The following is a 144,179-nucleotide window of genomic DNA, read 5'->3' on the forward strand; positions in this document are numbered from 1 at the left end:
CAGTGTGCACCTAAAGCTACCTGGAGACAATTGCTGTTATTCTGCTTCTATTAATACCACAGTTAGGCAGCTACAGTATTTACAGTTAGTGCACTGTGTCCTCTGCACAGTGTGCACCTAAAGCTACCTGAAGAAAATTAGTGGTGTTCTTCTGATCCTATTAATACCACAGACAGTCAGCTACAGTATTTACAGTTAGTGTAGTGCGTGCTCTGCACAGTGTGCACCTAAAGCTACCTGGAGACAATTGCTTTTGTTCTGCTGCTATTAATACCACAGGCAGGCAGCTACAGTATTTACAGTTAGTGTACTGTGTCCTCTGCACAGTGTGCACCTGAAGCTACCTGAATAAAATTGGTGCTGTTCTTCTGATCCTATATTAATACCACAGGCAGGCAGCTACAGTATTTACAGTTAGTATACTGCGTCCTCTGCACAGTGTGCACCTAAAGCTACCTGAAGACAATTGCTGTTGTTCTGCTCCTATTAATACCATAGGCAGGCAGTTACAGTATTTACAGTTAGTGTACTGTGTCCTCTGCACAGTGTGCACCTAAGGCTACCTGAAGCCAATTGCTGGTGTTCTCATACTAATAATACTACAGGCAGGCAGTTGACTCTGATAGCTGCAGTATCAGTATATATATACACCCCAGCTTTGTGCAGCTACATCTCACTGCAGGCCATTAGTATGTCTGGAAGGCCAACAAGGAGAGGCAGACAGTCACAAGCCAATAAAAGAGGGCAAGCAGGCTCTGTGTCTAGAGGCAACAGTGCTGGTCGTGGAGATGGTGCATCCTCATCAGCACGTGGCCGTAGGACACGCTTGGCCTTTTTTTCGGCAGCTGGCTGTGTTCAGCCACAACATGCGGAAGACTTGGTAGAGTGGATGACCAAGCCGTCCTCATCCTCCTCATCCTCTCTCACCCAGGCTCAGGGTACTTTGTCTGGCAAAGCAGCTGCCAATGCGGCCTCTTCCCTCGGCTCAATGGCATCAGTCACTCCTTCCCTAGCCCCACCATGTCCTCCTGAGGAGTCCCCCGAACTGTTTGACCACAGTGTTGGGTACATGTTCCAGGAGGATGCCCAGTGTTTTTAAGGCTCCGATGATGTTACCCAGCTAGAGGAAGGCATTAACGTGAGCCCAGACAGAGGGGGTGCCCAAGAAGGACAGCAATCTGGCAGTCATGTTCCCCCAGCTGCAGCATACTGCCAGGTTTGCTCCAGTGATGAGGAGGGAGGGGATTATGAGGTCACTGACTCCACGTGGGTGCCTGATAAGAGAGAGGAGGAGAAGGCACATCACCAACAAGGCAGGATGCCTTCCAGAGGCCAGCTTAAGGGCAGCACACCGACTGCATCACACCGCAGAGCTCCGCATGTGCAGGGCGCTGCTGTCTCTGCACGTTATTTCAAAAGTTCTTTGGTGTGGGCCTTTTTTGAGACAAGTGCATCAGATCCCACCACTGCTATTTGCAACATATGTCTCAAGCGTATCTTGCGTGGCCAAAACATCTCCCGCTTGGGCACCACATGCTTGACCAGACATATGTTGACCTGCCATGCAGTTCATTGGCAAGCCTACCTAAAAGACCCACACCAAAGAACAAAGCTGGGATCTCCATCCACTATACCTTCAGTCCTCTCTGAGACCTGCACTGAGAGGAATGAAGGTGTAGAATTAGGTGTGTCACAGCCAAGTACTTGGGGGCAATCTGCTATCGGTACACCAATGTCAGATTGTACCGGTCAAATTTCCCTGCCCCAGCTGCTGCACTGCAGAAAGAAGTTCGCTCCCAAGCATCCACATGCCCAGCGGTTGAATGGTAGCTTGGCTAAATTGCTAGCACTTCAACTGCTACCTTTTCAGTTGGTAGACTCTTCCCCCTTCCGTGAGTTTGTGGAATGTGCTGTTCCTCAGTGTCAGGTTCCCAAACGCCACTTTTTGTCATGGAAGGCGATTCCGGCTCTCTACCGGCATGTGGAAGGCAATGTCTTGGCCTCACTGGACAGGGCGGTCAGCGGTAAGGTGCATATTACCGCTGACTCATGGTCCAGCAGGCATGGACAGGGACGTTACCTATCTTTCACCACGCACTGGATGACTTCTGGCAGCTTGGAAGGATGCAGGACAGGGTGCAGTAGTGTTGGAGGTTGTTCTGCCACCACGCCTTCAAAATACTACTAGTGGTGATTCTATCACACCTCTCTCCTCCACCCCTCCTCTTCTTCTTCCTCCATGGCCTCTTCCTGTGCTGATTTGACTTCGAAACCAGCGGTGCTCCATAGGCGTTCAAGGGGCTACGCAAGCACGTAGGCCAAAAGATGCCATGCGGTGTTTGAGCTGGTGTGCTTGGGGGACAGGAGCCAAACTGGGGCAGAGATTCTGTCAGCTCTGCAGGTGCAGGTTCAGAGGTGATTGACGCCACGCCAGCTTAAGGCAGGTATGGTGGTTTGCGACAATGGTACCAACCTCCTCTCCGCCCTCCGACAGGGACAACTGACCCATGTGCCCTGTTTGGCTCACGTCCTTAACTTGGTGGTGCAGCGGTTCTTGGGCAGGTACCCAGGCTTACAGGATGTCCTGAGGCAGGCCAGGAAAGTCTGTGTGCATTTCTGCAGGTCATATAATGCCAGTGCTCGGCTGGCTGACCTCCAAAAGGAATTTAACCTGCCCAAGAACCATCTAATCTGTGACATGCCCACCAGGTGGAACTCAACGTTGGCCATTCTGCAGCAGCTGCACATGCAGCAGAGGGCCATCAATGAGTACCCGTGCGACTATGGCACCAGGACAGGGTCAGGGGAGCTTGTTTTTTTTCCCTACGCCAGTGGGCCATGATCAGGGATGCATGCACTGTCCTGTCACCATTTGAGGAGGCCACAAGGATGGTGAGCAGTGACAGTGCATGCATCAGTGACACTGTCCCCCTTGTCCACCTGTTGGAGCACACGCTGCATGGAATAATGGACAAGGCACTTGAGGCAGAACAGAGGCAGGAAGAGAAGGACTTCCTTAGCTCTCAAGGCCCCCTTTATCCAGACAGCATTCCTGCATGCCCGCCGATCACACAGGAAGAGGACGAGGAGGAAGAAGAGGAGGATTGTGTCAGCATGGAGGTGGAGCCTGGCACTCAGCATCAGCAGCAGTCTTTAAGGGATCATTTACAGTCCCAAGAAACCCATAGACTTGTACTTGGCTGGGAGTAGGTGGCTACGGATCATGTCGTCCTTAGTAACCCAGAGGACTCCGGACCGAATGCCTCAGCAAACCTATGCTGCATGGCCTCCCTGCTCCTGCAAAGCCCGCGGAAGGATCCTTGTATCCGTGGTATCAAGGAGAGGGATCAATACTGGCTGGCAACCCCCTTGATCTACGTTACAAGGGTAAGGTTGCGGACCTTATCTTGCCGTCGCAGAGGGAGCAGAGGATGAAACATCTTCGGGAGGCCTTGCAGAAAGGTCTATGCAACGCGTTCCCAGAGACTGGGAGGTTACAAACTCCTGTTCCTGGACAATGTGTTGCTGAGGCTTCAGTCAGTCAAAGAAGGAGCGGTGGAGAAGGTGGCCGTCTGACCGATGCCTTCAGACAATTTTTTAGTCCGCAGCCCCAAGGTATGATCGGTTCCAGCGACCATCGCCAGCGTCTGTTTTACATGGTGCAGGAATACCTAGGGGCAAGATCTGACTTGGACACCTTTCCCACCGAAAATCTTCTGGGTTACTGGGTCTTGAGGATGGATCACTGGCCAGAGCTTGCACAGTATGCAGTTGAGCTACTCGCCTGTCCTGCATCCAGCATTCTTTCGGAACACATATTCAGTGCTGCTGGAGGTTTTGTAACTGATCACAGGGTGCGCCTGTCCACTGACTCGGTCGATCGACTGACCTTCATAAAAATGAATCAGTCTTGGATCACCACCAGCTACCAAGCACCTGATGCTGATGTAACCGAATGATTTATTTTGAAATGTCAGATCCCTTCAAGACTGCCTATGCTGATGCTGAGTGATTATCCTGTTATGCTGAGTGACTATCCTCTTCCTCCTCAATAATCATGCTGATAGCTTGTAAGAATATTTTTGGTTCTGGGCACTGCCACCAGTGGCTAAGGCCCAATTTTTCAGCCCCTGTTTAACAGGGGCGTGTAATTACAATTTTTGATGCAATATTTTGCAAGGAGGGTTCGTTGCTGCACTCAACTAGAGTATTTGTGAGGGGTTGCAGGTTTGTGGCACAAGCACCAGTGCCTAAGGCCCAATTTTTCAGCCCCTGTTTAACAGGGGCGTGTAATTACAATTTTTGATGCAATGCTTTGCAGCAGGGCTTGTTCCTGCGCTCCAACTAGAGTATCTGTGAGGGGTTGCAGTGTTGTGGAACCAGTGCCTAAGGCCAAATTTTTCTGCCCCTGTTCAACAGGGACATGTAATTACAATTCTTGGTCTTATATTTCACAGCAGGGCCCATTTCTGCGCCCACCAAGAGTAACTGTGAGGACTTACATTGTTGTGGCACCAGCACCACCACCACCAAAGGCCCAATTTTTCTGCCCCTGTTCAACAGGGGCATGTAATTACAATTCTTGATCTAATATTTCACAGCAGGGCCCGTTCCAGCTCCCACCAAGAGTAACTGTGAGGGCTTACAGTGTTGTGGCAACACCAACACCTAAGGCCCCAATTTCTGAAAAGTATATAGGGCAGGCCCCTACCTTCAAACATCCAACTTACAAACGACTCCTACTTGCAAACGGAAGGAGACAACAGGAAGTGAGATGAAATCTACCCCTAGGAAGGGAAATTCTCTCCTGTGAAAGTTAATATGGGAAAAACGTGTCTCCTTTCCTCTGATGCTTTATCGCCAATCCTTGTTTCACTAAAAACCCCAAATTGTCAAAAAACATTTGTCATTGGGACAGAAAGTGAGGTAAAATCTTCTGAAGAGGTGCACAGACAACAAAACAAATGTCACAGGGGTGATAACCCTTCCCTATGTTTTCCAAAATGCTTAAAAATAGATTTTTTGGCTGGAGCTACACTTTAAAAATGTACCAGTTCAAAATTACAAACAGATTCTACTTAACAACAAACCTACAGTCCCTGTCTTGTTTGCACCGCCTGTATACTGCTGTTCAGAGGGCCTGGGGCCCCACGCCTTTCCTTTTTTTAATTTGGGTGCGGGGTTCCTCTTAATATCCATACAAGACCCAAAGGGCCTGGTAATGGACTAGGGAGAGGGGCACCCATGCCGTTTGTCTCACTGATTTTCATCCATATTACCGGGACCGGACATTACATTAAAGCCGTAAGCAGTTTTAAATTACTTTTATTACTTTAAAAATGTCATTTTGTGCAGGGACTGTTCTAAGCATGGGAAACACGTGCCACTTTACAGGCATACTACATACAGGCACCCCCCAGGTATGATATTTAAATTAATATTTCACTTTTTTTTTTCACTTTAAGCATCATTAAAATCACTGCTCGCGAAAAAACGACCGTTTTTAAAACTTTTTTTTCCATTGGTACATGTCCCCTGGGGCAGGACACGGGTCCCCAAATCCTTTTTAGGACAATACCATGCAAATTAGCCTTTAAAATTAGCACTTTTGATTTCGAACGTTCGAGTCCCATAGACTTCAATGGGGTTCTAACGTTTCTGCGAATTTTCGGTCCGTTCGCAGGTTCTGGTGCACACCAAACCGGGGGGTGTTTGGCTCATCCCTACTGTTTAGGAAGAGTATGGCTGCAGAAGTTTCTGGTGTGCAGGAAGAGAAGATGTGCACCCTTCCTACCATTACCTGGACCAGAGATAGTCACTGGATGTCTGTTGCAAATGAGCTTGCTAAGTATGCTTCTTTTATTTAATTGTTTTTTGTAAATATACAAAGAACAAAATATATGTCAAGTATATGGATAAGCAAAAACATATGAATTCATCAAAGAAGATCATAGAAAGACAAATTTCTGACAAGACTGGAGTTTTAGAATAAAAAACAGTGTTGTCAATTGGCTTAACACAATATACTTCTCCAGCATAGCAGAGAAAACATATCAAATAATAAACTAAACAGAAAAAGGAGGTTAAAGAAAAAGAAAAAGAAAGGCAACATGGATCTCAGAACATAAAAAACTTAAAGGTTCAACAAAACATAATCATATAGGCATAAGAGACATCTGTCTAATGCTCCAGGAGAACCACTTCAGAGCAATAGGCAGAAGCATCCCAGACCTCCAAAATTATATTGAATCATGATACTGAGCCTTCAATTAACGCAGTAAAATGTTCCATCATGTGTATTTGGCTATGTTGGATAAAAGTTGGGAGATAACCAAACAACATGGAACTGCTCTTTTTGCTGCTAATAGAATAAAGGCCATCAGCTTCTTTGCATGTTTGGGGATACCCAGAAAGGGAAGGCCCAACAAATAATGTATAGGGTTTAGAGGTATGGGCACATGTAATAGATTTTGTAGGAGAATTTGAAAGAAAGCCCAAAAGAGTTTAATGAGGGCTCAACTCCAGAAAATATGATAAAGAGAACCTACTTCTGTGCTGCATCTCCAGCACATCTGTGAAGTCTCTGGATTATGGGCATGTAAAATATCTGGAGTTCTATACCAAAATAAAAGGATTTTGTAAGCAGTCTCTCTCTGTGCCACACACCTTGATACTTTAGAAACAGCTCCCCAAATTTAATCCTAATCTGATATGGAGATAGGTTGCTGAAGAGAACAGGACCATTTGCTCATATAGGAATGGCTATTCTCAGTCAAGGGAGTAGCCTCGTGAAGGAGCTTGTATATAGTTGAAATCAAATTGAAGTTCATATGTACCTTGAGCGCACAGAAGCTCGAAACCAGTAGGTTTGTCCAGTGATAAGCTAAAGGATTTGGTGAGGAAAAAATGTTTAATTTGTAAGTAAGAATAAAAAAGGGATTTTGGGACCTGATATTTAGATTGCAGGATAAAAGTGAACGTGTCAATGGTTGAACTAAATGGCGTAATTGGAAAACCCCAGCTTTGGTCCAAGGGAACATGTGGTTATAGGATAGACTATCTGGGATATCCGTGTTTGTTCTGTCCACCAGATGTTTTATATTGGTTATTTGTACCTGTGTTAAATTTACATGCAAAATGTGTAATTTACTTAAGATAATCATATGCGGTGTGCAGGTTCCATCTAGTGTTTCTTTTTGGTATTGCTGCAGTTCTGTTTAATTGTTTACTGTTATTTTGTAGTTTCACCTGGCTTGTTCTAATAAAACTGAGATCAAAGAAATATGGTATCTACAGTTATTGGGATAAGAAGGTTTAGCTAGCTGTCCCAGAGACAGAACAGTGACATTTTTAAGCTGACCTCTGAAAGGAAGATAAGCCAACTTTAGAAGTCTGTACAGCCTGGGGCTAAGCAGTACCCATACAGTCAGAAGCCTTAAAGATACAGGCCTGCGGCAGGTGAAGCAAGCAGCCACACTACACAGAGACGTGCTCTGTCAAACAGCAATGACACTAGAACAGTCTCTATACAGCAAGACAGCTTTTTCCCTGCAGCCATGTCTCACAGTGGGATATCTTCTTAAAAAACACGTTCACGAGCAAGCTCATCTAAGCCATCTGTCGCAAATGCAGCAGCTATCGCCCCTTCAAAAGCCAAAGCAGAAAAGCCAGGGCCGCATTCGCAGACCACGAGTTGCAGATGAAAAAAAAAAGGCCTGCCTTGATGCAAAAAAGGTGAGACGGGAGCAAGAGAGAGAGAAGGAAAGAGTACGCTTGGAGCAAGAAAGAGTATGCATGGAACAAGAGAGAGAGAAAGAAAGCATACGATTGGAGCAAGAACGAGTACGCATGGAACAAGAGAGAGAAATGGAAAGAATACGCCTGGAAGAAGAGCTAGCCCAGCAGGAAGCATCTCTGAAATTGCAGCAAGCTATCTTAGAAGCTAACATGGAGAAGATGGCAGTAGAAAGAGACGCAGCCGCCACCATTGCAGAAGCAGAAGCTTTAGAAGCAGCTGTCTATGATGAACCAAGACTAGGCAGCAGCATACCGGGTCTAGAAGAGGACCAACAAGATTCTTCGCAGCGCACATCAGATTATGTCTACCAGCACTGTGACCCAAGCAGCATCCCACAACAAGAAATTAAACATGACGTCAGTGAGTCACATCAAATAAAGCAGCAACAAGATGACCTGAGACCCCAGTGCTACAAGCAAGAAAAATCTGACAGAGTTCCAGACTTTCCAGTTCCAACCAAACCTTCTACTCCACAAGGTACCCAGCCTTCATACAAGCATCAAACACCAGTCTTCACTCCAAAGGTGTATGCAACAGGCCGGTACGAACTGCCTACCTTATGCAAGTTTGAACCCAGCGCGCCAAAAGAAGAGACTTCTACCAGGTATGCCTTTACACCGCACCACAATACATCATCAGCCTACCCCAATGCCAATCAGGCTACTGTAGACAAGTTCCTGGCCAAAAGAGAGTTAGTTACCCAAGGACTTGTCAAATTTAGTGATCGCCCTCAACACTACAGGGTGTGGCGATCCGCTTTCCTGAGTGTCATTCAAGGTCTATATTTATCCTGCAGGGAACAGATTGAACTCCTCGTAAAGTGGCTTGGCAATGATTCTGCTGAACATGCCAAAAGGATCAGAGACATTAATATAAACCTCCCTGAGATAGGCCTTGCAAACATCTGGAACAGACTGGATAGATATTATGGCTCACCAGAGGCTATAGAGAGTACACTGTTTAAAAGAATAGAAGACTTCCCAAAAATACCTAGCAGAGGTTACCAAAAAGAATTCAGTGACCTGTGTATGGAGTTACAAGTGGCTAAAACAGAAGGAGACTTATCTGGCCTTTCTTATCTTGACTCTGCTAGAGGTATTAACTCCTTAGCACAATAACTTCCTTATGAGTTACACAAAAGATGGATTACTCATGGCAGTAACTACAAACGAAAACACAGTGTGCCTTTTCCACCCTTTAGTGAGTTTGTGGACTTTTTAGACAGACAAGCAGGAATGAAAGATGGCCCCAGCTTAATTTTTCCAGTGTCTTATACCACTTCTTCTGGTCCTAAACAACTCAGAGCTCCAGTAGCAGTGCACAAAACTAACATTTCTTCCCACAGATTTGCAGAGTCTCAGCCAGAGGATCAAGACAGCGACCCTACTAAGTTCTGCCCTCTACATAAGATGCCACATCCTCTTCTGGAATGCAGAGCCTTAAGAAAAAAAACATCCAAGATCGCAAAGCTTTCCTCAAAGAGAACAACATCTGTTTCAAGTGCTGCTCTTCATCCACACACTTTGCCAAGGATTGTAAGGTCAGTGTCAAATGTAAAGAATGTGACAGCACAGAGCACAACACAGCTCTACACCCAAGGCCTACTCCAACAACTTTTCCACCTGTTCATAGGGACAAGGAGCAAGGCGGGGAGACCAAAGACTCTAGTACAGATGCCATAGCAATCACTTCACAGTGCACTGAAGTCTGCAAAGGAAGTACAGGTGGCAGATCTTGCTCTAAAATCTGTCTAGTGAGAGTTTACCCAAAAGGACGCAGAGACAAAGCAGTCAAACTCTATGTCATCTTGGATGATCAGAGTAATAAGTCACTAGCTAGATCTGTGTTTTTGACATTCTAAATCTGAAAGGCCCCAGCAGCCCTTACTCAATTTGTAGCCGACGGCCTACAAATTGAATCTATGGATGGTAAGATATGCCTACCCTTACCGACCATAATAGAGTGCAATCAGATGCCAGACAACAGATCAGAGATTCCCACACCAGACGCAGCCAAGGCCGAATTTGCCACAAGGCCACCGAGGCCAGGCCTCGGGGTGGCAGTGCTGCAGGGGCGGCGCCGCCCCTGCGGTGACTTCGCGGCCGCCCCTTCCTTTCAGGCTGCCCGTTAATGTCCATTAGGGGCACCAGTGCCCGCAGAAAAGATGGCCGCGAGCCGTTCACTACTGCGCATGCGCCGTTCTGAAGCCGTCCTGGCTCGGGAAAGCTCGTACGCGCTCGGCCGGGCGGCACATGCGCAGTAGCGTGATTGCGCCGCCCGGCGCCATTTTTGAACAGATAGGTCTCCAACCTGTGTGCTGCGGTGCCTTTGCTGCCGGGCTGCGGAGGAGACCAGTAATGTCAGCAGGGCGGCGGCGGGGGAGAGAGATGACATCTCTCATTGCCCGCACCACTGTTCCACCCTCCTCCATCTGGTGGCAGCCAGGCAGCGTGGCAAGTGACATCCCCATCTGGTGGCAGCCAGGCAGCATGGCAAGTGACATCTCCATCTGGTGGCAGGCATAGTGGCAAGTGACATCTCCATCTGGTGGCAGGCATACTGGCAAGTGACATCCCCATCTGGTGGCAGGCAGCGTGGCAAGTGACATCTCCATCTGGTGGCAGGCATAGTGGCAAGTGACATCTCCATCTGGTGGCAGGCATAGTGGCAAGTGACATCTCCATCTGGTGGCAGCCAGGCAGCATGGAAAGTGACATCCCCATCTGGTGGCAGGCATAGTGGCAAGTGACATCTTCATCTGGTGGCAGGCATAGTGGCAAGTGACATCTCAATCTGGTGGCAGGCAGCGTGGCAAGTGACATCTCCATCTGGTGGCAGGCATAGTGGCAAGTGACATCTCCATCTGGTGGCAGGCATAGTGGCAAGTGACTTCTCAATCTGGTGGCAGGCAGCGTGGCAAGTGACATCTCCATCTGGTGGCAGGCATAGTGGCAAGTGACATCTCCATCTGGTGGCAGGCATAGTGGCAAGTGACTTCTCAATCTGGTGGCAGGCAGCGTGGCAAGTGACATCTCCATCTGGTGGCAGGCATAGTGGCAAGTGACATCTCCATCTGGTGGCAGGCAGCGTGGCAAGTGACATCTCCATCTGGTGGCAGGCATAGTGGCAAGTGACATCTCCATCTGGTAGCAGGCAGCATGGCAAGTGACAAGCGATGGTGGCAAGTGACAAGCGATGGTGGCAAGTGACACACTCTGGGCTCCCAATGATTCTGCATTATGGTGAGTTGAACTATTTATTTTATATTACAATGTAATGATAGAAATAATGCGTTTCAATCATCCTGACACCATACCAACCATGGTGCCGGGGATGATTGAAGCACTAACACCAGCCATTGCCCTGAAAAATTGCCTGCAAAAAACCTTACCGGCAATGAAGGACCCGGCCTTGGGGCGGCAAAGGGAGCAAATCCAGGCCTGGACGCAGCAGCTCACCAGACTCACTTGAATCACATAGCACATCTCATACCAGAACTAGATGATCAGGCTCAGATAATCTTACTCCTAGGGAGGGATATCTTGCAAGTCCACAAAGTAAGAAAACTGATCAACGGTCCTAAAAATGCCCCATATGCCCAAAAACTGGATCTCAGGTGGGTCATTATAGGTGATGTTTGCCTGGGAGGTGCACACAAACCTGCATCTGTTCATTAACCTGCTCACTAGTACCCTCGAGAATGGTCATCCTTCTCTTTTCCAACCCTGTCAAAATCACATCCTAATAAAGGAGCTACCACACAACAACTCTGTAACTCTTCCCTTCCTAAGTCCCCTCTGTGACGGTAATACCTATGATGACGACCAAAGTGACTTAGGAAGCACAGTGCTCAAGAGAACAAAGGAAGATAACCAGGTAGCAATGTCAATTGAGGATAGGCTCTTCCTAGAAGTTATGGAAAGGAGTATGGAGAAAGACGGGACTAATAGCTGGGTTGCACCTCTTCCCTTTAGACCACAAAGACAACGTTTGCCTAACAACAGAGAACTAGCATATAAACGTCTCACTTCCCTAAGACACAATCTTCAAAGGAGACCAGAGATAAAAGAACATTTCCTTTCCTTCATGGAGAAAATATTCCAGAATGGTCATGCTGAGATAGCCCCAAATCTCAAAGACTCAGAGGAATGCTGGTATTTACCTATATTTGAGGTCTATCACCCTAAGAAGCCAGGGCAGATTAGAGTGGTGTTCGATTCCGATGCCAAGCATGAGGGTGTCTCTCTAAATGATGTCCTTCTCTCTGGCTCTGACCTTAACAACAGACTATTAGAAGTACTTCTTCACTTTCGCAAAGATTCAGTCGCATTCATGGCAGACATACAACAAATGTTCTATTGCTTTCTTGTTAAAGAAGAACACCAAAACTTTCTGAGGTTTCCCTGGTTCAGGGACAACAACCCCTCTGAAGACATCACAGAATACTGCATGAGGGTGCACATATTTGGCAACAGTCCTTCCCCTGCAGTTGCTATATAAGGCCTCAGACATTCTGCTACAGTGGGAGAGTCAGAGTATGGGTCAGATGTCAGACAGTTTGTGAACAAGGTTTTTTATGTAGACGATTGCTTGAAATCACTACCCACAAATGAAGCCGCAATCAGTCTCCTCAAAAGAACTCAAGCAATGCTTGCTGTTCCAACTTAAGGCTCCACAAGATTACTTCCAACAGTAGAGAAGTTTTAGAAGCCTTTCCTGTCCAAGATCATTCTAAAGATTTAAAGGACTTAGATCTAGGCACAGACTCATTTACCATGCAACGCAGTCTTGGTTTGCTTTGGGACTTAAGATCTGACACATTTACTTTCCAAGTAAACACAGAAGAAAAACCCTTTACCCGTAGAGGTGTCCTGTCTTCCATAAACAGCCTGTATGATCCCTTAGGCTTTGCAGCACCTGTCACCATCCAGGGTAAAGCACTACTTAGAGACTTCACCTGTGAGTCACTAGATTGGGATCACCCTCTCCCCACTGACAAGAAGAACCTATGGCTAGAGTGGAAAGACTCACTAACAGCTCTATCCAACCTTAAAATTCCATGACCATATGCTCCTCTGTCATCTGCTGATGTTCAGATGCAAAGACTTTGTGTGTTTTCGGATGCTTCTGTTAAAGCAATTGCTGCTGTAGCTTACCTGAAAACCATAGACACTAAAGGACAATGTCACATAGGGTTTGTAATGGGGAAAGCAGAACTTGCACCACTTCCCGAACACACCATACCCAGGCTGGAACTTTGTGCTACAATATTAGCCACAGAACTAGATGAACTAATTGCAATCAGAGGCCCAGTGAAACTCATTCGCTCTAACAGAGGGTCTAACTTTGTAGGAGCAGTAAAAGAACTTCAAATTCCTTCTAACTTCTCAGAGTAGAAAGATACTTGAGTGAACAAGACTGCACGTGGATCTTCAACCCACCTAACTCTTCTCACATGGGAAGTGTTTGGGAGAGGATGATAAGCATAGCCCACAGAATTCTTGACTCTATCTAGCTACAAGTAGGAACTGCAAGGCTTACTCACGAATGTTTAGTGACATTTATGGCAGAGGTTACAGCTATCATTAACACCAGACCGTGCACATCAATTTCAAATGACTCTGAAGATCCAGAGGTTCTCACACCTGCCATGTTACTCACGCAAAAGACTAGTCTTGCCGGTGCTGCAGCTGGAGAGTTTTGTGAGAAGGACCTTTACAAACGTCAATGGAGACAAGTACAAACCCTTGCCAATACCTTCTGGAACCAGTGGAGGGAATAATATATATCTACTCTACAAGTAAGGAGAAAGTGGCACACTGAAAAGCCTAATCTTTTTTCTTTTATAATCTTTATTTATGAAAAAATTTTTATAAAACATATACACATCCATGACATTATCTATAACATGTTTAAATTATCCTATACTTCCCTATTCAAATCACTATTCATATCTTCACCTACCTAATTACACAATATGTTCAAGCATATATACCCCATATAATTCAAACCAATTGCTAGCTAAAATATTTGTACATCGAATCTACCACCCCCCTATTCATACTCACTCACACATATCCCTCACCATTCCAAAAAAAAAAAAAAACCCCGGAGAGAAGGGGGTAAATACCCCCTTCTTCTCTCTTTTCCACTAAAATATACTCCATTCAGGTCCTATAATACCCTCAAAAGCAACGAGGAGGCTCTAAACTCTTCCCATTTATGCCAGGTTATTAATATCTGTTTTTGAACCCTTCTTCAATTACCATTCTTTCTTCCAGGGCGCGCATCTCAGCCATCTCACACTCCCACTCCACTATAGAGGGCGCACACGCGCTTTTCCATTTTCTAGCTATAATAGTTTGTGATGCAGTCAAAAAATATTTTAATATTCCTTTCTTTATACTTTTCACCGATCCTGGGATCATAGATAGTACTGCCACTTGTATATCTGGTTGTAAATCTATCTCTGTCACAGCCCTATATATCTTAAATATTTTTTGCCAGAATAGCTGAACCTATCGGCAGAAGTACCAGATATGTGACATTGTGCCTTTAGCCACGCGACACCTCCAACATATATCTTCATTATCTGGATCTATTTTATGCATATCTACTGGACACCTATACTATCTAGCTAAGATTTTATAATTTCTTTCTTGAAGTTTGGCAGAGATTGAAAGTTTATGTGTTAGTATAATTGCTTTTTCCCATCTTTTTCTAGTTATATCCACCCCTAGATCTTCCTCCCATTTTTTTATATAAAATATCTCTTGTTCCTTATTTTCTGAAATCAGATATTTATAGACATTAGATAAAGTATGTGCTGGTCTATGTTCTTGTAAGAATATTTTTTCTAATTCTGTCAGAGGCCTATCTAATATGGACTCCTTTATTAAAGATGAGATGAATTGTTGCAGTTGCTCGTATTGCATCCATTTTTTTTATGTTCCAGACCCATGGCATCTAATGGAAGGAGTCGATTCCCCTCCATCATCTCCACTATCCTAGTATCCTTACATCTCTTCCATTTAAGAAATGTTTTGGATTCCAGTGCCAATGGGAATTCTGGATTGCTAAATAGGGGGGTCATAGGACCTCTGTATGTAGATCCTATCCCCCGCTTTATCATATTGTCCCACACTTTCAATGTTGATACAGCTAAGGAGGGCATTTCGCCATCCAATGGTCTATGCTCCCTCTTAGTCCATGGTAATGATTTCAGTTTTATGACCGTGATCTCTTCTTCGAGCTTCATCCATTGTTTGCAATTCGCATTGTGGAACCAGTCCACAATCTTGGTTATAAATACTGATCTGAGGTACACCGATATGTCTGGGAGAGCAAGACCCCCATCCTTTTTTAACCTGTTTAATACTGCTCTACTAATTATGGCAGTCTTACCTGCCCAGACAAAATTCCCTATAACCCTACGTAGTTGATTCAGGATGTTTGTTGAGGGGAAAATAGGTATCGTTTGAAGTATGTATAATATTTTTGGCAGTATATCCATTTTTATAATGTTTATTCTACCCATCCAGGAAAAAGTTCCTTTATCATACTGTTGTAGTGTTCTAGTTATTTTTTGCACTATCGGAAGGTAGTTGTATTCCTGCAATTTGTTCATCTCTTTAGGGATGAAAGTTCCAAGATATTTAATTGCATTTACCTGCCATTTAAAAGAGAAATTCTTTTTGAGAAGTTCCACCATGGCACTTGACAAATTAATATTCAAAGCATCAGATTTACTATAATTCACCTTAAAATTGCTCAGTGCGCCAAATCGTTTAAATTCTAGTATCAGGTTTGGTAAAGATACCAGCGGGTTTGTGATATATATAAAAGCCTAATCTTAAACCTGGTGATGTTGTGCTTATGAAAGATTGCCAGGCACTAAGAAATATGTGGCCTTTAGGTTTGATCACCAAAGTACTGCCAAGCAAGTATAATCGTGTCCGTAAAAGATCGAGGTCAAGATCTTTCAACAGAATGAGGTTAAAGTATTCTTGAGACCAGTGACCGAACTTATTCTGTTGCTCTCTATGGAGGACTCTGTTAGTGACATCACTTGATGCCAGGCGGGGAGTGTTCTGTCCACCAGATGTTTTATATTGGTTATTTGTACCTGTGTTAAATTTATATGCAAAATGTGTAATTTACTTAAGATAATCATATGTGGTGTGCAGGCTTCATCTAGTGTTTCTTTTTGGTATTGCTGCAGTTCTGTTTAATTGTTTACTGTATGTGTAATTAAGGAAGTTGTCAGCAAGCAGGGAATTCTTGGTAGAATCTTAACAGGAAGTGAACCAGCCACCATTCTTTTCAACACATTGCAGGAAGCAAGTCATGTCTTTCTCAATCTATCGTCATCACCGCTTAGAGAACTTTTATTATCTCATCTTGTACTGTATATCGTTGTTTATGCAATGTATGCTGTATTGTATGCAATATTATACTTATTGAGGTCTATTTCTGTTATTTTGTAGTTTCACCTGGCTTGTTCTAATAAAACTGAGATCAAAGAAATATGGTATCTACAGTTATTGGGATAAGAAGGTTTAGCTAGCTGTCCCAGAGATGGAACAGAGTTAATAATATATTCAAAAGCGGAGGACAAGGAGAAGAGGGAGAGAGTACTTATCATAACATCTTTTCCAAGTTGATAAAGTAAATAATATTGGGGCCAGACAAAGACTTCTTAATTGAGGCATATGTCTATCTGGAGGTGACCATAACATAGAACATAGGTGTACCGGTAACGTGATTTGCATTTCAATCTCAGACCATCTATTGGGAGCACAGCGTGATGTTCAAGAAATAACGTCTCAAAGATGCGTAGCGTAATAATATTTCAAAATATTCTGAGCCCCTAAACCCCCTCTAGTACTTAAAGACTGGACCACCGACTCTGTGATCCTGTGAGAAGCATTATTCCAAATGAAATTGAGAAATGTCCTTTGGAGCTATTTCAACTGGGATAACAGAATCGGGACTGGAAGTGATTGTTTCAATGTATTTTTTGGTTTTAAGCCACAATTTAAGAATTCAAAAGCAAGCATATAGGTCGCCCTTACAGGGGTTAAGGAATGATCAGGTATTACAGAAGAATCCAAAAGGAATACAAACATAACAATCATAGTTAAACTTTCTTGTGATTGGGATGATAGGATAATTAAGGTGAAATGGAAAGGGAAGGAAAAAAGGCCATACACCACAACCTGGGACTGGAAGCGTTTCAAACACATATAGCAGCTTTGGAAGAATGCACATTTTAAGCACATTAACTCTTCCGAGGAGAGAGAGAGTGAGGGTAGTCCAATGTTTCAATAATCAATTAATTTCTGCAAATAGGGGAGGGAAGTTGGCCTGATAAAGGGTAGAATAGGTAGGAGTTAAATAAACACCCAAATATTTGAGTGCATTGGAGCACCAATGATACTTGAAATTTTGCTGGAAAGTGTTAAGGAGAGACGGAGGAATGTTTATGGGGAAGGCTCACGTTTTGGTAGGATTGACCTTAAAGCCTGATAAGGCACTGAAGGAGCCTGAAATCTTATGTAAGGAAAGGAGGGAAGTGAGTGGATGGAATAATGTTAACAGTACATCATCGGTAAAAAGGGAAAGCTTGCATTCCCTCTGTCGCAATCGCACTCCTTGAATGTCAGGGTGAGAGCGAACGGCAGCTGCCAGAGGCTCCAAGATGAAAAGATGAGAATGAAGAGCACAGGTGAGAGAGGACAGCCCTGCCTAGTGCCATTGCTCAGAGGGAATGACTGCGACAGATGGAAGCAAGTTGTACCTGAGAAGTGGGTATGGAGTATAATGCTCATAAAGCGTGGATAAATGGACCAGAAAAGCCATAATGAGCCAGAGTAGCAAAACATAAAAGACCAGTTCAGGCGATCAAAAGCCTTTTGGGCATCCAGGCTTAAAATTAGGGCAGGATTTTTAGTTTTAGTTAGAAGATCTATAAGAGCGATAGTTCGTCGGCTGTTATCACCTGCATGCCTAGTGGGTACAAAACACACTTGATCTCTATGTATTAAGGATGGAAGTAGTAATGAAAGTTTATTTGCAAGAAGTTTTGTAAAAAATGTATAATCTGAATGTAATAATGCAATGGAGTGGTAATTATCAGGGATAGATACATCTTTGCCTGGTTTTAGGTTGACTGTAATATGGGCATTGAGAAATTGGGGAGGAGGAATAGTAGTCTTTATCAGAGAAGCAAAAAGATTTAACAAATAGGGAGCTATAGTTATGTTTTATAGTAAGAATATGGTAAATCATCAGGGCTCGGGGATTTATGTGAAGGCAGATGTCAAATGCCTTCTGCAAATTCTTCAGCTGTAATAGGTATATTGAGCGTAGAGCGATTTGCGGGGGATAGTTTAGGGAGCTGGAAGGAGACAAAGAAAGAGTCAAATTCTGTCTGCGTAAACTGGGAATGTGAATCTGCAGTCAGACAACTATATAGCTTATGGTAAAAGTCTCCAGAAACCTTGGACATAGTACGAGGGCAGTAAGTCAGAATGCCATCAGATTGGAGGAGGAAGTCAGGTATGGTGATTAAAGGCTAGGGTTTAGGCTTTTGCACAAGTATGCTTCGCCTTTGAACAGCGCTTGGGGTGATGGAGTCACTGATATTTCCTCAGATTTTAGTCTTAAGTGTTTTGAGTTTAGTAAGGGAGAGACGCAGGCAATTGCTGTGTTTGGTTTGCACTCCCTGCATGCTCTACAAACTGAATCTGAAAAGATGAAAAAGGCAGAACTAGTAAGAGACTTGTTGAAGTAGCAGCTTGCAATATTGACCAAGTGTTTGAAAGACACTGCAAGCAAGGCAAAGGATTTAGAAAGCAGAGCACCCAAAGTGAAACCTGAAGTGATTTTTGAAGTGTGTTGTTTAAACCCCTGTAGGCAGAGCTGAAGATTTGAATGAGTGGTGTGCAGCTATCACAAAGGACAAATGATGCCTTCACAAAGGACAAAAACCCTAAGCATGTAAGAAGAAGTAGGGCATGTGCCACTGTTACTTCCCATAAGCAGGAAGCTAGGAATCTGATCAGCTCAAATAGAGATGGGCGAGTTGAGTCAGATAAAAGGAAGGCAAGGCTTATGTCTCTAGGAGACACATGTGGACTGATTTACTCAGGGTGAGGGTCCCTAGAGCGAGAGAAAATAGATGGGATTCCTACACCAGCATTGCTTAAGAGGTAAAAGCATGTGGCTGGGAATGGTAGATTGAGTCACATTAGATGTTTTTTGTTGTCATAGATTGGGACATTTTGCTAGAGAGTGCCATACTGTGAAGAATGGACAACAGTAGGCCAGTGTTCCCAGGACAGCACAGAGGGAGATGCAGGTTTATTCTTTCTGCTGGAAATCTATGCCATTCCGTGAAAGTTTTACTAGGCAACAGTGGGCATCCTACAATAGTTTTGCAGTTTACAACGAGCAGATAGAGAAATGTGGCAGTAGAGTTGGGCTGAACACCCCCCAGTTCGGTTTGCAACAGAACTCTCAACATTGCAAAAGTTCAGATCCAGCCTCCAAACTCTAATAAAGTCTATGGGATCTGAAATTAAAAAATCAAAAGTACCCATTTTGAAGGCTTATATGCAAGTTATTGGCCATACAAAGGGTATGGGGGCCTGGGTACTGCTCTGTGGGACATGTATCAATGCATACATCTTTTTTTTTAAAAGATTGTTTTTACAGGAGCAGTGATTTTAATGATGCTTAAAGGGAAACAATAAAAATGAAAAATGTATTTAAATATAGTGCCTGGGGGGGAGTTCCCCTAGTCTGCCTGTAAATTGGCACATCTGTACTGTATATAGAACCTGCTGCAGCAAAACTGCCATTTATAAAGAAAAAAAATGACATTTAAATTGCCAGCAATTAAATACCATTGCCGGCAATAGAAAATGTAAAAACAAATGGCCCTTTGGGTCTGGTATGGATTTTAAGGGGAACCCCATGCCAAAATATTTTCAAAAAACGGTGTGGGGTCCCCCCAAAATACATACCAGACCCTTATCCAAGCATAGACAAAAAGGAAATGGTCTGGTGTCACCTGCAAACCACCTCCATCCCAATATATGTAACACAAAACAGGAATTAAATGAGGTGAGTGCGTTTAGCCAACATTTGACAGAGTAAATGCAGCCTCAAAGTTTATTAAAATAACCATGCAAACATAAACATGAATCATAGCCAAGCCACTGAAATGATACATACAGTAGAAAATGTCATTACACGTATCAAGGTATAAAATGTAAATTGCAGAGTACACATGCATAACACAACACATTTCACAAGACCATGCTCACTTCATCAGGGGTAGATGCGTGTGTAGTACATCTGTAGGAGGTATAATGAACCAAAAAGGTATCAACACAGACATGGTATCATGACAATTAGTCAAGAGGGTCCAAAAACGCATGGCCCTATACTCACCAGAGGCTGGATCAGACTACCAACTGCTTGATACCCAGAGGCGGCAGTAATGAGCATCCGGTTTGGGAGCTGAGGAGGCAGAGGAAAAACCAACACAACAGAGCACACACGGGGGCAGACATGGCCGGGCTGGGTGAATGTGTCACCAAAGAGCTCCCAGTATCCATTAGTAATGTCAACCGAAACATAAATGCATATGTATTAATAGGTGCTGCCATACCAGTATAGAAGTAAAGTAGTATATGATAATAGTATGTATGTGCATGAACCAAATTGGTTCAATAATGGTATGAGCTAGGAATCTGGGGGACAATGGAGAAAGTGTGTGTCCCATATAGCATGTATCCAAGCCCATTGTATATGTCAATTGAGACAAAAATATATGTATATCAGTTAGTACTATACCAACAGCGTAACCATGGAGTATGCAATGTAATGAAATAAAAAAATAAATAAATTATATTGCATGGAATGTCAGCATGTGTGACTCGGGGGCGTCTGCGCAGGCGTGCCCCCATTTGGCGGTGAGCGTTATCCACGTTTGCTTGCCTTGTCACACACACATGGCGTTGGAGGCAGAGCTCACTGGGCCCTCTGGGGATATAATTGAGGGCTAGTCATGGCTGGGATCTGTTTGTCACTTCCTGTTTCCCTCACATGCAGCAGTTTACTTCTTTTAAGGTGAGTCCACACTCCTAGATGGATGTTAATCATCAATTCACTCCCTTCACATTTCAGCACTTAACTTTAGCATGGTCTGTCATATACATTGTCTCCTACATTATTATATTCACTCTAATGGTTCATTCATGCACACATCATTACACATTCATCTCATTCATTTCACTGTCTCCTAGTTTCCAAGTCCATCTAGCTTTGAATAACATTGGTTCATATGTGTGTATATATATATCTATAGATATATATCTATATAGATATAGATATATCTATATAGATATATATCTATAGATATATATATCTATAGATATATATCTATATATTTATTTATTTTTTTTTTATTTCATTACATTGCATACTCCATGGTTACGCTGTTGGTATAGTACTAACTGATATACATATATTTTTGTCTCAGCTGACATATACAATGGGCTTGGATACATGCTATACGGAATTTCCAAGCATTTCCATGCTTTGGCATATATATATTTTAGGCACAGGTTGCGTTAAATGTTTTATTTTTTACTATGTTTTTTTTGTGTTTGCTTTGCAGGTATGGTAAGTCTTACTGTTATACTGTAATGTTACTTTGTTTTATTGTTAACCATCATTTGCTTAGCAGGTACGCCATTCAGTTGCAGCACGGATTTATCTATCTTGACAGCAACAGCGTTTGCTCCCACGATACATAAAGCCGTGACTCCAGCGCTGTCTGGGGTGATTTCACCACCACAGTTACATACTTCAGCATATATGCCGAAGCATGGGGGCAGCAGTGGGTGGAGGAGCAATTTGCTCCTACCTTTTGTGGGAGGATGCCCCCATGCTTCGGCATATATATATTTTAGGCACAGGTTGCGTTAAATGTTTTATTTTTTACTATTTTTTTTGTATTTGCTTTGCAGGTATGGTAAGTCTAATGCCCCGTACACACGGTCATATTTTCCAATGGAAAATGTGTGATAGGACCTTGTTGTTGGAAATTCCGACCGTGTGTAGGCTCCATCACACATTTTCCATCGGATTTTCCGACACACAAAATTTGAGAGCAGGATATAAAATTTTCCGACAACAAAATCCGTTGTCGGAAATTCCGATCGTGTGTACACAAATCCGACGCAAAAGTGCCACGCATGCTCAGAATAAAGAGATGAAAGCTATTGGCCAGTGCCCCATTTATAGTCCCGACGTACGTGTTTTACGTCACCGCGTTTAGAACGATCGGATTTTCCGACAACTTTGTGTGACCGTGTGTATGCAAGACAAGTTTGAGCCAACATCCGTAGGAAAAAATCCTAGGATTTTGTTGTCGGAATGTCCGACCAAGTCCGACCGTGTGTACGGGGCATTACTGTTATACTGTAATGTTACTTTGTTTTATTGTTAACCATCATTTGCTTAGCAGGTACGCCATTCAGTTGCAGCACGGATTTATTTATCTTGACAACAACAGCGTTTGCTCCCACGATACATAAAGCCGTGACTCCAGCGCTGTCTGAGATGATTTCACCAACACAGTTACATACTTCAGCATATATGCCAAAGCGTGGGGGCAGCAGTGGGTGGAGGAGCGATTTGCTCCTACCTTTTGCGGGAGGATCCCCCATGCTTCGGCATATATAAACGGTGCATGTATGCCCATCATTAGAAGTTAGTGGATGAAGGGAGGTATTCTAATGGTGGGCATAATAACCGATCAATCTCTTTTTTTCGTGCAGCCCACAGGCTGCACGAAAAAAAGTTTACAATATATGCCCAACAAGACCAGCAACGTACTGGTATGTTGCTGGACTTTCAGTGGTTATACCAGAATGATACCTGCAGGTTTAGGTATCACCTTGGTATCATTCTTTTCAGCCAGTGGTCAGCTTTCATGTAAAAGCAATCCTAGCGGCTAATTAGCCTCTAGACTGCTTTTACAAGCAGTGGGAGGGAATGCCCCCGCACCATCTTCCATGTTTTTCTCTGGCTCTCCTGTCCCAACAGGGAACCTGAGAATGCAGCCGGTGATTCAGCCAGCTGACCATAGAGCTGATCAGAGGCCAGAATGGCTCCAAACATCTCTATGGCCTAAGAAACCAGAAGCTATGAGCATTTCATGACTTAGATTTCGCCAGATGTAAACAGCGCCATTGGGAAATTGGGAAAGCATTTTATCACACCGATCTTGGTGTGGTAAGATGCTTTAAGGGCAGAGGAGAGATCTAGGGACTAATAGACCCCATTTTTTTTTTTTAAAGTGCCTGTCACTACCTATTGCTATCATAGGGGATATTTACATTCCCTGACATAACAATAAAAATTATTAAAAAAAATGAAAGGAACAGTTTAAAAATAAGATAAAAAAGCGAAAAAATAATAAAGAAAAAAAAAACACCCCTGTCCCCCCCCTGCTCTAGCGCAAAGGCGAATGCAAGCGTCGGTCTGGCCTCAAATGTAAACAGCAATTACACCATGCATGTGAGGTATCACCACGACTGTCAGATCGAGGGCAGTAATTTTAGCAGTAGACCTCCTCTGTAAATCTAAAGTGGTAACCTGTAAAGGCTTTTAAAGGCTTTTAAAAATGTATTTAGTTTGTCGCCACTGCACGTTTGTGCGCAATTTTAAAGCATGTCATGTTTGGTATCCATGTACTCGGCCTAAAATCATCTTTTTTATTACATCAAACATTTGGGCAATATAGTGTCTTTTAGTGCATTAAAATTTAAAAAAGTGTGTTTTTTCCAAAAAAATGCGTTTGAAAAATCGCTGCGCAAATACTGTGTGAAAAAAAAATGAAACACCCACCATTTTAATCTGTAGGGCATTTGCTTTAAAAAAATATATAATGTTTGGGGGTTAAAAGTAATTTTCTTGCAAAAAAAATAATTTTTTCATGTAAAAAAAAGTGTCAGAAAGGGCTTTGTCTTCAAGTGGTTAAAAGAGTGGGTGATGTGTCACATAAGCTTCTAAATGTTGTGCATAAAATGCCAGGACAGTTCAAACCCCCCCCAAATGACCCAATTTTGGAAAGTAGATACCCCAAGCTATTTGCTGAGAGGCATGTCGAGTCCATGGAATATTTTCTATTGTGACACAAGTTGCGGGAAAGAGACAAATTTTTTTCTTTTTTTTTGCACAAAGTTGTCACTAAATGATATATTGCTCAAACATGCCATGGAAATATGTGAAATTACACCCCAAAATACATTCAGTTGCTTCTCCTGAGTACGGGGATACCACATATGTGAGACTTTTTGGGAGCCTAGCCGCGTATGGGACCCCAAAAACCAAGCACCGCCTTCAGGCTTTCTAAGGACGTAAATTTTTTATTTCACTCTTCACTGCCTATCACAGTTTTCGAGGCCATGGAATGCCCAGGTGGCACAACCCCCCCCCCCCAAATGACCCTATTTTGGAAAGTAGACACCTCAAGCTATTTTCTGAGAGGTATAGTGAGTATTTTGCAGACCTCAATTTTTGTCACAAAGTTTTGAAAATTGAAAAAAGAAAAAAAAATGTTTCTTGTCTTTCTTTATTTTCAAAAACAAATGAGAGCTGCAAAATACTCACCATGCCTCTCAGCAAATAGCTTGGGGTGTCTACTTTCCAAAATGGGGTCATTTGGGGGGGGTGTGCTATCTTGGCATTTTATGGCCTTTGAAACTGTGATAGGTAGTGAGGAGTGAATCAAAAATTTACACCCTTAGAAATCCTGAAGGTGGTGATTGGTTTTCGGGCCCCGTATGCAGCTAGGCTCCCAAAAAGTCCCACACATGTGGTATCCCCGTACTCAGGAGAAGCAGCAGAATGTATTTTGGGGTGTAATTCCACATATGGCCATGGCATGTTTGAGCAATATATCATTTAGTGACAACTTTGTGCAAAAAAAAAAAATGTGTCACATTCCCGCAACTTGTGTCAAAATATAAAATATTCCATGGACTCAACCTGCCTCTCAGAAAATAGCTTGGGGTGTCTACTTTCCAAAATGGGTCATTTGGGGGGGTTTTGTGCCATCTGGGCATCTTATGGCCTTCAAAACTGTGATAGGTAGTGAGCAGTGAAATCAAAACTTTACGCCCTTAGAAATCCTGAAGGCGGTGCTTGGTTTTCGGGGCCCGTACGTGGCTAGGCTCCCAAAATGTCCCACACATGTGGTATCCCTGTACACAGGAGAATCAGCACAATGTATTTTGGGGTGCAATTGCACATATGCCCATGGCCTGTGTGAGCAATATATCATTTAGTAAAAACTTTTTGTACATTTTTTTTTGTCATTATTCAATCACTTGGGACAAAAAAAATAATATTCAATGGGCTCAACATGCCTCTCAGCAATTTCCTTGGGGTGTCTACTTTCCACAATGGGGTCATTTGGGGGGGTTGTACTGCCCTGCCATTTTAGCACCTCAAGAAATGACATAGGCAGTCATAAACTAAAAGCTGTGTAAATTCCAGAAAATGTTCCCTAGTTTGTAGATGCTATTGCGCAAACCAATAAATATACGCTTATTGACATTTTTTTACCAAAGACATGTGGCTGAATACATTTTGGCCTAAATGTATGACTAAAATTGAGTTTATTGGATTTTTTTTAAAACAAAAAGTAGAAAATATCATTTTCAAAATTTTCAGTCTTTTTCCATTTATAGCGCAAAAAATAAAAACTGCAGAAGTGATCAAATACCATCAAAAGAAAGCCCTATTTGTGGGAAGAAAAGGACACAAATTTTGTTTGGGTACAGCATTGCATGACCGCGCAATTAGCAGTTAAAGCGACGAAGTGCCAAATTGTAAAAAGTGCTCTGGTCAGGAAGGGGGTAAATCCTTCCGGGGCTGAAGTGGTTAAAGGGTGTTCTGCGGCTTTCAAATTTGCCGCGAACACCCCAAATTGTTTGCTGTTCAGTGTTGACTAGTTCTGTATTTTGTGCATACACCTCAATCATTGTAGTAGTATGGACATATACATATCTAGATCTGAGAGATCTTACAACAAAGAGGTAGTTCGTTCCACAATACACATTTATTAATAGGGTTACATAATCTATACAAAGTACACACCCGACAGTATTTACAACACAATGTACAGTGTAGGTCTCCTGGCTTACATGGTATTTACAAATTACCCACAACACCCATATTTACAGTACAGTATAAAATACAAGTATATTAGATTACCTGTTAACTTCAGGTCAGCCCATGGTGACTGCTGTGTGTTCCCACACCAAAGAGTGAGTTAGCTTGGTCACAAAGCATTATATCCCCCCTCCTTTCTGTAGTGTGGCTAATATAATTCTCCCTAATTGGTCACTGTACCTAGTAAATGTATATTGGGCACAGCCTGATTGGATGAGTCAAAGAAGGCTGTTGTTTACTACCCAGGGAAGATGTTCTCAGGGAGAACAAAAGGCCAACCTTTGAAGTTGAACTAATTACAATAACACCAACACAACACTCAGTATTTTAAATATATTTCCCTCTAACTGAAATATATTTCTAATTGCAATATTTTACAGCGATTAATGGAGATTTCACATAATCCAATAAGGCAACATCAGCGAACTGGCGAACAGCTGATGTTCGAGTCGAACATGAGTTGGACTCGAACTCCAAGCTCATCCCTAATGCCTAAAAACAGTTTTGCAACTTTGCCATGTGTTAGTAAAACTGTACATATCATTGCAACTGCTTAGTTTATCCAGGTGAATTATATCTTTTTTCAGGACAAATTGGGCTTTCATTTGGTGGTTAATAGTAATGGATTGCTCTTGATTTGTATTGATTATCAAAGGAGAACTGGCACAAAATAGATACATAATAAAATAAAATTAAAAAAAAAATTTTGAAATAGAAATAATAATAGTTGGTATTTTCTGTGCATTTTAAATCACATCCTGTTTTTTTACAATTTCTGAGCTGGATAAAAATCCTCTTGACAAAGACTATGTTGTTTTCACATCTTTTAATATAAAGAAGGGTGCCCTCTTGTCATTTACATGACCTCAAAGTGTAGGGAGTGCTTACAGACTAACGGCTCTTTGACCAATAAGGCCAGGGTTTAGGAATTATTGGAGTGATCTGCTATGAGTGCATTTTTCTAATGTTTCTTTAAATATTACTCATAATTTTCATCTGGTGAATGGGCGAAGGTGAATAGGTGAATAGGCTTTTACAACACCACTCCTCATTACATTATATTACTTGAGAGTCTGTCCCTAAACACCATTACAAAGTTAATTTGATCATAAGGAATCTTTATGTTGCATGCCTAGAAAGCTAAAGAGAAGGAATTACAATCAACACCTGTTTTGTTTGAGATCAAATTAGCCTAATAAATATTGTAAATTCTCCTAAAAAAGCATTTCTTCTACCCCTTTAAAAAATGTCAGGCAAATTCAAACCATTTCATACCCTAATGCGGGAATATTCCCTACCACCAACACATGCTTTCTTTTATCACCAACTCATCAATTACCTCAAATCATGTTCTGGTCCTCATACCAACCCACTTGAAACATCCTGCATTGATACTCTCATCAAAAGTAATAACTACTCCATCTCCAATATTTACTCCTATCTTATACAACATCAAACACGGAAGTATGCCCTCAAACCCTTTCAAAAGTGGACACACGTCTTGGGTGACGAATCTCTGCCAGAAAAAATCCTTGAGGGATACAAGACAATCCGCAACCTTACTTCTTCTGAATCTTGGAGGGAAACGCAATTCAAGATCATTCACAGAGCTTATTTCCCCTTCTGCTACAACAAGGTAGACCCCACCCAAGCTCAATGTCCCTGGTGCAACATGCCTCGACCCACGTTACTACATAGACTCTGGGACTGCAACAAGATCGATGCTTACTGGACTAAGGTGATCAACTATATCAACGAGGTCCACAAACTTCAGTGCACAAAGGACCGCCTACTATGCCTGTTCAACATACCCCCTTCACCCTCATCACCAACGAGGGTCTCACAAAATATTCCACACTGGGCTCACCTATGTCTTCTAGTGGCCCGCAGGACTATCATGTCTCACTGGATATCAGCTACTCCTCCTTCCCTAACAACGTTCAAAACAGCCTTAACATCACTTTTTAATCTAGAAAGGCTGGACACCATCACCCTTAATTTCCGATCAACTTCCCGTTTCTTCAAAAGATGGAGGAAATACATTGAAGCTACATTCGCTCCGCAGGCTATGGTCGAAATAATGAACCCATTTCGATACTCGAAATGGTACTTAACAAATGATGTCACCAATTCCCTAGGTCGACTCAAAATACCTCCCACCCCAGATTCTTTTATTTTTAACCCACCGTAGGTTATCCATAAATTTATTGTACCCCTTGACATCCACCCTCTTGAGTTTAGTCAGACGCTGCCTCCACTCCTGAAGGTACTTAGATGTTAAGATTTTGTGTCTCGAGAAAAATTCTACCCGTAATGTTGAAGGGATGGCAAACATGAACCCCCCCATCTTCCCTTTCCCTTAATTTTTTTTTTTTTTTTTTTTCTTATTGTTATATTTATGTTATTTTTGTCTCTCTGCTACTTCTCATCTGATCCAATTGATATGACAAGAGTTTACTTTTACTACCATGGGAAGTTATGCTACTTATAGAATGTACGTTTATTACTCTGTGACTTTTGTAACACTAAGTCCTGTACTTATATATGTCATAAAACCCAATAAATATTTTTCAAAAAAAAAAAAATGTCACATTTCAAAAATACTGAAGGACAATTGTACGTAGGGGCTATTTGATTTTAGTTTTTTATTCTTTAACCACCATTGCATTCTGAGGAGCTTTAAAAAGTAAATTGGATATTTTTAAAAAAGAGGCAGCTAAAGGTGCTATAAGTTTAAAATAAGTAATGTAGCAGTTTCCCAGCTGCTTACAATACAACTGGGACATTTAGGCTTTGTCCATGACCCTTATAAACATATTTGTGGCTGTTGTTAATGTGTATTCTGTGTTGATGATATCAATGTGTTTATGCTTCTTTGTCACTTACTTTACAAAGGGATTGAAACTTCAAAATCTGCTACTACAATGAATGCCCTAAGTAGTTTATAGGACAATACTTGTCACATTATCAGTAAATTCATTTAAGTAACCTTCCAAGCAGAACAAATGAGATTAAGACTAAGAACCAAATTTTACAGGGAACAGACAGCACAGCAAAGATGATCTTGTCTGCCCAACATGCACTTGCCATAACTGACACAACTCTAATTCTGCATTGCACATGAAAGCAGTTTTTCTGACCATCATTTATCATAATGTCAGTAGTCATCATTTAGTAAATTAGCCATGAGTGTGTTTCTCCTTCACGATATTTAGAGGTGAACATGTCTGTTTATGAAATGAGGTTATAAAACTTTTTTCAAGGTGGAACTCCAGCCACAAACATCATTACAAATTAATAGGGGGAAATGTTAGCTCTTGTGAGGTGTGTTAAATGCTCCGCTTGGTCTTGATTTGTGTGTATTTCATGAATTTGTACCTGCTAATCATACAGTTAGCACTGTACATCTGGTGCTGTGGGTATTAGATTTGCAAATAATTCTATACCAAAAAAACAGTGCATGGCACCCTAAATAAAAAATAGTAAAAAATGTGTAGCTGCCCCTTTAGAAGTGAAAGATAACAGTACTCCCACAAAAGACAAGATAAAAGGTTCCATAGTGTAGTCATTTTATTAAAAAGTTGGTGTTAACAAACCATCGTGAAACGTACGCCGAAGTGGGGATCCGTCACTTCCAGGTCCCATGTGACATAATTTCCAGGCTGGTAGCCATAGCTTGGATGGCAGGCCAGCTGTACACACTGGTGGCGGTCTAAGAGCACTTTAACATGTGAGTGCAAACCCTTCTTCTTTTTATGTTTCTAACACCAACTTTTTTAAAAAAATGACTACACTATGGAACCTTTTATCTTGTCTCTCATGGGAGTACTTTTCATATGAGTATCACACTGCTAAAGAGGAATAAAGAGGAGTTTACCATAAGGAGAATACCAGCCTTTGGGCCACTCAAGCGTTTTTTGACTGACCTGTAACAAGGGGTCAAACACATCTTGTGAGTTTACATTGATCCCCTAAAAGTGAGTGGTGAAGGAAAAAGGAATCCAAATGTTGGAATAATCATTGGTGTTGGGATTTGTCACACTGGACTTTTTACTTAATTGTTCATTGCATTTGATCTTTATGGAAACACTGGATTTTTATTTATACTGTGCATTATATTCATGCTTATGCCTGGTCATATATGTTACATTTTACACTAGTGAGTGCCATCCATATATATATATATATATATATATATATATATATATATATATATATATATATACACACACACAGTGGGGACGGAAAGTATTCAGACCCCCTACATTTTTTTCTTTCTTTGTTATATTGCAGCCATTTGCTAAACTCATTTAAGTTCATTTTTTTCCTTGTTAATGTACACACAGCACCCCATATTAACAGAAAAACACAGAATTGTTGACATTTTTGCAGATTTATTAAAAAAGAAAAACTGAAATATCACATGGTCCTAAGTATTCAGACCCTTTGCTGTGACACTCATATATTTAACTCAGGTGCTGTCCATTTCTTCTGATCATCCTTGAGATGGTTCTACAACTTCATTTGAGTCCAGCTGTGTTTGATTATACTGATTGGACTTGATTAGGAAAGCCAAACACCCACCTATATAAGACCTTACAGCTCACAATGCATGTCAGTGCAAATGAGAATCGTGAGGTCAAAGGAACTGCCTGAAGAGCTCAGAGATAGAATTGTGGCAAGGCACAGATCTGGCCAAGGTTACAGAAACATTTCTACTGCACTTAAGGTTCCTAAGAGCACAGTGGCCTCCATAATCCTTAAATGGAAGATGTTTGGGATGACCAGAACCCTTCCTAGAGCTGGCCGTCTGGCCAAACGGAGCTATCGGGGGAGAAGAGCCTTGGTGAGAGAAGTAAAGAAGAACCCAAAGATCACTGTAGTTGGGCTCCAGAGATGCAGTCGGGATATTTGAGAAAGTTGTAGAAAGTCAACCATCACTGCAGCCCTCCATCAGTCGGGGTTTTACCCAATTGAGCATCTCTGCAGAGACCTAAAAATGGCTGTCCACCAATGTTTACCATCCAACCTGACAGAACTGGATAGGATCTGCAAGGAGGAATGGCAGAGGATCCCCAAATCCAGGTGTGAAAAATTTGTTGCATCTTTCCCAAAAAGACTCATGGCTGTATTAGATCGAAAGGGTGCTTCTACTGAATACTGAGCAAAGGGTCTGAATACTTAGGACCATGTGATATTTCAGTTTTTCTTTTTAAATAAATCTGCAAAAATGTCAACAAGTCTGTGTTTTTCTGGGGGGCGTGGCTAGCCGGCGCTGAAAATGGACGCCTGAATCCACAGCTCTTCAGCAAGGGAGAACACTGGAACCCACAAGACCCGACAGAGACAATGGAGCCAGCCCAAAATCACTCCACAGCTTCCCCAGGTGCCGACCGACAATGTCCCGCAAGCGGATGGGCAATCACGGCATCAGAAAGCTCACTACCTTCATGTTCCCTCAGGACAAGGTCAGTGTAATCCAAGATGGTGCCGGCGGCCTGATGGAGCCGAGGGAGGCATACACAGACCTCCCGGATGCCATCCACTCAGAAATGGGCACTGCTCCACTGCCTTTATCCCCCACACAGGACCCAGGCTCTGACCCCCTTACCTCCAGCCCAGCCAAAGCTTGGATGCGGATGGATGCACGGCATCTGCAGTCACCTCCTGCTAGGATGGCAGCCCAGGCCCAGGCCTTCACTCCATTTTTATCCAACCAGGCCCTGCATAAATCTATGGCATCCTTCCCCACTTCTGGTCTCCCAGTCATTGACACTACTCTCAAAGAGACGCTCATGTCTCTGCAAACCTCTCTGATGGCTGATCTGACATCCCTATTCACAAAAATCTCCACAGACATGCATTCTATGGATAATAGAATCTCTACCATAGAGCAGGGTATGACGGAATGCTCAACTACTGTAAAAGACATCATTGATGCAGTGGAGGAAATTAAAGGGGAACAAGACTGGGTCAGGGTCAAGCTGGCCGATTTGGAAGACCGCTCGCGACGCAATAACGTCAAACTGAGAGGGGTCCCTGATACGGTTCCCCCGGGAGACCTTCCTAAGTACGCCAAAGATCTCATACATACTATCCTACCCGATGCGGCTCCCAGAGACATCATCATTGATAGAATACATAGGATTGCAAAACCCTCACACCTAGCAGCATCAGTCCCAAGAGACGATCTGATGAGAGTTCATTTTTTCCACATCAAAGAAAAGATGATGTCAGAAGCCAGATCCAAAGGTCCTCTGCCCAGACCATACGACGGAATCCAGATTTTTCCTGACCTGTCCAAATATACGCTACAACTGAGGAGAAAGCTGAGCCCCATAACCAAAGGCCTTTTTAACCATAAAATTTTGTACAAATGGCGCTATCCCGCGACTTTGCTCATCACAAAGAATGGCACCACCCATGTTGTCAGCGACCTAATGAAAGGAATGCGTCTACTCCATGATTGGGGCATCATTCTTGAACCCCCGAAGGAAGGAATCTCACCTTTACCGTAACGTACATCTCATCACAGGCGCACCAACCAGGGCTCAAAAATACACCAACCCCAAACACCTGAATCTGTTGGGTCACAACCACCACCATTCTTCTCCCTTGCTACCTTTTGCGAATTTTTTTTTTCAGTTTTACTATTTACAAACTGTTTTCCCCCACTTGTGGCATAGCTATCCGTAGCTACTTACTACCCACACCGCCACAATCTTTTTACTGCAAATATACAGCATAACAGAAGACCTGTTACAGTTTTTATTTTCCTTTTTTTTATTGTTGTTTTGCGATATAACCCTCACGATTTCCTCATCTAGCCTGCTGACTTGTTGTTTTCCCCCCAGCTATCTCATACAGCCTCAACTCCAGATCTACTTCATGGCAACACACAACAGGAACTCTTTCTCCCTCGTAGAAGAGGCACCTACGCACCACACCCTAAAGTCGACTAACTGTAAGTGACACTCATTTCTTTGCATCTCCGACACTCTTAGCAGAGAGACATGCCGTGCAACGTCTTGTCCCTCAATGCCAAGGGGCTAAATCATCCGGCAAAGTGCCACTCTCTTTGGCACATGGCAGTTAAACTGGACAGCGATATCCTATGTGTCCAGGAAACACATTTGCTTCCCACAGCAACAGCTCTTTGTTCCAATAGCAAATATCCCCAAATCTTTCATGCCACCTACAACTCCAAGAAAAGGGGGGTCCTCATTGCCATAAAGAATGGTCTGGACTTCCATCTGATACAAGCAATCCCCGACCCCAATGGTCGCTATCTCATCTTAATATTTACCCTCAATAAGGTCACCTACACCTTAATGAATATCTATGCCCCCAATACCCGCCAGATGTGCTTCCTTAGGAGAGCTTTCCTCAAGGTATAAGAGGCACGGCAGGGGCACCTGATTATCTGTGGAGATTTCAACATAGTTGCAGACATTCACATGGACTCTACTTCAGCAGAGAAAAGAAGAGAATCACCCCTGAAGCAACTCCTCACGTCACATGACGTTTTTGATGTGTGGAGGTGCCATCACGGGTCTGAAAAAGACTATACTTATTTCTCATCATGCCACAAATCGTACTCCAGGATTGATATGTTCCTCACAGACAAGTGGCTGTTACAAAACATTGGTGAATCTGTAATCTACACCGTGACGTGGTCGGACCATGCTCCAATCACCATTTCCATCAACGACACTATACCCCAGTGGAATACGTTCCTCTGGTGTGCGAATAACTACATTCTGCAACACCCAACCTACTCCCAAGACATTAAAAAACAACTGCAAGAATACTTTGATTTAAACAAAGGTTCAGTGGGGGAACCCGTCAAGGTGTGGAATGCACACAAAGCAGTTCTTAGAGGTGCAATTATAAAATTAAGCGCCATATGCAAGAGAAAGAGAACACAGCAATTAGACACCCTTACATCCCAAATTGCAGTTCTTGAATCCCAACACAAGAACAACCCAAACCCGACACTTCTAGCCCAACTACTGACCCTTAGACGGGACCTACGTTCCCTACTTCTGTATTCGTACGAACAAATCCAACACAAAATCAAAGCCAACACTTACTCCACATCCAACAAAGCGGGCAAGAGACTGATGCAACGCCTCAAGGGACAGAGAATCAAGTCCAGAATACACCACCTATTCCACCCCCGCTCCAATGACAAACTGACTAATCCCCAAGACATAGCGAACGTTTTTAGCGAATACTATAGTAACTTGTACAACATCAGACACGACCCTAATACCTACCAACCATCCTCTGCTGACATTACTGACTTTCTCCACCAAATTCAACTCCTGACCTTGGCTGATCCCCAATTGGCTTTCCTAAGCAAACCGTTCTCTGAACAGGAAATCTTAAACACGATTTCATCTCTGCCCTTGAACAAAGCTCCCGGACCTGATGGGTTCACGGGAGAATACTATAAACATTTTTCCAGCCACCTAATTCCCCATCTGACCGAATATTTCAACTTTGCCGCCTCCTCTTCCAAGCTCGCAGATGAATCATTAAATGCTATTATTATTACCATCCTGAAACCAGGAAAAGATCCAACCTCCCCCCCAAATTTTCGTCCAATCTCTCTATTGAACCTTGACGTTAAAATATATGCCAAAACAATTGCCAGACGCCTGATGACGGTCATGCCTGATCTCATTCACCAAGACCAATCGGGGTTCATTAAAGATAGACAAGTTCCCGATGACCAAGTTTGGGTTCAGAGATTTCATATATGATGCTATAATGGCACTGTACACTACCCCATCAGCACAGGTATACTCTGCAGACATGCTGTCACAACCTTTTCACATGATGAATGGCACTCGCCAGGGCTGCCCGCTATCCTCACTGATTTTCAATATGTTGATAGAACCTCATTACTGGTCTAACGATAGGCAAAACCCAACACAAGATTAGTCTTTTTGCAGACGACGTCATACTAATACTCACCAACCCAAATTCCTCCCTACCTGAAGCCCAAAAACTACTTGACTGGTTTGGACAAATCTCGTACTACAAACTGAATGTAACTAAATCACACATCCTAGACATTAAAATAGACGCCACCACCAGACATCTTCTACAGGCTCAATTCCCCTTTGCCTGGGCAGACAATAGTATCTCATACTTGGGAGTGCATCTCACTAAATCAACCAAACATCTCTTCACAGCAAATTTCAAACCTCTCCTAGCCAAATTAAAAAGCGAAACACAAAACCTAACCAAACACAACCTCTCCTGGTCCGGCAGACTCGCAGCATTCAAAATGATCCACTTACCACAAATTCTTTACCTGTTCAGAACTCTCCCCATCCCCATTCCTAAACAATATTTCAAATCTCTACAAACTATGTTTAACCAGTTGACCACTGGGCACTTAAACCCCCTTCCTAACCAGACCAATTTTCAGCTTTCGGTGCTCTCACACTTTGAATGACAATTACTCAGTCATACAACACTTTACCCATATGAAATTGTTGTCCTTTTTTTCACACAAATAGAGCTTTCTTTTGGTGGTATTTAATCACCGTTGGGTTTTTTATTTTTTGCGCTATAAAAGAAAAAAGACTGAAAATTTGGTAAAAAAATGAATTTTTCTTTGTTTATGTTATAAAATTTAGCAAATTAGTAATTTTTCTTCGGAAATTTTGGCCAAAATTTATACTGCTACATATCTTTGGTAAAAATAAGTACAACTTGGTGTATATTATTTGGTATTTGTGAAAGTTATAGAGTCCACAAGCTATGGTGACAATATCTGAAAATTGATCACACCTGAAGTACTGACGGCCTATCTAATTTCTTGAGACCCTAACATGCCAGAAAAGTACAAATACCCCCCAAATGACCCCTATTTGGAAAGAAGACATTCCAAGGTAATTAGAAAGATGCATGGTGAGTTTTTTTGAAATTGTCATCTTTTCCCACAATTCTTTGCAAAATCAAGATTTTTTTTTTTCTTTTTTTTTTTTCACAAAATTGTCATATTAGAAGGTTATTTCTCACACACAGCATATGCATACAACAAATTACACCCCAAAACACATTCTGCTATTACTCCCGAGTATGGCGATACCACATGTGTGACACTTTTACACAGCGTGGCCACATACAGAGGCCCAACATGCACGGAGCACCTCCAGGCGTTCTGGAGCACCCAGGCCAATTCTTGTATTTCTCTCCTACATGTAAAAATAATAATTTATTTGCTAGAAAATTACAAAGAACCCCAAAACATTATATATATATTTTTTTTTAGAAAAGACCCTAGAGAATACAATGGCGGTTGTTGCAACTTTTTATCTCGCACGGTATTTGCGCAGCAATTTTTCGAACGCGTTTTTTGGGGAAAAAAAACAGTTTTGTGCTTTAAAAAAAAACAAAACAGTAAAGTTAGCCCAATATTTTTGCATAATGTAAAAGATGAAGTTACGCCGAGTAAATAGATACCTAACATGTCACCCTTCAAAATTGCACACGCTTGTGGAATGGTGCCAAACCTCGCTACTTAAAAATCTCCATAGGTGACGCTTTAAAATTTTTTACTGGTTACATGTTTTGAGTTACAGAGGAGGTCTAGGGCCAAAATTATTGCTCTCGCTCCAACGTTATACCTCACATGTGTGGTTTGAACACTGTTTTCATATGTGGGCGGGATTTATGTAAGTGTTCGCTTCTGCATGCGAGCAGACGGACATGGGCGCTTTAAAATTTTTATTTTTTTTTTTATTGTTTATTTACTTTATTTATTTTAGTTTGACACTTTTTCCCCCCCAAAAAAATTTTTGATCACTTTTATTTCTATTACAAGGAATGTAAACATCCTTGTAATAGGAATATGGCATGACAGGTCCTCTTTACAGTGAGATATGGGGTCAATAAGACCCCACATCTCACCTCTAGGCTGGGAAGCCTGAAATAAATAAAAAAAAAAACGATCTTGGCTTCGATCGTAGCGGTGAGTCGGTAGAAGCACCGGAGGGGGTGGTGTCCCCTCTCGCCTCCCATAAGAACGATCAAGCAGTGGAACAGCTGCTATGATCATTCTTATGGTGTAGGAAATCGCCGGCTGAAAAAGCTGATATCTGAATGATGCCTGTAGCTGCAGGCATCATTCAGATATCCCCGCTCAAAGTCAAGGACGTCATATGACTGTGGGCGGGAACTGGTTAAAAATTGCGGAGTATTGCGGGGTATTGCAGAGTATTGCGGAGTAGTGCAGTGTATATTGCAGGGTATATTGCTGGGTATATTGCAGAGTATTGCTGGGCATATTGCAGAGTATTGCGGGGCATATTGCAGAGTAGTGCCGGGTATATTGCAGAGTATTGCGAGGTATAATGCAGAGTATTGCAGGGTATAATGCAGAGTATTGCAGGGTATTATGCAGAGTATTGCAGGGTATTATGCAGATTATTGCAGAGTATTATGCAGAGTATTGCAGGGTATTATGCAGAGTATTGCAGAGTATTATGCAGAGTATTGCAGGGTATTATGCAGAGTATTGCAGGGATGGCTGAGCATGGAGGGATGGATGGATGTGACAGCAATTGTCACTGATGGCAGCACCGCTGTGGGCTGCATGTGTGGTGCCCACAGCGGTGCTGCCATCCGATCCCTCCCCCTCTCCCCTCGCACTGTACCGATCGGTACAGAGAGGGGAGGGACGAACCGGTGTCATTTGACGGCGTGATCACATGGTAAACGGCCATGATCAGCGGCGGTCACGGAAGTTCTTGGGTGCGCGCCCCAGGGGGCGCGCGAGAGCAGTATTCTGGACGTCCACCCAGAACTAGCAGACCGCGCTGCAGCCGTCTTTCGGCTATGGCCCGGTCGGCAAGTGGTTAACAAAGCTATTTGGAATGGAATTAAGCCTAAATGCGCACAATCGACTCTTAGAAACCACAGATTGGCGGGGAGCTCGGGCACGATCGAATTTGAAGACTATCACACAGCGGCAATCTTGGCTCAACTGGATGAGTGGTTCCAGTCCAGCCCTAGCAAGCTCTGGAGCTCCATCGAGAACTCGACCTTGCTCCGTCCAAACCTAAAATCTTGGATGATGAGCATACCCTGGGGCCCAAAACCATCATCGGCTATATCTCCTACTATGATAGAGTCAATCACGGCATGAAAAAGAATACTACGCAATAGTCGCGCTATACCTGACATCCCTCCCATTCCTATCCCGATAGAGTCTCTTCACCACCTTTCACCCGATTTACATTTAGTCCAATGGTCCAAAAAGGGTATTCATAACATTCAAGATATTCTCCAAAATGACAGACCTAAGCCCTTCTCCCTCCTTCAACGTGAATTTGACCTGCCTCGATCAGACCTCTTCACTTACATACGCGTCACTCATTGCCTTAAAGATGTCCAACTTCCTCTCTACACATTACATTCCAGAGCATGGGACTATTTAACGACCTCCTCCCCCAAAACGAAAGGCATATCTTTATTCTACAATATCCTACACCACAAACTACAATTTACTAACCCCCCCCCCCACATTCACTGGGAACGTGACTTGGGTCAAACCTATATGGAACACCAATGGCAAAGAGCACTTAGGTCGATCTATACTGCCACAAAATGCTCCACACTTTGGGAGACAACCCAAAAATTGTCCCTTAGATATTTAACCCCCTCAAAGCTTGCTAAGTTCAGCTCCTCCACGAGTGACCAATGCTGGCGCTGCAACTCAGCCAAGGGTGACATACTCCACATATTTTGGTCTTGTCCATGATTACAGAAATACTGGCATACAATTTTTCTTATACTGACAGACATAGCGAACCAAGTCCTACTCCCTTCTCCTGACCTAGCGATACTGAACCTAAATATTGATTCTGTCCTCCCGAAATATAGACATGTCCTGACTCACATCTTACTTGCAGCGAGACTGTGCATAGCAAGGTTGTGGAAATCTGATAAACCCCCAACCGTAGGACACACTCTTGACACGGTGAACCTCCATTATAATTTCGAAAAAGTGATGGCCTCCAGCGTATGGTCAATGGAATGGACAAAGTGGAAGCCGTGGGAGTCATGGGCTGGGGCCAGACATTTCTTTAAAGTCTTACAACCTGGTATTTTATTCTTGACAAGCAACAATCTACTAGAACTACTTATAGCTGTTAACAACTCCCCTTACTACTGGTTTCTGTTATCTATTCTGCTTATATTGGATTCTGTCCATAGGAGCAGCCCCCCCTAGGGTGACAAATAAGTTCCCAATGGGGTCCCCGAGGGTGGCGCTCTCAGGCAAGACACAACTCTAAATGTTCCCAGATACGACTACGACAGATCCAAATTTTCTGTTATATAGACGATAAGAAGTTTATCACTTAATATCTGTAATCTTGTACATGCTTAATATTTATCGATATACAAAGTACACAATGTATTTCTGTGAAAATCTTGAAATTAATAAAAAAAACTATTGAAATAAAAGTCTGTGTTTTTCTGTCAATATTTGGTGCTGTGTGTACATTATTGAGGAAAAAAATAAACAAATAATTTTAGCAAATGGCTGCAATATAACAAAGAGTGAAAAATTGAAGGGGGTCTGAATACTTTCCGTCCCCATTGTATATATATATAGCAGTATAGAAGGGGATGATTAATGCGCTACCCAAAAGAAATAAAAACAGCTGCTACAAAACCATATGACAAAAGGGGAAAAAAACAAATGAAAGAATAAATTGTAGCGCTAGAAACACACAAAAAATGTTGATAGTAAATAAAGTTCGAAATGTATATAGACGTAATGTCCCAGGGAAAAACAGATATGTGATCCAAAGGATCTCTCGTAGAGAGAAGACATTGCTGGAAGAGGCTGCAGAGAAGAAACCACTACGCTTTCTGGAATCCATCTTCCGGCTCCGCTTCTGTTGGTAGAGAGGGGACGTCCCGGCCCGGTAGAGGCTCTACCCTTGCCTCCAACTCTTCACCACTTCGCCCTGAGTGGCATTAAGCTCAATTGATTCTATGCTCATGGCAGTAGAATCCAACTTCTCTGGTAAGCGTATTCTATCTACTCGCTCAAATTGATGTTATACCAGTTGAAGGTTTAGAAGCGGACAGGATTGACATACGGATTACCCCCCTTTTTATTGTGGACTTTCTTGTTCCTTTGGATCACATATATATATATATATATATATATATATATATATATATATATATATATATATATATATCCTTCTATATATATTAGATCTGCAAATCTCATACAGTAATAGAATGATGTCATTTTCACAATCTTCCCTCTCCCCTTGTCTTTTCGCAGAATGCCTTGTATTCTGTTCATGGAATACAAAGCTTTCAGTGAAAAGACAGGGGAGAGGAGAGGTAGATAAATGACAGAATCCTTTGACTTTAGAGCTGCAGCTCTTGGCCATTCACAGATTGCCTTGTATTCTGTTTACAGAATGCAAGACATTCTGTGAAAGGACAACAGGAGAGGACAGGGTGGGTAAACAACAGGATGCTCTCACTGTAACTAAAAAGAGAACATTTGCAAACTTATACAGTAAATGGACACCCAGACACAAACATGGAATAATTTGGGGTAACATACATTTTAATCCTTTTACACAGGTTTCTTAAGCAATGAAAACCATATGCAAACTTTTGTTAAAAAGTGGGTACATCAGTTACTATGCTCAAAGTAACGTGACCCTAACAACCGGCCAACTTTTTGTATCCTGGAGTCATGTCATCATAAACTTGAAAATCAGGACCAGTTTTCCCCATCAAAGGACAACGCAATCCTATGGAGGGTCGGCCTCCTGAAGTCTGCCACCCTCACACATACAGCTTACCTCTGATATTGGTACCACCCACTAACCTACTCACCTCTCCACCCCTATTATTTCATAAATATTTTTAAAAAGCCAGCCAAAAAATGTCAATCTTATCTTAACAATGTATAGGTTGGCACTGCAGACCTTTGCCTCAAAGGATGGGTTGTTTTCTAATTGGTAGATTGGAAACCAGTAGAGAGCACTATGATTTCAAATAATACTTTTAGGTGTCAAAAAAGTTATACTGTTATATAGGACCACAAGGTGTAGGAAGGTGACAGCTATCCTAATTTTTTAAAACAGCTGTTCAATGAAAGGGGTTGTGTAAAATATCTGAAATTGTCTGCCATTTATTCCTTCTTGGGACCACAACCGGATACTGGAAGGGGCCAGTACTAAAGAATTAAATACCAAAATGTAAAAAAAAAAAAAGCGTGGCTCCCCCCAAATTCATACAAGGCCCTTCGGGTCTGGTGTGGATTTTAAGGGGGTCCCCGCAAAATCCATACCAGACCCTTATGCGAGCAAGCAGCCATGGAAGGCCAGGAAAGGGTGGGACGAGCGATCACCCCCCCACCTGAACCATACCAGGCTGCTTGCCCTCAACATGCGGAGGGTGCTTCGGGGTCACCCCAAAGCACCTTCTCCCCATGTTGATGGGGACAAGGGCCTCATCTCCACAACCCTTGCCCGGTGGTTGTGGGGGTCTGTGGGGGCGAGGGGCTTATCTTAATCTGGAAGCCCCCTTTAACAAGGAGGCCCCCAGATCTTGCCCCCCCTTATGTGATAAAGGAATTGTCAAAAAAGTAAAAACGACATGAGACAGTTTCTGACAATTCCTTTATTACAGTAAAAAGAAAAGTGTCCCACGATATCTATCCATCTTCAATTATGGCACTGACGGACCCAAAAAATAGAAAAAAAGCTCCGCCTCGATGGGAGGCAACTCACTGACTGCTGTCCCTTGGCTGTGACAGTTGTTATATAGGCAAGGGTGGGGCCACCCGGTGATGTAGCCGGGTGACCCGCCCCCTTTTGACATCATGTGACATCACATGATGTCATAGGGGTGGGGTCCCCCATTTACATCACTGAGTGGCCCCGCCCTTGCCTATATAACAGCTGACACAGCCAAGAGACAGCAGTCAGCAGGACGCCTTCCATCGAGGCAGAGCTTTTATTTTTTAGATGGATGAACATCGCGGGACACTTTTTTCTTTTTTTAATAAAGGAATTGTGAAAAACTGTCTCCTGTCCTTTTTACTTTTTTGACACTTTTTTTGGTGAATGGGTAGGGGTAAAATGTACCCCATACCCATTCATTTTTTCATTTTCTGAAGTGCCTGGTATGGACTGGGGGGGGAACCGCACGCCATTTTTTTCAATGGTTTTTCATCTATATTACTGGGAGCCAGCTATACATTACAGCCGCAAGCAATTTTAATTGACATTTTTTCCTTTAGAAATGTAAATTTGCGGCACAGTAAAAAACATGAGAAAGATGTGCCACTTTACAGGCAGACTAAAGGGACCCCCCAGGCATGATATTTGAAGGAATATTTCACTTTTATTGTTTTACTTTAAGCATTATTATAATCACTGCTCTTGAAAAAAACAGCCATTTTAAAAACTTTTTTGCATTGATACATTTCCCCTGGGGCAGTACCCGGGTCCCCAAACACTTTGTATGGCAATAACTTGCATACAGTATAAGCCTTTAAAATGAACACTTTTGATTTTTCACGTTCGTGTCCCATAGACTTTAATGGTGTTCGCATGTTCGTACAAATTTTTTGTCTGTTCGCATGTTCTGGTGTGAACTGAACCAGGGCGTGTTCATCCCTAATACTTACCTGCTCTGTATAGTGGTTTTGCACAAAGAAGCCCAGATCTTCCTCTTTTCAGGTCCCTCTTTGGTGTTTCTGGCCCCTCCCTCCTGTTGAGTGCCCCACAGCAAGCAGCTTGCTATGGAGGCACCCGAGCCGAGCCGCAACTCCCTGTGTCCATTCAGACATGGAGCCATGGCCAGGCCCCGTCCCCTTTCTCTCCTCATGGGCTCACTGACTTTGATTGACAGCAATGGGAGCCAATGGTGCCACGCTGCTGTCTTAGCCAATGGGAAGAGGAGTCCCGAATAGTTGAGTCTCTCGTGCATCATAGCTGGCTCTAGATGGACCTCAGGTAAGTAGTAGTAGGGGGGGCTGCTGCACATAGAAGGTTTTTTATCTTAATTCCTAGAATGCACTAAGATAGAAAACCTTCTGCCTTTACAACCACTTTAATGTTTTTCGTGCCACATTCCAACAGAACACAAAGTGCACAATGCAGGTATGTTGCATGAATACATTTTAATAGTGTTTCTTCTGCAGTTGCAATACATTATTTAAACCCTATAAGATTTCCAACACTTAGTTATATTTTTTTGAAGCTGGGCATATTGAGTAAATTATCGGAGAGTGATGCCTGGGTTTTCACAGCCCCCATTTTTCCATGATGCATGGAATGATACTGACAGTGTCTTCAAGAGAGTTATACATCTTATTAGCCTCATAAGAAACAATATTCAATAGGTTGTAGTGGTACAAAATGAGAAAACAGAGTATTCAATTATAACTCATTTATTCTAAAAGTTTATTACTGTGTTCAGAACATATTTCTCTCTCTCTGTGCAGTCACTTGTGAATGTGAAATTGAAAAATAGATAGAAAATAAAGGGATGATTCAAAAGTTTGTGAGAACAAGTATTTCCTGGACACTAATGCCCCGTACACACGGTCGGACTTTGTTCGGACATTCCGACAACAAAATCCTAGGATTTTTTCCGACGGATGTTGGCTCAAACTTGTTTTGCCTACACACGGTCGCACAAAGTTGTCGGAATTTCCGAACGACAACCACGCGGTCACGTACACCACGTACGACGAGACTAGAAAAGGCCGGTTCAGAACCAAGCGCGGCACCCTTTGGGCTCCTTTTGCTAATCTCGTGTTAGTAAAAGTTTGGTGAGAGACGATTCGCGCTTTTTCAGACTCGTGGCTTTCAGATCGTTTTCTGCCGTTCAATTTGTGCTTGTGGGTTTGTATTTGCTCTTCAGTGCGTGCAGTCAGTTCGTATCGGAGTTTTCTGTGCGATCTTGTCCGCTCGTTGCTGTTTTTCAGGTCGCTCTTCACAGGCCTTGCTGTTCTTCAGTGCGTTCTGTTACTTCGTTCTGAGCAGCCGACCGTTTTCTAGCCATGTTTCGTATGCGTACTCCTCGTACAGTTCGTGCTGTGCGGGGGCTTGGTGTTGGGGTCCTGACCTTGACACAAGTCCAGTCCATGAACAGGGTGGGGAGGAGTTCATGGACCAAGAATTGGTTGCTTCAGCGTGACCAGTTCTGTCATATGCCTTTGCTCCGTGAGATCCGTGAGAATAATCCTGATGATTTCAGGAACTTTCTCAGGATGACGGACCCCGTATTTCACCGTTTGTTGGCTTCGCTGACCCCTTATATTAGCAGGCAGGATACCTGCATGAGGCAAGCCATCACTGCGGAGCAGAGGTTGGTCGCTACCCTGCGGTATTTGGCCACAGGGAGAAGCCTGCAGGACCTCAAGTTCTCGACAGGCATCTCCCCCCAGGCTCTTCTTTGTGGACATTTACTGCTTGTGTTTGTTTGAGCTGACCCTGACAGAAATGTGTGGAGTGCAGAAAATGTCGTGATTGTGTAACCTTATACAAAGCACTGTTGGCTGTTATTTACTAAATGCAAAGACACTTTTCACTACAAGTGCACTTGCAACTGCACTGAAACTGCACTTGTAGTGCAAAGTGGATTTCCCCTTAGGAAATTACCCCCATTTTCTCATAAAACAACAATTACATCACCTCAAAAGTGTTGTAGCGTTGAGACAATAATCCACACATTCTTGATGAACAATCTTTTTAATACCTGCACAATCACATGTGCATTTACCAAAGGTTTTTCTGACAAACCAACATGTTTGTTGTATAACAATTTTTGTGGTGTCATTATCCAAAATCAAAATGTGCATTTTATAGAAAACAGGCCTGTGTAAAACCCACAAGAAAGACACAAATCTTGATCTTACAAAGTTCACATATGGTAGAACTTGAAGGCAATATCAGACATGAGTATTTAGGAACTGTGTTTGATATTGCGTTCAGATGGGGGGAAATCACCCCTGGAAAAGCCAAATTTGGAAGATGCACACAAATTTCACAATGTCAACATGTGCTATCTGCCATCACGGGGGATCAAGGGACGTGTTTTGGGGGAGAAAGCCCTTCCTCACCGCTACTTTATAATTGAGGAAGGGGTTGCACCCCCAAAACGCGTCCATTGATCTCCCGTGATGGCAGATAGCACATGTTGGCACACTGTGTGCATCCTCCAAATTTGGCTTTGTGAAAAATCACAAAAACATTTCGCACATTGTAGCACACAAAAGAAGAAAGTGATTTGGAGGGGCTTTAAACTCGCCCCAAAACATCAATGATGTTTTTATATTTTGGAATAACATCATTGATGTTTTGCTTGATGTTTTCCAATTGTAAATTACACCCCATGATCTCCCCGATCAGGATCTGGGCACTTTCTGATGTGAAAGGATCTTCATCCACAACCTCACGATCACCTAAAAAGAGAGGAAACCCAAAATAAATTAGGTCTAAAAAAAATGCCGCCATCCATCTCTTATCTGAGCCTATGGTCGCAGACACTCACCTGTTGTGGTGACTAGTTCCACCACGTCTTCTTCCTCCTGCTCATCTTGTGTTGGGTGGATTTCCCCTTCTTCCAGAGGGGGGGGGGGTCTCTGGTCTCCTCAGATGAGGGGTGTCCTCCGAGTCTTTTCTCCCCTATGTAAAACAAAAATGGTATAATTAGCACACAGATATTTGATGGCAGAACTCTAAAGATGAAACATTGCTTGGAAGTGGGGTACAATTGTCTATTTTAGCAGAGTTCCAACATGTAGCTTTTTTAGTGCCCTTTGTCAAGCTGCAATACTTGACCTGTTTGGTACAAGCTTCACAGATGGAGACCCCCCTATAGTATACACTGGAGCACCTGTGTGGCCCCCTAATAAAAATGGTGTTCTTGTGTCCCACACTAGTGCTCCAGTGTCCAGATGTGAAAACAGCTGCTCAGTGTCCTCTCCTTACACACAATCTAGTTTGCATTTCATTCTAGTAACAAAGCCATCTACACAACCCAATTATTTGAAGACAAGTATAGGGCCTCAAAATGGTGGCCAAATGCATATGGGCTAAACAATGGTATTTTATAGTCCGAAAAAAAAATGTGTGATCCGAACGAATAATGTGCCCATGAACATGAAAGTTGCCATTTTAAACTGTACAACAGTTCCTAAAAGCACATGGAGCAGCACGAAAGTAATAAACACAAGAACAATAGGAACACAGCACAACTACTTACTTTTTTGCAGCACTATCCGGATCTTTCTGTACTGCTCATGTTCTCGTAATTTCAGGTCCGACCACCGCTTCCTGAGCTGATCTTTCGATCGTCGTACCCCGAATTTCCGGTGCAGACTCCTGACCACTTTCGCCATGATCTTGGCCTTTCGGACATTGGGGTTGGGGTAAGGCCCATACTTTCCATCGTAGTCGGCCTTCTTCAGGATGTCCACCATCTCCAACATCTCCCCAAAGGACATATTTGAGTCCTTTAATCTCTTTCTGGATCGGGACGTTTCAGGCTCCGGCCTTTCCTCCCCCTCCTCCTCGTTGCTGTACTTAGCACGATCCTGCTGTCTATCCGCCATGTGCTCTTCCTCCACTGCGCCGAACGAAAAGGGGCGGGGAATAGAATAGAAAGAACGTCAGGGGCGGGCGGAGTTATACGCATGCGCAGTGTGTATAAATCGTAACGCGCGCGTCTTACGTACGATCTGTGAGCGGAGGAAGGAGCATCGGAGACGCCGATCGTGCTAACGAAGGTAGGATCTAAACTTGGGCCTATACTGCTTCGAAATTGAAGCCTATATTGTAACAAGATTAGGGGAGTTTGGCCTGACATTAGGGTTTGTCTTGTGTTGTGTCTTGCAGAGAAAATGGATGGTTTCAAGGACCACAATTTCCTGCCCCTGTTTATTGACAAGTACAGAGAGCTGCCCTGTCTGTGGCAGGTCAGACACCCCCACTATAACCACAAACAGAAGAGGCAGACAGCGCTGGAGAAACTGCTGGAGTTGGTGAAGCCGGTGGTCCCCACAGCAACCATCCCCTATTTGAAAGCTAAAATTGGTGGCCTGAGGAGCACTTATCTTAGGGAGCGCAAGAAGGTCACAGATTCCCAGAGGTCCGGAGCTGCAGCAGATGACGTTTATGTCCCCAGGCTGTGGTACTACGAGAGACTGCGATTTCTGTCAGACCACACTGAAGTCAGGGAATCCCTCTCTACTCTTCCTTCCACTCTTCCTTCCATACCAGCTGAGGCTTCCGATGTCCAACCTGGGCCTTCCAGCCAGGAAGAAGTGGAGGAGCCCAGCTTGAGTCAGGTATAGCATTCTTCTACAGATTTCTGGTCAATAAATAAATGATGTTTACTAGATGTTATTATTGATCACTAATTGCTGATTGAAAAAAGTGTTTTACATATCAATAGACAGTAGTGGGCACCCAAAATTGGGACAAGAATGCAAAATGCTGGGCTCAGAAGGATAGTCTGTTATATTTGTTAACATTGAATTTGCAGCAGTCAGGAGGTGAAAATTGTGTGTGATTGATGAAAACAATACTAAAACTATGTCCCTTTTTCATACACAGGAAGACCTCAGCCAGGAGGAGGCTGTGGAATGTGGCAGTCAGGAGGAGGCGGGGATTATTAGTGTCAGCCAGGAGGAGGCGGGGATTAGTAGCAGCCAGGAGGAGGTGGGGCTAAGTGTCAGCCAAGAGAAGCCAGGGACCAGTCGCAGCCTGACTGAGTCTCAGGTCCCTCCCCTCCGCCTGCCATATAAAAGGGCCAGGAAAGCCACTCCCAGTCCTGTGCAGGATTCAGCGTACAGGCTGATCCAGGAGGCTTCGGCGTCCCTCCGAGCCTTCCCCAGTCCTGAAGAGGCCTTTGCCTGCATGGCTGCCACCAAATTGCAGGGCATGCAGGAGGGCCAACGCAAGATTTCTGAGGACCTGATTTATAAAGTCCTACGTAAGGGGGAGAGTGGGGAACTGACACACAAGACGGATGTCATGGAGAGGGACGATCCTCCTCCTCCTCCTCCTCCTCCTGCTGCCACAACTCCACCACCACAGCCAAAGGCTGGAAGGAAGCGTGGAAGGAAGACCAAAGAGTGATGACCCTGGGTTCAGTCTGGTCTGACAGAAGATGCAGTCTCTTGTATGACCACAGCCTGGGGACACAGATGTCATCTGCTGCTTTCCAGATCTCTGGGACTTCTGGACCAGACTGCACTCCCTTAGATATGGACTCCTCAGGCCACCAATTTTGCTTTTAAATAATTGATGTCTGCCCTTGGAGTCCAAGGCTTCGCCCACTTCTGCAGTTTCTCCAGCGTTGCCTCCCTCTTTGTTTATAGTTGTGACCCCTTAATAAAATATTTTTCGGTAAATTCTACTCTCCTGTGTGTGTTTTCATCCAAAAAGGACAGTTTGTTGGTGACGATTCAGGTACATTTCTAAAGTACAATGTGAAATTAACAAGGGACAACAACACCAAACAATCTCCTACAGATTAAATAGAACAACATATCAATGGTGTTGTGGGAACTTGTCACAAAAAACACACAAACATTTTCGGGAGTACAAATCAAAATCACCAAAAAAAATAAAAAGAGAAACACAAAAAAAGATTCTACATTAAAGTAAAAAAACAAAAAAAAAAAAATATGTTGTCAGATGTGAGAAATCAAAATATATTGAGGGAATCCCGATAAATAGTAACGAAAAAACTTTGTGAGAAGTATGTGTGAATATGAGCATCAAAACGACTTAATTCTTGTCACATTATAAAGAAGAAGAGAGTGCGCTGTATTAAACCATTTTGAACATTGCAGCATGACGAAAGTGCTTTATCCATTACGAACGCTAAGTTTACCAGAACGAGCTGTCCCGTGTCGGAATTTCTTCTGAGCATGAGTGGCACTTTGTGCATCGGAACAGGCCACACACGGTCGGAATTGACGCGATCGGATTTTGTTGTCGCAAAATTTTATCTCCTGCTGTCCAACTTTGTGTGTCGGAAAATCCGATGGAAAATGTCCGATGGCGCCCACACACGGTCGGAATTTCCGACAACACGCTCCGATCGGACATTGTCCATCGGAAAATCCGACCGTGTGTACGGGGCATAAGAATTATAGCACCTCAAATGATAGTTACTGTGTGATGCTAATTAAAGAGAACCTGTGTGGATAAAAATAGGGTGCTGTTTTTGAAGGGGTAAATTCTGGATACTCATCCTTGCCTTGCTTAATAAGTGACTGATTCAGAAAAAATATGCAACCAGTAAGGCTGGGGCTCCTAATTTGCATAGGTACACAAGGTCAGTGACTCACTGGGTTTGATTTGCTAAAGGACAACACTGTTAATTTGGTCAGTGAAACAAATCCTTAATCCAACAAAGACAGCTAGGTGCAAAAGGCTTTTTAAAATTTGGGTGCTCAAAGGTGTACTGTACTTATGCAAAATGTCCACTTTAACACATCACCCCCATTACATGGTAAAGAAAGGACACAGATGACTTGCACCTTGTACTACCTTATAATGAACATGCTTTTATCAGTAATGTCTATCTGCTGTTAGGAGATCATTTGTCGATGAAGTAATTTGACTGGGTTACTCTCACTTAAATGTAATTTAACTGGGTTACAGTTACTTACTGGTTACAAAGACAGAAAAAGGCCAGTCATAGACGGTTCAAATCTCGGCTGGTTCAGCAGGAACCAGCAGAGATTCAAATTGTGTGTGGGCAGGCTGAATGTTCCAAGTTGATCGATCAATCAACTTGGATACAACCAGCCTGCTGGATTTACTTGTATTATTGCTAGCAGCTGCTATAGCCACTAGCAATAAACACTGTCTTCTCCCGGCGGGGATGGCTTCTCCCCCCCCCCCACCCCTGGTAGAACACAATTTCTAGGCAGAAGGGATTCCACTGTCAGCACTGTCTGTGTTGATGGGGAATCGTGTGAATTTAATTTCCTGCAACCCATCTATGGGCTGTATAACTATAGAAATGTAATATGCTTACACATGATATTCCTCTATACAATGGCATGCAATAGATTATGAAATACAGTATAAATGTTTGCATCAAAATAACTCATACAGTCTTATTTTAAAAAGAAGTCAATTCAGTAAAAACTGTCCTGTTCAACCAATTAAAGACTGCCATGTTAAAACCCCTGCCTACCCAGGTCATTTTTCAGCACTTTGAAAGACAATTACTCAGTCATGCAAAATTGTATCCAAATTAATTTAATATATTTTTTTTAAGAAAGCAACAGCTTTCTTTTGGTGGTATTTAATCACAACAGTTTTTTTTTGCTATATAAAGAAAAAAGATCAAACATTTAGATAAAATAAATACACATTTAGGCCAAAATATAAATGCATTCTGCTACATTTCTTTGGTTAAAAAAAAACCAAATAAGTGTACAGAATATTATTTAGTCTGTGTGAAAGTTATACAGGTTACCAACCAAGGTGTTAAAGTTGGGCGAACAGTCCGGGCCGAGCAAAAGTTTGCCCGTCTGGCAAACACCTGAATTTGCCGGGTGTTTGGTGTGTGTTCCCCCTGCTGAACTTCCTGCATGGTGCATTCTGAGCCATGATTGGGCAAAGCTTTCCCCAATCAGGGCACAGTGAAAAGCTGGTTGTTAAGGAGTGGGTCGGGAAGCCGGCGTCCTTAACAACCAATGTGTCATAAGCTGTTAATGGCCTTCCCCGCTGACAGCTGAATAAGAATAAAATAAAACATTGTCGGCAAATAAAAAGGAAAAAAGAACAGCATGGGGTCCCCCCTAATATCCATAGCAGACCCTTACCTGAGCTTGCAGCTTGGCAGGCCAGGAAAGGGGAGGGACGAGTGAACCATACCAGGCCACATGACCTCAACACGGGGGGTGTTTTGGGTCAGGGGGCTCTGCCCTTCCCACTCTAAAGCACCTTGTTACCCTGGGCTGTGGTTTTGGGGGTCTGCAGGCAGGGGGGGCTTGTTGGAATTTGGAAGCTCCTTTAACGGGGGGGCCCAGATCCTGGCCCCCTATGTGAATGAGTATGGGGTACATAGTACCCATACCCATTGCCCAAAAAAGTGTCAAAAAGTAATGAAAACACAAAGACAGCTTTTAAAAATTAATTTATTAAAATATAAAAAAACAAACAGTCTCTCCCAACCTAGATTCATCATCAATCACTCAGCCAATGCCACCGGCACCACCAGCTCACCCTAAAAAGAAAAAAAAACAAAAAACACTCCGCTGTCAACTAATGCAAACCAATGACTGCCTTATATAGGTAAGGGGTGGAGCCACCAGCGATGTCACCTGGTGGCACTGCACCCCCTTTTTACGTCATGGACCATTGGGTTGGTGATGTCACAAGGGGGCGGTGTCACCAGGCGGGGTGCCACCAGGTGACATCGGGGGGTTTTACCAGGTGACATCGCTGGTGGCTCCACCCCTTACCTATATAAGGCATTCATTGGTTTGCATTAGTTGACAGCGGAGTGTTTTTTGTTTTTTTTCCTTTTTAGGGTGAGCTGGTGGTGCCAGTGGCATTGGCTGAGTGATTGATGATGAATCTACGTTGGGAGAGACTGTTTTTTTATATTTTAATAAATTAATTTTTAAAAGCTGTCTTTGTGTTTTCATTACTTTTTGACACTTTTTTGGGCAATGGGTATCACCAGGTGGCCCCATCCTTACCTGTATAAGAACTGTCAAACAGCAAGCAATTTGCCTTACTGGACAGCGGAGCAATTTTCTTTTCTTTTTTTGGGTTGGTGGTGCAGCAGGCATCATGATTGACAATGGATTTACATCAGGGAACACTTTTTTTATTTTTTAATAAAGGAATTGTCAAAAACTGTTTGTATTTTTATTACTTTTTTGAGAATTTTTGGGTTAATGGGTAGGGGTACTATGTACCCCATACTCATTCACATAGGGGGTGGGCGGGATCTGGGGGCCCTCTTGGTATAGGGGGCTTACAGATTCTGATAAGCCCCCTGCCCACAGACCCCACAACCACAGTCCAGGGTTGTGGGGAAGAGACCCTTGTTCCCAGCAACTTGGAGACAAAGTGCTTTGTAAACATTGAGACAAAACACCCACCCCCCATGTTAAGGGCATGTGACCTGGTATTGTTCAGGATGGGGGTGCTCGCTCATCTCCCCCTTTCCTTTTATTTATTTTTTGTTTTGGTGTGGAGTTCTCCTTAAAATCCATACCAGACCTGAAGGGCCTGGTATGGACTGGGGGACCCTGTGCCATTTTTTTTTAAAAACATTTTTCTATTGGTGGCAATGGTATTGTATTGCCAGCAATTTAAACGTAATTTCATGCATTTTTTTTCTTTACAAATGTCATTTTTGCTGCAGCATGTTCTATACATGCTACAGGTGCGCTACTTTACAGGCAGACTAAGGGGACCCCCGGGCACTATATTTGAAGGAATTTTTCATTTCTATTGTTGCACTTTAAGCATCATTAAAATCACTGCTCCTGTTAAAACAATATTTTTTGAAAAACATTTTTACATTGATATATGTCCCCCAGGGCAGTACTCGGACCCCCATACTCTTTTTATGGCCAATTACTTTTATATAAGCCTTCAAAATGGGGACTTTTGATTTTTCAAGTTCGGGTCCCATAGACTTTATTAGGGTTCATAGTTTGGGTCACAACTTTTTCTCTGTTCAGGAGTTCTAGTGCAAACCAAACGGAGGGTGTTCATCCGTAAATGCCTAAAACACACCTTCTCAATTGATCAACTTACTCATCGCTGAAATCACCTTATTAAGAGAGCTCATCACCAATTGAAGTAACGGACGTATCCGTCACTGATCCGTCAGGAACCTACCACCTCTAGGTCAATCCACAGAGTGCAAACCTAGAAATGGCACACGTTACTCTCCATTTGAGTTTCCCTCGTTGATTTACTGTTCCCATGTTCCAAGCTTCATCTATTTCATATGCAGTCTTCTTAATGTTTTTGAAGTGTTCTTTGTTATGCTCCTCATTGCCAAAACCCACCATGTGTCTTCTCTCTGGCTAGGCCACTATGCTCCTTAGCCTCTTGGCCCACCCAACAGGAAAATCCTGAAAGCCAGGGATTGGTGGAGACCTTCTCCCAGATCTACCATACTTTTTGGGGAGGGATGCCTTACCTCAACAACACATTTCTCTGGCTTGCGGAATTGCGGTCTGTCCGGTGGTGTAATGAGCATACGGAAAAAAGTTAAGTCACAAAATTGTTTGTACCTCAAGTTTACTCTATTTTACTTTTCTTTCCTCTTCTATTCTTTTATGCCTTACTTTCTCAAGAAGGGATGGTTCCCCCGATTAAGAATCTGGAAAATTGCAACACCTCGCCAGTCTCCTTTTGCAGATCATATCACACAGGTAACTTACACACTATACCTCATACACTATCTTCATTCCACCTAATTCATGGCCACTTTACGCATAACATCCTGGAATGTTAAGGGGCTGCGCTCCCCGACAAAAAGAATGAAGGTCCTCAAACATCTAAGTAGATTAAAATCAGACATAGCACTGCTTCAGGAGACACACTTAGTGGAAGGTGACTTCTTCCGAATGCGGAAGTTATGGGTGGGCAGGGTGATTGGGTCAGCATCTCAAGGCTGCAAAGCAGGCACAATCATACTCTTAAATAAAAAATTAACATGTGATGTGGTTTCCGTAGATAGCGATGAGGATGGAAGATCAGTTTCAGTTCACCTTAAATTCATGTCCAAAGAAATCAGAATAACTAACATATATGCACCTAACTCCCCAGACAAATCCTACTTCACCGACCTCACAACCCAATTAGCGACAGAGACCAATCTCTCCCACCTCATAGGAGGTGACATCAATTCAGTCATCAACAACTCTGAAGACAGAACATGTTCCCATAGTAAACTAAGATCGGAAACACACAACCCCTTCACCCACCTCTACCACACGGTGAACGCCCTCCAACTAATAGACACGTGGAGAACTCAACACCCCCTAGACAAAGAATTGACCTTCTTCTCCTCAGCCCATAACTCTTTTGCCAGACTTAATTATTTCCTCTGCACCCACTCCCTTATAAACACAGTCAGAGGCTCCTGTATTCATGACATGGCCATCTCAGACCACTCCCCTATCTCAGTCACACTGGACGGCCTCCAGACCCACCCAGAACACAGACAATGGCACTTCCCATCACACCTAAACCAAAATGAATGCTTAAAGACCATGCTGAAAGAGGCTTGGAAAGACTACACACACAAAAATAGCTGCCATGCAAACAACCCCAAACTGTTCTGGGAGGTGGGTAAAGCATTCCTCCGTGGAAGGATAATATCCTTCATAATGGCCTACAAGAAGAACACCCAAAAATTGTACCTAGAGACAAGTGTTAGCCTACGTAAAGCCCAGAAACAACTCACTGAGCGGAACACTCCAGAAAATCGTAAGGCATGGCAGGAAGCCAAGGACCGCTTTGATAGCTGGGCAAACAATATAGAGCATATGAAAATGACTACAACTACACACAATGACTACAACTATGCACAACTACAAATCCACAAATTCGGAAATAAGGCAGGGAAATTACTAGCTAGACTCTCAAAAGGCACATACCTCCTCACCCATATCACGGCCCTGCAGAACCCCCGACGGCACTCTCTCCTCTTCCCCCAAAGATATTAATAAAACTTTGGAAGTATTTTACTCCAACCTTTACTCACAAGAACCGATAGACCCCTGAAAAGCGACCAAATGGCTAGAATCAACACCCCTCCCACGGATTAAACCTGATTTGCTAACCACCTTAAACTCCCCTATCATTGAGGGAGAAATCCTGGCCCCCATTAAAGGCCTGACAAGAGGAAATCACCCCATTCTTGTTTTCTGTCTACAAAAAAATATGGGATGGGGGCCCTTACCTCCCGACAGGTCATCAAGCAAACATAAAACTAATTGCAAAAAAAGGGAAGGACCCACAACAGCCAGGGTCTTACCGCCCAATATCGCTGCTAAACATAGACTCCAAAATACTCTCTAAGATTATAGCTTCGCGTTTAGTTAATATCATGCCATCCCTTAATCATCCAGGACAGTCGGGGTTCACCAAGGGCAGATTAGAAAAGTCCTAGCTGCACTAGAACATGCAAAACAACACCCCCTTGAGGATATGGCAATTGTCACCCTAGATGCTGAAGAAGCATTGACAATGTCAGCTTCCAATGGTTATCCTTAGTGATGCAAAAATTAGATATATCAGGCCCCTTTTATCATTTCATACACAACCTGTATTCGGCTCCGACGGCTACAGTAATAGCTGCTGGTGTTCAATCTAATCCCATTCGGTTACACAAAGGAACAAGACAGGGCTGCCCCCTCTCACCCCTATTATTTAATCTGGCCATCAAACCTCTATCGCGACACCTTAGTTCCACAGCGAGCATCCATGGAATGCCATTAGGACAAAATGACTTGTGAGTCTCCCTTTTTGCAGACGATATCCTGATATTTACCTTGTCCCCCCAAACAGACATTACCGCCATAGATTCGATCTTCAATTCCTTCCACAAATACTCTGGTCTGAAAATAAATTTCACCAAGAGCGAAATTCTCCCTCTGGGTTCATGCGACTCAGGAACATGGTCACTTTCTTCTCCCTTCCACATTAACGAGAAACACATTACATATTTAGGCATTAAAATAGGAAAGGAACCATCCTCTCTTTACTATCTGAACTACCCGTCTCTGATATCAAAAATTGTGGGTGAGTTGGAGGCGTGGTCCAACCTTCCACTCTCGCTCTTCGGGAGATGCGCTCTCTTTAAAATGGTCAGTTTCACTTGCCTGTTATACCCTTTGCAAACCTTACCACTATTATTGAAGCACAAAGATATACAAAACTTAACCACTTCAGCCCCGGAAGGATTTACCCCCTTCCTGACCAGAGCACTTTTTACAATTTGGCACTGCGTCGCTTTAACTGCTAATTGCACGGTCATGCAATGCTGTACCCAAACGAAATTTGCGTCCTTTTCTTCCCACAAATAGAGCTTTCTTTTGATGGTATTTGATCACCTCTGCCGTTTTTATTTTTTGCGCTATACACGGAAAAAGACCGAAAATTTTGAAAAAAATGATATTTTCTACTTTTTGTTCTAAAAAAAATCCAATAAACTCAATTTTAGTCATACATTTAGGCCAAAATGTATTCGGCCACATGTCTTTGGTAAAAAAAATGTCAATAAGTGTATATTTATTGGTTTGCGCAAAAGTTATAGCGCCTACAAACTAGGGTACATTTTCTGGAATTTACACAGCCTTTAATTTATGACTGCCTATGTCGTTTCCTGAGGTGCTAAAATGGCAGGGCAGTACAAAACCCCCACAAATGACCCCATTTTGGAAAGTAGACACCCCAAGGAAATTGCTGAGAGGCATGTTGAGCCCATTGAATATTCATTTTTTTTGTCCCAAGTGATTGAATAATGACAAAAAAAAAAAAAATTACAAAAAGTTGTCACTAAATGATATATTGCTCACACAGGCCATGGGCATATGTGGAATTGCACCCCAAAATACATTTAGCTACTTCTCCTGAGTACGGGGATACCACATGTGTGGGACTTTTTGGGAGCCTAGCCGTGTACGGGGCCCCGAAAACCAATCACCGCCTTCAGGATTTCTAAGGGTGTAAATTTTTGATTTCACTCTTCACTGCCTATCACAGTTTCGGAGGCCATGGAATGCCCAGGTGGCACAAACCCCCCACCAAATGACCCCATTTTGGAAAGTAGACACCCCAAGCTATTTGCTGAGAGGCATGGTGAGTATTTTGCAGCTCTCATTTGTTTTTGAAAATAAAGAAAGACGAGAAAAAAAATTTTTTTTTTCTTTTTTCAATTTTCAAATTGAGGTCTGCAAAATATTCACTATACTCCTCAGCAAATAGCTTGGGGTGTCTACTTTCCAAAATGGGGTCATTTGGGGTTTTTTTTTGCCACCTGGGCATTCCATGGCCTCCGAAACTGTGATAGGCAGTGAAGAGTGAAATCAAAAATTTACGGCCTTAGAAAGCCTGAAGGCGGTGCTTGGTTTTCGGGGTCCCGTACGCCGCTAGGCTCCCCAAAAGTCTCACACATGTGGTATCCCCATACTCAGGAGAAGCAACAGAATGTATTTTGGGGTGTAATTTCACATATTCCCATGGCATGTTTGAGCAATATATCATTTAGTGACAACTTTGCGCAAAAAAAAATAAAAAAAATAAAAAATTGTCTCTTTCCCGCAACTTGTGTCACAATATAAAATATTCCATGGACTCGACATGCCTCTCAGCAAATAGCTTGGGGTGTCTACTTTCCAAAATGGGGTCATTTGGGGGAGTTTTGAACTGTCCTGGCATTTTATGCACAACATTTAGAAGCTTATGTCACACATCACCCACTCTTCTAACCACTTGAAGACAAAGCCCTTTCTGACACTTTTTGATTACATAAAAAAATAATTTATTTTTGCAAGAAAATTACTTTGAACCCCCACACACTATATATTTTTTTTAAAGCAAATGCCCTACAGATTAAAATGGTGGGTGTTTCATTTTTTTTTTCACACAGTATTTGCGCAGCGATTTTTAAAACGCATTTTTTGGGGAAAAAACACACTTTTTAAAATTTTAATGCACTAAAACACACTATATTGCCCAAATGTTTGATGATATAAAAAAGATGATCTTAGGCCGAGTACATGGATACCAAACATGACATGCTTTAAAATTGCGCACAAACGTGCAGTGGCGACAAACTAAATACATTTTTAAAAGCCTTTAAAAGCCTTTACAGGTTATCACTTTAGATTTACAGAGGAGGTCTACTGCTAAAATTACTGCCCTCGATCTGACGTTCGCGGTGATACCTCACATGCATGGTGCAATTGCTGTTTACATTTGACGCCAGACCGACGCTTGCGTTCGCCTTAGCGCGAGAGCAGGGGGGACAGGGGTGCTTTTTTTTTTTTTTTTTTCTTTATTATTATTATTTTTTTATCTTATTTTTAAACTGTTCCTTTCATTTTTTTTTTTTTAATAATTTTTATTGTTATCTCAGGGAATGTAAATATCCCCTATCATAGCAATAGGTAGTGACAGGTACTCTTCTTTGAAAAAATTGGGGTCTATTACACCCTAGATTTTTCCTCTGCCCTCAAAGCATCTGACCACACCAAGATCGGTGTGATAAAATGCTTTCCCAATTTCCCAATGGCGCTGTTTACATCCGGCGAAATCTAAGTCATAAAATGCTCGTAGCTTCTGGTTTCTTAGGCCATAGAGATGTTTGGAGCCACTCTGGTCTCTGATCAGCTCTATGGTCAGCTGGCTGAATCACCGGCTGCATTTTCAGGTTCCCTGTTGAGACAGGAGAGCCAGAGAAAAACATGGAAGACGTTGGGGGGGGCATTCCCTCCCACTGCTTGTAAAAGCAGTCTAGAGGCTAATTAGCCGCTAGGATTGCTTTTACATGAAAGCCGACCGCTGGCTGAAAAGAATGATACCAAGATGATACCTAAACCTGCAGGCATCATTCTGGTATAACCACTCAAAGTCATGAATGGCGTACCTGAAGACAAAAAAATGGTTAACAATAAAGCACAGTAAACGGTAAAGTATAAAAAATTGCATACCTGAAAAGCAAACATGATAAAACATAATAACAATAAAACATTGCAGAATAGAATACAGTAAAAAAGAGCAGAACAATAGAGAGAGAATAGAGAGAGAGAGAACAATAAAACGACAACTATTTTTTTTTATTTTATATTTTTGTATGTGTTTTTTTTTTTTTTTTTACACTTTTTTTTGTAACTGTAACTTTTATAACTGTAACCGGTTCCAGGTTCGGGTCTCTCAAAATGCGATGGCATCTTGGGAGACCCTGTGAAAGTGTGCCTAGTCTGTGCAATGCTGTACCCTACGCTAATACTCAACTAGTGTATGGTAGCGTTCAAAACATTCACCAATGCAAAGACCAGGATTGTCAGGACAGGAGGGACAATAATAGCGTGTGTCACGCCTATATCCGCGCTTGCTGCAGACACGACATCTTTTTTGGGGAGGTTCGCTGGGTAGGGGTACTCGGGAGGACATAAAGAAAATGCCTCTCATGCAGCTGACTGCATTTGGTTGGGGATGTGAATGGAGGAAGTACGGGAGCTGCAGAAGCGGTGGGTTCCCAATTAGGATTGGCGAATGCAGCAGGAAGGGCATTATGGGCACGACGGGCCTGTGTTTGTCTTTTTGGTGACAGCGGGACACTACTTGTGCTTGCCACCTCACCAGCTTGAACTGCACTTATGGGACTCGCCACGTCACCAAGTGTTACTGCAGTGCTGGTTTGACTACGACCGGGGTGTACTAGGCCGCTGGTGCTTGCCAGTTCACCAAAACGCTACAAAAAAAAACTGTTAGCGATCGCAGGGATCAGGCCTGACTCTGCGAACGCTGCAGTTATGCGTTTAGTGTTTTGTAAGTGACAGTGATCGATCGATACTGCACTTGGGTGGGCTGGGCTGGGCCGGGCGGAGGGGCAAAACGCAGGTGCTAGCAGGTATCTGGGCTGATCCCGCTAACACTGCGTTTTTGGGAACCCTAAACTGCTGGGGACACTAGTATAGATCTGATCGGATCAGATATTGATTCGTTCAGATACTATACCACTAAGGGAGGTGTACGGTGCGTGCGTGGGTGTTAGCGCTACTGGCACTAACCTGACGCTGCCTGGGGCTGGTGCTTGTCAGTTCACCAAAACGCTACCAAAAAAACTGTTAGCGATCGCAGGGATCAGGCCTGACTCTGCGAACGCTGCAGTTATGCGTTTAGTGTTTTGTAAGTGACAGTGATCGATCGATACTGCACTTGGGTGGGCTGGGCCGGGCGGAGGGGCAAAACGCAGGTGCTAGCAGGTATCTGGGCTGATCCCGCTAACACTGCGTTTTTGGGAACCCTAAACTGCTGGGGATGCTAGGATAGATCTGATCGGATCAGATATTGATTCGTTCAGATACTATACCACTAAGGGAGGTGTACGGTGCGTGCGTGGGTGTTAGCGCTACTGGCACTAACCTGACGCTGCCTGGGGCTGGTGCTTGTCAGTTCACCAAAACGCTACCAAAAAAACTGTTAGTGATCGCAGGGATCAGGCCTGACTCTGCGAACGCTGCAGTTATGCGTTTAGTGTTTTGTAAGTGACAGTCATCGATCGAGACTGCACTTGGGTGGGCTGGGCTGGGCCGGGCGGAGGGGCAAAACGCAGGTGCTAGCAGGTATCTGGGCTGATCCCGCCAACACTGCGTTTTTGGGAACCCTAAACTGCTGGGGACACTAGTATAGATCTGATCGGATCAGATATTGATGCGTTCAGATACTATACCACTAAGGGAGGCGTATGCTGCGTGCGTGGGTGTTAGCGGTACTGGCGCTAATCTGACGCTGCTTGGGGCGATGCATATCACCGCCGGGCAATCAGGGGGCGAAACCTTTATTCGGTAATAAACGGCGGGTGCCCTGACACTATAAAAAATAAACGAACTAACCAGCGTCACCCGTAACAGTTATACGGTGATCAGTGGTGAAAGGGTTAACTAGGGGGCAATCAAGGGGTTAAAACATTTATTAGGTAGTATATGGGGGTCCCTGTCGCTATAAAACGCTGACGGCGAACCTAAATATTTACCTCCCTAACTAGCGTCACCAGCGACACTAATACAGCGATCAGAAAAATGATCACTTAGCGACACTGGCGACAGGGGATGATCAAGGGGTTAAAACTTTATTAGGGGGTGTTAGGGGGTTACCCTAGACCTAAAGGGGGATAACACTCACTGACCTAACACTGTAACTGTCACAAACTGACACCAATGCAGTAATTAGAAAAAAAAAAAAAAACCTGCTTGGTGTCAGTTTGTGACAGGGGGGGTGATTGGGGGGGGATCGGGGGGTAATCGGGGGGGGGTCGGGGGTGTAATGTGTGCCTGGCATGTTCTACTGTGTGTGTGTGTGTTTGTGTAACTCACAGTACAGTCTTCTCTCCTCGGCGCCGGAACGGAAAATACCAAGCTGAGGAGAGATGACATCATTTCCTCTGCCTCTGTGTACAATACAGAGGCAGGGAAATGATCCCATTGGCTGGGAGCGATCGCGAGGGGGGGCCACGAATGGATGGCCTCCCCCTCACCACTGTTTGCCGGGGGAGATTTGCAGACTGCCGCAGGCACCGGGGGGGGGGGTCCGATCGGACCCCCCACCACCCGCGGGCAGGCAAGGACGTACCTGTAAGTCCTTTTGCCTGCCCGTGCCGCTCTGAGGACGTATATGTTCGTGCGGCAGTCGGCAACTGGTTAAACAAGGCAATTACCTCCTTCGTATGGAAGAAGGGCAAACCTAGAATTGCACTGACCAAACTATTTCTCCCAAAGAGTGAGGAGGGGGCCAGCATGCTGAACATTAGAGCATATAACAAAGCATGCCTTCTGAGAACGGGAATAGATTGGATTGTACAAGCATCAAAATACTCCAACTACGAATTGGAGTCGGCCTTGGCCTACCCAATAAATCCATCAGCCCTCCTACAAAAGCTCGCTGCAACAAATCCTGATTCATATTAAACAAAATCTGTTATTCAGAGACATGATAATAGCATGGAGGGAGGTGAGGAAAAACTGGGTCTCTCACCTTTTGTCTCCAAGTTCCTACCAATTCAAGGCAACCCTATGTTCCAACCTTGTCTCCAGTATGAACCTTTCTCCAAATGGAAAGATAAAGGGTTAACTATGCACACTCCTTATATCATGGTGTAAATGGCTCTCTTAAACCCTACTACCTCATCGCGGAAGAATTTGATCTACCTCCTCACCATTATCTTCAAGTGTGGCAATATTCAAGCTTCATCACCAAAATTTGTCGAAAGATAAACATCAGATTCCAACAATCTCTCCTAGACAAGTTGATAGTGGAATAAAGGTACTCCATTTCAGATATCTACCACCCTTTCAACAGAAAGTATACCAAACCTTTACATCATACCTCATTCAAATCTTGGTTGGTTGACTTACTGGGTCAAGTCAACGTAGACAATATCATAACGGGTTATAAGATTACCAGAAACATTTTACCAAACGAGTCCTGGAGAGAAACACAATTCAAGTTAATGCACAGGGCACACTTCCCATTCTCTACAAAACACCCCTTCAGCTCAGGAATCTCATGCCCATGGTGCTCTCTCTATAAACCATCTTTACTCCACCATCTTTGGGCCTGCCCACGGATTGTTACCTACTGGTCCGCAATCCTTAATCTTATCCGAAAAGTGACTGACTTCACCCCGGAGAAAGACCCCATGCTGTTTGGATACCCAACATTAAATATTACACCACCAGCTACCTCCAAGGCATTACCTTAGGAAAACCTTCAATGGACTCTTCTGACTTGTCTCATAGCTCGCAGGATCATATTCAAACATAGGATCTCTCCCACTCCTCCGTCCATTTCCGAAACCATAAAAAGCTTTCAAAGACCTTCTTCTCCAAGATAAGCTAGATGCCTTGCTCCATAGAAACTGGCGTAATACCAAACTCAAAAAAAAGATGGGCATCCTTCATTGATCAGTGTCTGACAGCCTCAGAAAAAGCCATTTTAAATGCGCCTCATTTCTCATTCCATGAAGGAGACTCTTTCTCAACCGCTAATCCATCACAGGACTGACTGGTCGCCCTCACTTCCCATGTGACTCTTCTCTTCTTCTTTCCAAAAATCCCACATCTTACTCATATTCCTTCTTCTTCTGCCTCTTGACTCAAACTTCCTCTTTTCTCCTCTTTTCTAAACTATCTCCTCCCCATCTCTTTATTGTTGTAAGGGGTGCAAGGAACCATCATTAGAAAGTTCTTTATACAGTATGTAAAAGCTCTTTCAGGACAATGTTTGTCAACAATTTTTTGTCAAAATCTAATAAAATATATTTAAAAAAAAAGATGATGCACAAGAAAGCCCGCAAACAGTTTGCTGAAGACAAGCAGACTAAGGACATGGATTACTGGAACCATGTCCTGTGGTCTGATGAGACCAAGATAAACTTATTTGGTTCAGATGGTGTCAAGCGTGTGTGGCGGGAACCAGGTGAGGAGTACAAAGATAAGTGTGTCTTGCCTATAGTTAAGCATGGTGGTGGGATGCCATCTGGTTCCTCCAAATATCTGGTCCAGGCTGTAGGCGTCTAGAGATACCACTCGCTATTGCTGGAGTATTGATAAGGCTTGTTTTAAAGCTTGTTTGTGAGTATATTTCTTGTTATCTTATGAATAAATTTTATCTTTGGTAATCCACAAGGTCGGTTGCGCCCTCCTGTTCTTTTTGTATGGTGGTGGGAGTGTCATGGTCTGGGGCTGCATGAGTGCTGCCAGCACTGGGGAGCTACAGTTCATTGAGGGAACCATGAATGTCAACATGTACTGTGACATACTGAAGCAGAGCATGATCCCCTCCCTTCGGAGACTGGGCCCCAGGGCAGTATTCCAACATGATAATGACTCCAAACACACCTCCAAGACGACCACTGCCTTGCTAAAGAAGTTGAGGATAAGGTAATGGCCTGGCCAAGCATGTCTCCAGACCTAAACCCTATTGAGCATCTGTGAGGCACCCTCAAATGGAAGGTAGAGGAGCACAAGGCCAATAACATCCACCAGCTCTGGGATGTCACCACAAAGGAGTGACAAAGGACTCCAGTGGCAACCTGTGAAGTTCTGGTGAACTCCATGCCCAAGAGGGTTAAGGCAGTGCTGGAAAATAATGGTGGGCACAAAAAATATTGACACTTTGAGCCCAATTTTGGCATTTTCACTTAGGTGTGTTACAAACGTTTGTTGCCAGCGGTTTAGACATTAATGGCTGTTTAGTTTAATTTTGAGGGCACAGCTAATTTACACTGTTATACAAGCTGTACCCTCACTACTTTACATTGTAGCAAAGTGTCATTTCTTCAGTGTTGTCACATGAAAAGAATTAAATATTTACAAAAATTTGAGGGGTGTACTCACTTTTGTGAGATACTGTGTATATATATATATATATATATATATATATATATATATATATATATATATATATATATATATATTTTTTTTTTTTTTTTTATGGTTGGAGCCCTATGTCCGGTATGGACATAGATAACATTTGTAGTTAACATAAGACTTACCATCAGAAATAGACCTGGAAGTGTGGACTTACCATATGAAATGGACCTGAAAGTGTGCCTTGGTCTGCTGGTCGGTATGCCAAAATAAGGGGGCATACCCTAGTTTAAGAAATGATTATTCTGTAAAGAGAAGTGAATAGTTGAGAAATGCCTTGAAATGGGGATGGGAGCTGTACAAAAGATCCATTTACTAAAGGTACAATTTCATCACTTTATAATCAATTATATGGAGTAGCAAATCTTAATAGACCCTCTTACGTTCAGAGGTGGGAGGAGGACCTGGGACGAACTTTAGAAGACACGGACTGGTCTAACATATGGCTCACATCTAAGTCATCTTCATCCAACATCTTAGCACTGGAGACAAATTATAAAGTCCTAACTCGCTGGTACCTTGTACCCGCTAGAGTGGCAAAATATTCACCTAATACCTCAGCTCTTTGTTTTCGAGGATGCCCAGAAATAGGCACATATTTACACATATGGTGGACTTGCCCAGTAATCCAAACCTTCTGGAAGGAAGTCTTCGTGATTGCATCTAAAATATTTAAAAAAATAATACAACCAGATCCATATTTAACTTTACTTAATCTAAAACCGGAATGGTTAACACTCTCTCAATTCAAACGTATGATCCAACTAATAACGGCTGCAAAACAAACAGTGGCCAAGGCATGGAAATCTCCTACATTGGTACTAGCAGAAACAATTCACAGAATGAATAATACAATGTCCCATGCTAAGATGGTAGCCATCGATCAAAATCAAATTCCAAAATTTGAAAAACTTTGGCATCCTTGGATAAAACAACAGTTCCTGTCAAACTTCAATGACTCTGTCCTGTTGCCATGGTAACAGATTAAATGACTTACAGAGACACCCATTCTAAGGCTTCAAAGAGAACTAAAAAGAATAATAAACTGACGAGCGGGACAACCTTGTGGACCATACCTCTACCTTTCAACCCTTTTTCTTCTTTCTCTTTCCTTTTCTCCACCTTACGATTAAAGCTCATTATCAGAATTTATTTGACCTATATACACTCTACTTGTAAACAATATGTATAGTAGGTATAAATCATTTAAATACCTACAAAAGTAACTAAGGAAATGATATATATCTTTAATTTAGGTTTACGTGAACCCAATGTTTAATATTTGAAATTTCATGATATTTACCTATATAAACCCTACTGTAAAACAATGAGCTTACTTTATAGATCCTTGTAAACTTACTTTATGTATCTTTATAACATTGTATACTCAATAAACTTCTTTTGACAAGGAAATGGGGATGGGAGGGTGGGTATCGCGCACAGGAAACCGACAAGCACCACAGGTGAGTGGGCTGCTTAAATACCCCCCGGGCTCCTCCCATAAATTCAGGCCACCATACTGGCCGTCCTACTTATGGTTGGAGCCCTATGTCCAGTATGGACATAGATAACATTTGTAGTTAACATAAGACTTACCATCGGAAATGGACCTGAAAGTGTGCCTTGGTCTGCTGGTCGGTATGCCAAAATAAGGGGGCAAAAACATTCAGGTAGGGGTGTAGTTTTATTAGTTTTAGCTTTATTTATTGAGCAAGTTTGGTGAATGCTTGTGCCATTTCCACCTAAGGAGTGGGGACGTACCGGGCGAGGTAGGCAGAGTTTCACCTGCTAAGTCTCTTAATGACGTGGTCTGGGACCCATGCTGAAATGCTGCCAAGGCTGCCCCAATACTAAAGAGTGACCAGAGTACTGACTGGGGTCGAGGTGTAGGCAGCGTAGAAGAACCCCCAGGTGTTTGATGAACTGGCAGGTACTCGAGGGTTGCCCGAAAGGTAATAGGGGACTAGAGTTTGAGTGTTCCGGTAGGAGTGACAGTAGGCGGTCGAGTATGGTTACTGGAAACCGGACGTTGTTTATTTTATAGAGATGGCTGTCTATCCTGGAGCTTGATTGCTGGATTTTAGACACTGAAAGGTGGAGGATGAAATGGTGTTGGCAGCGAGCCAACTACACAGAACTTGGCCTGCGGGATTGCTGCGGGTGAACTCGCTGGGCCGCCAGAACCCGTGGTAGGCTAAGTAAATGGCTGCTTGTATGACCAAACTGGGGAGAAGGACAAATGGCGAACTGGTTAATATAGTAGACATGTCCCAGAGGATGGCAGCCAGGAATGAACGTGCAGTGGACATTAAACTGGTGTTGCCAAGATAATTACACCAGCCTGCGCAGGAAGGACATAACAGAGCGATGTGGACCTGGCTTCATCAAGAGGCTCGCCTTGGACCGGATGTCGGTGGCAAAAGCCACGGCTTGTCCTGTCCAGATAGGACCCTAGAGTTGAGCGGCTGCCATGACCGGGTGTAGCTTGAAGAGGGAGGAAATCCGGGTAAAGCCCAGGTTTAGTAGTGTCTCTGGAGGCCATGTACTTGTAAACCAATGGTGGCCAAAAATTACAGCGATGCCTGTGGTGGCTGTGGCATCTGTCACTACCTGGGGTGACAAGGGCGACGTAGATGGTATAATCATTGATACACCGATCCACGTAGTACGGGACCTTCCGACATTGATAGGTCCGCATTCTCAGGAAAGACTGCAGCTACTTCTTAGTACACATCCGTGTATGGGTGAAGTCTTGGGGAACTGGCCTGATGCGGGTCAGCTTGTCAAGGGGAGGCTGGCCTGCGTGGAGTTTGTTAATTCGGAAAAGGTTATTGTAGACCTCGGTTCCGGATTGTTGAGTTTTAGAGACTACAAGCTGAAGGACATAATGGTATTACCAGCGAGTCAAGTGGTGTCTACATAGTACCTGGCTGCCTGTGCCAGTAAAAGTGAATTTGTTAGGCTGTAGAAAACCACAGAGGGCCAGGTAGATGGCTGCTTGTATGACTAGCCTGGGGAATGTCTGAGGTTTTTGACATGTCCCTAAAGATGGCAGTTGTGATGGGCAAGCGTTTGCCGTTAGCTATGGGCTGATGTTTCTGGACGCCACATAGAAAGGATCCTACTGTATGGGCCGTAAACACGGATGACTCTCTGGGGTCCTGTAAGGACAAGAAATGCTGGATGCTGGCTAGGTATAGCCTGATAGTGTTACGAGGAGCCAGCTGTGTGTGGCAATATGATACCTGGTGCGGGATGGAACCTGAACTCAACTGACCTAAGCGAGAAATGATACAGAAAATGAAGATGCCACTGGAGACAACTGGCTGATTAAGTGCCACTGAAGAATGATGTGTGACTGATTGTGTGCCACTGGAAATGTGTTTGTACTGATTGCAAAAAGTCATGCTAAGATGCGAGCCCTGCAATGATTGCAAGAGTTGTGCTTAAATACGTGCTTGCAACAATTGACAGGGAGTTTGTGTCAATGGAGATGTATTTGCAGTGACTGCGAGAAATCCGTATTACTGCATGTGCTTGCACGGACTGCAAGGAGTTATACTTGGATGCATGTTTGCAACGATTACAAAAAGTTATGTTTGGATGCGTGCTTGCAATGATTGCAAGAAGTTATGCTTGGATGTGTCCCTGCAACAATTTGCAAGAAGTTGTGACTGGATGCGTGCTTGCAACGTTTGCAAGAAGTTATGCTAAGATGCGTGTCTTGGCGTAATACCAAACTCAAAAAAAGATGGGCATCCTTCATTGATCAGTGTCTGACAGCCTCAGAAAAAGCCATTTTAAATGCGCCTCATTTCTCATTCCATGAAGGAGACTCTTTCACAACCGCTAATCCATCACAGGACTGACCGGTCACCCTCACTTCCCATGTGACTGTTCTCTTCTTCTTTCCAAAAATCCCACATCTTACTCATATTCCTTCCTCTTCTGCCTCTTGACTCAAACTTCCTCTTTTCTAAACTATCTCCTCCCCATCTCTTTATTGTTGTAAGGGGTGCAAGGAACCATCATTAGAAAGTTCTTTATACAGTATGTAAAAGCTCTTTCAGGACAATGTTTGTCAACTATTTTTTGTCAAAATCGAATAAAATATATTTAAAAAAAAAAGATGATGCACAAGAAAGCCCGCAAATAGTTTGCTGAAGACAAGCAGACTAAGGACATGGATTACTGGAACCATGTCCTGTGGTCTGATGAGACCAAGATATGCTTGGATGCGTGCTTGCAATGACTGCAAGAAGTTATGCTTGGATGTGTCCCTGCAACAATTTGCAAGAAGTTGTGACTGGATGCGTGCTTGCAATGTTATGCTAAGATGCGTGTCTTGTAATGATTGGAAGAGTTGTGCTTGAATGTGTGCTTGCAACGACTGCAAGGGAGTTCCTGTCGCTGGAGATGTGTTTGTAGTGACTGTGAAAAGTTCGTATTGCTGCATGTGCTTGCAAGACTGCAAGAGTTAATCTTGGATGTGTGCTTGCAATGATTGCAAGAAGTTGTAATTGGATGCGTACTTGCAACGATTGCAAGAAGTTATGCTTAAATGCATGCCTGCAACGTTTGCAAGAAGTTTATGATTGGATGCGTGTTTGCAACGATTGCAAGAAATTGTGCTTGGATGTGTGCTTGCAACAATTGCAAGAAGTTATGTTTGCATGCGTACTTGCAACGATTGCAAGAAGTTGTGCTTGGATGTGTGCTGTGACTATGAGGGGGGATAGTAGTGAGGCAAAGGTTTCAACGAATGTATCGGGACCATGACTGAGCTTCGAAGGAAGACGGGGTGTGGCCCTTTTTTTTTTAACTTGACTGACCTAGAGGAAAATGACAGATGACAACCGGTGAAGGGTTTGACTACCTGACTTGAAAAGTAACTTGTAACATGTTTAAGCGACAGGTGCATGACATTAAATAAAATGAGAGAAATGTTTATGCCATGACAGAGGCACGAATCGGTGTGCCATGACTGCGCCAATGAGGCCAAGCCAACTGGGGCTTGCCGGGATGAATCGATGCCTGACGGATGCTCTAAACTTGAATTGGGGCACGGCATGCAACAACGAAGTGAATGAAATGTTTGCCTTAGAGTGAAATGAATGAAAGCGTTTCGCCATGACAGAGGCACGAATCGGTCGTGCTGCAGCTGCGACTGACAGCGACCCAGACTCTGGAGCAAGTACTGAAATGAGGCAAAAGAAAAACGCTAGTGCATGCCGGAACAAATCGGTGCATCACGGATGCGACTGAATTTGAATTGGAGTGCGGTATGTAACAGTGAAATGTTTGCCCTGACAGAGGCACGAATTGGTCCTGCCGCGACTGCGACTGACAGCTAACCAAGCTCTGATGCAGGTGTTGGATGAGGCCGAAATGTTTTATTTATTCATACTACTTTATTTATTTATTTATTTTTTGTATTATTATTATTATTTTTTTTTTTCGACTGCGACAAACGACGAGTCAGACTATGGAGCACGAATGAAATGAGGCCAAGACAACTGGGGCGCGCCGGGATGAATCGGTGCATCTCGGATGCTACTGGATTTGAATCGGGGCGCGGTACGTGACAGTGAAATGAGTGAAATGATGAAATGAATGAAATGATTTGTCATGGTAGAGGCATGTGCCATGACAGAGGCACGAGTCGATCATATCGTGACTGCGACTGACAACGAACCGGACTCTGGAGCATGTACTGAAATGTGGCCGAAAATACCTGGGGCATGCCGGAACGAATCGTTGCATCATGGATGCGACTAGATTCGAATCGGAACGTGATACGTGACAGTGAAATGATTTCCCATGACAGAGGCACGAATCGGTGAGCCGCAAACTGCGACTGACAACGAACCGGACTCTGGAGCATGTTCAGATATGAGGCCGAGCCCTGGGGCACGCCTTAACGAATCGGTGCATCGAAGATGCGACTGGATTTGAACAGGAGCGCGGTAAGTGCAGGTGTAACAGTTTGTTTGCCATGACAGAGGCGCGAATCGATCATGCTGCTGTTGCGGCTGACTGCGAATCGGACTCTGGAGCATGTACTGAAATGTGGCAAATACCTGGGGCACGCCGAGACGAATCGGTGCATTTCCATGCGACTGGATTTGTATCGGAGCGTGATACGTGGCAGTGAAATGATAACCATGACAGAGGTACGAATCGGTGAGTCGTAACGAGCAACTGACAATGAACGTGACTCTGGAGCATGTACTGAAATGAGGCCGTAACTACTGGGGCACACCGGAGCGAATCGGTGCATCTTTAGATGCGACTGGATTCGAATTGGAGCGCGGTACGTGACTGAAATGAATGAAATGATTCGAAATGGTTTGAAATGTTAGAAATGTTTAGAAATGTTCTGAAATGAGAAAGGACTTGGTATCGAACTGACGTCAATAAGAAATTGCGAATTGCGAATCACAACGGTTGTCTACTGACGCGTGGTAACAATTTAGACATGCCTGAAATGAAGCGACGTCTACATCGCGGTGGTTTATTCAAATAACGAGAAATGGTAACATAACGATGGTGCGAGTGGTATGCATTGCGGTTACGTTGTGAAATTTGCGAGTGATTCGTGAGTTTGATATCACAGTTTAGTGACATGATATCTAACAATGCTTGAAAACAAAAGTCTGACGGGGCCCTACCTGCGACAGCCAAGCCAGACGCGTGGTACGAACTACGAATCAGTAACACGGACTTCGAAACTCTCGAGAATGGAAATTGCGAATGCGGAAATTTGCGAGCCAAGAACTTGTGGACGCTGGTATTCGAATCATCGGCCTAGTGAAACCGACAAGCACCACAGGTGAGCGGGCTGCTTAAATACCCCCCGGGTTCCTCCCATAAATTCAGGCCACCATACTGGCCTTCATATATATATATATATATATATATATATATATTTGAAAATGGAAAAAATCCTGACATTCAGACTACCTATTTCATTTCTTGAGGCCCTAAAATTCAAGGACATTACAAATACCCCCAAAATGCTTCATTTATGGAAAGTAGACAGTCTAAGGTATTTAGTAAGAGGCATGTTGAAATGTTGAAATGATAGTTTTTGCCACAATTCTTTAGAAAATTATGAAAGCACCTTCAGACTTTCTAGGGGCATAAATTACACAACTCATTTTCGGACTATTTATCACATTTCTTGGAGGCACTGGAGAACCAGAACAATGGTAATGACAACATTTGGAAAGCAAACACCTCAATGTATTTTCTTGGTGGCATAATGGGTCTTTTGAAAATATAATTTTTTGCCAATAATAAAATATTTCTAGCGCACAGCATAGGCATACACCCCAAAACAAATTCTGCTGCTCCTCCTACTCCAAGTCAATACCACATGCTTCAGACTTTTTCACAGCCTATCCACATAGTGAAGCCCACAATCCAAGGATCACCTTCAGGCTTGCAAGAGAATAAATTAGGCATCTAATTTCATGAATATCCATCACATTTTTGGAGGCCCTGGAGTACCAGCACAGTAGAAACACCCATAAAATGACCACATTTTTTTAGAGTAAACACCCCAAGGTTTTTTAAGAGACATTGGGCTTCAGTCATTAAAGCATATTGCATCCGTTATTTAGGTGTTCATTTTCCCTAAATATCACATGCAATCCAGAAACTGTCACTTCCCTATGCTGTTGTGCGCATGAAAAAGTATTAAACTCAATTTACAGAAGGAAAAAAATAATTAAATGCGTTCTGTAATTAAGTAGCAGTCCAGGCATGCGGTAATAATGAAAGTGATGACTTTGGTCACCAGGCTTCAATGGGCAGGGCATGGGTAATCTGTCTAAGGAGCTGATTATGCTGCTGTTTGGGGAATTGCACCCATTTATGGAGCCCAGAAACACCATTCCACTCTGCAGGGTTTCAGGCAAACTCCCCCCAAATATATCCACATGCCTACCACACGTCAAGAGTGGGATCAGATTAAGAATTATTTATATGCGGTAGCTGGGATTCCCAATGTTGTGGATGTCATAGATTGTACATGTGTGCCTATTTTTGCCCCCTCTGTTAAAGAGCACATCCACCGTAATAGGAAGAGGTACCACTCCCTGAACATCTAAGTTGTCTGCGATACAAATATGTTCATTAAAAATGTGGTCACTGGCTTCCAAGGATCTGTCCATGATGCTCACATATTAAGGCAATCACAGCTCTACCACCATTTTGACACCAACAGAATAACCGGAAGTTGGATTCTTAGTAAGTCACGTTTTATTATCAAATATGTCGCAATACACCATACATTGAAGTATATGTTCAAATGTTACACTCCTGTGTTCACTCCTCACACTTTACAGACAAAGTATACATATCAGATTGTTTGTCTTGGCTCATGTAAGAGTTAATGATGGCTGTTAGAGAAATAAATACACCAGATCCTCATCCTGGTCTATATGTTTCCACCTAAGCCACTTTACACATGGCTTAAGGTCTTCTCATAACAATTATGTTTAGCCATTAAATGCAAAATGTGTAGAAGAATTACAGTATCTGTAGCTTGTATAACAGTGTAAATTTGCTGTCCCCTCAGGAAAACTCAATACACAGCCATTAATGTCTAAACCACAGGCAACAAAAGTGAGTACACTCCTAAGTGAAAATATCCAAATTGGGCCCAAAGTGTCAATATTTTGTGTGGCTACCATTATTTTCCAGCACTGCCTTAACACTCTTGGGCATGGAGTTCACAGGTTGCCACTGGGGTCCTCTTCCACTACTCCATGACGACATCACGGAGCTGGTGGATGTTAGAGGCCTTGAGCTCCTCAACCTTACATTTTAGGATGCCACATAGATGCTCAATAGGGTTTAGGTCTGGAGACATGCTAGGCCAGTCCATAACCTTTAAACTCAGCTTCTTTAGCAAGGCAGTGGGTGTCTTGGAGGTGTGTTTGGGGTCATTATCATGTTGGAATAGTTGCCTTCGGCCCAGTCTCCAAAGGGAGGGGATCATGCTCTGCTTCAGTATGACATAGTACATGTTGGCATTCATGGTTCCCTCAATGAACTGTAGCTCCCCAGTGACGGCAGCACTCATGCAGTCCCAGACCATGACACTCCCACCATTATGCTTGACTGTAGGCAAGACACACTTGTCTTTGTACTCCTCACCTGGTTGTCGCCACACATGTTTGACACCATCTGAACCAAATACGCTTTTCTAGGTCTCATCAGATCACAGGACATGGTTCCAGTAATCCATCTCCTTATTTCTTAGTGCTTGTCTTTAGCAAACTATTTTCAGGCTCTCTGCATCATCTTTAGAAGAGGCTTCCTTATGTTCTGAGCACTGACAGGCTGACCCCTACACCTTCAGCCTCTGCAGCAATGCTGGCAGCATTCATATGTCTATTTCCCAAAGAAAACCTCTTGCTATGACGCTAAACACGTGCACTCAACTTCTTTGGTTGACCATGGCGAGGCCCGTTCTGAGTGGAACCTGTCCTGTTAAACCGCTGTATGGTCTTGGCCACTGTGCTGCAGCTCAGTTTCAGGGTCTTTGCAATCTTCTTATAGCCTAGGCCATCTTTATGACGAGCAACAATTTTTTTTTTCAGATCCTCAGAGTTCTTTGCCATGAGCTGTCATGTTGAACTTCCAGTGACCAGTATGAGAAATTGAGAATGATAACACTAAATTTACCACACCTGCTCCCCATTCACACCCGTGACCTTGCAAAACTAACGAGTCACATGACACCGGGGAGGAAAAATGGCTAATTGGGCCCAATTTGGACATTTTCGCTTAGGGGTTTACTCACTTTTGTTGCCAGCAGTATAGACATTAATGGCTGTGTGTGGAGTTATTTTGAGGGGACAGTAAATTTGTACTGTTATACAAGCTGTACACGCACTACTTTATATTGTAGCAAAGTGTAATTTCTTCAGTGTTTTCACATGAAGATATAATAAAATATTTACAAAAATGTGAGGGGTGTAGTTACTTTTGTGAGATACTGTATGTCCCCAACTTGATGGTCAGCCCTGACTTGATGTGCATAAGAGTTTGATTTATGAGCTTGAATGATCCAAGGGTGAGGCACCAGGATAGGATCAGTCGCCTCATCCTATTTATCCTCCCCTTGTCCTTCTCCCTACCCCTTCCACTCTGCACCCCTTTGTCCCCCCCCCCTTCCCCCACCATATTCCTCCTTCTAGTCCTACCCACCCTTTCTGATTTTGATCTAGAACACCCCTATTAATCAATAAATACTGTCATAATTTCTCCCAAAAGAATAGTAAGGATGATGTATAAATAATAATCTCTTTACATTTAAAAGGTTATATCTAGCTTTTAAGAGTTTGTTTCAGCTGACAATAACCAATTTGCAGCATGTAACACACAAAAATGATTTGCTCTTTTTTGTTTTAGTCTGGGTCTTTGCTTTCTGGAACTTAGTTTACCTCCTTCACTATTGTTCCTATTCTGACTCTTCTACATTAATATTCACATACTTTAGTCTCCCACCAACTACCATCTCATCTTTCCCTCCATATATGAACCACGCTTGAATGGTAGCCAACAGGAGGACTTTTGTTATAGTTTTGGACATAATATTCTTTGACCTATGTTTGTTTATAGAGATCTCTGTCAGGTCATTTGACCTATGTCGCATATACTTGTATCTTGTTATCTTGTTTTGTCTAGATGTAATGTTATACTAGCCACAAGGCCTGGAATGACTGAATTCCAATTCACATCTGCTTTGTATTGTATAGTTTCACAAAACTTGAGATTATATTAAAACTGTTCAGCAAACTCTGCTGAACAAACCAACAGCCCTGCTCAGCAGATGACAATTCACTGATCAGAGCTATTGACCCAAAATGTGACCCCATCCACCCACTGCTGCTGCTGCCTCTGCCATTTTGCCATTGCTTTACCCGCATCCACATACCCTGCCATGGATAATATTATCCCTTACTGCCACCACTCTTATTCCCCTTACCCACCTGCACTGGTCCCCACAGCACCAATAATCCCCCCTTCTCCCCCAGCACCGATTGCGGGCATTGATCAATGTTGGCTTCCTTGCAGCTGCCAGCTTCCTTCTGTGCCCTCCTGCCAGCTTTAGGTGGTACAGGGAAGCCACAGCAAAAGAAAATAAACAAAGCCAGCACTCAGGGGGCTCTTCCGACCCCCCCTCCAATCACCCCTGCACCCCTCTGACCCCAGGTGCCCCCTCCATGCTATGCTGTTATCCGGCTCTCCCTCCTCCCCTTCCTGCTGGTTGCAGCTTGGCAAACCAAAGCTACCAGGATGGAGAGCGGTGTGTGGAGGAAGTGTGTTTACCACCCCCTTCCTTTCCTTAAATGGACTGATCGCTCCTATGTCCATTGATCACTGGAGAATAGTAAACAGTGTTAATTCTTAATTCTTTTAATTCTACAGGCCATGTGCATTCAGAAAATATATGGTTTGGGGGGTCTTTTACAAACTCTAAAAGCTGTAAGGGGAAAACAAAAATACAATGGAAAAATTGCTAAGTTTAAAAGTGGCAATGAAAGGATTAAAAGCAGGTTCCATTGTATCTCACTATCTGGTGGTTTTCTACGCTATAGTCCAGAAAATGTTGGCAACATGTTCATAACTTAGCACATCTTGCAGGACTGCTTTTGGGTATTGAGGTTCAAGACACTGATGGGGACCCTATTCCACCAATCCCTGAAGCCTATCACGGGGAGCGTGGTTATGAAATCCGACAGTGCTTCATACAAAGCTATTTTTTAATATCTGCTTAAAACTCTTTCTCTGTATATCTTACATGTTGTTTACTCTGTTTTTGGTGAAAAGGCTGTGGTTGTTACAAAGGAATACAGGAAGTAGCCAAATATCAGGCTGTCTATAACCCCCTCACTTCAACACAAGCGGTTTATTTCAGCAGCTTCCGTTGAAGCTCTAAGCCCTTGGTTGAACATATGTCACATGTACTGGCATGTACTGGCAATACTTTCATTTTACACAAAGATGATTGGACATATATTAGGCAAAAATTATGCCATGCAAAAGCATTCTTCCAAGTTTGCTTACTAAAACCTAAATTAAAAGAAACAAATAAAAACATAAAACCAATATGGCGTCCAGCAATATTATTATTAGGTCAAGCAACCAATGTTAGACCAGAACTGTAAAAATCCATGGTATTTCTGTATTTAAGTCTAGTGGTATATGCCAAAGGAACCTAGGTGTCCCACCCCACTTTTATACACACTGCTAAACATCTCCTCATCTTAATGATGAGGAAATGTTTAGACTAAAAAAACTCTGCTCAACATTGTCTAGAATGACAATGGTGGATATGTACTAAAAGTAGAGCACATACAACCCGATGTAACTGGGCCTTGTAACTAGGTGTTATTGTCCAAGCTTCTCAGAACAAGCTGAATTTAGAAGCTGATTGGTTAGTATGACCAGTTGCACCTGATTCTTTGGGTTCCAGGTTTACTAAATAGCACCCAATGCCTATTCTCCTTATTCACAAAGTACACATGTGCCAAGATATAGCAATTATTTTGCCAAACAGAATATCGAAAAGGACTCAAAAGTCTAACTAAAGGCTAAACAGTTGTTTTTTGGGGTTTTTTTTGGATATAGTAAAGGTGTGTTAGAACCCCTGTCAGACTGCTGTCTCCATTTGCATTCCATTGGTGAGATTCACCCTCTATTATTGTTTGGATAACAATACAAAAAGTGGGTTTTTCTAGTCCTTTTATACTCAAACTGGAAATAGAAAATGCATCTCCCTAACAGGGAACAGACAGCAAGAAAAACTGACAGATGTTCTAAGCCCCTCTGCTGTATCCAAAAACAAAAAAATATGTCACCTTCAGTTATACTTTCTTGCACTGCAATAGTCACATGTAAAAAGAGACATTAGACAAGAAAAAAACTGGTGGCTATAGTAACGTAATGAACAGGCAACAGCAGAGTGAAAGGCAAAATCAGGCTGTGGATTAATGCCAGAAGACTTGTTGAGCCACTGTCTGAGTAAATCAAGTTTATTTTGTTGATACTCTGTTGTACTTCTAAAGAATTCCTGCATACATGCTTTCATAGCCATTTCTACTTCAATCATGGCTGGATCAAGGGGGTGGCGGGGTGGGCTCCCTCCCCCCGCAGATCTCAGATGCGTCCCCCCAAAAGCCAGGAATATCCTGTATTCAGGACAGGAGGGGCACAGTGCTTTCATGAGTTGGGAAGGGGCACCATTCATCATCCACTAGAACAGGTTGACAAGTGAAGACAGCACTGTAGTGTAATTATTCTCACTGTTCACGCTGCCAGAGCAGGCAGGTAGTGGTGGGTTAAGTGGGCAGAGCAGTCCTGAAGAAGGTGTCACTCTCATGGGATGGAGTGGTGGGGCCAGCCTCAGTGGAGCAATGGATTGGATCCTTCATTATCTTATCATGTTTGAGGTAGGCGTCTGCCCCTCCCCAATCTGCACTTCATTGCAGAGCTCTGTGTTGCTCAGACAGGCACTGTCCTGGGTTCCTGGGACTCCACTCCACCAGTAGAATGTGCCATGGAATGCTGGACTCAGTGCTGATTTGTATATTCCTCTTATGTTCAGCTTCCCCATTTCAGACTGCATATCCCCAGAGTGCCACCTGCTGGAGGGACAGCTCCACATTTGCATAATTATGAGTTTTTTTTTTATTTTTATATTATCACTGTCACTTCTGCCTACAGATCATCCTTGGCTGGGTTACAGTGCATTGAAAAAGTATTCATACCCCTTGAAAATTTGTACATTTTGTCATGTTACAATCAAAAACGTAAATGTATTTTATTGGGATTTTATTTAATAGACCAACACAAAGTGGCACATAATTGTGAAGTGGAAGGAAAATGATAAATGGTTTTCAATTTTTTTTACAAATAAATATGTGAAAAGTGTGGCGTGCATTTGTATTCAGCCCCCCTGAGTCAATACTTTGTAGAACCACCTTTTACTGCAATTACAGCTGCAAGCCTTTTTGGGTATCTCTCTACCAGCTTTGCACATCTAGAGAGTGAATTTTTTTTCCCATTATTCTTTGCAAAATAGCTCAAGCTCTGTCAGATTGGATAGAGAGTGTCTGTGAACAGCAATTTAAGTCTTGCCATAGATTCTCAATTGGATTTAGGTCTAGACTTTTACTGGGCCATTTCAACACATAAATATGCTTTGATATAAACCATACCATTTTAGCTCTGGCTCTATGTTTAGGGTCGCTAGAAGGTGAACCTCCACCCTGGTCTCAAGTCTTTTGCAGACTTTAACAGGTTTTCTTCTAAGATTGCCCTGTATTTGTCTCCATCCATCTTCCCATCAACTCTGACCAGCTTCCTTGTCCCTGCTGAAGAAAAGCATCCCCACAACATGATGCTGCCACCACCTTGTTTCACGGTGGGGATGGTGTGTACAGGGTGATGTGCAGTGTTAGTTTACCACCATACATTTTCTTTTAGGTCAAAATGTTCAACTTTGGTGTCATCTGACCAGACCACTTTATTCCACATGTTTGCTGTGTTCCCCACATGGATTCTCACAAACTGCAAACAAGACTTCTTATGGCTTTCTTTTAACAAAGGTTTTCTTCTTGCTACTCTTCCATAAAGGCCAGATTTGTGGAGTGCATGACTAATAGTTGTCCTGTGGACAGATTCTCCCACCTAAGCTGTGGATATCTGCAGCTCCTCCAGAGTAACCATGGGCCTCTTGGCTTCTTCTCTGATAAATGCTCTTCTTATCCAACCTGTCAGTTTAGGTGGACGGCCATGTCTTGGTAGATTTGCAGTTGTGCCATACTCATTCTATTCTTGGATGATGGATTGAACAGTGCTCTGCAAGATGTTCAAAGCTTGGCATATTTACCTAACCTAACCCTGCTTTAAAGTTCTCCACAACTTTATCAATGACCTGTCTAATGTATTCCTTGACCTTCATGATGCTGTTTGTTCACTAAGGTTCTCTAACAAACCTCTGAGGGATTCACAGAACAGCTGCATTTATACTGAAAATAAATTACACACAGGTGGACTCTATTTACTAATTAGGTGACTTCTGAAGGCAATTGGTTCCACTAGATTTTAAAAAACTACGAGAACCCCCTGTCGGGGCTTTAAAGCAGCCAATAAGATGCAGTATGGATAATTGAAAAAATTGATTTTATTAGTACAAAAAATATAAATAACGTATTATAAAATCGCTAAATGAATTCTGACTATTTGAGTCAGGACATGAACTGGATATAGCATAAAATTGTAGCGAACTATGCCTGTGATTAGAAACAATGCAAAATACAATGTATTATAGGGCAACCACAGTTTCCTCAAATGTTGAATCCTTAAAATTGATAACAGCAGAAAATGCCTGTGAATAGGGGCAATATACAATACAGTATATGTAGGACAACAAAAGTTGTATGTATAAAAACTGACGCGTTTCGACCCTTGCTGGGTCTTCTTCAGAGGATGGTTGTCCACTGTGAAAAAGTCAACATATATCAAACATAACATCAGATTCAACAATAACAATAACAAGCCTATACATATACCATTAATGTCAAAGATCAGATATTAATAAAATCCGCCCCTTCTTACACCCAAAAACGCTGCGCTGATGGTAAAATTAAAGCTTGAGACTAAGCTGCTGCTTAAATATTAACAACTATATATGCAAAAAAATTGATTCACTATAATCTCGCCCCAAGTGAACTCAAAATAGCAGCGCTAAATAAAATCCTAATCATAAAAAAGTGATATAATAAAATAATCCACCAGTGATAAATCTATATAATCACTCCTTCCTATTCCTGTGCATCAAGAAATAATATAATCAAAAAAATCACAAATGTAGTGCGCATAACCAAATAAGTGAATGTTATAACTGTACACAAAGATATATATAATTGAAAATATATATGTGTATAAACACCAGTGAATAAAAGTCCACAAATGTGAAAAAAAGAAAGTCCAAAAAAAGTTAATAATCCGTGACGTGATAACAATGAAGATTTCCACTTTAAGTGACTCTTCCACCGCACCTCTGTGACCGTGAATCCACTCCCCTTATGTTAATGAACTCACCAGCTCCTTTCGCCCACACTCTCGTGTTGGGCCTTAAAGCCTTATCCCACACAGAAAGGTGAAATAAAAGATCTCCAATAATTCACCTTTGCATATTCAGAGTGTGATGCTAAAGAGCTCTCTCCACATGAAAGAAAGAAAATGATCCAATAGTGCAATAACGTAATAGTAATTTATTACAATCACATACTCCTCCACCATTAAACTCACATCTTTGTAATTCACTGCAAACTCAAAACAGCACAGCACAGCAAGCTGGCACAGAACAAAACTCCAAACAGCAGTAACCAGTGTATGGTGGTCGCGGCGGACCCAGGTAATGCGCTCTCTAATACCCGTCTCACCCGATCCCTGTTGTTGCTCGGACCCACTTCCACACTTCCTTGTATGGCGCTCCCTGTCACAGCATCCTACGTCACAAGCGTTCGATTGCTGTGTAGCCACGCCCTGACATGTTTCGTCATGAAGACTTAATCATGGGAAAACATAGAGGGGATGGGAAAAAAAAAAAAAAGGAAAGGAAAGGAAGGGGGGGAGGGGAGGAAGGAAGGGGGGAAAAAGAGGGAGGGGGAGAAAGCGTGTAGGGGAAAGTGAAGAAAGAAGGAAAGATGGGGGAAAGGGTGAACCATACAGGTGTGAATGAATAGCAGGAATGAACAGACAAATAGCAAATGCCCTGCTGCCCATCAAGAACCATACAGCATAAGAATATATGGTAAACGCAGTAGGGTAACAGTGCCGACAGTCCACCAGTGGATGAACCAAGTGAAGAGAGGGAAAGACCAGCCTAAGCTGGATGGGAGGGGAAGGGAAAAAGGGGGGGGAACTGGGGGAGTGAAGGAGGGAAGGGGGAGGGAGTGGGGGGAAAAGGGAGGGTGTTGTCGGGGTGAGGGGGGTTTGGGAAGGGAGGGAAAGGAGGGAAAAAGTGGAAAAAGGGGGGGGGGTGAGTGAGGAAGGGGGGAGGGAGGAGGGAGGAGAGGGAAGAGAAAGGGAGGAAGGAGTGGAAGGGGGTAGCGTGATGGGGGGGTATTGTAGGGGAATGGCAGTGAATGTGCGGAAGAGGAAAGGAAGTGTGGGGGCTGGAAGTGAAAAAAACAAGGAACAAAAAGTGCATAACCCTCCACCAAAACAATCAGTGAATAATGCAAACAGTGACAAAGTGCAGTGGTGGTAGCGGAGCTGATTACCCAGTCAAGCAAACCAGAGTAGATGGAATGATATATTCCTGGTTCTGGAAAGTCGAAGTATGAATAATAAATCATGGCTGAATAAAAAAATGATTTATAAAGAAAAAAATGCTGGGGAGTTAAATAGAAACGTTAAGGTCGTTTCAAATGTACTTACCAATCTGTCAGATCGGTGGGTGCATCGCCTGGCATCGCAAAGTTGAAAAAGATTCAGTAAAGTTCCCCTGGGATTTGGTGCATTTATAGGGAGTGTCAATTGACCAACTCCCATCAGGTGCAGATATACGAGCGCATCCCTCCCTCCTCCCCCTCCATTAGGGGAAAGAGTGACACAGCTGTGCGCTCTAACGTGGTCCCCCCGGCGTTCCGGAAGAGATAATACCCTCGGGTGTCCCCGTCGCTTCCGCCGCAACTGCGCAGGCGCCGCTACGTCATGCGCACTAGGGTGCGCGCGCGTGAGCACGGCGTCCGGAAGGGATCCGGGACGCCGCTGGCAGGATGAGAAGCGCCCAAAACAAGGTGTTGCCACCTAATGGGCGCATATAGGGGACGCAGGGCCCAAGCGTCGCCTCTCTCATCCTGCCAGGAAGGCATAGAAGGTGCACCCCCGCCCCCAGAGGGAAAACACAGGCACTGGAGGGGAGGCAGCTGGGAACAGATCTGACAGATTGGTAAGTACATTTGAAACGACCTTAACATTTCTATTTAACTCCCCAGCATTTTTTTCTTTATAAATCATTTTTTTATTCAGCCATGATTTATTATTCATACTTCGACTTTCCAGAACCAGGAATATATCATTCCATCTACTCCGGTTCGCTTGACTGGGTAATCAGCTCCGCTACCACCACTGCACTTTGTCACTGTTTGCATTATTCACTGATTGTTTTGGTGGAGGGTTATGCACTTTTTGTTCCTTGTTTTTCTCACTTCCAGCCCCCACACTTCCTTTCCTCTTCCGCACATTCACTGCCATTCCCCTACAATACCCCCCATCACGCCACCCCCTTCCACTCCTTCCTCCCTTTCTCTTCCCTCTCCTCCCCCCTCCCTCCCCCCCTCCTCACTCACTCCCCCCCCCTTTTTCCACTTTTTCCCTCCTTTCCCTCCCTTCCCAAACCCCCCTCACCCCGACAACACCCTCCCTTTTCCCCCCACTCCCTCCCCCTTCCCTCCTTCACTCCCCCAGTTCCCCCCCCTTTTTCCCTTCCCCTCCCATCCAGCTTAGGCTGGTCTTTCCCTCTCTTCACTTGGTTCATCCACTGGTGGACTGTCGGCACTGTTACCCTACTGCGTTTACCATATATTCTTATGCTGTATGGTTCTTGATGGGCAGCAGGGCATTTGCTATTTGTCTGTTCATTCCTGCTATTCATTCACACCTGTATGGTTCACCCTTTCCCCCATCTTTCCTTCTTTCTTCACTTTCCCCTACACGCTTTCTCCCTCTCCCTCTTCCCCCCCCTTCCTTCCTCCCCTCCCCCCCTTCCTTTCCTTTCATTTTTTTTTTTTCCCATCCCCTCCATGTTTTCCCCCCTCCCCTCTTCTCCGTCCCCATTTTTCCCCCCTTTTTCCTCTTATCTTCAGCATTTGCTCCCGTGCATACCCATGGACCTATAATTTAACAAAATTATACCGCCCCATAATAGGGGAACTTCCAACTATGTGGAAGAACTAACTGACCCCTCATTTTTCACCTTGTTTTTAGTACCAACGTGAACCCATTTGGGTGCAGTTCGGGCCGTCCGTTGTTCCTTTCTCTCTCTCCCCCTCCCCCCTGGGGGCATATAGGCGTGATCCCTCGCAAGATATATTTGGCCCACCGCCCGTTCCCTGGGGAGTTGGCCTGATACGGGGGAGACAAGGGAACATAGGAGGAATCGCATTACCTTAAACACTCCAAATCGGCAGGAACCCTGTGATAGGTAATTATATAACCTATGCAGATATGTTGCATGGTATATGTATAGGCTTGTTATTGTTATTGTTGAATCTGATGTTATGTTTGACATATGTTGACTTTTTCACAGTGGACAACCATCCTCTGAAGAAGACCCAGCAAGGGTCGAAACGCGTCAGTTTTTATACATACAACTTTTGTTGTCCTACATATACTGTATTGTATATTGCCCCTATTCACAGGCATTGTCTGCTGTTATCAATTTTAAGGATTCAACATTTGAGGAAACTGTGGTTGCCCTATAATACATTGTATTTTGCATTGTTTCTAATCACAGGCATAGTTCGCTACAATTTTATGCTATATCCAGTTCATGTCCTGACTCAAATAGTCAGAATTCATTTAGCGATTTTATAATACGTTATTTATATTTTTTGTACTAATAAAATCAATTTTTTCAATTCTCCATACTGCATCTTATTGGCTGCTTTAAAGCCCCGACAGGGGGTTCTCGTAGTTTTTTTATTCATTTTATGGGGTGTGCAGCCCATTTGTCTACACTCATGTGAGTGTCTTTCGTTGCTGGTTCCACTAGATTTTATTTAGGGGTTTCAGAGTAAAGGGGGCTGAATACAAATGCAGTCCACACTTTTCATACATTCATTTGTAAACAATTTGGAAAACCATTTATCATTTTCCACCCACTTTACAATTGTAGTCAGAGTCTTCACTGGAAATGCGATACCCTAACTACCAAGGCCTGAGGTGTGCCTTGGCCTAGCTTGTCAGTAAGCCTGAAAGAGGGCATACCCTGAATGCATGAATATGAAAAGGTACTATGTATAAAGGGGTACATGAAGATTGGGAGAACCGGGTGAGTGGGAACCCTGAAAAATAACCGACGCCGGCTCAGATAGAGGAGGAGGGATATATAACCCTCAGACGCCTTCCACAAATACAGGCTGGCCTGCGGCCAGCCTTCTACCTTGTAGTCAGAGTCTTCACTGGAAATGCGATACCCAAACTACCAAGGCCTGAGGTGTGCCTTGGCCTAGCTGGTCAGTAAGAATGAAAGAAGGCAGAAAGACACGAAGTAGGTGTGATAAGAAAGCTTGATGAAGGGTTGGTAACAATCTGTCTAGTGGAGTAGCGCACGCCCGGATGTCTTCTGTATATGAGTCTGGTATGTATCAGCTATAACAGGAGGAAACCAGCGTCCCTTAAATTGATGATAAGAATGGACCCCCTGTTTGGAACCTGCGCAACTGCCCAGAAACCAAATCAATATCCCGTACATGGTTTGGATTGAGCCTAATTCCTGGGAAATGCAACCATGAGAACGAACTGTTGGAGTGAGAGGATACGCCTGGGGGAAGGGGAGCGAGGGCTGACTCGAGGGGCCCCTGCGAAAAAGCAGAGAAGATCGAACACATCATAACAGACATCAGTGGAGAAGCCCTATGAAATTCCCACGAACCTCAGGCCTGTCTGTCTATTCTAGAAATAGGGCAGTCTGAGAGGGTAAGCTGCAAAAATGGACGAACTGCCAGGAGTTGCAGGGGTCTGAAGTGCTGGATACCGGATAAATATGGATGATCGTGTTGGCGGATAAGGCCCAAAATGTGTGGCAATATGCATAGATAACATGGGCAAACCATACCAGACACAAAGCAACTGGTCCCACATGATATTGATTGGGTCATGCTTCCGTTTGTGACCTGACAACCGAGTCAGAGACCTGAAACAGGGGAAAAGAGGGCCAAAATCCATCCTGGGCAATAAGTCTTATGGCATGACACAGCAAACCCAAAGTGACTGTAAGCCCCCCCCCTTTCTGAACGTCTGGGGATCGGACAACAATAAATGTCTGATGTACCTGAACATTCCTCCAAGCAACCCTGCAATTAAGAGATTGCACCGAGAGTGAAACCAAGAATAACGATGGTATGGCCCGGACCTACCACTTGTGAGCCGTCAAGAGGACATTGGCTCAGCACACACCCTGTGAAACTGCCGATCCCTGTGTGGTCACCAGAGTTTCCAACCAACAGGACATCAACTTGACAGAATTAATCCCTGACCCCCCTGCAGGTGCCCAAGATCCAAAGGAGAGCCTGGTGAAGGAGTCAAAGCAAGGGCTGCTTATTTCCCAAAGGTAACCCAGCGGTGAAATGACACTTGCGCCATTGACTTGCCCTACCAGCGGGCAGGTCTGATGGAAGTAGCTTCAAAGCATATGGTGGCATCAGCCAGACAACCATGAACCCCCCCACCTGTGGAAAGTGCTAAATCAACAAACCCACAGACAAGTACCTCGAATGAAAAATTCCCGCAGGGAAAAGGCAATCAAACAAAAGAAAACCAATGTCGGAAACTTGCCATTGGACACCCCAGTGGGCTGACCCCTATCATCAGAACGAAAGTGAAGAACCAGACCAAGCACCCCTGGGAAATTACTGCCTCTAGTAACTTGGATGGCAAAGAAAACATGACTGTCTGTTGAACCCGAGATACTAAATGCGAAAGACTCCGATGAGATAGAGATGAGGCCTGCGTGTAGGCCTGAAAAATTCCTCCGGCAGGGGCTGTCTGACAAGGAACATTACTTGGCTCAGACATATTAAACCAGAAGCCTAACAAGACCGATGGATTAAGGGGATGCGGACCTTGCCTGTAGGAAAGCAGGGGGTGCGCTGACACCCCGCCTTAGACCAAGCGAGCTTTGATCACTGCCATCCTGTCTTGCAACCGGAACCGGCCTTGGAGAGCATATTCAACCCACATGAATCTGTATTTAAAGAATAGTGCCCAGAACATGATCTATGCTGGTGGATGGGAGTAGCTGGGATGGAACTGGAAAGTATCCGAAACGAACCGCTGTCCCGGCTGTGGTTGGGAAAGGAAACCCCCCCGTGACAAGCACAGCTGTCAGCTGAAAAATGGACCAACTCCTAAATGACGGAGTGCTACCATGCACTGAAGCCTCACATGGGGTTGAGGAATGAACATGAAATGGTTGTTTCCGAATGTGCGGCATGCCCAAACCCAAGAAAAACACAAAGTAGAGAAAGTGACAGACAACCAGACATGAGAACACCACCCCTCTGTGCCTACCTGAGTATGAGGATGTGAGCAGTAATGAGAAGACCATAGCGCGTGAAAGAGACCTGATGCCGCCCCCCCTTGGTATGTAGTGAATGAGCCTGAGAAACCTGCAGCGCAGAGACAGGTGATTAAACTGAACACACAGGGCTAAAGTACCCACAGATGTGGTGGGTAGTCGTATAGGTGTAATGAAATGAAACATATGGTATACGGGCAAGAAGATTGTGGTCAACAATCATTTAAAAAACTAAACCTCAACCCGTATGGATCTGTAGACGTGACAGATCCTGAGATGTGAACACTAACTAACTAAACCCAGGTACACATAAACATACACAAAAGGTATGATGACATGGAAACAAACGAAGACAAGAATCCGACGACAGGAATCCACTATGAGAGCAGGACTAGTAGCAGGACTGCACTCCCTATGAGAGGACACATTATGAGAGCACCATTGTGACTGAACATGCTGACTAACCACGCTGAGATGGCACTCGCTGAGAGTGAACACGCTAGGAACTGAACACGCTTAGGAACTGAACATGCTGCGACAGCACCAATGTGCCTGAACACGCTGCAAAAGCACCATTGTGCCTGAACATGCTGTGACAGCACCGTTGTGCCTGAACATGCTGCAACAGCACCATTGTGCCTGAACACGCTGTGACAGCAACTGCTGTGGACAAGACACGCTATGACAGAACACGTTGTGACAGAAACACGAATGACAGCCACCGCTGTCACTGAACATGCCGTGACTGACCACGCTAAGACTGAAGCACACTAAGACTAAACATGCTAAGACAGAAACACGTTGCGACAAAAAAACGTTGCGACAGAAACAGCTATGACTGAACATGCTGTGACTAACCACGTGAAACTGAAAACACGCTGAGACTGAAAACACACTGAGACTGAAAACACGCTGAGACTGAAAGCGCGCTGAGACTGAAAGCGCGCTGAGACTGAAAGCGCGCTGAGACTGAAAGCACGCTAAGACTGAAAACATGCTGAGACTGAAAACACGCTGAGACAGAAAACAGGCTATGACTGAAACACAAAGGCATGAACCATGAAAGATCATGGAAGTGGAGCTACCCCACCAAACAGCCCCCCTTGTCCTCAGTACTTATCCTCAGTGACCGCCCTCCCCCCCCTGGAAGTTTGCAGGAAGAGATGTCTCAACAGACCACACAAGTGATGCTGACCGATAAACCTGCTAGATTGCACTCTCCCCCCTGTGATAGCGACTCCTCAGTTGTCAAAAGTCCCTGAGTGAGTGCTAGGAAAATCCTCATGACAGAAACTGGTAAGGAAGTTACCATGCCAAGAGGCCGGAGACAGCCTGCTGATTGGATGGCGTGGCAGATCATGGCCATGCAAATACATGGAGTGCCCTGAACAAGTCCACATGCACTGAAATTATCTGTGGACACACAAGCAGCCCCCCCGTTGTCAGCACCCCTTGGAAATCCCTGAGCAATGGAGGTATGCAGAAGGCGGGTGGTCCCCCCCTCTGGCCCGAGCATAATAGTGGCAATGAGGGACACACAAGCAGCCCCCCCCGTTGTCGGCAACCCCCGTTATTGGCACCCCCCCATCATCGGCACCCCCCACCCGAACCAACCTGGACTGACAGCTGAGCAATGCGGGGGTCCCCCTGTGGATGCCCGGTGTGCAGAAGCAGGTGGGTGGGTGGGCCCACTAACAAACTCGCTTAAAATCCTTGAGCAATGGAGGCATGCTGGGAGCGGTGGCAGGCCCCTTCCTCCGGCCCAGCAAGATACCTGGCATCCGATGCGGGCCCCCTGTTGAATATACCAGCGTGGAAGGTGGGATGGCGGGTGGGCGGCCCCCATTGATTATACCAACGTTGAAGGTGGGCGGGCCTCCCTCCCCCTTGAAGATACTGACCAGCCCTCTAACTTATGTGCCACTTTGTGTTGGTCTATCACATAAAATCCCAATAAAATACATTTACGTTTTTGGTTGTAACATGACAAAATGTAGCACATTTCAAGGGGTATGAATAATTTTTGAAGGCACTGTATGTAAGACTTGAATTTTATAATATATCCTTATGCTGCTTTCACACTGATTTAGTGCATATATCCTGCAGCTCATGCGCAGTGTACCCATGTTTTGGTGTGGGTTAGCTGAGCTTTATCATAGGCTTCTTATATGTACCGTGGTTTTGATGCACTTTCTGAATGCACACCAAAACTGCAAGACATAATAAAAGTCTATAGTAAAGCTCAGCTAACCCACACCAAGACGTGGTTACACTGCGTGTGAGCTGTGGGAGAAATTAACCAAATCAGTGCAAGGACACCTTAAGTCTCATTCACACCTAGGTGATTTGTCATGATTCAGCTGTCACACAACAATACATGACAAATAACTTCATTATAGCCCAAAAGACCCATTCACACGTATGCAATGCGCTTCCATACAGTTTGTAAAGAGGTGCAGGCCCTTCTTTTGATGCCATCTTGGCTTCATGCCATCTTGGCTTCATAGCAGTGTTGCCAATTGTCCATAAATGTATGGATGGTTTGCAAAAAATTGTCCGCAGACAAGATAGGCTTGTTCCCTACTTTGAACTGTGTATGTGCAGTTCCAGAGGCAGCCGAATGGTAAACTGTTAGGCTTGAGCTAGGCCTTGGTTCGGGCAGCAGGGCGGGCCCTGGTTCATGCCTGTGTGATGACGTCTGCCAATCACCATGCCATTAACAGAGGAGCCTGCCAGCCAGCCCTGCTTTACTTTGCCTGGGACTCACTGAGGGAGGAAGCCTTCTTAGGCTTGTCCAGCCCCCCACCTTGTCTATCACAGTGCATTAAGTTCTCTTCAGCCAAGTGTAAAATGGCTACAAAAGATGCTCAAGTGCCTGCTGGAGAGGGCAACAATAGAAAGATGGCAAATTGGTGTCAGTCCTGGATTATAGCCGCTAGGAAAAAACTCCTGGGAGAAAGTGACATGAGATGAACAGCAAAAAAAAAGCACTTAAAACCAGGATATAATGTCTTACTTAAAGATTGTGTGATTGTAGAGCATAGCCTGATGAAATACCAACTTCCGTTGAACGCGTGAATGTAAACTTTATTGGTAATCAAATAGATTAAGACAAAAAGCTTAACCCAAACAAGTGCCACAAATATACACACAGTCATCAATGTCTGAGCCTGCTTACTTGCATTCCTCTGGGAAAATCAGAGATGTGTCTCAATGCTGACAAGCCTTAAAGTGGTTGTAAACTGTGTTGTTTGACTTCTACCTATAGGTAAGCCTAGAATAAGGCTTACCTATAGGTAGTGGAAATATCTCCTAAACTTGCACAGTTTAGGAGATGTTTCATTTGTAGTGCGCTGATGTATTCATCAGCGCATGCACTGTGAAGAAACGGACCTCCGTGCCGTTTCTTCCCCAGCATGTACCGTGACTGACGGCTCCCTCATGCATGCACGGGAGTGACGTCCCACAGCTCCGGCCAGTCACAGAGCCGGAGTCCATGGCCCCGGAAGGAAGGAAGAGGGGCGAAGATGGATGGGGCATGCACAGCGCGGGCTTCGTTTGCAGGTAGGTGTCACATAATGGGTTAGTATGCATTGCATATTAGCCCATTATGCTTTTAATTTGCAGAGTTTGCAGAGAGCAAAAGAGGAAGTAAAACCCGTCAGGGTTTACTTCCTCTTTAATGATGGTGTAGGGCAGCTGAACTAAGCCATGGGATCAGACATCACCAGTGGAGGGGCTGGTGTAAGGAGCCGTCCATGGCACCAATGGAATAAGGACCAGAGGAGGCTGTGACTTCACGCAGTGTAACCCCGTGAAGTAAGCAGGCTCAAACATCTATGACTGTGTGTATTTTTTTGGCACTTGTTTGGGTTAAGGTTTTTATCTTATCCTATTTGTTTACCAATAAACTTTACATTTGCATGTGCAACGGAAGTTGGTATTTCTTCAGGCTATGCTCTACAAACACTCAATCTTTAAGTAAGACATTATATCCTGGCTTTAAGCACTTTTATTGATGTTTTTGCTGTTCATCTCTTCAGCCAGGTAATGCTGTAGCTGTGCTTACATACAGTACACTGTCTCTTTGTCCTAATCAGCGTAAGCCTCGGGGGGCAACCTCCTTCTCGGGGACAGTCTCTGGGAGTACTGGCAATCTCTGTGGGGCAGTTAATTGGTCAATTAATCTGTGGGGCATTCAGTTGGCCAGTCACTCTGTTAGGGGACGGGGGAGTAATGACACTGATGTAGGGGAGATGTTGATGTAAGGGAGGAGTGGGGGAACTGATATAAGGGGGAACTTTGTGGACTATGATGTAAAGGGGACACTGATGTAAAGGGGAACTCTAAGGACTCTGATGTAAGGGGGGGCCTCTAGGAATCTAGGCACTCTGATGAAAAGGGGAAGGCTGGGGACTTTGGTGTAAATGGGGGATTTTGAAGTAAGGGGGGACTCTGCAGACTGTGATGTAAGGGGGGACTCTGCAGACTCTGGTGTAAGGGGAAAACTCTGGGGACTTTGATGTAAGGGGAGAACTCAGATGTGAATAAGGGGCTCATCCTGACTACTGCACTCTATATATTGTTTTGTTTGTTACTTACTTCCCTACACTATGTATTATGTTGTACATAATTCTAACCAAGATGTCCATTGTCTCAACAGTTGCTGGTTTTATTTAAATTCTTCTGTAACCAATTCAGGTCCGCCCCATAGTGGTTTTACAGGATCAATGCCTTCCCTACTGACAGAATGGTGATCTGCCTTGCTTACATAGGTACCCACCACTGGGCTCCTGCTGTAAGCCACTGGCATTGCGGATGTGCGCCCCCTATATATACATGATCTGGCTCTTCCAGGTAGGAGGGGCACATGTGCACTGCCGGTGGCTTACAGTGGGAGCCCAGCAGTGGGTACCTATGTAAGCAAGGCAGCTCGCCATTCTGTCAGTAGGGAAGGCATCGATCCTGTGTTCCTGCAAAGCAGGGACATGGATCTATGCCTTCCCCTAGTAAATACCCCTGATGTTAAACTCTTCCCAGCCCATGTCATTAGTACAGTGACAGTGCATATTTTTTAGCACTGATCATTGTAATAGCATCACTGGTCCGCAAAAAGTGGCAAAAGTGTCAGCTAGTGTCAGAATGTCTGCTGCAATATCGCAGTCCCGCTATAAGTTGCTGATCGCTGCCATTACTAGTAAAAAATAAATAAATAAAAATATCCCATAGTTTGTAGATGTTATAACTTTTGCGCAAACCAATCAATATATGCTTTTTGAGATTTTTTTTTAACAAAAATATGTAGCAGAATACATATTGGCCTAAATTTATGAAGAAATTCGATTTTTTTTTTTAAATGTATTTGATATGTTCTATAGCAGAAAGTAAACAAATATTTTTTTTTTTTTGTTTTTTTTTCAAAATTGTCAGTCTTTTTTTGTTTATAGCCCAAAAAAGTAAAAAATGCAGAGGTAATCAAATACCACTAGGAATGAGCTTCGAGTTGAACTAATGTTCAACTCGAACATCGGCTGTTCGCCAGTTCGCCGAACAGCGAACAATTTGGGGTGTTCGCCGCAAATTCGAAAGCCGCGGAACACCCTTTAAATGTCTTTGGGAGAAATCAAAAGTGCTAATTTTAAAGGCTTATATGCATGGTATTGTCATAAAAAGTATTTGGGGACCTGGGTCCTGCCCCAGGGGACATGGATCAATGCAAAAAAAGTTTTAAAAATGGCAGTTTTTTCGGGAGCATTGATTTTAATAATGCTTAAAGTGAAACAATAAAAGTGTAATATTCCTTTCAAAAGACCTGAAGGGCCTGGTATGGAATTTAGGGAGACCCCCCACGTAATTTTTTTGTTTAATTTGGGTTCGGGGTTCCCCTGTGGGGAATTCCCATGCCGTTTTTATCTATGAACTTTTATGTGTATTGTCGGACCGGCAATTAATTAATAGCCGCAAGTAGTTTTAAATGACTTTTTTTCCTTTGAAATGTCATTTTGCTGTCAGACTGTTCTAAACACGGGAAACATGCGCCCCTTTACAGGCATACTATAGACACCCCCCAGGTATGAAATTTAAAGGAATATTACACTTTCGTTGTTTCACTTTAAGCATTATTAAAATCACTGCTCCCAAAAAAACGGCCATTTTTAAAACTTTTTTTTGCATTGATCCATGTCCCTTGGGGCAGGACCCAGGTCCCCAAACACTTTTTATGACAATAACTTGCATATAAGCCTTTAAAATTAGCACTTTTGATTATTCATGTTCATGTCCCATAGACTTTAACGGTGTTCCCGTGTTCAAAAAAATGTTTTGCCTGTTCGCATGTTCTGGTGCGAACCGAACAGGGGGATGTTCGGCTCATCCCTAAATACCACTAAAAAGAAAGCTCTATTTGTGGAAAAAAAAGACATACGTATTATTTTGGTACAGCTTTGGATGACCGTGCAGTTTTCGGTTAGAGTAACGCAGTGCTGTATTGCAAAAAATGGCCTGGTCATGAAGGGGGGTAAATCTTTCGGAGGTCAAGTGGTTAGGGTATGCTCAGTCAGGCAAAGCAATTATTTTTTGTGTGCAGAAAAGCAGTGATGGAAATGTTTACATTTTTAAAAATGATCCTTCATTATGAGGTTTATGTGTATCTGTAATGCCCCGTACACACGGTCGGATTTTCTGACGGAAAATGTGTGATAGGACCTTGTTGTCGGAAATTCCAACCGTGTGTGGGCTCCATCACACATTTTCCATTGGATTTTCCGACACACAAAGTTTGAGAGCAGGATATAAAATTTGTCGGAAATTCTGATCGTGTGTACACAAATCGAACGGACAAAGTTCCACGCATGCTCAGAATAAATAAAGAGATGAAAGCTATTGGCCACTGCCCCGTTTATAGTCCCGACGTATGTGTTTTACGTCACCGCGTTTAGAATGATCGGATTTTCCGACAACTTTGTGTGACCGTGTGTATGGAAGACAAGTTTGAGCCAACATCCGTCGGAAAAAATCCTAGGATTTTGTTGTCGGAATGTCCGAACAAAGTCTGATCGTGTGTACGGGGTATTAGACTGTCACTTAGGACATAGTAAGTAGGAGTGTTTAGTGAGTATAATGACTGTGGTATATGGGTGCTTGTATATAGCAAGTATGCACAGATTCATCCTCCTTTTAGTCCCTCCCAATGTTAGACAAAATCTGTCCTCTGCATCACTAACTACTGACCTCTGAACTCTGCCTCACTACTGACCCCTGAAGTTTGCCTCACCTACTACTGACCCCTGAACTCTGCCTCACTACTGACCTCTGAACTCTGCTTCACCTACTACTGACCTTTTTACTCTGCCTCACTTACTAGTAGCGCCTGAACTCTGCCCTGCAAACTCCTGTCCTATTCCCTGCTGAGCCCTGTACACTGCCCTACAAATGAATGGCCTCTGTGCACTGACCTACAAACTGCTGACCCTATCCTCTGCCCTGCTGATCCCCTGTACACTGCCCTGCTGACCTCCTATCCTCTGCCCACCTTACATTTTTTACTGTACCCCCCACATCAGACAGGCTAGATCTGGTCCTGACTTCAATGGCCTTTGAACGACCCTCTAACATTTCAGAGTGTTAGGTTTGAGCTTGGTGGAACCTCTTACTCTGCTGTTGCTCAAAAAAAAAAGTTGTGCTCGGGCCAAGATTTTGTGTGCGACATATGGTATGCGTACCCAAATTAGCTTTAACATCTGATGAACTTTGTAGTAAATTATTATCTTTGGTTTGGGAACTTGCGGATGCTGGCAGAAGGTTGACTACCTCAACACTGACATTAGGTGGCTGTTCTTGAGACTAGCTGAAGTTGTTGTCATTCTTGTCAGATGCAGAGAAGCCTAGTTCAGGGAAATATGTTTGCTCCAAAAAGAGTAGGAGGGTTCCTTCCTGTGTGGGGTCATCTGCAATAGAACAGATACTGATTAAGTCAAAGTTGGCATATCTCCTCCCCATCTTGAAAGCTCACCCAAGTCCAGGATAAATCAGTGGGCAGCAATGCTCCATGGTCGCCTCTAGGGAATGTTTGTCAAAACCACATTGTATTCAGGAGGGGGGAGTTGCTCCTGACAAGGGAGAACCCAGCAATAAACACTAAACAAGCATAGTTAACATCTCACATATTCGCTAACACAATGTACTTCATTCACATCCCTTGTTGAGTAAAGTATCGAAACCTTTGGGCAACCCTGTATCTGTCTCTTCATGGATGAAGGGCATCAGCTTTTTTCATACTCCATCATCTGAGCAGAAGCTGTTAATCTGCCAACAGTTTTTTTGGCTAGAAGAAATGAGATAAGTAAACCAAACAAGTTAGACATCTGAGATCTACATTAAAAAAGATGAAGGGACATTTACTTGAGAGAAATTCTAGAAATTTGTAGTCATGCTTTCCAATGTCAGTTCACACAATCAGACTAACCTTTCCTTCCTGGCCAAGGCTATTTTCTTCTTGATGTTGCCCTTGATATCTTGATACCACTTTTTCACATGCTCTTCACTACAGTGTGCTACTCCCGCTGAATTGACAGTTCTTGTAATTCTGTTCCACTGTTTTCTTTTTCAAGCTTGATCACTCTTAAACATGTATAGACCCAGCAACTTGTCATACACAGGAGCCAGCTTCTCTTCCAACACCACATTATCTGCATATGTGAACTTCAGATTTTGTTGTTGACTATCTGATCATTTCCTCTTATTAGTGTGCAAAAAAGTTCCTCTAAAGTGGGACTTTAATGGACCATGAACAAAAGTGATTCTTATAAAATTGGAAGTTTATTGTTACATAAATATTGGTATTAATATGTGATATATAATGAAAGATAAAAACAAACACACGGTGAAAAGAACAACACAGGACAAAAAAACTGGAATAACCCAATTCCACTGTCAGAGGGACAGAGGAAATCCAATGCGTTTCAACAGATAGGGTATAAGTCTTCTTCAGGGACAATGGATTGAAGAATTCCAGATATATGTGTTTAATCTATAATGGTAATATAAGCGTAAAAATGACATAGAAAATGTCCCAAAGTACATGCACATCATATTGGAAGCCTTCAAGACATCAACACAGGACATAAAAACAATGAATAAACAGAGCTAAAAATACTGATCCCATATGTTGTGTGTTTCAACCAAGAGAGATCAAGGCTCAAAAAGTAAGAGGAGACCGGAGCGCCAGAGCAGCACCCAGGTAAGAGCAGAATCAAGATGGAAAGTGTCCAAAAAGTGACCTCATATAAGGATGTGCCCACCCAGGGCCCCTGGAGCAATGAGAGAGACCAGGCCACAGAAAGTTCTAAATGGATGAAAAATATTTGATCAATGGAATGATTGTGATATATAGAGCATAAGATTTTCAGTAACCGTAAATACTCTTTAAAGATATTAGAATATACAGTATTCACTATACCAATGTCTCAAAAGTTTAAGACTGGTCGCTGAATACAGGGGTTTATTCTAAGTAGGATTTATCTAGAAAGCCAATCAGGTCACAGGTGGTCAGGAAGATTGATCAAAGATTGCATCACTTTAAAGGCTATCCAGAGATGCCAAAGTATAGAGCTGGTAAGCCGGTCTGTAGAACCTGGCTAAGCATAGCCAGCTAAGCCTAAAAACAAACATTAGAAAGTGTGTTACAAGGGGGGGGGGGGATGCCCCATTAATATAACAGGCACTTGGTGCTTTTAGGCGCCAAGGGCCAGTATAGTACATAATACCTTATTAGTGTGGTCTGGACATGAGCTCCCAATGTCTCTCAGCTGAAGCAGGAAGTAAACCTGGCATTGGCGTTTTTATCTAGTGGCTGTGATGAACAGGATGTGTTCACCTATGGTGTCATTAATTCATCCCCCAATTGTGCTCCTGAGCCGACAGTGCACCGTGCCACGCCACCGACCCAGGTGTATGGAATCGCCATGACACTGGAACCGAGCGTTGTCCGTGAGTGACGTCATCCCAAGCAATGGTGGACCCACTCACATGGTGGCGTGTTGTGCTGCATCATCCCCCACTGATGCACAAAAGGTCCTAAGGTGAACAGGGAAGGATTCCCATGATACCAGGACCTGGATTGGCCGCCGTCACCGCCCCAGTGTGGGGCGGTCTGTACAGCCTGAGTGCGTCAGATGGGAGGGGTCAAGCCAAACACGGGGAAACGTGAACATAGTAATTACTGCAAAGGAAACATGGCACTGCAGAGGCAACCAACAGTCACCAGGAAAGCAGGGTAACAGACTCAAAGGAGAAGAGTATGTATTGCAAGGTCCAAAAAGATGTTCCAATATTAGATGCCTCATAAGAAAAAGAGAAAAAGAAAAAGAGAAGGAATAAAAGAAATACAGGAAAGAAAACACAAAAGACAACAGGGAAGGTTGTCAAAACAATAATGATACAAACATGAAGTCAGTATATCAGCCTTGCAAGCATATCATTTAATTCCTAGCACATTAGCATAATGATTGTGTATTATACATCAGCACAATGAGATAAACTTATAATATCCTAACACAGCAAGAAGCAGAAAAATTATAAATATGTAAACTTAATTGAGAAAGCTAGCGATGGAATGTAAATACAATATATAGAGCCAAAGAGGGTTTCCTCTTATTAAGGGTAGTGGATATTTGCTTGACACTGCTGTCACTGGAACTTTCCTGATGTGTGGTCTTCATGCAACCGTCACTGCTGTTTACTGCTGTTTCTCAATACAGGGCACGTCATTTTTGGTCTGCAGGCTCGTCCACTCCTGTACTGCTATCTATGGGTGTGACTTGATTTATGCCGCGTACACACGGTCGCACATTCCGACAACAAAATCCATGTTTTTTTTCCGACGGATGTTGGCTCAAACTTGTCTTGCATACACATGGTCACACAAAGTTGGTCAGAAATTGCGAACGTCAAGAACGTGGTGACATACAACACGTACGACGGCACTTGAAAAGGGAAGCTCAATACCAAGTGCGCCACCCTTTGGGCTCCTTCTCCTAATCTCGTGTTAGTAGAAGTTTGGTGAGAGATGATTCGCACTTTTCAGACTCGTGCTTTTCCAATCGTTGCTGCTCTTCAGTTTGTGCTTGTGGGTTTGTATCTGGTTTTCAGAGCGTGTAGACAGTTTGCATTTATTTTTCAGTGCGTATTTTATATTACGTATTTGAATTTGCAGAGCATTCTTGTCCGCTCATTTCTGATTTTCAGATCGCTCTTCTCAGGCCTTTCTGTTTTTCAGTGCATTCTGTTAGTTCGTTCTGACCAGCCGACTGTTTTGAAGCCATGTTGCGGTTATGTACTCATCGTAGAGTGCTGTGCAGGGGCTTGGTGTTGGGTTTCTTGCTTTGACCCAAGTCCAGGCCATGAACAGGGTGGGGAGGAGTACATGGACAAAGAATTGGTTGCTCCAGTGTGACCAAGTTTCGCACATGCCTTTGTTGCGGAAGACCCGTGAGAATAATCCTGATGATTTCAGGAATTATCTCAGGATGACAGACCTCATTTTTCACCATCTGTTGGCTTTGCTGTCCCCTTATATTACCAAGTAGGACACCTGCATGTGGCAAGCCATAACCCCTGAACAGAGGCTAGTCGCTACGTTGCGGTACTTGGTCACAGGGAGAAGTCTGCAGGACATCAAGTTCTTGGTAGGCATCTCCCCCAGGCTCTGGAGATCATTATTCCAGAGACCTGTTCTGCTATCATTCAGGTTCTGCAGAAGGACTATATTAGGGTAAGTTTTCTCCTTTAACATCACATTATATGTATTTAATGTATTGTATTTCTTTCATCATTCCCTAATTACCATGATTGTAATATGCTGTGAATGTCCCCTTTATCCTCATGCATGCTTGAATTTTTTAAACTTCCTTTTTTGTCCTTCATGCATATTTGCCTTCACTAACCTCCCCAGCATGCTATCCTGGGCCCATACACACCTAGCCTAGTCACTTAACAATGTATTTTTTCAGCTCCATTATAGTGCTTTACCCTAAACACCCCCTAAAATGTGTTTAAATGTTATTTGTGTCTTAAAATTCATGCAGAGTGCCTGAGGATTTTTTTGGGGGGTCCCTCCCCCCCAACCGCTAAGTCAACCGATACCTATCCTCTATCTGCTGACTTTGCCAAACCCATACACCCTATACCCACCATTTTTGTGTTTAGATTTATGGATGAATTCACCAAAGCATGTAGTGCAAGGGCCTGTCTGAATACTTTCAAATGGTACTGTTTAAAGTTTTGTTCTCCTATTATCTTGATAGGTAATTGCAGAATGTAAAAAAGTGCTTCAATTTGTACAGTGTGTATTCATATTTTAGTATTATGACACTTCTTACCTGTCCAGTGGGCTGCCAATAGTGTAAGTAAAGGAGGGGCTGGCCAAAGTAACACAAATTATTATGTATGCATTCAGCTCTCAATGAAGTAGAGATGGTTACCTGTCCAAAAGATACCCCGCCCCGCAAAAAAAATTTTAACAATGGGCCATCAGAGGGGGTGAGGAACCTGATAAGTGTACTTTATATATTTGTCTTTAAATACGCCTTCAAATAAATTTTATAATGATTTTGGTCAAGAATGTTTGTGTCTAATCTGCTTGCAATGTTATGTGCAAAATGACTAATTATTTTTTTCTTGTTTGACCCCACAGTTTTCTTCAATGCCACAGGAATGGCAGACTGTGGCTTCCCAATTTGCCCAGCGTTGGGACTTTCCCAACTGTGGAGGGGCAATAGATGGGAAACACATCCATACCATACCACCCCCCAACTCGGGGTCATACTATTATAATTATAAGGGGTTTAATAGTATAGTGATGTTGTCGGTGGTGTCGGCGACATATGATTTTCTCTATGTGGACGTGGGGAAAAATAGCCGGATGTCGGATGGTGGAGTCATCGCCCAAGATGGAGTTTTACCAAGGGCTCCAGAATGGCAGCTTGGGATTGCCACCTCCAGAAGACAATGTGGAAGGACTCCGATTCGTTTTCATCGCGGATGAAGCATTTGCGATGGGGGACCATCTTATGCGGCCATTCCCTATGAGGACCCTCATTCTGCACCAGAGGGTTTTTAATTACCAGCTGGCCAGAGCCAGAAGAGTGGTGGAGAATGCTTTTGTGATAATGGCCAGCCGGTTCTGTCTATTTCTGACACCAATCCACATGGCGGAATATAAACTGAACCATATTGTGCTTGCCTGCTGCATTCTGCACAATTTTCTAAGAAAAAATGCTACAAACTATGTGTGCCTATGTGTTGGGACTGAGGCCGGCTTTCCTGATACTTCAACCCTGACGGCACTTGAAGCTGGCCGTCCTGGCTTGCCCCCCAAAGCGCCCGCGAAGTGAGACAAAAATATTTAGAGTACTTTGCGGGTAGGGGGGCCATTGATATGTAACACAATCAAGAAACATTTTAAAAATAATTTTTTTTTAGATAAACTGAAATAATAATTCCTTGTATCTACTGCTTGCGTTTCTTTCTTTTGTGATTTTTTGGTAGTCACGAAAATGGCGTGATTGTGGCAAATTAAAAAGCACTGTGGGAGTTATTTACTAAAGGAAAATCCACTTTGCACTCCAAGTGCACTGCAAAAGTGCACTTGAAACTGCAATGAAAGTGCACTTGTAGTACAAACTGGATTTGCCTTTAGTAAATAACCCCCATTGTCACTGTAAACACCAACTTACTCCAAAAGCTGCTTTTGAGCATTGAAAGAAGAAGCCACACATTGTTGAGTAGAAAACATTTTACTCAAATCACATTCACATGTGCGTAAGAAAAGGGTTTTTGAACAAACCAACATCTTTGCTGTATTACATTTTTTTCTCACATTAGAAATATCCTTTTTTTGGGTCAACAGGCATGTTTCCAAACATAACATGTCACAGATCAGCTGTGGAGCTGATCTGTGTCTCACTTTTACTGTTGTAGGCCGGCTGGCACCTGTTGTTCCACTAGCTTGTGTTCAACTCTGCTGCACTTTGCAGCTATGGGTGTCGCCAGCTTCACCTGTTGCTTAATATATGATTCCTTCCTGCTACTTCCTGCCCATCCCCTCATGTACTTCTCTATTTAAATCCCTCTCAGACCAGTTCTGGTTGCTTGAGCAACATTTGTTTCTGAGCTTCCTTTGTGTAACCTGCCTTAACCTGAACTCTTGTGAACTGATCTCTTGTGTACCGACTCGGCTTGTTCTGATTACGTTGTCTGCAGCCCCTCCTGACTTTAGCTCGCTATCCAGCTCTTCTTTGCTTCATCCATCCATCCTTGTCTGACAGTGTCTTCTGGTACTTCCCTAGTGAGCAGGGTGAACCCGGGGGTCGTAACCTGGGGTCAGCACGCAGCTAAGCCCAAACCCTCGTGAGGGGGTCCCTGGCAGAATACCAGCTGGCCCTTAGACTCTACACCCTGGGTGGATCCCGTGTCACCTGCTTGCCTGTGGGCTCACTGTAAGTAGTACCGTGACATAACATACACAACTCAGGAACTTACAAAGTTCAACTTTGATAAAGTGAAGACAATATCAGGCATTAGTATGTCCAAACTGTGTTGATATTGCCTTCATCAGATGGGGTGATGTCTCCCCTGTAAAAGCCAAATTTTGTAAATTTCCCCCCATTTTGCAATTCAAAATAGGGATTTCCCTCCTGATCCCATGCCTCATGTCAACATGTGCTAGCTCCCATCATGGGGGATCAATGGACGTGTTTTGGGGGTGCAACCCCTTCCTCTCACCTACTTCAGTTTCGAGTAAGGGTTTGCACCCACAAAACGCGTACATCGTTATCCTGTGATGGCAGATAGAACATGTTGACACACCATGTGCATCTTCCAAATTTGGCTTTTAAAATACTTTAAAACTTGTTTTTAAAAGCAAAAATACACAAAAACGGGACAATTTTTGTGTCTTTTAGATTCTGCCTAAAACATCAATGATGTTCTTCATTCTTTGTTGAACATCATTGATGTTTTCCTTTATATTTTCTAAATCATGATTGCACCCCATTATCTCCCCGATGAGGATCTGGGCACTTTCACTGGTGAAATGAGATTCTTCTTCCACAACATCCACATTACCTAACAAAAAAAACACACCATGTATTATAAATATGCATGCATCCATCTATTACCTGAATCTGTGGTCTCAGACACTCACCTGTTGTGGTGACAATTTTGCCCACTTCATAAACGTCTCCCTCCTCATCCTCTGCTTGTGGTTTGGGGATTTCCTTTTCTTTAGGAGGTGGGGGGTCCCTGGTGTCCTCAGATGTCCCGAGTCTTTTCTCCCCTTTGTGAATAAAAAATAGGTATACTTAGCACACAGATATTGAAGGGCAGAAAGAGGAATATGAAACATTGCTTGGAAGTGTCGTACAATTGTCTGTTTTGGCAGAGTTCCTTTCTAAAGCTGGAATACTTCCCTTCTTTGTTAAAGTATCACACATGGAGACACCCCTAGTATTCACTGGAGCACCTGTGTGGGACACCCGAAAAAAGTTTATTCTGGTGTCCCACACTAGTGCTCCTGCGTCCAGATGTGTAAACAGCTACTGAATGTCCTCTCCTTACACTGAATAAAGTTTGCATTTCATTCTAGTACAAACCCATCTAGACAACAAATTCATTTAATACAAATAGGCCTGAACAAATGTAGTTAACCTGCATCTGCCCAAAACATCTTATAAGTGGGTGAACGAAAGATGTTTCCTACGACCGATTACTGTGCCCATGAAAGTTGCCATTTTAAACTGTACAACAGTAAAGAAAAGCACATGGAGCAGCATGTAAGTAATAATAATAATACAAACACATGACAACTACTTACTTTTTTGAAGAACTCTCTTGATTTTTATGTACCGATCGTGGTCCCTCAATTTCAGGTCTGAGCAGCATTTCCTCAATTGATCCTTGGATCGTCGTACCCCAAAATTCAGGCGTAGACTCTTCACAATTTTAGCCATGATCTTGGCCTTTCTTACATTTGGGTTTGGGTAAGGTCCACACTTCCCATCATAGTCGGCCCTCTTCAAGATGTCCACCATCTCTACAAAGGACATATTTGAGGCCTTAAATCTCCTCCGGGATTCATGGCTACTGGCTTTTGTCATTGCTGCTCCCCTCTGCATGCATCTGCCGTGTCTCCGCCATGTTCTCTACCCACTGCGCCTAAAGAGAAGGGGCTGGGAATAGACTAGAAAGAATGTCAGGGGCAGGCGGAGTTTCACGCATGCACAGTGTATATAAAGCGTAACATGAGTGCGTCATACGTACGATCTGTGAGCGGAGGACGGAGTATCGGAAGCGATGTTCGTTATAACAAAGGTACAATTTGAACTTGGTGCATCAGTGGCCTAGATTGAAGCCTATATTGGGACAAGATTATGAGAGTTTAGCCTGACATTAGGGTTTGTCTTGTGTTGTGTCTTGCAGAGAAAATGGATGGGTTCAAAGACCACAGCTTTCTCCCAATCTTCATAGACAAGTACAGGGAGCTGCCCTGTCTGTGGCAGGTCAAACATCCACATTATAATAACAAAATTAAGAGGCAGGCAGTGCTGGAGAAATTGCTGGAGTAAGTAAAGCCGCAGATCCCCATGGCAGACATCACCTATTTAAAAAAAAAATTGGTGGCCTGAGGAGCACATATAATCGTGAGCCTACTAAGTTCCAGAAATCCATGAGATCTGGAGCAGCAGCAGATGACGTTTATGTACCCAAGCTGAGGTACTATGACAGACTGCATTTTCAGGCAGACCAGACTGAAGTCAGGGAATCCCTCTCAACCCTTCCTTCCACTCTTCCTTACCTGCTTCCTTCCACCCCAGCTGAAGCTTCCGACGCCCACCCTGGGCCTTCCAGCCAGGAAGAAGTGGAGGATATCAGCTTGAGCCAGGTATAGCATTGTTCAACATATTTCTTGTAGTAAAATAAATGATGGTAACTAAATGTTATTGATCATGAATTGCTGATTTAATAAAGTGTTTTACATATCAATAGACAGTAGTGGCCAAAAAGGTTTGTGACAAGAATGAAAAATGCTGGGCTCAGAATGATAGTCTTTTCTATTTATTAACATTCAATTTGCAACAGTCATGAGCTGAAAATTGTGTGTGATTGATGAACCAAAAACTAAAACTATGTCCCTTTTTCATACACAGGAAAGCCTCAGCCAGGAGGAGGCCATGGAATGTGGCAGCCAAGAGGTGGCGGTGGAATGTGGCAGTCAGGAGGTGGCTGTGGAATGTGGCAGCCAGGAGGTGGGGGGGTATGTGGCCACCAGGAGGTGACTGGGCCCATTAGGAGCCTCACAGAATCTCAGGTCCCTCCCCTCCGCCTTCAAACTAAAAGGGCCTAGGAAGGGGAGTAACTTGGAGGAGGAGCGCTCAGGCTGATTAGGGATGCTAATGAGGCCCTCAGAACCACCCCCATTCTCCAAGAGGCCTTTGCGTGCATGATTGCATACAAAATGCAGCAAATGGAGGAGGGCCAACGCCTCTTGTGTGAGGAAATTATGGTCATCACACAAAATAAGGGATTGAGGGGCCAACTCACACCCAAAACCCACCTGTGTGAGTTGGACCATCCTCTTCCTCCTCCTCCTCCACCTCCTGCCACACCTCCAACACCACAGCCTGGAAGGAAGCGTGTAAGGAAGGCAAGAAAGTAATGGCCTGGGTTCAGTCTGGTCTGGCAAAAGATGCAGGCTGTTGTATGACCACAGCCTGGGAACATACATGTCATCTGCCGCTGTTCCTGATCTCTTGTAGTCCTGGACCGGATTGTGCTCGCTATTATATGGACTCCTCAGGCCACCAATTTTGGCTGGCAAAAAATTGATGTGTGCCCTGGGGTACAAAGGCTTCTCCAATTTCAGCAGTTTCTCCAGCGTTGCCTTCCTCTTTATTTTGTTATGACCCAGAATAAATGGATATTTGTTTTAATAAATACTTGCCTATGTGTTTTACTTCAAAAAGGACAGTTTGTTTGTGAGTAGGCAGGTACATTTCCAGAATACAATGCCAAATTAACAAGGGACACCAACCAACCTACTTGAGATTAAAATAATACAAGATAAAAATGGTGTTGTGGTAACCTGACACACAAAACGAGAAATAATATTACGGAGACCACTAGAAAAAAAAAATGCAGATCTTGATAAAAAAAACAAAAAAACAGCAACAAATTAGAAAAACAAAAGTAATATTATTTATGAGATCACGAGAAATAATAAAAAATCAGTTTGTCAGAACTCTGTGTAAATATCATCAGCAAAACAACTTCATTATTCTAGCATTATAAAGAAGAAGAGAATGGGCTGCATTAACCACTTCAGCCCCGGACCATTATGCTGCCTAAGGACCAGAGGACTTTTTCCAATTTGGCACTGCGTCGCTTTAACTGCTAATTGCGCGGTCATGCAATGCTGTACCCAAACGAAATTTGCGTCCTTTTCTTCCCACAAATAGAGCTTTCTTTTGATGGTATTTGATCACCTCTGCGGTTTTTATTTTTGCGCTATAAACTAAAAAAGACCGAAAATTTTGAAAAAAAATGAAATTTTCTACTTTTAAAAAAAATCCAGTAAACTCAATTTTAGTCATACATTTAGGCCAAAATGTATTCGGCCACATGTCTTTGGTAAAAAAAATGTCAATAAGCGTATATTTATTGGTTTGCGCAAAAGTTATAGCGTCTACAGGCTAGGGTACATTTTCTGGAATTTACACAGCTTTTAGTTTATGACTGTCTATGTCATTTCTTGAGGTGCTAAAATGGCAGGGCAGTACAAAAACCCTCCAAATGACCCCATTTTGGAAAGTAGACACCCCAAGGAAATTGCTGAGAGGCATGTTGAGCCCATTGAATATTCATTTTTTTGTCCCAAGTGATTGAATAATGACAAAAAAAAAAAAAAAAAAAAATTACAAATAGTTGTCACTAAATGATATATTGCTCACACAGGCCATGGGCATATGTGGAATTGCACCCCAAAATACATTCAGCTGCTTCTCCTGTGTACATGGATACCACATGTGTGGGACTTTTTGGGAGCCTAGCCGCGTACGGGGCCCCGAAAACCAATCACCGCCTTCAGGATTTCTAAGAGCGTAAATTTTTGATTTCACTCCTCACTACCTATCATAGTTTTGAAGGCCATAAAATGCCCAGATGGCACAACCCCCCCCCAAATGACCCCATTTTGGAAAGTAGACACCCCAAGCTATTTGCTGAGAGGCATGTTGAGTCCATGGAATATTTTATATTTTGACACAAGTTGCGGGAAAATGACACCTTTTTTTTTGCACAAAGTTGTCACCAAACGATTTATTGCTCACACAGGCCATGGGCATATGTGGAATTGCACCCCAAAATACATTTAGCTGCTTCTCCTGAGTATGGGGATACCACGTGTTGGACTTTTTTGGGAGCCTAGCTGCGTATGGGGCCCCGAAAACCAATCACCACCTTCAGGATTTCTAAGGGTGTAAAGGCATGGTGCGTATTTTGCAGCTCTCATTTGTTTTTGAAAATGAAGAAAGACAAGAAAAAACTTTTTTTTTTTTTTTTTTTTCAATTCTCAAAACTTTGTGACAAAAAGTGAGGTCTGCAAAATACTCACTATACCTCTCAGCAAATAGCTTGGGGTGTCTACTTTCCAAAATGGGGTCATTTGGGGGGGGGTTGTGCCACCTGGGCATTCCATGGCCTCCGAAACTGTGATAGGCAGTGAAGAGTGAAATCAAAAATTTACACCCTTAGAAAGCCTGAAGGCAGTGCTTGGTTTTCGGGGTCCCGTACGCGGCTAGGCTCCCAAAAAGTCTCACACATGTGGTATACCCATACTCAGGAGAAGCAACAGAATGTATTTTGGGGTGTAATTTCACAAATTCCAATGGCATGTTTGAGCAATATATCATTTAGTGACAACTTTGTGCAAAAAAAAAAAAAAAAATGTGTCCCTTTCCCGCAACTTGTGTCACAATATAAAATATTCCATGGACTCGACATGACTTTCAGCAAATAGCTTGGGGTGTCTACTTTCCAAAATGGGGTCATTTGGGGGGGGGTTGAACTGTCCTGGCATTTTATGCACAACATTTAGAAGCTTATGTCACACATCACCCACTCTTCTAACCACTTGAAGACAAAGCCCTTTCTGACACTTTTTGTTTACGTGAAAAAATTATTTTTTTTGCAAGAAAATTACTTTGAACCCCCAAACATTATATATTTTTTAAAGCAAATGCCCTACAGATTAAAATGGTGGGTGTTTCATTTTTTTTTTCACACAGTATTTGCGCAGCGATTTTTCAAACGCTGCGATTTTTTGGGGAAAAAACACACTTTTTAAAATTTTAATGCACTAAAACACACTATATTGCCCAAATGTTTGATGAAATAAAAAAGATGATCTTAGGCCGAGTACATGGATACCAAACATGACATGCTGTAAAATTGCGCACAAACGTGCAGTGGCGACAAACTAAATACATTTTTAAAAGCCTTTAAAAGCCTTTACAGGTTACCACTTTAGATTTACAGAGGAGGTCTACTGCTAAAATTACTGCCCTTGATCTGACGTTCGCGGTGACACCTCACATGCATTGTGCAATTGCTGTTTACATTTGACGCCAGACCGACGCTTGCGTTCGCCTTTGCGCGAGAGCAGGGGGGGACAGGGGTGCTTTTTTTTTTTTTTTAATTATTTTTATTGTTATCTCAGGGAATGTAAATATCCCCCATGATAGCAATAGGTAGTGACAGGTACTCTTTTTTGAAAAAATTGGGGTCTATTAGACCCTAGATCTCTCCTCTGCCCTCAAAGCATCTGACCACACCAAGATCGGTGTGATAAAATGCTTTTCCAATTTCCCAATGGCGCTGTTTACATCCGGCAAAATCTAAGTCATGAAATGCTCGTAGCTTCCGGTTTCTTAGGCCATAGAGATGTTTGGAGCCACTCTGGTCTCTGATCAGCTCTATGGTCAGCTGGCTGAATCACCGGCTGCATTCTCAGGTTCCCTGTTGAGACAGGAGAGCCAGAGAAAAACACGGAAGACGGTGGGGGGGTCATTCCCTCCCACTGCTTGTAAAAGCAGTCTAGAGGCTAATTAGCTGCTAGGATTGCTTTTACATGAAAGCCGACTGCTGGCTGAAAAGAATGATACCAAGATGATACCTAAACCTGCAGGCATCATTCTGGTATAACCACTCAAAGTCGTGAATGGTGTACCTGAAGACAAAAAAATGGTTAACAATAAAACACAGTAAACGGTAAAGTATAAAAAATTGCATACCTGAAAAGCAAACATGATAAAACATAATAACAATAAAACATTGCAGAATAGAATACAGTAAAAAAGAGCAGAACAATAGAGAGAATAGAGAGAGAGAGAACAATAAAACGACAACTATTTTTTTTTATTTTATATATATATATATATATATATATATATATATATATATATATATATATATATATATATATATATATATATATATATATATATTTTTTTTTTTTTTTTTTGTTTACACTTTTTTTTGTTACTAACTTTTATAACTGTAACCGGTTCCAGGTTCGGGTCTCTCAAAATGCGATGGCATCTTGGGAGACCCTGTGAAAGTGTGCCTAGTCTGTGCAATGCTGTACCCTACGCTAATACTCAACTAGTGAATGGTAGCGTTCAAAACATTCACCAATGCAAAGACCAGGATTGTCAGGACAGGGGGGAAAATAATAGCGGGTGTCACACCTATATCCGCGCTTGCTGCGGACACAACATCTTTTTTGGGGGGGGTTCGTTGGGTAGGGGTACTCGGGAGGACATAAAAATGCCTCTCATGCAGCCGACTGCATTTGGTTGGGGATGTGAATGGGGAAAGTACGGGCGCTGCAGAAGTGGTGGGTTCCCAATTAGGATTGGCAAATGCAGCAGGAAGGGCATTATGGGCACGATGGGCCTGTGTTTGTCTTCTTCTTGGTGGCAGCGGGACATTACTTGTGCTTGCCACCTCACCAGCTTGAACTGCACTTATGGGACTCGCCACGTCACCAAGTGTTACTGCAGTGCTGGTTTGACTACGACCGGGGTGTACTAGGCCGCTGGTGCTTGCCAGTTCACCAAAACGCTACCAAAAAAAACTGTTAGGGTTTTGTAAGTGACAGTGATCGATCGATACTGCACTTGGGTGGGCTGGGCTGGGCCGGGCGGAGGGGCAAAATGCAGGTGCTAGCAGATATCTGGGCTGATCCCGCTAACACTGCATTTTTGGGAACCCTAAACTGCTGGGGACGCTAGTATAGATCTGATCGGATCAGATATTGATCCGTACAGATACTATACCATAAGGGAGGCGTATGCTGCGTGTCTGGGTGTTAGCGGTACTGGCGCTAATCTGACGCTGCCTGGGGCGACGCATATCACCGCCGGGTGATCAGGGGGCTAAACCTTTATTCGGTAATAAACGGCGGGTGTCCTGACACTATAAAAAATAAACGAACTAACCAGCGTCACCCGTAACACTTATACGGTGATCAGTGGTGAAAGGGTTAACTAGGGGGCAATCAAGGGGTTAAAACCTTTATTAGTTAGTATATGGGGGTCCCTGTCACTATAAAACGCTGACGGCGAACCTAAATATTTACGTCCCTAACTAGCGTCACCAGTGACACTAATACAGCGATCAGAAAAATGATCGCTTAGCGACACTGGCGACAGGGGGTGATCAAGGGGTTAAAACTTTATTAGGGGGGGTTAGGGGGGTACCCTAGACCTAAAGGGGGCTAACACTAACTGTCCTAACACTTCTAACTGTCACAAACTGACACCATGCAGTAATCAGAAAAAAAAAAAACTGCTTGGTGTCAGTGTGACAGGGGGGTGATTGGGGGGTGATCGGGGGGATCGGGGGGTAAAGGGAGGTGTTTTGTGTGCCTGGCATGTTCTACTGTGTGTGTGTGTTTTCATTCACAGTGCAGTCTTCTCTCCTCGGCGCCGGAACGGAAAATACCGATCCGAGGAGAGATGACATCATTTCCTTTGCTGCTGTTTAGCATACAGCAGCAAAGGAAATGATCTGATTGCCGGTGCGATCGCGAAGGGAGGGCCACAAATGGATCGGAGGACAAAAGAGGACCACCTCGGGGGAGGCAGATCACGTGTATGTACGTGATTCTGCCTGCCCGTGCCACCTTGCCGACGTACATCGGCATGAGGCGGTCCTTAAGTGGTTAAACTATTTAAAAAATTGCAGCGTGACAATGTGGTATCTCCATTACGAACGGTAGTTTTACCAGACTGATCGCTTCCATCTCGTAATTTATTCTGAGCATGCGTGGCACTTTGTGCGTCGGAATTGTGTACACACAATCAGAATTCACGCAAATGGATTTTGTTGTCGGAAAATTTGAGAACCAGATCTCAAATTTTGTGCGACGGAAATTCCGATGGAAAATGTCCGATGGAGCCTACACACGGTAGGAATTTCGGACAAAAGGCTCCCATCGAACATTTTCCGACGTAAAATCCGACCGTGTGTACGCGGCATTAGAGTTAAATAGTGTTTTCTTCTCTTTTGAGTAGTGGCCATTGGTGACACTTCTTCTTCGTCACTTGCCAAGATGGTGAAATATTGCAAAAGACAGATCTGCTGAAAGGTTTACATGACATTAATAGCATGATTTTTTTTCCCCTTTTAATATTCTTTATTAACATTTCTTAAAATGTACATTACCACCAAAAACATATTTTAACATCAAAAAGTGGAGGGAAAAAAATAAAAACAACAGGCAGTAATACATACTAAAATTTCCAAACAACAGCAATAATCTTCCCACACACTAGCATTAGCTTAACTGTTAGTTGAATAAGGTACATCCTTTATCCTTCCCACCCCTTCCCACCCCTTCCCACCCCCTCCCCCGCCAGTCGGGATCTCACACAGTATCAACTAGTCATTGCATCCTAATCTTAACAACCAGGGGTTCCACATCCTTTCAAATTCCCTAAGGTTCCATCTTCTGATGTATAGAGCTCTTTCCTTCCATATTGTCTCGTTTATGGTTTTTGCCCACTCCTCTACCGTAGGGGGCCATACTGATTGCCATCTTTGCGCAATCAGTTTCCAGGCTTAATACAAGCACCTTATAAACACAGTTTTTAGAGTTACCTCCTCCACTCCCCATACTCTATATCCAAGGATACATAGTCTGACATCTATTTCCAAGGATGTCCCAAACATTCCATTAATAGCTTCTACTACCCCCGTCCAATACCAAACTAGTTTGGGACATCTCCAGACCATATGAATCAAATCACCCACCTCACCGCATCTAGGGCACTTGGCATCTAGTCTTAGACCAAATCTAAATAATTTTTTGGGGGTGTAATATGCTCTAGGTATCAACATTAGGTGGGAGACTCTCTGTGAGGGAGAGACCGATACCACCTGACCCATCTCCAGGATTTTTCTCCACTGTACATCTGTTAATTTCCCGATATCCTCCTCCCATCCTTCCCTGCATCCAAGATGTTCTGGCCTTACAGTACTTTTGCTACACAGTTGCGCATATATTCCTGAAAAAAAAACCCTTTGCGTTTTCTGATTTGACCACTTTCTGAAGCAGTGGTGCGTTATTCCATACTAGAGGTCGTGTCCTAAACTGAGCACTCAAAGCATATCTCATTTGCAGGTATCTAAAAAATGTTTGTCTTGGGATCCCGTTTTCAATTTGAAGTTCCCCAAAAGACTTTAATACATTCCCATTATATAATTGCGATAGTCTATTTATACCCCATCTTTCCCATTCTTTAAACTCCCCCATAGCCACCACCTCCTGTAGGTTTCTATTGTGCCACAAAGGGGCATACTCTGTAAACCCATCATATCCCATTAAGCCTTTTGTTGCCTTCCATACCTTTGTTATCATCCTAATTGTGTGATTACTACTGGCGAAGGAGTCTGCCTCTAATACCTCCACCACTGTCTTGTATGGCACCTCCAGAGTCAACAAGCCCCTGAAGGCATTTCCGCCTCTTATGTGCTGCAGTTGTGCCACCAGAAAGTAGCACCCTGGGTGGGGGAGTGCCAGTCCCCCCTCCTTGGTTGGCAATTGTAGACTCTGGAGGCCAATCCTGGCCTTACCCCTCCTCCATACCAGCTCCCTAAATAAAGTATCGATTTTCTTGAACCATTTTTTATTCAACCACACCGGTGTGTTATGCAACAGATACAGTAACTGGGGCATCCAAACCATCTTAATTAGGTTACATCTCCCAGCTACTGTTAGGGGTAATCGGTTCCATATGTCTATTTTGCACTTAAATTTGAACAATAATGGGACTAGGTTATCTTCAATATACTGATTTGGATCTTTTGTCAGGTTTATACCCAAGTACCGTATTGTTGAGACTACTTTCAATTGGGGGATTTCCAGCGTCAGGGGGTTGTTAAGAATGTCTATTGGTAAGAGTGCTGATTTCCTCCAATTCACCACTAATTCCGAAAAGTTACCAAACCTCTCCACCATATCCATTACCTGCTTAAGGGAGCCCTCCGTGTCTCCCAGAAAGAGGAGGACATCGTCGGCATATAGAGCAATCCTTTCCTCTCCTGATTTTCTTATGAACCCCTTCATCTTTGCACAAGACCTGATACTAATTGCTAATGGTTCCATTGCAAGAGCGAAAAGCAGGGGGGACAAAGGACACCCCTGCCTCGTTTCTCTTTCTAAACAGATTTTTTCTGAGTATTCATTGTTAACCCTAAACCTCGCGCTTGGGCCATTGTACAATATTTTTATCCATTTTATAAAGACGGAGCCGAATCCGAATTCTCCCAGAACCCGCCAGAGATAACCCCACTCCAGGCTGTCGAAAGCCTTGATTATGTCGAGGGACACAACGGCTCTTGACCCCATATTCTCTGTCAGGGTCTGCAGGTTCAGGTATACCCTCCTTATATTCATACTAGTGGTCCTATTGGGGATAAACCCCGTTTGGTCCGGGTGTATGAGTTTGTAAATAATTTTATTTAATTTGGCTGCCAACACTTTTGCCAATATTTTGGCATCCGCGCATAGCAGAGATATTGGTCTATATGCCGACGATTCCAGCGGGTCCCCCCCTTCTTTGTGTAGCAGGACAATATTGGTTTCGGTCATTGAATTAGGCAAACTCCCCACCTGCAGTGCCCAATTCAATGTTTTAAGTAGTTCTGGTAGCAAGATTTTCCCATATCGCTTATAAATCTCAATCGGGAGACCGTCTGGCCCCGGAGATTTTTGATTTGCCATCCCATTCACAGCTTGTTGTAGTTCAATTAATGTTACTGGAGAATCCAATCCCTCTCTGTCCTCTCCTTTGAAGGTAGGAATTAATATATCCTTAAATAATTTATCCATATCCTCTTCTCCAGCTCTCCCCTGCGACCTGTACAGGGATTCGTAGTAGTTCCTGAATGTGTCCGTAATCTCGGAGGTATGGGAAGAAATCTCACCATTTAGGGTCCTAATTGCGGGGATTGTCGAAGAGGAGGAGTTGGTTTTCACTAAATAAGTCAGCATTCGTCCCACGCTTTCTCCTTCTCCAAAGGCCCGTTGTCCCTGAAAAAGTTGCTTATTCTCCCCCTTCCTTAATACTGCTATTCTATAAGTCTCTTGTTTGTCCTTCCATACTTTTTGTTTCTCCAATGTTGGATCATCTAAATATTGTTTCTCTGCCAACTCCAGGTCCCTTCCTCCCATTCTCCTGCTCTCTTCTTGAATCCTGCCACCCCTTGGATCAATGTACCCCTGAGGAATGCCTTCAAAGTGTCCCACTGTACACCCACTGTAGTTGAGCCTTCATTGGATTTTACAAATTCTTCTAACTTTTTTATTATCCTCTCCGGTTCTCCCATTAACTCCAATCAGTATGGACTCAGTTTCCAAAATCCTCGAGTCTCTTTTCCCCCCATGTTCACTGACACCACCACCAGAGAGTGGTCCGAGACCCCTCTCGGGAGGTAGACCACATCCTTTATTATTGGCAATAATTCTGCATTCCCCAGGATCATATCGATCCTGGAGAGAGTGGAATGGGAGGCAGAGAAACAGGAATATTGGCATTTCCAGGATTCCGTACCCTCCATACATCCATCAACCCCGCCTCTGCCAAAAACTGACCCAAACGGCCCTCTGCTAGGCTATGTAGGTGGACTCCCGGTGGAAATCTATCCAAACCTTTATTAATAACCTCAATGAAATCTCCTACAGCTATTACCGGGGTGTCCATTTTATCCAGCATAAATTCCATTAGTTTATATAACACTTCAAGTTTAAATGGTGGGGGGGATATAAATATTTGCTAAAACGTACATTCTATTTTCTATTGAACAATACAAAAAGATATAGCGGCCCATGCCATCTATACTGATCTGCCGGCAGGAGAAAGCCACTCCTCTTTTCACCATTATGCTCACCCCTCTAGAATATGAGGAGTAAACAGAATGATATTGGGCCTGAAACCTCCTATTTTGAAGATATGTCATAGTATCCTTTGTCAGGTGGGTCTCCTGCAAGCAGACCAAGCCCACCCCCCTCATCTCCAGCAATGAAAAGATAGCAGATCTCTTATTTGGATTCCCCATCCCCCGGACATTCCAGGAACCTATGTTAAGAACCTTAGGCTGCATAAGAAAAAAAAAGTAAAAAGGGACTTCCAAAACCCAATAATACAAATAAAAAACCCAGCTTTAGGATCCGTAAAGTGTATTGTGTAAAAAACCTCAATTACCCTCTGTGACTCCAAACCCATAGGGTAACTGACAAAAGGCCCCACTACAAATACAATAAAGTGCATTATATGAAAAAACCTTAATTACACTCTGTGCTTTGATGCCCATAGAGCTTTCCCTACTATTCTTACTAGTGACTATTCCAAACATTTTCCCCTTATCTTCCCTTTTCCTTTCTTATTTTCCACGCTTGTACTCAAACCTGCTTTTCCTTTCCCTACCTCCCTATATTTCACCACGGATACTGTGTGTGCTCTAATTTTGCTCTGTCTTAAATTTACTAGGCCCCTTACTCCCCACCTCCCATCAACCCCCCCCGCCCCCCCCCCAACCCAGCCTCCCCAACACTCTCCCCCCCCCGCTCCCTTCCCCCACCTTATCAGGTTCTCCCAAAGGGCTTTATTTGTGACCGCCTCATACATTCCATATACCATACCTATTCTTACCATGTTGCCCCATCCCCCTACTGAAACCATACACATGTACAAAATTTTAAGTGTTATATTGTCCCCTTCCTTCATTTCTACTCTAAAATATGAGATCCCTCCTCTACTCTTTGTCAAGTTCATAATTCTTCCCAATATTCCGCATCTTCAGCCCAGGTGTTCTTAACTTGCATGGCTCCTCTCTTTAAGTTTCAGCTTCTGTTTGTTTCCTTCAAGCCACCATGTTGCTCCTATCAGAGAGTCAAAAAAGAGGATTTCCCCTATTGCTTTTATCCGTAACCGCGCTGGGTACAGTAATGCATACTTAACATCAAATTTTTGTAAACTGCGTTTGATCCCCACGAACCCCCCCTACGTCTCTGTAGTTCTGGTGAGAAGTCCGGGTAAAATGAGATTTTGGATCCTTTATAGAGGGTGGGTCCCATCTCTCTGGCTTTGCGCAATAAAGTTATCTTATCATTATGATTCAAAAACTTCAATAGTAGAGATCTAGGGTGTCCTCCAGAAGGAGGAGCCCTGAAAGGGACACGGTGAGCCCTTTCAATCGAGAACTGTAGGGAAAATGAATCTCTTCCAAATATTTCTATAAGCCATTCTTCCAAAAAAACAATAGGATTGTGCCCCTCACTCCCTTCTGGGAACCCCACTACCCTCACATTGTCCCTTCTGAGACGATTTTCCATTTCATCCATTTTTTCAATGACTCTGCCCAGTTGATCCTTCATGGTTTTAACTTCTTGCTGTAAGGGGAATACATTGTCTTCCACTTGGCTTACCCTTCCCTCCAGAGCTGTTATCCTTTCTACTGCTTTTTGTAGATCTTGCCTCATTAGTGACAATTCTTCTTTGACCTCTTTGACTTGACAGCTTAATCCCTCTAGCGATGTTTTACATGAGTTAACAGCTTGCAGTACTTCCCTCCGTGGGAGAAATATTGACTGATATTGGTATATGATCTTTTTCCACCATCCCTGCGCCCTTATTATTATTCACATTCTTAGGCCCCGCTCCTACTGTGGCTGTTGACGCCTGCCCTTGGCTTTTCCTATCCACAGGAGCTTTTACTTATGTTACTTGCCCATTTTTTGTGGGAGTCTGTTCGGGGGTATGTACATATTTCTCTAGCTTTGCCGCTGCCACTGCTGCCTGACTTCCTTTCTCCTTCTTGGATCGTAGTGACTGAGGCCCCATGTTCTCCATATTAACTGGTTCATCCCCTCTTTTTCTTGACATGGCTGGGTTTTAATATATTAATAATATAAAAGAAAAATGCCAAAAAAGAGAAGGGAGGGACACAGAGCAGACAAAAACACTACAGATGGCAATCTGGGTGGCACTGCAAAATGTTGAATTGAGCTATATTATGCTGTATTGTGCTGTTTGACACAGTTCTTTGACAGCTATATAATATACGCCCAGGTAATCCTTAGTTCCCTTGTTTTATACTGCAGGATTATTTGCACGTCTACTCCTAATAACAAAGTCAATGACCTGTGCAAGCCTTGTACCCTGTCTCAAAATCCCACAGTGTTCTGCGCTGTTTCACAGCATTTATTATAGCCCACCAGCTGCCTTTAATAGTCCCAGCGTGCTGTTGCAATTACAGTGTTGCTCACCTGCACTCTCCTGCCCCCATACTTCAAACAGCAGGAAGTCTGAGCTCCGTCCAACCACCGCAGGGGGCTCCTCAACTGTCTCTCAGCAGGGTCCGTTCAGGCTATCCTAAGCTCAAGGGACGCTAGCTTCTCACTCTCGCCAGTCTGCTGCTTTTGGATGGGCTCGGTGATTCCCGGGCTCCAGTTGCGCAGGTGCAGTGACAGCAGCTGCTCCAGCAACAAGGCTACGATGTAAGGAGGATTTCGTGCACTAACTCCCGCACTGAACATCACCACCGCGCTTGTCCACCTCGGCACAGGGCACCAGGACACCAGGAGCAAGACCGCAAAACACAGAGCCACCCCGCAATACGGTCAGTCAGTAGCAGAGAGGGGAGCTCACATCTCGCCACTCACTCACTCTCCACACTCCACCATCACCAACATCCGGTCACGCCCTGTCCTGATAATAGCATGTTTACTTGTTTGACTTTAACATTCTCAGAAGTTTAGACTAACCCAGTTTTTGTTTCTTCCAGATGAGGGAGATTTTGGGGTGACCTGCCGATTCCAGGATTGCTTGCTTGTGTGACAAAAAAACTTGTGCCCATACAGCTTCTGTTCCCCAATAGATATCAATGCAGCTGCCTTCATGGGTATGCGCAGAACACCTGTGCATACCTGTGCAGGTAAAGAGGGCCCTCACATGGGGTTTGCATCCATATGCTCTATGTGAACGATGCCTTATTGTGACACTGACTGGTGTGGTGGCAATCAGGGACACTGTGACTGGTTGTTATTAGGCCTCATTAACATGGAAGAAAACGATGCATACTCTGTACAAGGGTTGTGTTTGCCCACACAGGGATTCACAGGTGTTCTGTGCATCCATGTGCAGGCAGTAACATTGAAGTCTATTGGGATGTAATGGCTGCACAATACAGCCTCTGCTCCCAAACTGATATCCATTCTGGTGCATGTTCCTGAACTCAGACTACATTAGGGGCTGTGCACCTGCACTCACACAGATGTTGAATTGTGTGCAACAACTGAATCCATGCAGCTGCTGCATCCCAATAGACAGGGACTACTTGCATGGGGATACATGGAACACTTATACATCCCTATGCGAGTAAACACAGCCCTTGTACAGGGTACACATTGATACACTCCATGTGAATGAGGCCTTATGTAAAACTCTAATGCCGCGTACACACGGTCGGACTTTTCGCCTACAAAAGTCCGACAGCCTGTCCGACAGACTTCCGGCGGACTTTCGGCGGACTTGCAGCAGACTTTCTAACGAACGGACTTGCCTACACACGACCACACAAAAGTCCGACGGATTCGTACGTGATGACGTACACCGTACTAAAATAAGGAAGTTCATAGCCAGTAGCCAATAGCTGCCCTAGCGTGGGTTTTTGTCCGTCGGACTAGCACACAGACGAGCGGATTTCGGGGTCCGTCATAGTTACGACGTAAAGATTTGAAGCATGTTTCAAATCTAAAGTCCGTCGGATTTGAGGCTAAAAAAGTCAGTTGAAAGTCCGGAGAAGCCCACACACGATCGGATTACCAGCCAGCTTTAGTCCGTCGGCGTCCGTTGGACTTTTGTAGACGAAAAGTCCGACCGTGTGTACGCGGCATAAGACTGGTGTGGTGGTGATCAGAGACATTGGGGATATGGTGATAGTGAGTAAAAAAAAAAATCACAGTCCCCAGAGCAGTGCAGTGTCACTGTGGTGACATTGTACTGCTGTGGCAATTGATCAGAAACACAGACTGGCTGCACTGGCATACAGTATCATCAGAGCAGCCAGCCAGTGTCTCTGATCATCAGTGCCATCTTAAGAGCATTATAGGCCCCCGGGCAATACAGTGCACTGGGGCTCTGTCTACACAATCACGCACAAGAATAAAAATTCAAATTATCAAAAAGGCTATATTTGTTGGTACTTCCAACACCTGGATTGAACAAATATGTTAGTTTTGGAAGTTTGCACATATTCTCTTTCTCCTCTGCAGCCTCTTTCCTCTTTTGTGCTCTACTCAAAACATTACGTTTAATTTCTGCTCTAAAGGTTATTTTCACGTAATAAAGTTTTTTTTTCCTCACCTTTCTTACACTTCCTCCAACTAGTGGCAACTTTAAGATTGATATACAAGGGGGGCACATAAGATATTACAGTCAAAACTTGTGGGGGCCCCGGGCACTAATAACTTTCCCCACTAAATCATACAACTAAAAAAAATGAAATAAATATATATAAATGTACACACTCTGGTGCTGCTGGTGCTGCCTGGTGGGTATTAATGCTGGCGTGGGTACTGCTGGTGCTGGTGGGTATTAATGCTGGCGTGTGTACTGCTGCCTGGCTCCTCTTAGATGCGGAAGTGTGACAGGAAGCATGTGGTTGCAGTAGAGAGCAAAGCCGATGCTTCCTGTATCTGTCACAGGCGGAGTGCATTTCATATCACTCCGCCTCTGAGGAGCCGGAACTACACAGAAAGAAAGCATCGGCTCCATTCTTCACAGTGACAGCTGACTCACACTGCCCGCTGCTGAGTCGCTGAATGATATCGGGATTGATTGTGCGGCACTCTGCCTCTGTGAGGGAGCCGCACCGCACAGCACTGGCACAATGCGGCAGCAAACTTTTTGACACCTGAATGATGCTTGGCTGGCGTTGCTGGGCAGGTGGGCCCCCCCAGGCAAGTGGGGCCCCCGGGCAACTGCCCAGCGTGCCCATGCGAAAAGATGGCCTGCTGATCATAAGTCACAGCAGCACTATCTCACAATAGTAACACTGTACTGCTCTGCTGACAGTGATTTTTTTTTAACTCTTTGAGTGTTCACTACAGTGCTGAGCACTGTACTAAACACTCTTTCCTCCCACAACTAATTATTGTGAGAGGAAACTGTTCAAAGGCTGCATCATGCCACCTTTGTTTACAAATATAACCATGGTGAGTGGTAATTAGCTCTGTACCTGAAGGAAACAGTGATCACACTGCATTCTGCTCTGTGATCTAGTGGCTGTGAACAAGTAGTGAGAGTGGGAGGACATACAGGTATGGCCTTCTGAATCTAGGCAGGACACCACTTGGTCATTTGTATGCAATTACCAGTAGGGATTTGGTTAACAAATATGCTACATTTTTATAATCTGAAATATTCGGAATTTAATTTTGTATAATTTACATAGTTACATAGTAGGTGAGGTTGAAAAAAGACACAAGTCCATCAAGTCCAACCTATGTGTGTGATTATGTGTCAGTATTACATTACATATCCCTGTATATTGCGGTTATTCAGGTGATTATCTAATAGTTTCTTGAAGCTATCAATGCTCCCCGCTGAGACCACCGCCTGTGGAAGGGAATTCCATATCCTTGCCGCTCTTACAGTAAAGAACCCTCTACGTAGTTTAAGGTTAAACCTCTTTTCTTCTAATTGTAATGAGTGGCCACGAGTCTTATTAAACTCTCTTCTGCGAAAAAGTTTTATCCCTATTGTGGGGTCACCAGTACAGTATTTGTAAATTGAAATCATATCCCCTCTCAAGCGTCTCTTCTCCAGAGAGAATAAGTTCAGTGCTCACAACCTTTCCTCATAACTAAGATCCTCCAGACCCATTATTAGCTTTGTTGCCCTTCTTTGTACTCGCTCCATTTCCAGTACGTCCCTCCTGAGGACTGGTGCCCAGAACTGGACAGCATACTCCAGGTGCGGCCGGACCAGAGTCTTGTAGAGCGGGAGAATTATCGTTTTATCTCTGCAGTTGATCCCCCTTTTAATGCATGCCAATATTCTGTTTGCTTTATTAGCAGCAGCTTGGCATTGCATGCCATTGCTGAGCCTATCATCCACTAGGACCCCCAGGTCCTTTTCCATCCTAGATTCCCCCAGAGGTTCTCCCCCCAGTGTATAGATTGCATTCATATTTTTGCCACCCAAATGCATTATTTTACATTTTTCTACATTGAACCTCATTTGCCATGTAGTCGCCCACCCCATTAATTTGTTCAGGTCTTTTTGCAAGATTTCCACATCCTGCGGAGAAGTTATTGCTCTGCTTAGCTTAGTATCGTCTGCAAATACAGAGATTGAACTGTTTATCCCATCCTCCAGGTCGTTTATGAACAAATTAAATAGGATTGGTCCCAGCACAGAACCCTGGGGAACCCCACTACCCACCCCTGACCATTCTGAGTACTCCCCATTTATCACCACCCTCTGAACACCCCCTTGTAGCCAGTTTTCAATCCATGTACTCACCCTATGGTCCATGCCAACGCACCTTATTTTGTACAGTAAACGTTTATGAGGAACTGTGTCAAATGCTTTCGCAAAATCCAGATACACCACGTCTACGAGCCTTCCTTTATCTAGATGGCAACTCACCTCCTCATAGAAGGTTAATAGATTGGTTTGGCAAGAACGATTCTTCATGAATCCATGCTGATTACTGCTAATGATATCATTCTTATTACTAAAATCTTGTATATAGTCCCTTATCATCCCCTCCAAGAGTTTACATACTATCGATGTTAGGCTAACTGGTCTGTAATTCCCAGGGATGTTTTTTGGGCCCTTTTTAAATATTGGTGCTACATTGGCTTTTCTCCAATCAGCTGGTACCATTCCAGTCAATAGACTGTCTGTAAAAATTAGGAACAACGGTCTGGCAATCACCTGACTGAGTTCCCTAAGTACCCTCGGATGCAAGCCATCTGGTCCCGGTGATTTATTAATGTTAGGTTTCTCAAGTCTAATTTTAATTCCGTCCTCTGTTAACCATGTAGGTGCTTCCTGTGTTGTGTCATGAGGATAAACACTGCAGTTTTGGTTACTGAAGCCCCCCGATTCACTCGTGAAGACTGAGGAGAAGAATAAATTCAATACCTTTGCCATCTCCCCATCCTTTGTAACCAGATGTCCTTCCTCATTCTTTATGGGGCCAATATGGTCTGTCCTCCCTTTTTTACTGTTTACATACTTAAAGAATTTCTTGGGATTTTTTTTGCTCTCCTCCGCTATGTGTCTTTCATGTTCTATCTTAGCCATCCTAATTGCACCCTTACATTTCTTATTGCATTCTTTATAAATTCTGAATGCTGAGGATGATCCCTCAACCTTGTATTTTTTGAAGGCCTTCTCCTTTGCTTTTATATGCATTTTTACATTGGAGTTAAGCCATCCAGGATGTTTGTTCGCTCTTTTAAATTTATTACCCAATGGGATACATTGGCTAATGCCCTTATTTAATATGCTCTTAAAGCAAACCCATCTCTCCTCCGTATTCTTTGTTCCTAATATTTTATCCCAATTTATGCCTTTTAGCAAGGTTTGTAGTTTAGGGAAGTTGGCTCTTTTGAAATTCAGTGTCTTTGTGTTCCCTTCATGTTTCCTATTTGTGTGATTTATACTGAAACTAATTGACCTGTGATCGCTGTTACCTAAATTGCCCCGTATTTCCACATCTGTGATCAGGTCTGTATTGTTGGTAATCAGTAGATCTAGTAATGTTTTATTTCTAGTTGGTGCGTCTACCATCTGACCCATAAAATTGTCCTGCAAGACACTAAGGAACTGGCGAGCCTTAAATGAATGCGCGGTTCCCTCCGCCCAGTCTATGTCTGGATAATTAAAATCCCCCATTATGATAACACTTCCCATCCTTGCTGCTAATCCAATTTGTGATAGGAGATCCGTCTCCACTTCCTCCCTCAGGTTAGGGGGCCTATAGCATACTCCCATTATTATTTTCCCCTTAGCTTCATCCCTTTGGAGCTCTACCCATAAAGATTCCACCTCCTCCCTAGCCCCCTCAGTGATGTCATCTCTCACATTCACTTGTACAGTATTCTTGATATATAGGCATACCCCTCCCCCTTTTTTACCCTCTCTATCCTTGCGGTATAGGGTATACCCTTGAATGTTTGCCAGCCAATCATGAGAGCTGTTGAACCAGGTCTCTGAAATTCCCACAAAATCCAAATCCTCCTTGTACAACAGTATCTCTAGTTCACCCATCTTGTCCGCCATGCTCCTGGCATTGGTGAACATGCCACATAGTTTAGACCGGTCGCATATTGTCCTCGTATTGGGTGTTTCAAGATTGCAACTAGGACTTGCTACTATACTCACCTTGTGTTTTTGTGCTTTGGTTAACCTACCACTAATGCCCCCAATACTACCCTCTGGAATATCTTCTGCACTGGCTATCACTGTCTCTGGACCCTCCCCCCCATCGCCTAGTTTAAAAACCCCTCTAACTTTTTGGCCATCTTCATTCCCAGCAGATCTGCACCCTCCTCATTTAGGTGCAGTCCGTCCCTTCTATAGTACCGGTTACCGACTGAGAAGTCGGCCCAGTCCTCCAGGAACCCAAACCCCTCCTTACTACACCAGCTCTTCAGCCACTTGTTTACTTCCCTAATCTCCCTCTGCCTTTCTGGTGTGGCTCGATGTACCGGTAATATTCCTGAGAACACTACCTTGGAGGTCCTTTTCCTCAATTTAGCTCCTAAGTCCCTAAAATCGTTCTTTAGGACACTCCATTGGTGCCAACGTGCACCATGACAGCCGGGTCTTCCCCAGCCCCTCCCAGTAATCTGTCCACAAGATCCGTGATGTGCCGAACCCAAGCGCCCGGTAGACAACATACTGTTCGGCGCTTCAGGTCTTGGTTACAGATTGCCCTCTCTGTCCTTCTAAGAATTGAGTCCCCTACCACCAGAATCTCTCTTTCCTTTCCCTTTGCTGCCCCCCCCACTCTCACTGGAGGAGTTCTTCCCCTGGCAGCTAGGAGAGTCCCTCATCTCCAGCAGTGCTGGTCCCTGACTGGTTACACCAATGTCACTCAATGGAGCGTACTTATTGGGATGCTCCAGTCCTGGATCGGCCTCTCTGGCACTTCCCCCTCTACCCATCCTGACTGTCACCCATCTACTCTTTGCTAGTGCCTGCACCTCTTTGTCTCCACCCGCCTCTGTGCTGGCCCCTGCCGGCACCTGCTGTGTACGTTCCTGGCTCACCTTTAGTATGGAGGGACTTCTCAGTGCTGACAGTTGCTTCCCCAGATTCAGAACCTGGGCTTCCAGGGAAACAATGTGCTTACATTTTGCACAGCAGTATTCGCCCTCGATCGGATGATCAAGGAACGCATACATGCGGCAAGATGTACAAAGAGTCGCCTCTCCACACCTGCCGGGCATCGTACCTATTAAATTTAGTGAGGATTTGGGGATTTTACCCTGTCCAAATTACCTAACAGCTAGCTTCCTGGCACTAATACTCAAGACAATACACAGGTACACAATACACAAGTACTAACGATCCACACACACTACTCAGACAACACTCAGATACTCACACTACACTCACCTGTTATAACCTCCTACACTCACCTGTTATAACCTCTGTTTTAAACTCTTGTTTTTAACTTCCACTTAATCCAGCTCCACTTACACCAAGCTCCACAGCTTCAGACTGAGCACGCTCAGACTGAGTCCTACAACCAGTTAAATAGGCACCTGTGAGCAATTAACCACACCCCTTAATTGATAGACTGATGAAACCAGGAAAAAAAAAAAAAAAAAAAAAAAAAGCTATTTAAAAAGTGACAGCAAAAGGCAAATTAAAAACTAAAAGGAAAAGCCCCCAAAATGCAACCCAGCAAACAGACAGCAAACAGCAAACAGCAAACAGACAGCAATCAGCAACAGACAGCAAACAGCAACAGACAGCAAACAGCAACAGACAGCAAACAGCAACAGACAGCAAACAGCAAACAAACACCAAGACTTGTATACTCTAACTCTTGTTTTTAACTCCCACTTAATCCAGCTCCACTTACACCAAGCTCCACAGCTTCAGACTGAGCACGCTCAGACTGAGTCCTACAACCAGTTAAATAGGCACCTGTGAGCAATTAACCACACCCCTTAATTGATAGACTGATGAAACCAGGAAAAAAAAAAGCTATTTAAAAAGTGACAGCAAAAAGCAAATTAAAAACTAAAAGGAAAAGCCCCCAAAATGCAACCCAGCAAACAGACAGCAAACAGCAAACAGACAGCAAACAGCAACAGACAGCAAACAGCAACAGACAGCAAACAGCAACAGACAGCAAACAAACACCAAGACTTGTATACTCTAACTCTTGTTTTTAACTCCCACTTAATCCAGCTCCACTTACACCAAGCTCCACAGCTTCAGTCTGAGCACGCTCAGACTGAGTCCTACAACCAGTTAAATAGGCACCTGTGAGCAATTAACCACACTCCTTAATTGATAGACTGATGAAACCAGGAAAAAAAAAAAAAAAAAAAGCTATTTAAAAAGTGACCGCAAAAGGCAAATTAAAAACTAAAAGGAAAAGCCCCCAAAATGCAACCCAGCAAACAGACAGCAAACAGCAAACAGACAACAATCAGCAACAGACAGCAAACAGCAACAGACAGCAAACAGCAACAGACAGCAAACAAACACCAAGACTTGTATACTCTAACTCTTGTTTTTAACTCCCACTTAATCCAGCTCCACTTACACCAAGCTCCACAGCTTCAGACTGAGCACGCTCAGACTGAGTCCTACAACCAGTTAAATAGGCACCTGTGAGCAATTAACCACACCCCTTAATTGATAGACTGATGAAACCAGGAAAAAAAAAAAAAGCTATTTAAAAAGGGACAGCAAAAGGCAAATTAAAAACTAAAAGGAAAAGCCCCCAAAATGCAACCCAGCAAACAGACAGCAAACAGCAAACAGCAAACAGACAGCAATCAGCAACAGACAGCAAACAGCAACAGACAGCAAACAGCAACAGACAGCAAACAGCAAACAAACACCAAGACTTGTATACTCTAACTCTTGTTTTTAACTCCCACTTAATCCAGCTCCACTTACACCAAGCTCCACAGCTTTAGACTGAGCACGCTCAGACTGAGTCCTACAACCAGTTAAATAGGCACCTGTGAGCAATTAACCACACCCCTTAATTGATAGACTGATGAAACCAGGAAAAAAAAAAAAAAAAAAACTAAAAGGAAAAGCCCCCAAAATGCAACCCAGCAAACAGACAGCAAACAGCAAATTTCTTGTTGTTTTGTCAATTTTTTTCACAGGCTATAGCACTGCACACAAATTAAATCAATGAAGGAAAACTAAAAATTGTGTAACTATGAAAGCATTTTTAATAAATGGAGAGGGGAATTTGGGGACTTTAAATGAAACGCCTGGTAAAAGGCACCTCCATCCCTGGTGATTGCAATAGAAAAGGGGAGGGGGGTGGAACTTTAACCACTTCCCTACCCAGCTATTGTAATATGACGTCCACAGATGGGATCTCCCATCCTGGGTGGACGTCATATGACGGCCTGGGCTTCCCGGCCGCCTAGGGAGCGCGCGCACCGTCACGTTGCTCGGGACCCAGTGCGTGTGCCCGGCGGCCGCGATGTCCGCCGGGCACCCACGATTGCCCGTTAACTGGGCCGGACCGTGGATCTGTGTGTGTAAACACACAGATCCACATCCTGTCAGTTGAGAGGAGACCGATCTGTGTTCCCAGTACAGCGGAACACTGATCGGTCTCCTCCCCTTGTACTTCCCCGCCCCCTACAGTTAGAGTCATTCCCTAGGAAACATATTTAACCCCTTGTGTCCCCCTAGTGGTTAATCCCTTCACTGCCTGTCACATTTACACAGCAATCAATGCAATTTTATAGCATTGATCGCTGTATAAATAAAAATGCCATAAATCTATCCTGTATTTTGTAGACGCTATAACTTTTGCGCAAACCAATCAATATACGCTTATTGTGATTTTTTTTATCAAAAATATGTAGAAGAATACGTATCGGCTGAAACTGAGGGAAAAATTTGTTTTTGTTTTTTTTAATTGGGATATTTATTATAGCAAAAAGTAAAAAATATTGTGTTTTTTTTCAAAATTGTCGCTCTTCTTTTGTTTATAATGCAAAAAATAAAAAACGCAGAGGTGATCAAATACCACCAAAAGAAAGCTCTATTTGTGGGGAAAAAAAGGATGTCAATTTTTTTGGGGTACAATGTCACACGACCACGCAATTGTAATTTAAAATGCGACAGCGCTGAAAACTAAAAATTGGCCTGGGAAGGAAGGGGGTGAAAATGCCCTGTATTGAACCGGTTAAATGAGGCACAGGAACAAAACTGGATGACGGTTAAAATGTCAAAACATGTATACATATGTTAACACATCCACTTGATACATGAATACATATAGATAATCTGTCTGTATACACACCCATAGCATTCAATAGTACATCTCATCATGATACTGTACAGTAAATAATGTTAAGAGCCATAATTGTACCATATAAAAGATCACTGGAAGGCAAAAGTATCATGGCATCCATTCCGGGAGTTGTGGGGGTAAGGACCCATGAGTAGGCCAGACAAGCCCCTACAAATCCCTTAAGGATTGAGAGTGTCCATGTCAAAGTCTCAGGTGAGGACATAGGGAAGGCTCCAATGGTGTCTGCAAATAATATACAGTGTATAGCTGTAATATAGTAAAAAGTGCTAATACCATGCGTAACAAAACCCATAAATGATGGTTAGATACATAGAAGCACAGTGTGAGTGAGAAAGTAAAAGTGTGACCAAGACACCTAGATGGGAATAGAGAAAAGGGTAATGATAAGTAAAGTGTTACAAGAAGCCCACCATGCAGTGTCCCAAAGAAAGATAAAGGACAAGGAAAAGAATGTATTGCTTAAAAACCAAAGTGAATGACGGTGAACTACTGTAATGGTTACCTCGTATTCCCAAAAGGGGATCCTGGTCAAGAAGTAATGTGCAATATACCCAAAATCAGCAACTAGCAGGGCTACCAAATCAGAACTATGTAGGTATCCGGCACATCCCAGGGTCCTCCCAAGCGTCACGCTGGCGTGATTAATAGGGAGAAACATTCTCACTGAGGGGGCACCAGCTGCCTACTAATGGTGCCGAAGGCAAAAAAAGATGGAAGAAGCCGTGCCGGCACAGTGACATCAATTGGATGTCACACATCCAGCATGAAGCGTGGCACCGATGCGCAGCATGCCAAGTTCGCCCAACCCCCTGCATCTATATGACAACTAGGGATGGTCAGAACACCTCACGGTTCGGTTCGCAGCAGAACACACAAACAGGCAAAAGGTTCTAGAGGACATATGAACCCTATTAAAGTCAATAGAACACGGACATAAAAAATCAAACGTGCTAATTTTTAAGGCGTATATGCAAGTTATTGCCATAAAAAGTATATGGGGACCCGGGTATCAATGCAAATAAAAGTTTTTAAAGCTACCGTTTTTTCAAGAGCAGTGATTTTAATAATGCTTAAAGTGAAACAATAAAAATAAAATATTCCTTTAAATATTGTGCTTGGGGGGTCCGCTTAGTCTGCCTGAAAAGTGGCACATCTATGCAATGTACAAAACAATGCCGAAGAAAAATGACATTTCTCAAGGAAAAAATCTAATGTAAACTTGCTCGCGGCTGTAATGTATTGCTGGCTTCCGGCAATATAGATGAAAAATCAAGGAAAAAAACAGCGTAGGGTCCCCCCAGTCCATACCAGGCTCTTTGGGTCTAGTATGGATTTTAAGGGGAACTCCATGCCAAAATTTAAAAAAAGTCCCCCCAAAATTATACCAGACCCTTACCTGAGCATGTAGCCTGGAGGTCAGGATGAGTGAGCACCCCCCCCCCCCCCAAACCATACCAGGCCACATGTTGATGGCACTAAAATAAAACTTTTTGGCCGTCAAAGAAAACGCTATGTCTAGCACAAACCCAACACATCACATCACTCAAAGAACACCATCCCCACAGTGAAACATGGTGATGGCAGCATCATGCTGTGGGGATGTTTTTCAGCAGTCAGGATTGGGGAACTGGTCAGAGTTAAGGGAAAGATGGATGGTGCTCAATACAGGGATATTCTTGAGCAAAACCTGTACCACTCCACACCACTGTGTGTGATTTGAGGCTAGGACGGAGGTTCACCTTCCAGCAGGACAATGACCCAAAACACACTGCTAAAGCAACACTTGAGTGGTTTAAGGGGAAACATGTAAATGTGTTGGAATGGCCTAGTCAAAGCCCAGACCTCAATCCAATAGAAAATCTGTGGTCAGACTTAAAGATTGCTGTTCACAAGCACAAACCACCCAACTTAAAGGAGCTGGAGCAGTTTTGCAAGGAGGAATGGGCAAAAATCCAAGTGGTAAGATGTGGCAAGCTCATAGAGACTTATCCAAAGTGACTTGGAGCTGTGATAGCCACAAAAGGTGGCTCTACAAAGTATTGACTTTAGGGGGTGAAAAGTTATGTACATTGACTGTTTGTTATTTTGTCCTATTTGTTGTTTGCTTCACAATAAAAAAAATCTTCAAAGTTGTATTAAATGCTGCAAATCCTCAAACAATCCATGTCAATTCCATGTTGTGAGGCAACAAAACACGAAAAATGCCAAGAGCGTGAATACTTTTGCAAGGCACTGTATTTATTTATTATTTTGATTGCTTTTAGGTAGCGCAGGAGTTAATTCTTAAATATTACACTCACAAGAAAAGTACACTCAATTTCTCTCTGTTTCATGAACGAGCAAATGTAATGTTTTGAAACAGAATGTACTCACCAGGATTCTTTATCTCTTTCCAAGAATCCCGACAAACATTCCAGCTAGCTTTTTCAAAATGTTACAATCAATATTTAACAAATTTGTCAGACCAAAAACCTTAGGAGGATTGGCACCATAGCCATAGATTGGTGTTGACATTCTGATATTAAACAATGGGTTTCCACAGAGCAATCTTTTCTTTCCATTCCCCTCCCAGCTTTCCTTTGGAGCCCAATGCTTCCACAATTGGTTCTACGAACTCACCCTATCATTACAACGACATAGAATCACTGTAAACATGTTTTTAATAAATACGGGAGCTCCCCCTTCTCCTCTCCACTTCTATCAATTTTAGACCATCCTAAATTCACCCCAGGTAGACGAGATAACATTCTTTGCACATTAACAGCTAAGGATAAATGTCTCACATTACAATTTATACAAAATTTTACTTGATTGTCAGCTGATCAAATGTCCTGTGATCCCTCTTTCTCTTCAATTGAACCTATACAATCCTTCAGATTTAAAATTTTCATCGCTTTTTGCCGAATGCCGATTCATTTGGATGCTGACTTATGACATTTGAACAAATATGCCGGACAACGGGCCTTTTTCCCCATGCCCTTTCCTTCTCCTATAAACTCTTACTTTCTGAATCATTACAACAAAATCCAAGATTTATAGATAAATTAGAACAGGATCTGGATGTTAAATTTACACCTTAGGCTAGATTTAAAATACTTACAATGCCGATTCATTTGGATGCTGACTTATGACATTTGAACAAGTATGCCGGACAACTGGCCTTGTTCCCCATGCCCTTGTCTTCTCCTATAAACTCTTACTTTCTGAATGATTACAACAAAATCCACAATTTATAAATAAATTAGAAGAGGATCTGGGTGTTAATTTTACACCTAGATCTAGATCTAAAATACTTAAATTATCGTAAGTGGGGACTCTGGGACTCCTAATGTAAAAGAAAGACTCTGATTGGCACACCTGATGTAAAGGGGGAATCTGATTGGGACACCTAATGTATAGGGGGACTCTGTTTGGGACCCCTGATGTAAAAGAAAAACTGATTGGGACATCTGATTTATAGGGGGACTCTGATTTGGACACCTGATGTAAAGGGGGCACCTGGTATATAGAGGAACTCTGATTGAGACACCTGATGCAAAAGGAGGAATCTGATTGGGACACCTAATGTATTAGGGGACACTAATTGGGGCACCTGATGTAATGGGGCACACCAGATGTAAAGGGGGACTTTGATGGGATACCTGGTGCAAAGGGGAATTCTGATGGGGACATCTGATCTAAAGGGGAACTCTGATTGGACACCTGATGAAAAGGGGGACACTTGACGTAAAGGGGGACTCTGATGAGGACACCTGATGTAAAGGGGGACTCTGAGGGGACACCTAATGTAAAGGGGGTCTCTGAGGGGACACCTGATGTAAACAGGGAGTCTTATTGGGATGCTGTTGAAAAAGGAAGACTCTAATTGGGACACATGTTTTAAAGGGGGACTCTGATTTGGACACCTGATGTAAAGGGGGACACCTGATGTATAGGGGGACGCTAATTGGGACACCTGATATAAAGGGGTACTTTGATTAGGACACCAGATGTAAAGGGGGATGCTGATGGGGACACCTGATGTAAAGGGGATTCTGATTTTTGACAACTGATGTATAGAGGGACTCTGATTGGGACACCTAATGTAAAGGGGGCACTTGATGTAAAGGGAGACTCTAATTGGGACCCCTGATGTAAAGATAGGACTCTGATTGGGACACCTGATGTAAAGGGGGACTCTGGTTAGGACACATGATGTAAAGGAGGATGCTGATGGGGACACCTGATGTAAAGGGAGATTCTGATTGGGATTAGAGGGACTCTGATTGGGACACCTGATGTAATTGGACTCTGATTGGAACATCTGATGTAAAGGGGGACTCTAATTGGGACCTCTGAGGTAAAGGGAGGACTCTGATTGGAACACCTGATATAAAGCAGGATGCTGATTGGGACACCTAAAGTAAGGGGGCACCTTGTGTAAAGAGAGACTCTGATGAGGACACCTTATGTTAAGTGGTTTTATTTTCTTTTACTTCAAATGTGGATATGATTGGCCTACGTTAATGTTTTATTAGAGAGAAATATGAAACTCCCCTTTCCTATGTAGACATTTGTGCATTGCAGGAATGTCTGCAAAATTGTGTGCATTACCTTTAATACACAAACACACACAGCCCTTTTACAGGTTGCGATGTTAATTCTTAATGGTACAACACACACCTTGCTTTTGCATTCATTCACCTGTGGCAAAACGCATGATAATAAAGTACCATGCCTTTAGCAAAGTGTGATTTTTAAAAGTTTTTTTGTGCATTCTTCACGTGTAGGGCAGCCTATTGAAATGAATGTACCGCCCTATAAGTGCTTTGCAAAAACATGCAGACTCCATCACATCTGCAAAGGTATGAACAGAGCCTTTTGCTCTGCGCACCACTATTAGCCTCACCCCCTTCACCTGGGGGGGGGCACAGTTTGCCGTCTTTGTCCTGGGTGCTGGATAAGGATGAGCTCTGGTGTGTTCGCACAGCCCACATGCAGAGCCCGCCAGGAAGTCGGCACTGCGCTGTGCTAATCACAGGCAGTGAGACATTTCCCAATCTCTGCAGCCGCGCATCGGGACAATGTCTCACTGCATCTTTAGTGCTGGATGACTTTGTCCCAACACTGCATAGTTCGGGTGTTGTTTTTTACTATAATGTTAATTTTTTGTACCAAGTGCACCATGTGATCAAGATTTATGCTCTAATTACAAGCTAGTGTGAATGACCTTGAGACAACCTTTATTTTTTTTAGAAAAATATATATACCAACAAAACATTACATTCATCATAGCATAGTGTAGAAACAAACCAAACTTCCCTGGGTTCAGTTCAAGCATTGTGCAACCCCAACCCCAATCTGAAACCTATTGAAATTAATGAGAGCTGAATAGGTCAAATTAAAGATACAAATTTTCTGTGTTAAATAGGCAAGGGGTGACAAAAGATTGCATGACAAGGGTGGGGGCACTGTCCTGGCAAATATGTACCAATAAAACTTTTAAAAAGTCCAATTGGCCAGGAGCAGTTATTTTTTTTAAATGTCTAAAACTAAACATTAAAAATGCCAAATTCCTTTAACCACTTCAATGCCAGGCACTTCCCCCCTTCCTGCCCAAGCCAATTTTCAGTTTTCAGTGCTGACAATGGCGCGGTCATGCTACGCTGTACCCAAACAAAATTTTTATCATTTTCTTCCCACAAATAGAGCTTTCTTTTGGTGGTATTTGATCACCTCTGCGGTTTTTATTTTTTGCTAAACAAATATAAAAAGACCGAAAATTTTGAAAAAAAAAAGTTTTTCTTTTTTTTCCTGTTATAAAATTTTGTAAATAAGTACGTTTTCTCCTTCACTTATGGTCACTGATGAGGCTGCACTGCTGGGCACTGATAAGGTGGCACTGATGAGCACGATGAGGTGGCACCAATGAGGTGCCACTGATGAGGTGGCACTGATGGGCACTGATGATGGGCACTGATATGTGACAGTGATGGGCACTGATAGGCGGCACTAATGGGCACTGATAGGTGGCACTGATATGCAGATCTGATGGGCACTCATAGGTGGCACAGATGGGCACTAAAAGGTGGCACTGATGGGTACTTATGGGTGGCACTGATGGGTTCTTATGGGTGGCACTGATGGGCACTGATAGGCATCACTGATGGGCACTGATAGGTGGGCACTGATGGGAATGGATGGGCACTGATAGGTGGCACTAATGGACACTGATGAGTGGCACTGATTGACAATGATAGATGGCACTGATTGGCATCACTGATTAGGAGGCACTGACAGGTATTGCTGATAGGCACTGATTGGCATCATGTGTGGGCACACATTGGCATCATATGTGGGCACACATTGCCACCCATGGCCACCAGGGATGCTATCCCTGGTGGTCATCAGTGGTGACCATCCCTGGTGGTCCTGGTGGCATTCCTGGTGGTCCTGGGTGGGCATCAGAGGGGGGCTGCACTGATAAACAATCAGCGCAGGCCCCCCCTGTGAGAGGAGCAGCCAATCGGCTCTCCTCTACTCACGTCTGTCAGACGCAAGTGAGGAAAAGCTGATAAACGTCTCTTCCTGTTTACATCGTGATCATCCGTGATTGGACACGGCTGATCACATGGTAAAGAGTCTCCATCAGACACTCTTTACCTAGACTGGAGTTGCGGTGTGTCAGACTGACATGCCGCACCAACGATCGCAGCGATATGTGCCCCCGGGGCGGCAAGTGGTTAAAGAACATGTCTGGGGGTGGGGTCCCTATTCCTACCTGGGAAGGGATGCATCTATGTGATTTACTAAAAGTTCTGCAGCAGCACTGACCTTTACAAAGGAAAAAATATGGCCATGTGGCCATTATTAGGCAAAGATGTAACCCCTCAGATCCTGCCTTTTTGCTTACATGGCCAGGGACTCCTGGCCATTTAAATAAGTGGGCCGAGTCATGTCAATGGTTGGTAAAGACATGGCGAGTGCAAACACTAGCTCCTCCCTTAGAGACTATTGGCAGACAGAAACTATCATGTTCATCTATGCTGAACTCCCTAAAAGTTTGGCATTTGGATGAACATCCAAACAGCCAATGTTCAGTCCAAACCAAACACTGAGCTCATCCCTAGCAAAATGTATTACAAACCTTGCTCAATATGACATGGTGAAATAGACAGAAGAAAATTACTTCTCAGGCATCCCAGGCATCCTAGTGACATAAATGACCAAATATGGAAATTTCCATGTATAGTCAACGACTTCACTTTGGGGACCCTGACCCTTTGTACGTATATATAAAAAAGACAGCATGGATTCACGAAAGATCAAAGATGTCAAATTGGATTTCTTTTTATGAGGAAGTAAGCAAAAACTTAGACAAAAGAGTGGTTGTGGATATAGTATACTTGGATTTTGCAAAAACGTTCGACACACACATGGCTAATGTGTAAGTTAAAGTCTTATGCCCTGTACACACGATCGGACATTGATCAGACATTCCGACAACAAAATCCATGGATTTTTTCTGAGGGATGTTGGCTCAAACTTGTCTTGCATACACACGGTAGCACAAAGTTGTCGGAAAATCCGATCGTTCTGAATGCGGTGACGTAAAACACGTATGTTGGGACTATAAATGGGGCAGTAGCCAATAGCTTTCGTCTTTTAATTTATTCTGAGCATGCATGGCACATTGTGCGTTGGATTTGTGTACACACGATCAGAATTTAATCGATCAGATTTTGTTGTCGGAAAATTTTATAGCCTGCTCTCAAACTTTGTGTGTACCGAAAAAGTCTGATGGAGCCCATGCACGATCGGAATTTCCGACAACACAATCCAATCGCACTTTTTACGTCGGAAAATCCGACCGTGTGTACAGGGCATAATAGCTAAGAATATTCTGTTTGTAAATGGATAGAAAACTGACTAAAATACCATATTCAAAGAGTAGCGAATAATCATTCATACTCTTAATGACCTAAGGTTATTAGTGGTGTACCCCAAGGTTCAGTGTCGAGACCCTTGCTTTTTAACATATTTATAAATTATATAGTTTGGGATTGAATGTAGCAATTCTGTGTTTGCTGATGACACCAAGCTATGTAGTGGCATAACAGTCCTACAGGAGGAAGATAACAACTTGCAAGTTAACCTCAATTATCTATTTGGGTAACTATATGGGAAATGAGGTTTAACATGGATAAATGTAAAGTTATGCATTTGGGGGCTGAAAACATGCATCATACAGCTGGTGGAGTCAATGGATTTGGGTGTTTTTGTACATCATAAACTTAATAATAGCATGCAATGCCAAGCTACAGTTTCTAAAGCTAGCAAATTACTCTCTTATATTAAAAGAAGTATAGACGGGGGTGTGGTTGGCAGCCTGAGGAGATGGTCACATTGTGACCAAGCCCTGGCATACCAGGATCTGACAGGCAACACACGGCACCGGCGGGACCCTGAAAACTTTACCCGACACATGATGCAGAGCCAGAGAGGCAGTAGAGGCATGAGGGGGAAGAGGAAGGAGCGTGAGGGGCCCTGTAGACTTACAGCCTAGTGGGATGGCGCCGGCGTGACGGCTCCCTCACAGAGGAGAACGGGGACAGCTGCAGTGGTGCGGAATAGGCTGGATGCCTTCCCCACAGTGGGCCAGTTTTTTTAGACTCTACTTTGAAAGACATGCTAATTACTCTTCGAGGAGCACTGCAGCAGGACATGTCTAATTTTATCAGGCAAACAAACAGGGAAATAGAAGCCATTGGGGATAGAGTGGATCACCTAGAGAACAAAATGAGCGACTTTGCCCTAGCACACAATGAAGTTGTCGACGCCCATGAGGACCTAGCAGAAGAAATCCGCAACATGAAAATCAAAATGGCGGACATCGAAGACTGTTCCCACCGCAACAATATGAAATTTAGAGGCATTCTGGAATCAGTCCCACCAGGGGACCTCAGTCCCTATCTGCCGAAAATGATGGCCCGAATTACTTCCAACGGCAAAATCCCACGAATTGGTGATAGATCGGGCTCATCGCCTTCCTAAGCCGTCCTATCTACCTGAACGCGTAGCAAGAGATGTAATAGCTAGGATCCATTATTTCCACATTAAGGATCAGCTCATGTACTTTTCCCGCAAACGTAACTCATTACCAGAACCATACTCTGGAATCTCGCTATATATAGATCTCTCACAGGCAACCATACAAGCCTGCAAGAATCTCCTCACCATCACCAAGATCTTGAGGAATAACAGTATTCTCTACAAATGGAAATTCCTGATGAAACTGTCTATTAAAAAGAACAACAAAACCTGGCTGGTATCCACCCTAGAAGAAGATCTGGAGTTAATGAAATCTTGGGGTCTCCTCCCACCAGATGAAGAAGATATCTTAGACCCAGCACCGCCCCTTGAAAGCTCAAGTTGGAATGAACACAGTTCTGAACATCATCGGCGTATGGTTCTACTGCTAATAACCTGCCGTCTTATTGTTTACTAAGATCCTGCCCGGTTGGACAATTTACTCCCCGTTGGTTACGTGTACAGGAGATGCCTGTACCCAACAAACTCTCTCTCATCCAAGAATATGGGTCTACAACAATGCCAGTTGTCAATTCCTTTTTCTTGTTTTGTTTGTTTTCCGTTCATGTTACCATGTTTGCCTTCTCTACTGCCTGCAATATAACTATATAGAAGAAAAATCGACCGCCGCAATACATTTATCTTCAATGATACTTAAGCTGCTATCGTTGAACATGAAAGGTCTTAACAGCCCTTACAAGAGATGGACACTATGGAAGGAAGCAGAAAATCAATGCTGCAACATTTTATGTGTACATGAATCTCACTTCCTGTCCACTAATCCTCCCAGCTGTAACCACAAACACTTTCCCCACATTTACCAAGTCAATTTCAAGAAAAAGAAAAGAGGAGTTCTGATAGCAATTAAAGATTCACTTCCCTTCAAGTTACATACCTCAGTGCTGGATGAAGAAGGTAGATATATAATCCTGGTTGCTGAAGTTAATGGAGCCCTATATACACTTGTCAATATATATGCCCCCAATAGACATCAAATAAGGTTCATCAGAAGGATCTTGGCCAAAGCTCGCTCAATACAAAAAGGCCATATTTTAATTTGCGGTGATTTAAACATTCCCACGGATCCCGATATAGACACCACCAACAGGAACTCAGCAGGTAAACCGGGACTTAGACAATTCCTGTTGCAGGAAGATCTACATGACCCATGGCGCTATCAACATACCGCAGAAAGAGAATATAATTTTTTCTCTCATCCCCATAACACATATTCAAGAATTGACTGCTTTATTACGGACAGAAATCTTCTCCATAAGGTAACAGAGAGAAATATTTACAACATTACGTGGTCTGACCATGACCCTATTTCACTGGAAATTTCAGAGGGGTGCACAGGTAAACATACGTCATTATGGAGAAATAAAACTTATATATTGTCGCACCCAGAATATGTAAATGAGTTGGGGAACCAATTGGAGGAGTTCTTCTCCTTTAATTCTGAATCCTCTAGCAGTATATTCAATCTCTGGTGTACGCAAAAAGCCTTTGTTAGGGGAGTGCTGATTCAGATGGCATCCAGGGAAAGGAAAAAGAGGACATTTAAAATGTCCACTCTTCTTGCTGAAATAGCCTCTTTGGAAGCTCAGCACAAACAGTCTCCCCAAAATACATTACTATCCCGCCTTTTAATCCTTAGAGAGGTAGAGAGGAACTTAAAACAACATTGATATCTGAATATGATAAATATATTAAGGGCCTTAAACTCACAGCTTACTCACAAAATAACAAAGCAGGGAAAAGGCTGGCCATGCAATTAAAACATAAAAGAGCTAGGGAAAAAATTACCCGACTATGTCACCACCAACAGGTAAATATGCCCTTAACTCGTCAGAGATAGCCCAAACTTTCTGGGATTATTATGCAGCATTGTACAATCTAAAAGAAGACCATGACACCCCTCAACCCAACACTGAGGTAATAAATATGCCTGCACTTGATGAGGCCTACCTGCATCATCTTAATCGCCCTATAGAAAGACAAGAAATAATAAATGTCATCACCTCCCTACCGCTGGGAAAATCGCCAGGAATAGACGGACTCTCTTCAGAATACTATAGAGCCCTTAATCCAATTGTAAACCCTTATTTGGTTGAACTATATAATAAAGCTGCTCTCACAAGTAACTTCCCGAAGGAAATGTTAGAAGCTGTTATTGTGACTCTCCCAAAACCTGGAAAAGAGCCAGACCACCCACAAAACATCAGGCTCATATCACTTCTAAATTCTGATTTAAAAATATATTCAAAACTACTAGCTAACAGACTCTTAGATCTCACCCCACTCCTACTAGGGCTGGAACAAGTAGGGTTTGTGAGGGGGAGGCAAGCTCCAGACGGTACGAGAAGAATGATCAACCTCATACATCATGCTGAGACTTGTCGGGTGCCTTCTCTTCTCCTTGCTCTGGATGCAGAGAAGGCATTCAACAGAGTTAACTGGGAATATCTGTCACAAGTGTTAACTAAATTCGGGTTGTCTGGGACAATATATTCAGCTATTATGACATTATATAATAACCCTTCGGCTAGAGTATATGTTAACGGCACCCTGTCTGGCTCATTCGATCTTTCAAATGGAACAAGGCAGGGGTGCCCCCTCTCTCCAATTATATTCTCCCTTGCTATCGAACCCTTTGCTGAAGCTATCAGGAGTGATCCTCTGATTCAGGGACTGCGAGTGGGTCAATATGAACACAAAAAATAGGCCTGTTCGCAGACTATATCATTTTGTCTCTATTGAATCCCCTTAATTCTCTATATAGAACCCAACAACTGATTGAGAATTTTGGGGAAGCTTCCTACTACAAGATTAATTCTAATAAATGTCAGATACTGGCCATGGGTCTGTCTCAATGCCGAATAAACCAAATGAGAAGTGTATTCCCATATAAATGGAGAGCTAAATCCATCACATACTTAGGTATCCAGCTATCTTATCCCACTGGCTTGCTCTGTGATGCTAATTTCACCCCCCTATTGTCCAACATCTCTGAAGACCTGAAACGGATGAGTAGGACTCAATTATCTTGGGTAGGCAGAGCAGCTGCCTTTAAAATGCAAGTACTCCCAAAGATACTCTATCTATTTAGAACACTCCCGATCTCTATTCCTATCACATTCTTCACAAAATGTAACTCCCTATTAAGAAAATATATCTGGCAATGTAAAAATTTAAGAATTGCCCTTTCATCACTACAATTGATGAGAATGAATGGTGGTATTGGTTTACCAGATTTGCAGGGCTACTACAACACATCCCCTTACAAGACCAAGCTAAACACTGGATCAAACCGACTGAGGATATACTATGGGTTGACATGGAACTAAGCTTTATGAAACATCAAGACTCCCTTGCAATTCTATCAGCTTCTCTCATGTCCTCCCACGTAATCTCTTTTGTTCAACACTCCACAATTGCAGCTACTCTTTAGGCATGGCGCACACTACTCTCACGCAAACAGTACATAGAAAACACATACAAACTAAATATCACGGTTCAAGCATATGAATGGCTAATTAAAGATTTTGATACAAGAGACTGCCTTAAACAAGGTAAAAACTTCACAAATTCCTTACACCTAAGCAGCCTACGTAAGGATACTTATAGGTCAATGCAGATCAGACACTACCACTCAACCACTAAATATATGGAAAGCATAGAAATTCCATGCTCTACTTGGTAATTCCTCCTAGGGAATCGACCCGTGGAATTTCTTTCTTCTACTACTCTCTGTCTGGCCCCATGTTAGTGACTAAAACACCAGATATGTACAAATGGGAAAAAGATATGCAGAAAGAATTCTCCCTACCACAATGGTTGAAAGCTATACAATTGAGCTTCAGTATGACTGCCTGTGTTGAACATTGGGAAAATTTTCCAAAAATATATCATAGGTGGTATATGACTCCTTATAGACTGTCAAAAATATTTCAGGATTCTTCGACCTTCTGTTGGAGAAACTGTAACCATATAGGGAACCTATTCCATGTTCTATGGAATTGCCCTCACGTAGTGTCCTTTTGGGAAAGTATAACTAGAATTATCAGTGAAATCATAGGCCTGTACAAATCACTTACCCCGGAACTAGCACTCTTGAACATAGGACTAGACTCCTACCCTATCACAGTTAAAACAGTGATCATTCATGCGTTATTCGCTGCTTGGAGGGCTTTAGTGAGTAAATGGAAAACTTCGGCCTCCCAAAAAGAAGAGATATATGCACAAGGATCAATATACAATGCCAAAACGAGAAATTACTGGCACTTAATCTTAAAGCATCCCAATTTATAATAAAATGGAAAGCTTGGTTCCTTCATCCAGAAGCAGCTAAAGACCTAAAACCTTAACTTATAGTAGTTGCAGCTAAATATTGGTATCACAACTTATATACTGAATACTGTAATATCTGACTGAAACGTTGGTAACTGTATATCATTTATTTATTTATTTTTATCTTTACCCCTTCCCTTTGTTCAGTTTCTGTTTGCATTCTACATACCTTTGGTTTATAATAATCAACATTACCTCCTTGTCATATCACATCACATTACTGAAGCAAGACCCAGAGCAATATATTATGCTTCTGCATCCTGAAGTTTGCACATCCCAATCACAGTTTGATCCCATTAGGGGTGAGGGGGACACCGTAATTTGTTACCACTAGTGAGGATATAGAGGCATAACTTCTCTATGTTCTGTTATAATTTCATAAGTTGTATGTTTAAACAATGGTTCACAAAAGAGTGTCAACACATGGTTTTGTATGTAGAAGTATTGCATATTACTGCTACTTTGTATTATTTCTTCTTTGTCTTTAATGTAATTATACAAAATTTCAATAAACATATTTGAAAAAAAAAAGAAGTATAGACTCCCAAAAGAAGGCGACATAATTCTGACCCTATACAAATCATTTATAAGACTTCATCTGGAATGTGTAGTTCAATTTTGGCCATGAGTTCACAAAAAGGATATTGGAGAAACTCCAGAGAAGGGCAACCAAACAGAGACAAGGCATGAAGGCAACAGTGGGAGTGTCTACATAGCGTGGAGACACCATCTTACCCGTACCTTTCGGATGAAGTCCGAGATTAAACGTTATGTGTGAAGTGGCGGAGCCTCATGCTAATGACATCACCACTAATTTCAAGTTCATTAGCCATTTGGTGAGCTGTGTACTATCTCTCTGTAATTGATTTGATTCCTAAATGTGCATTTGATGTGCATTTGTGCTCCATGTGTGTGGGGTCCCTCAATAACATGTATACCACTCTATAACTCACATATTTAATCCCTCCCTCTTTTATGGCATCTTCCCCAACTTCCTAAATCATGCACCATTCACCCCCATAAATAAAAGGACCTCACTGGACCCCAGCAATCTTAACAACTTATGCCCCAGCTCCTTGCTCCCCTTTTCCTCCAAATTCCTTGACCGTATGATCTACAAGCAACTCATGCAACCATCTCACTTGGAACACCCCCCCCTTTGATCTAATCCTACCTATTCCACTGTGCTTTTAGTGATTTAGTATCACACTCAATTCTATTTACTATTCTCCTCTTTCTTTCTCTGTCGGAGTCTCCCAAGGTTCTGTTCTTGGACTTATCCTAGAATGGGGGGAATAGAATGAAAACTGTCGGGCGCATGCGCGGCAGCCCCATGAACGGTCGCTCGTTCTGAGAGCTCCGCTCCACTCCGGCCTACGACCCCTGCCACAGCCACAAATAGTGGCGGAACCGGACCTTCGGACCCTCTCCTCACCTCTTGGAGTCCTGGGGGACCCCCTCGCATGACCGGGGGCTCGGCAAGACGGGACCTATCCCGATTCCTATACTCAGGCCCGCGGATTGCGGCCTCCACAAAAATGGTGGTGGTCGGCGCCACACGAGGCTCCTCAGGGAATCCGGAGGCATCCTTGGAAGACTTTCCACCCCTGCCCTCCCCCAGTGCCATGATGAAACCGCAAACTGTGAGTAATTCCCAGGATGGGTTATTACCAGGATCCCACATGAACTCCTTAGGCTGTAGCCCCATGGAAGTACCCCCCCTATCCCAGATGGAGGAGAGCTGCCCCCAATCCAGCCCTCAGGATGATCCCTCTGCTCCCATCCCTGCTGACTTTGCAGCCCTAATGAACAATTTCTCTAATATGCTTACAAGAGGTTTGGCACACAATGCCTCACAAATCACCACAACTATACAGGCTGACCTGCAGCAGCTGGGTGCACGCATTGAAGCAATCGAATCAAAGACTGATCAAATTGTTGCAGTTGCCAACCAGAACACTGACAGGATCCAAGAATTACATGACCAACTGGATATGGCATACTCAAAACTCGATGACCTCGAGAACAGGTCTCGCAGATACAACTTCAGGCTAAGAGGCCTTCCAGAATCCTTTAAGGACACAGATAAAATCGTTCGCTCTTTTATCAAACATTTAATTCCGGATAAACCAGATTACAGGCTGGAACTAGACAGGGTACATAGGGCCTTGCAACCTCCACGCCAAGATGGCCTACCCAGAGACATTGTGGTTAAACCCCATTTCTTCAGAGTCAAAGAAGAAGTCATGCACAGAGCGAGAGAATCAGAAAATCTCTCCTTCCAGGGACACTCGATTCAAATTTTTGCGGACCTTTCCCCCTTCACGATTCAGAGACGGAGATCATTAAAGCCTCTATTGAGCATCCTATCGCAAAAATCGATCGCCTACAGATGGTCGTTCCCCTTTCGCCTCAACTTTGCCTACCTAAACAAGTCTTACAGCTTCACAAATTTCGGAGATGGGGAACGTTTGCTGCTACAACTGGGCCTTATATCTCACTCGCCAACATCATCTACTGCCATGGATTCCAGAACACCTCAGTCCGCGAAGAGACCACCACCCTCGAGCCCCATCCAACCCTTATGGCATAAACAACAAGCCAAGAGATCCAAAGATGGACGCCCTCCTTAATGGAAAGTCTGCTATCAACAGTGCCTTCTCCTCTCCAAGATTCCCTGGGGCAACCTTCAGGCAATGGGACGCTGACATCCCAAGCCCCCGTTCTCCTCTGCCTGGCTTTTAGCCAGACCTTGTTTGGATGCTGAGACGTTTGCTTTGTTTTTTCTGTTGCTCCATTTCTCTCAGGACTCCTACAAGTTTGCTTTTACGGTTCTACTTTTTGTTTTTCTCTATGGCGGTTTGGCCGGAGTGGCTGCACTTCGCCTCCACGAGTTCCTGAGTGGTATTTTCCCCCACTCAGAAACACCTTCATAACCCCTTTTTCGGGGTTCCCGTTTTTGGGAAAAACCTTTTTAGGGGGTGGCTGACTGGCCTCCCCCCTGTTAGGGTTCTTAGATTGTTATTTAGATACACTAAATATGTCTGATCGTTTATATCATTTGTTTTACATTGTTTTTGACATGACCTGTCTCTCTTTCTCAGGGTCGATCCTCCCCCATTCTCTCCCCTCCTCACCTCACCTACTCCCGGATTTTCTCAGAGGCCTAACTATGTTGCTACATCCCGGATTCCAAAACCTTCAGGCAGCGGAGGCTTGGACACGGGCACAAATCTTGATGTCTCAGGTAGGCACTTGTTGTGTGATGCGCACATCCCCCCCTCTGATCCATGCTCCCTGACACACACGTTCCTCCTTCCCAAATCTGTATAGCCACGCATAATGTACAAGGTATGAACTCCCCTGTCAAACGACGTAAATTATTTAATCACTACAAATCACAAAAAATCGCAGTTCTCCTATTGCAAAAAACTCACTTCCCAGTCTTCCCAGTCTCATACAACTCCTACACTCAGTTTTTTCTTTCCAATGCTGAAAACAAGTCTAAAGGGGTAGCCATCTGTTTTGCAAAACACCTTAAATTTTCCCCCTCCGAAGTTATTAAAGACCAGGCGGGCAGGTTTCTACTGGTAAAAGGGACGATTGAAGGTTTATTATACTCCTTTATCTCTTACTACGCCCCAAACAAAGGCCAGGCTTCCTTTTTCTCCACAATGTTGTCCACTCTAGGCCCAAAACTCGAGGGGAAAATAATAATGGGAGGAGACACGAACCTCCCTTTCGATACTTCCCTAGACAAATCGGGGGCGGGACCGTCTCGCTCCAGAAAACCCCCAAAACAAAGTACTAAAATAGCTTCCGCTCTGCATTCTCTAGGCCTGGTGGACATATGGAGAGAAATGAATCCTAGGTCCAAAGACTTTACCCATTATTCCGCCCCACATCACCTCTACTCCAGAATCGACCACATTTTTATACAATCACATAACATCCCCAGGGCTAACAAAGCAGTTATTAGAGACTCCCCCATTTCGGACCACTCCTTGGTTCTCCTATAT

This window comes from Aquarana catesbeiana, linkage group LG09, assembly GCF_042186555.1.
Source record: "Aquarana catesbeiana isolate 2022-GZ linkage group LG09, ASM4218655v1, whole genome shotgun sequence".
NCBI lineage: Eukaryota > Metazoa > Chordata > Amphibia > Anura > Ranidae > Aquarana > Aquarana catesbeiana.